The following is a 144,179-nucleotide window of genomic DNA, read 5'->3' as shown; positions in this document are numbered from 1 at the left end:
GTAGCTCACTGGATCTGTGCCTGCAGCATTCTTTCAGATCTGTGTATTGTACAGGCTGGAAAGACTAATGAAGTCAGGAGCTTCAGCTGCTTCTTAGTTTTGTTTAAACTCACTTTTAATTATGATGCGACTGTCAAAGAATTATCTTCTTCTTCCTACTCCATCACTCCTACCCCTTGCATTTGGGACTATTTGTCTGCAATAACTTCAGGACTTCAGTAACCATTTCTGAATAATAAAGCTGATTTACTTTTGGGAACCTTCTGGTGATGGCACAAGCAATATTTAGGCATGTGGTTAATGCTGTCATTACCCCACTGCAGTATTATGGTCTGTTACATACCTGTGCAGATTTTTTTTATCAACTAGCAATGACCACAATACATTTTGTGGATATTCAGCATCCTTATACACAAACTATTTCATAGCATTAATAATGATAATGAAGCTGAGAAAAGGAATATTGATAGAATTTGCTTTCACTTTCTGTATCTATTAATGTTTATAAAGGTATTATGTAGATAAAGAGAATTAAAGGAGTCCAAAGTATTGACAGTGTTAATGATTAATAAAGCTTATTTCATCCAGGGATCTGAGAGATTTGAAAAGGGGATAAACACCATTATCCCTATTTTACAGCTGGGGGAATTTGAGGGACAGGATTTTAGTTTTGATCTCATTGGTATTGGTTATGATTGACTTGGGAATGAGCTCTGAAGCACACAGACTTGGGCCTGCAAAATTGGCATGTGGCCACTTGCATCATGTGACAATAGCATACCCACAACTCCCAGTTTATGCTCATAAAAGATGACTACCCTACTACTGTTCTTGTTGCCAGTCATTGCCTATTACTGCTACCCATAAAATACCTTTTTCACTTCTCTCTTCCTTTCATCCTGTGAATTGGCTGGCTTGGCTTCAATTATGCTTATAATTAGATTTGGTCTAAAAAGTAGCCCTTCATGTTTAACCTTTTCCAAACATTTGTGTTCAGAGGACCAAACCCTAATGTGGACATGGATGGCTGGAATATCTTATTACCCCCTGATTTATGCATAGGACTTAGCTCTGGCTCAAGTCAGTAAATATGAATGTGACAAAATACAGTCAAGAGACTGCCAGAAAATGAATTCAGTAAGCAGATTCTATTCAAAAGCTGTATGAATATAGCCAGGAAGCTATAAGATAACAACAGCAATTTAAAAAATAAATTGTGTAGGCCAATAAAAAAAAATATTTTGGGTTATGTATGATATGACATGTTGCTGTGTACAGTTAATACAAATAGCTATGTGTTTAAGAGGAAAAATGGGTATGGAAAAATCTTGCCTGGAAAAATATTGTATCAGGTATTTACAAGCCTGTGTTTTCACTTGCCTGTAATGCCACACCCGTAACCTTGGTATCTTAAATGCATATTTACCCAAGCACTCACCCATAAAAAGGCCCTATACAATGCAAATATTAACAAATGATTTCATTTTCCTTTTTATCTAGTATAATGTAGCCTAAACTCTTGCATACAGAAGTATCTGAAGAGGATGCCACTGGTATTGCTCTTCCTTGCTAGGGGAGGTACGCTTAAGAGCAGGCTAGCGCAACTACAATTTATTTTCAGCTTGGCTCGGGAATGGGGCAGCAGATGCTAGATGACAGCAGGGAAGTTGGGTTATAGATTCATAGATGTAGGGTCAGAAGGGACCTTGTAGATCTTCTAGTCTGACCCCCTGCCCTGGGCAGGAGAGAAGACTAGGCTCAAATGACCCCAGCTAGGTAATCGTCAAGCTTCCTCTTAAAGACCCCCAAGGTAGAAGCCAGCACTACTTCCCTTGGAAGTTGGTTCCAGATCCTGGCTGCCCTGACTGTGAAGTAGTGCCTTCTAATGTCTAGTCTGAACCTACACTTTAACAACTTATGGATGTTGTTCCTTGTTACTCTGGAAGGTGCTCGGGGGAACAAGGTCTCTCCCATTCTCTGCTGGTCCCCCCCTAGTAAGTTTATAGGCAGCCACCAGGTCCCCTCTTAGCCTTCTCTTGTGAAGGATGAACAGATTAAGGTCCCACAGCCTCTCCTCGTAGGGCCTGCCCTGCTGTCCCTGGATCATATGAGTGGCCCTCCTCTGGACCCTCTCCATGTTGTCCACATCCCTCTTGAAGTGCGGCGCCCAGAACTGGACGCAGTACCCCAGCTGCGGCCTGACCAGTGTTGCATAGAGGGGGAGGATCACCTCCTTGGCCCTACTTGAGATGTGGGTTATGTTAAGTGACAGCATCTCATGCCTCAAATTTGTTGGAATTATTGTGGGTGGAATTTGACACTGATTATTTTTATTTTCTTACATTTTTTGTTTGTTGCTTATTTTACAGAATTTATTTTGCAGTTTTCCTTGGCCTTCATCCAGTTTTTTCTCATTCTTTGCTAAAATCATTTAAATCCAAAACCGATGTAAAAAACTCTTAGATTGTACTTTTTACATTTTCCTAGAGTGCATATGCACTTAGGTAGGGACTTACTGAAATTACCATTCTATAGATTTCATGGAAATCATGAAATCCTAGCATTGCCTGTGAAATCCATGGGGGTGGGGGAGAGCCTTACTGGAAGTAAAATGCTGGCTCCCCAGAGGGAACTAGCAGTCCTCATGGCGTTGCATTCTGGCCATGAAGCCTGGGGGTGGGGGAGGGGAGCAGGCCTCCCAGCATGAAGCAGGGCCCCAAGATGGGTGCTGGCCACCTGTCATGCAACACAACCACTCTCCACCAATCAGGGATGAGGGACAGGGCTGTATGACAGACAGCTCTCACAACCAGTCAGCAGCAAGGTTGGGGCCATATGATGGGCAGCCCTTGCAACCCATCAGCAGCAATGGGCAGGGCCACCTGGGCCCCTAAGCCAATCAGAAGTGTAGGGAGGTACTGCTGTACCACGAAAATGGTAACAGACCTCACAATCTCCCCCAAAATTGGTCAGCTGCCTCCTTGAGTTAGGTAGACCCTTACACATAGGCCCTTGTTATGAGCTCAGATCAAGGACTAGGACTCAGCCAGTCCCAACTGAAAGATCAGGGCAATGAATCCCCTGAAGCTGCAGGGAAACAGGTCTCACCTGCAACAAGCTCATATCATTGTCCTGGGCCCAGGGAAACCAATCTCCTGAGGCCACAGAAAGCAGACGCCACCCACTCCAGCAGTACACTGTTTGGGCAAAGACTCTGGTGCTTACTCCTGATGCCTCTGGACTTCCTTGCTTACAGGAGACCCTGGCTTTGATTCTTGGCACACCTTGACTTTGGCTTAGGCACCCAGCTTATTCAAACTTTGGTCTCAGTTTCTGGCTCACCCTCACTTCAGCTTGATTCCTGCTTCCCTATGAATCCAGTTCCTGGACTTTGCATGATTGTCAGGTGACCTTCTCTGCCAGCCCATGCCCTGGTCCCAAATAGCCCTAATAGCTAGCAGATTCACATAGGCAGCCTTTTGCTTCTGTATGGATTTCTGCTGAAGCCAATAGGGACCTACTTTGTTCTTATCGACCCTCAACATCCTTCAGAAGCACCAGTAAGTTCTTGATAGAAACTTTAGCTCTATTATTAGTCTTGTCAATTATATTGATGTTTTTCCTTATAGACTCCCAAATACATTTCCAAGATGAGTAAGCATCACTTATTCTCTCTTACAGTGGAAGACATTGATGCAAAGAGTTTAAACGAATGGACCCATGTTACACAGAAGTTGGTGAAAAAGCTGAAACAGATTTTTGAAACAGATCTGAAGACCTTCTACTGAACTGAAACCTTCCTCGCAAATGTAGGGTATTGTGTATCATTGGCGACATGTAGGGGGTGCATTTGGGTGCACGTGCACCCCCTGAGCATGGTGGTGCACCTCCTGTGAAAAGTTGCTGCTGACACTGCCAGCAGCGCCTTCAGATGATCGCCGCTCACCATCCCCCCATCTTTGCCGACACCACTGGTGGCATCTGTGGGCAGTCCAAGATCGCCACTGGCCACTGCCGAAGCTGCCAGCGGCATCTGCAGGTGGCTGCGAACCACTGATCGGCACTCACCATCCGCCCCCCCCAGCCACCAATAGTACTGTGGCTGCCTGCAGGAGCTCCCCACTTACCGCTGCCATGCGCCCACTGCTGACAGCACTGCCACCACCTGCAGGAGCTCACTGGGCCCCACCCCCAGCCTCCGGAGGCATGTGGTGTTCAGGGTGTGTATGATCTTTAATTTGATCTTGATAGAGAAGAGATGTTATGGACCATGGCATGGGCAGTCTGGTTTAGCAATTAGGTACCTGAAGCATTGTTACAGTTCAGGCTGGTTTCCCAGGAGGTGGGGGATATGGAGTACTCTGGTACTGGAATTAGAACTGAGAGTCAGACCTGAAGTCAAGACAGACCAGGATCAAAAGTTGGAGCCAGAGATGGGGTAAGCCAAGGGTGAGCCAGGATCAGAAATCAAAATTCACAGCTGGAGCCAGAACCAAGAGCAGAAAACTAGAATCGGAAGCTGAAGTCAGAGCCAGGGTTTCAAATCAGAGAATCAGCAGGGAAGTATGCAGCAGATCAAAACCATCTTTTGCCTTTGCCTGCACAAGGATAATACAGGCTGGATCTGCCTTCTAAGGGCTGGAACGGGTGGGGCCTGGTACCTGTAGCCTCTGGGGACTGGTTGCCTTGATTGTCTTGCTCTTGCTGCAGGTGGTGGTTGTTCAGGGGATGAATTGCCCTGGATTGGGACTGGCTAGATCCAGGGTTTTGATGTGGCCTTGTGACAGGAACAACTTTAGATCGTGTTCTGGGAGGAGACAGTTAAAATGAACAATTATCTCCTGGTTTGATTTCAGTTTGGTAATTTCTATGATTTATGAGTTTGCTGTCAGTAGATTTTTCTTAAATGAAATGTAATATAAATTAAAACAAGTATAAACTTAGTCTGTTCAGATTCTTAGATATAAATCTCTTACTATTTTAAATATGATTTCTCAAAAATAGCTTTAATATCATTTGAAAAAGGTATAGATAGATATTATATCCTCTGTTGAGTATCGTACCTGGAAATAATTTTTTAATTCTATTTACTCCTTCATATTTTTGTGTGACACTTTACCAAACTTCTGAATAGAACAATAGAAATAACTACATCCAACAAATTTTAGTCCTTTAAAATTAAATCCAACTTATTACATATTTCCATCATTCCAGTACTGCGAAAAAACTGGATTAGTTTTATCAGAGGTTGGAATGGTTCATGAAGAAAACTAAACTGATACACAATAGAGCTCTTGATGCTTTTGGTTCTTAATATGAGAAGATTAAAGTTTACTGCAAAAGGAGAAAAAGCTCTGCAAGTGTATTTTTACAAAGTACCTTTAATGATGGACATCCAAAATCAAAAGTTTGAGGGGAAGAAAGGATGTAAAGAATAATTTGGAGTTTGCTCTTAGCAGCCCAGTTGCTTGGAGACATCTGGTATGTCTACATCCTTCAGATCCAGAAGTGACTAATCCAATTTTTTTAGGTAGAGAATTTTCTATTTCAGGTCATTATGGAAAATGAGTGCTTGCCCTTGCATTGGTTGCATTTAGTAATGGTTAACTCAGGAGTTGGGAAAGAGCAGATCAGTATACAGACTTCTGAGATATCCAAATATAAACCACTAAGGTCTAGCAGGGTTATCTTACGTTAAGCCTTCATAATGTAGGTAGACAGTTGCATAGCTTTCATCGGCCTCACCGGTCTGTTTGTCAGCTGGTACTTTGGGGCAAAATCTAGGACTGTTCTGAGTTTAGGCAGAAAATCTTGCTCTTCTGAGAGCAAAAATAATGTAAGGAAAGTCCCTTTCATTCCCTGCCAGACCTCTTGAGGACTGAGTCATGATTTTTATGCTGTCTGGGTTCAAGAGTAGCTTCATGACTGCTAAGCCCTTCAATCATTGGAGTCAGAACACATTGAGGAATCTATGAGAAGCAAGGAATTTTTTTTTAGTGATATCTTTTACTGAATAAACTGTATAGTTGGAAGAAATGTCAGACAAGCTTTCAGGCAGAAAATATTGTTGGTCAGGTGAGAGTTTGCTTTTGATCATGAGTTGGGCAAGGTTTGGAGTTATTTAAAGGCCAAGGGTTATGGGAATTGGCAATCTTTCTCTCAGGTTAGGGACAGACATTACACATAAATTGGTTTAAGTGATCAGAAACTGGTTTAAACCTGTAACAGAACAGATGTTCAGTGCATATAAACCAGTTTGAAAATGACTGAAACCAGTTTGAAATAAACCTGATTGAATGTAGTATCAGACTTAACTGATTTGGGTCAAATCGGTTTATGCAGTTTCCAAGTAAAACCAGAGTCCACCAGCATCCCAGATGCTTTGCTGGGTGGGGCTCTACCCTCTGCTCCAGCCCAGCAGAGCTAGCCCCACCCCTCTGCTCCCTGGCTGAAGTTCTGGCAGAAATGGCAGGTACAGCAGGGTCTGCCTGGCTTCCTCCTACTCTCTCCTCACACCACCACCACTCCCTGTTCAAGTAGGGATTCCCCCCTCCCCTCCGCCTTACACAGACACTTCTCAGCATTAGCTAGCATACCATATGCTGGCTATGGTCCATGCTGTGGGACAGAGGTCCAAGGCAGACAGGGCAGTGTTGTTTTAGGGATCTTTGGAGCTAATCAAGAGGTAGCTGGTAATGGTCCTCTGTTCCTTCCTTGGAAAAAGTTGTTTAGGTAAGAGCTTGAACTAATGAGACAGACTGTTGCTTTGCTGATGGGCTGATAAACACTGTGTAGCTACCAGCTGTGTAAGTAAATGCTATGTAATGCCATGCTGGCTCCCTTGCTAGTCAGAGAAGCCGCCTCTCCCTAATCAGCAGGGAACCTGGTTTTCCCTGATTAAAAAAATCACAAATTTTCTGATAAAACCCCCAAAATCCGCGATTAAAATTAAAGACCCCCTATAGCCCTCCTCCCAGCCCTGCTGGTGCCTCTCACTCCTCCCCAAAGGCCCTAGAGACCTTTTCATGTCCCTCACTCCCCCCACAACAGCCCCCCAGCTCTGTCCATGTCGCTCACTCCCCCCACAACAACCCCCACATCCCTGTTTGTGTCCTTCACTCCCCCCACAGCCCACCCAGCCCTGCTCATGCCCCTCATTCCTTCCACAGCCCCCCTGCTCATGCCCCTCACTCCTTGAACAGCCCCCCAGCCCAGTTTGTGCCCCTCACTTCCCCCCACAGGCCCCCTGCTCTTGCCCCTCACTCCCCTCACAACAGCCCCCCAAGCCCTGCTTGTGCCCCTTACTCTCCCAAAACAGCCCCCCAGTTCTGCTCGTGCCCCTCACTCCCTCCACAACAGCACCCCACCCCTGCTCGTGCCCCTGCCCCCAGCCCTGCTGGAGGCAACTGCCCCAACTGCCAGGGCTATGAGACCAGGGACCCAGGTCTGCAGTTCCTTGCCCCCAACAGAAGGCAGTGGCTGCTGCGGCAGAAGGAGCATGGAACCAGCTCCCCTACTCCTGCCTGCCTGCTGTGGGCTTGTGTAGAGGTGGGGGCAGGGTTGGGTCTTGGCCCCTGGTCCCCCCCCAGCCCTGATGGTGCTCCCCAGCCATGACCCATAACCTCCATCCCTGCCAGAGGGGGCCCCCAGCCCCCTGCAAGCCCTACCTATCTCACAAGCTCAAGGAAGAACAGTGACACTGAGCCAAGCCTTGGCTGACTGACTGCCTGCTTCGGGCCCCACCCTTCCCCCTCTCCCTTCCCCTCTGGGCAGGGTTAGGAGTTTCCCACCCTTTTTGCAATCAGCTCTTACAGGCTGGAACTCTGCCAGTCTGCAAAGCTGTTTGCAAAAGTGGGAAATCCGTGGATATCTTTTGCTAAAAGGGAAAATTCATTTTTTCTCTGATAAAATCAAGAAATGTGTGGTTTTCTCTGTTTTTCCATGGGAAACAGAAAACCCAGATCCCCACTAATCAGAGCATCCTGCCAGAGCCTGGCCACATCCACAACCCCTCAGCTCAGCATTGTGGAAGAAATGGGAGGACTGCTCTATCACCCCCTGGCTTCTAGTTTGAGCCACTGCAGGCATGTGCCTGCATTTCTGGAATGAAAAGGGGATGTCTATCCACCTCCAAATCAGTTCAAGCTTTGCAGGTTAGACTAATCTGCAAAGATTGAATCAATTTAAGCTCAGGTTCTTTGAATATCTGTCCCTAGCCTCAAGGTCTGACCCTTTTTGGGTAGATGCTGTAATTGTTGGTGGTTTTTTATGTTCCAGTTTGCAGGGTGGGGTGATGTGACACCCGGGGCATGCAATTGGTGGGCATTTTCTTTTTTGTACTATAGTAGGTACGTGCTGGGTATTTGGATGGCTCAAAGATGTGGCTTGTGCCTCTATGGAAGTGTACTTCCTGGCTAAAGGTATTGTATTCCATGAACCATCATGGGTGTAACAACACTCCAACCCCAGAGAATTCTAGCTCTTCCAAATATCTTGTTCAGAGCTTTATTAATAACGCAGTGTATTAACTCCCTAGTGCTTCCCAGGGCTGCCCATGGCACCCCCTCGTGTTCACACTAGGTCAGTATCCCTGCTCTGGTTTACTAGAACTGGCTTTGTATCCTTGCTTCCCACATCTTTTGGTGTTCAAATTTCCCTGTATCTTAGGAGGCTGCCTTTGGAAACCAGAATTAGAGCCTTGGTACCTGCTCCACTCTGATCATCACGAGGCTGCTGGTCTATGCTGATCTTTCACCCTTGCCTAGGTGGGGTTTCAGGCCCTCTCTCCTAGGCTCTGCCCTCTAAAGCCTTCAGCCTGCTCTTGCAGTCCTTCTAGTTTGCAGTTTTTTACCAATCTCAGTTCCCACATGCAGTGGCAGTGGCTTCCCAGGAGCTCCTGTGGCCCCCATCCTCCCTCCAGCCATAACTCACTCTTCCAGTGTTACATAGTAATATAATGAACATACAACGTAAATGACTTGACTTTAGTGGAGGATCACTGCCAATCTTCCTTCAGCCCCTGCAGTCTGGAGCTCTTCCCCAAGGCTGCCAAGGGTCAGACCACACCAAGGGGTTCTGGCCTTATAAGCCCCTTAGTCATGCCCCCTTGGGTCATCTGACTGACATCTTCCCTGTTGGGCCTGTTAAATTCCCAGTGGTCCCTACAAGCAACCTGACCCTCTCCTCCTCAGTAATAGGGTAGGGGCCCCATTACAAACAGTGTTAAAGAGATCTTAATGTTGCCCCTGTTGGATGTGCAAAGGATTCAGTGACAGTTTGCACTGCTAAGGTGGGTGGATTGAATGGAAGGGAAAAACAAATGATGTTCAGAAGGATTGAGAAGAGTCATTGTCCTCCCTCATTATATATTTACCTTTCAAAGTTGAGAGAGAGGTTTACAGGGTGTGTGCACCACTATAAACATACTGGTCTAGAAAACAATATAGGTAGTATCATAAGCCTCTTAGGCCATGAATAGACATTACATTTGTAGCACTACAAATGCCTTTTTAGTGGTATAAGTCAAGCCAGACATGCACATCCCCTATAACACTACAAAAATGGAGTGAGTGCTACAAAAATGGCATAGGTGCTACAGAAATATTTGTTTCAAACAGAAACTTCTTCATAGCACTATATGTAACTGGATGCACATTAGGGGTGGTTCTACATGACCATTTCTTGGTCCCCCAGTATCCCGCACTGCTCCACTCTCCACACACCCCTTTTCTTGCTCCTTATTTCAGGTCCTTTTGCTGTAGCAAAAAGCTGTAATATTTTAAGTAGCAAATACTGTGGGGGCTGCAATGGTAGTCTGCTGTTTTAAACAGTGTGTCCAGTAGAATTAGAATAGGCCATTGGTTGCATGCTTTCTCAATGTTTGCCTGCCAGACACATTGGGCAGTTTCACCTGATAATCCCTTAAATAAAAGAAACAAAAGAAAAAGTTGTAAAGTCATCCAGCTAGTTTAGGTTTTCTACCCTTGTTCTCTATAACGATAAAATCTGTAAGTCAAAAGGGGCTCTTGCATCTGATCTGCATATGCTTAAGATAATGTACCTGATTCTACACTGTGGCTGACTTCCCTGGGACCTGTGTTTGGGAAAGTTTTTGGCCCAGTCCTACATTCCTAAGTGAATTGTTATGAAGCATTAAAGCCTGGTTTAGGATCTCTAGTTCAGCAAAATGCTGGCTACCACAGTTCAAATTTTGCCCCTACAGGTTTGAAGGTTTAACATGCAGGAACCTAGACTTCCAGGCAGATCTTTTTTTTTTTCCTACGGTGATAACATGTACTGTATCAGTATTTCCCAGACAGGACAGTTTAATCTCTCTCAGCCTTCCCCCACCCTTTTTAAATCTCTCTTTATATTTACTTGCTATACAATGAACTTTTGGAAGAAATCCATGGCTACTACTGCTGAGTAGTATTTGGTTAATTTTCTATTCTCTGTTTATCTGGTGAGTAGGTGAAGCGGAAAAGATCAAAGGATGTGTTGTTGTTTGCTTTTTTTTGCTTATCCACTACAAACATGTAAATAACTTGTGCAAAAATCACATGGTTGCACGGTGTAAGACATGCTCTACACAGGAAAAAATTACTGTCATTTAATTTTCCAGATTTGGTTCATCGTAAAAAATAGGGATAGCTTAATTCTCCACATTTTGGTTTTTCTAGCCAATTGTTAGTTTATCTTATAGTGATTTATCTAATCACATTTCCCTGCTAGGAGGCATACAGTGCGACATTTATGGGAAGGAAAGATGCTCCACTGGAGAAGACTTGGCACTTTCAGCGAGGAGATTTCAGTTTTATTCACACCCCGCTATCAAGTCACTGTATGACCTTGTCCAAGTCATGTAGCCTCTCTGCATCTAACTGACAAGAGACTCCACACACAGTGAGGGCATTCTGTTATAAGACCCTGCTTTCAGTTGCTTATAACTTTTCAGTACAAATCATTTAAATTTAGCAACTTTTCATTCTGTTTGTCTGCCTTGGGCTGAATTCTTTGGAGAAAAAGACAGCTAAAGCAGTTCAGCTGTTTCCAAGACTGAACTGAAAGAAAAAGGATAGTCTGTGCATACTATTTTTTCTTTGTTTACAACCTTCTCTGTCAAAAGATCTAGTCTATGCTTTGCAGAAAACACCAGCAGCGGAGGGGAGAAGGAGAAGTTTGACACCAGGATGTGTCTTTCTCTTGCTGTTCCTTCAAAAAAAAAAAAAGCCCAAATCTGGGCAATTTATAAGCCTTTGAGTAATCTTTTTTCCCATATGCTTATTTGAGACTTGTTAGCATTTGGATGCTAAACTCTGAAGATGCTGTCTGTAGTGAGCTTACTCCCACCTAGAAATGTAGGGGCTGAGCAGGACATATGCTGTAACTGTCTCTCCTAGTATCAGGTGTGCTGTAGCACTAGGCACTAAAGAAAAGAGGCCAATTCCTGTGTATTCAGTACCACCCTGGCTGGCACCCCAAGCACTTTAAGTGGTGGAGAAAGCTTTTTTGGCTTGAATGCAGAGGGAACAAGAGCTTGGGGACTGGCTGAGGGAATGCAAAGGAAGTAGATTGGTGCAAGTAAGAAGGGGGATGGTGGAGACTAGGACAAGATTGTTTGGTGAGCATTAGCTTAGCTTCTTAAGCATCTGCCTTACTATTTCATGATTGCATGCTGTATCTCCCAGCGGACTCCTGCCTAATCAGTCCAAAACATAGATTTGCTCAGGGTAGTTTAGTAAAGTATGCTGTTATCACTAGAACCTGTCTCTTTTCTTGAAGACACTGGAAACTATTTAGTGACTGAGGCACAGGACTGCAGGTGCAAGGACTTTGCAATAAGCCAAGTACCCACGGTAGCAGACAGGGCCTATTTTTAACCAAAGCCTTTTAATTCACTTCTATACCATTCTCATGGCTTGTATCACTGTACTGATTCACTGAGACATGCATATGAATAAAAGAGCGGAATTCTAAATCATGGGATCAAGGTTTTGTTCTCGCCTTGTTCTCTTGCAGCCCAGATGTACCATATCATTTTTGGGACATGGGGCCATGACCTTTTAGACCACAGGAGAGAGTAAATTTCAAATTGATGCCTTGTGACTCCTGGTGGTTCAACTCTAGTTTACATACAGATTGTTGTAGCTACATGTAACTGGCCTCATGGAGAAGAGGCAATCTCAGAGGGCCACTAACTTGACTGAGATTTTAGAGATGATGAACAACTTGAACTGTATCTAGAAAGAAAGAGAATGTCAGTTCAGAGTACAGATCATAAGGGGTGTATGTTGTTGCTGACCTGTTATGCGTAAAAAGTGCGACATATTGTTCACAACTGCTCTTACATAATCCTCCTACCTGCCTTTATCAAGCAGGGAAAGTATGATTATTTTTAGTACCTGAACTGATCTGCAGCATATTATAGAGTGTAACAAACAGGGTCTTGCATGGTATTATGACTGGGCAATACAACTTTGTCATTATGACGGCATGTGTTAACTTACAGCTTGGAGTATTCTAGACATCATATTCTTCAGCACACCTTGGAGCTTGTACTGCAAGTCTTTGGTAAACTGGAAAATATCTGTCTCTTCCATTCAAGTTCCTCACCTACCATTCTGCTGCAGTGGACAAACAACCTCCTCTTTGGCTTCCAGTGGGGAGTCCTCCTTTGCTGTAAACAATCACTCCTGTGAAGGGGATCTGAAGTAACAAACAAAATGGTTATAGTGAGTGTTCAGGGAAAAACAAATATGTAGGCAGGTTGGAATCCAAGCTCCCTGAAATGTACCTACTGCTCTGGAGAGGCTTAGAACATGTTATAGGATAATGCTATAGACCATTATTAGGTTATAAAAATAAACACTTAATAAAGATCATGATGTAAGTAAAACCAAGTTTGAATGCTGCCCAGTGCATATTTTCTGAGTCCTATTTACATTTCAGAGTTTCTAATTGAACTATGGGTCTTTTTGAGTATTCTGTCTTGGTGTTAAAAAAAACAAACAAAAAACCTGAAAATTATTTGAAATCATACTGAAGAAATGAAAAATGAGAAGGAGAGCACCACTAATTAGTATATGAGTTGGTATCAGAAATGCTTTTAAACTGAAGAACCTGATAGCCCCCCAAGACCTGGAACTGACACCACCGCTAGAGGTGGTGCAAGCACCGACTCTGGATTTCTTTAAGAGTCAATTGGATGTTTATCTTGTTGGGATCCTGTGACCCTAGCAGACTTCCTGCGCCTGGGGCAGGGGGCTGAACTCAATGATCTTCCAGGGTCCCTTCCAGCCCTAATGTCTATGAAATCTGATAGTCCTGAAGTAGACCTATTGATTTAGTTTGATTCCAAAACTGTTAATTTGTCTTAATGTGGATCACTGTCTGGGCCTAAGAAAAGCCTGGCACCACGTTGAGACCTGGGAATGCAGTCACCTGCCTGCATATATTTATTATTATTTTGAGTACCTCTTACTTCTCTTGTTATCTAACCTCCTGTCTTTTTTGCACATTTGTATTCTCTTTAGTAAGAACTGTGCCCAAGGCTCTACTCTGCATTAGGTTTTTCCTTTATGAAGTCATACATATAATAGCTCAAGCAGATGCCATTGTTTTCCTTCAAATATTGCAAAATGCATAATCCTGTAATTTCAGTTTCCAACACTTTCACATCTGATTTCAGGATCCATTTCAGAATCATTGTCCTTGCCTTTTAAGAACTTCATTGACTTCTTGCTTTCATAGGCCTTATTTCTTCTCCTCTTATTTATTGTTTATATTGCCTGAAGACCCTAACTGAAACTTGGAGTCTGTGGTTTCAGTACAGGTTTCATACAAGCAGTGCAGATTTTACAATCTAGGTCAGCGATTCTCAACATCTTTCAGCTCAAGGCATCCCTCAGAAAATGCCAGCTTCTAGCTTGTGCTCAATTTTTGACTATGGAAATAGAGCATTTTTGTTTCTGTTGCTAAGAACTCAGAAAGACAACAACAGGTCAAAATATTTTTGACGCTATGGATTTCTATTTGAAACCTCTAGGTTTATCTTGTAAATCAAATGTAGGAAAAACTGATGTTGGTTGAAATGGATGCATCCAGATAGTGTGATAATAGGAGGGAGGTGATAGAGAAGGGTGAGGGTCACACCGCTAGATTATACAGTTTATAGAAGGTACCCGGGTTATTTGATGACTTGATTCAGTTACTTTTCCTCCCATCTCAGGATTTTCTCTAAATGATACCATTTTTTGGTCTGTCTGTATACTCTGATGTAGTTCTATAGATATGAACAGTCTAAAATATCAAGCATGGCTTTGTTTTATGGCTAAGGGCAGGAAAAACGAAGCACAAGCCCCACATCTGCCTTCCTAGTTCGAATGTCTTCTGTATCTCACCACGGAACCTCTGCCAATCTAAATGATTAGCACAGAGGTGGGCAAAATATGGCCCACAGGCCAGATCCGGCCTGCAAGGCCATTCTATCTTCTAAAAATGTAGAAAATTAATATTTATCTGGCTTTGTTTCCTGTCAAAAATGACATGAGCAAGGGGCAATAGGACCCAGGGAAGCCTGATGGGCTTCCCCAACAGCAGGGCCCACCTGGTCCTGCCTTCGCAGCCAGAAGCTTCAGCAGGGACTTCTGGCCTGGTACCATGTGGCTGCACCTTGCCAGAAACTCGGGTAAGGGGAGGGCAGGGGAGGACCCTGGGCAGGGCAGGAGTCTGGAGAAAAGCTGAGCCTGAGGAAAAGCAGCCCCTTCCCTGCCCTGTAGCTAGCGCTCTTTGCTGCAGCTGCTCACAGCCTGCATGGGGCTGTCCTGAGCAGGCACAGGCAGCCCCACGCAGGCTATGTGGCTGCAGTGTGGGGCGCTGGCCATGGGACAGGCAAGGGGCCACTTTTCCTGTGTTCAGCGCCAGTTTGTAAGCCACCCCCACTGCCAGCCTGGGCCCTGCCTGCACTGGCTCTAGGCTTGCCTGTTGGGGCTGCACACAGCGGCAGCAGCTGTGGTCCCCCTGCTAAGCACAGAGGAAAGCGGCCCCTCTCCGCCCTGTGGCCAGCGCCCCATGCTGCAGCCACTCGCAGCCCATGTGGGGCTGCCTGTGCCTGCTCTGGACAGTCCTGTGCAGGCTGTGAGCAGCTGCAACAGGGAGTGCCGGCCAGGCAGTGGGGTTGGGGGAGGGGCTGCTTTTCCCCACACTCAGCACCAGCTCCCCCCCTGCTGGGGAGCAGGGGATTGGGGCTGCACATGGGGCTGAGGGGCCCACACGGGTGTCCCAGGGCCAGCACCAGCGGAGCCCAGAGCAGGGCAGCAGGAGTACAGGGTCCTATCTGGCAGGAGCTCTGTGGAGCCAGGCCAGCTCCCCCCTCTCCCTGCTGGTACAGCTGAGCCTGGCTCCACAGACCCCTGCCAGCCTGTGCCCTGCTCTGGGCCCCACTGGTGCTGGCCCTGAGACATTGGTCCCAAGACATTGGGACATTGGTCCCAAGATCGTGACTGGGGGTCGGGTCACCTGTCAAGGGGCGGGTCACCTGTCAAGGGGTGGGGCTACCCATGCAGCCATCAGCAGCCTGCCAGAACTAGATAAGCAGCCCTCTGCCCAAAATAATTTTACACCCCGGATCTGCACCATGACCCTGTGGGTATTTAATTAAAGGACTTGAATGTAGGATGTTGGAACCAGATTTTTGAAAGATTTTGTGGGGCCAGCTGCATTTTAACATCCCTCCCCCAAATAGTGAGAAACTGGTGCTGGGCACTTAGCTTTAGACATCCATGTTTGGCCTCAGTCAAAGAATGGATCATGTGTTGTATATAACTTTCGTTGCTCATTGTAAGGAAACACAAACTCTTCTGATACTTCACTGTAGAGGATGTGGCGGCATGGTAGGGGGCACTACTACACACCTCACTGTGCCAGCCCCAAAACCACACTTTAGGAGTCTCCCTTGGGGAGCCTATAGCCGGCTGTCCCACTTCCTGGAGAACACCCGCAAGCCTGGGGTAACACTGCCACCACGCAGGCACTGGTCTCTGGTAGGGCTCTGTGAAGCCTGAGGCACATAGACCCTGCAAACATTGTGGGTGCTTTGCCCACAGTAATATTTCTGGGTGTTTCTTTCATCCTGAAGCATCCAAAGATAGTATCAGGTAGCTGAGGGAATATAAAAAGACAAACTTTGGTGGCCAAGCTAGGAGCGAAAGGCTTTCTCTCTCTCTCTCCCTCTCCTGACAGTAACTCAACAAGGCATGCTGCAACCCGGTACCTTCCTTGATTGGGTGGGTGGTGGGAGTTAGAACAAGGAAGTCAGAATACACTTTGAGTAAACAAGCATGTGAGTCTTATACAGTCTTGGACTCGGTGATCCTTTTAAGACATGACTGACCTACACATAATTCCTAACTCCTGTCTAGTTTTCAGGTTTTTTACTTTCAGTGAATCTCCAGGCAGGAGCCTAGGGTATTTGCATTCAATATGCCTGCCAGAGGAAGAGAGCACTCCCCCTAGTAATTTATCTGGACAGGTCACTCACCTGATTGACCAGCCTGTACCAAGAAGAAAACCAGGAGATAAAGGGGTCACTTGGTTTGGCCCAAATGAGGGGCAGAGAGAGGAGGATTTCTTCACAGAGGATACATTCCATCTTTCTTTTTTGAATACTTTGGCTCTCCTCTCGTTCGTCTTTTAAAAAAACAGTATAGGTTGCTGAAATAAAATGTTGCCATAGTCAATGCAGCTAGTGTTTGTATGGTTTTAATGTCATAAACCTATTAAAGCCAGTAAGTCTAGGCACACTAAAACCTGCAAAACCTTCCACAATTATATGGGCAGGTTGCATATGCAAAGTAAAATCCTGGTTTCAGTGGAGCCAATGAAAAGACTCTTACTGCCTTCAATAGGGCTAGAATTTTGCCTTTGTCCACTTGCTGTACCTCTGCATATTCATACTAACTTAGGGGCTGAAACAAATCTCTGTTTGTCCTGCCTCAAAAATAGCATCACTGAACTGGGAGAAAAGATCCATACTCCAGAGTAAGATAGCTAAGACTTTGGATGAGGGAATTTTAGGGAAACAGTATATTTTAGAAACAAAAACTCATGATAGATCCTCAGGAAATACTTTATGATTTAATTTTAAAGAAACCTACACCATCATTCTGCTTCATCCCAGTTCTTAAGAACAAGCTGTGCTTAGTAAAAATTACCTGCTATGAAATGTACCAGTGAAAGGATACCAATTTGCACAAGCATAGAATGGCTTGGACATTCATCACCAGTGCCAAGGGCTCTCAGTGAAACTTGAGACAAACAAATCAGTGGGCTTAAAATGGGCACTTTATATACCTAGCCAGCAGCAGAAAGGAAGTGGTAAACTAAGAAGCTGAATAACATGGCCTCACAGTGACCAACCTCTCTCCCAATTCAGGTTTTAACTAATTGTTAACAGTAGTTCCAAAAACCTTTTCCTCTGGGGAAAAAGTCTTGGTCTGTTTAAGTGAAGTTTTTTCCTCCTCCTTCCCTTTGCTGCATCCTTTTTAGGTCACTGCTGGCACAAAGGTACTGAAAGAATCTGTCCACTATGGGAACAGCCTGTGGGAGGATTGATTGGTTCATTTGCATATCAATACCCTATATATTTTTCCAGGTTCTGAGTCCATTGTCCTTAGGTTGCTGATGCCTGAACTGCAAGAAGATGGGGTGGAGGTATCTCAAAACATTGATTTTTCATCCTCTCTTTACCGTTGATATTGGTAAATTATAGGCATGTCTGTTTCACCTTCAAGCAGAAACATAGCAGTGGGGAAAAGAAATGTAGGACTTGTTTTTCTGACGGGAACTTCATTGGGAAGTCATGCTATGAATCAGATTCTGTTCCTTATTGGAAAGCTAGGCTCAGGATTTCAAAGTGAAGCATTCAACAATCAGCAAATGACAAAGGCAAAGTAGCAAGTGTAACCTTACCCTGCACCATCTGTGCAATATGAGGCATGGTGTAATTTGCAAGTGTCCTTAAGTAACTTAGCAATGTCAGTCCCACTGTCTGCTAGCTGCTTTTGAAATTCCATGTATAATCTTTAATTGCATAATTGCATATTGACTTTTTTCCAGAGGATGTCTGCCTCATTCAAAGACCAAGATGAGAAGTACTCAGTGAATGAGGCAGCTGTTCAATTTTAATTTTTACTTCCATTGTTCAGTGGTTGACCCCAGGTTTCATACACTGCACAGTATCCATATCCTTCCCTGAATGAGGATTTTTTCCCCAATTTCTTATTTATGGCTTTTCTGGGGTGTTCAGCACAAACATCATGACACACATCCTTATTGCCTCCCTGAGAAATGGGCATTGTTATTTCTGTTTCATATGCTCAAAATAGAGGTCTAGGGAGTTTTGGTGATTAGTGTCACAGAGGAAGCCTGTATCATATGCAGCTACATAATCCAGATCTCCTTTATCTCAGTCTAGTACCTTAGTGACAAGATCACCTCTTCTTCACCATGGTCAGCATTTGAAGGAGTATGCTCTACACTACTCAGTGTACGCAATCAGTGAGCCCATCTTATTCCATGTGTACCTTTCTATATAGTATAGAAAGGGGTTTGACCTCCCCCATAGGATATACGAAAATTTGGGCCTAATATAGAAACCTTTTTATTTTAAACAACTCAAAAACTGCAATTCTACTCCATGGTATTATGTATACATGTGTACACCTATTGGGATCTTGAGGGGTGACAGGGTGGAAACTTTTAGGGTGATTGTACACGTGCTCCAACACATTCTAATTAGAACACTCTAGCATTGTTGCAGTGTCACGTGTATAAGTCCCCACAGGTTTAAAATGGCTGCCTGGGTGCTTTAACTAAAGTTTGTCAAATGAGCTTTAGATAAAGCATCCCACAACCATTTTTAATTGTGTGGGGGCTTAATACACGTGACGCTGCAGCGTTTTAATTAGAATGGCTCTCTAAGAGCCGCCCTAATTAAAATGCCTGTAGACTTGTGGATGCTTGCTTCAATGTGCTGTAATTACAGCATAGCAGAGCAGACTCAGTTGAGTTTGCTGGAGTGCGCGTGCTCCAGCAGGCTTGGCATCTCTTGTATTCAGTGTCCCTATGCTTCAAAATGGTGGCAGGTGCTCATCAAATGCCATTTTGAAGCATGGGATGCTGAATAGGCCCCAGCTTTAATTTGTGCTGGGGGAAGGGCCCTAAGATGATGGACGTGTAGAAACCTTTATTCCGATGTAGACAGCTCTCTTCCCGAGGGGAGTCAGGGCCCTTGGGCCACCATGTACTCGGCCCCTCTTCACGAGATGCTCAGGTGCTTTTAATTGGAGTAGTTCCTGAGAGCCACTCGAATTAAAGTACCCTCCCCCCCACCCCTGGAACAGGTGCAAAGATGCCCTTAGAGACTTAACTTATTCAGAGAGGCAGATGCTTTCATAGGTGAATGCCTACTTCATCAGATGCTATGAATGAATTTACAGAGACATGGGGTACTAAATAGAAAGGCATAAAGTAATTTAAATACAAAGTATGGGTGGGGGAGTACTGCTGAGAGGGGCAAAGGTATGGTGAAGGGATCAAAAGGGATAAACAAAACCATTAACCCATTGAGGGACATCAGGGTTATAAAAGCAAGTCCAGGCAACTGGATGAGGATCCAGAGACTCCAAGATCATGCTTAACACAACCCAGTCTGTGGATATGTTCATGTTCCAAAATCTTGTGTTCAAGTTGGCTTTTAAAATGTTACCGTTTTAAGAACAGCTATTCTGAGGTCAGCAATGAAATATCCAGGGAGGTTAAAGTGTTTTGCGACAAGCTTTTGTGTCTGTCTGGCATTGATGTCAGATTGTGATCCATTCACTTTTTTATGTAGACACCAATGTAGACAGCAGCAGGACAGTGTTAGGAGGTGATGGCATATACAACATTGTAGAGGAGCAGGTGAATGAACCCCAGATATTACAATCAGTGTTGTTTGGTCAAGTGCGTTTGTTGATGAGGGGGTACAGCTAGCATCTGAATCTGTAGCAAGGCTGAGTTGCTCAGTGAAGATAGAAGTTAGATACTTTGTTGCTAGATAAATATTGTTTGAGATTGGCCTGTCTTCAAGTTGGGACAGGCTTGTTCCCAAGGTTTGAGATTAGTCATTCTTTCGCAAGAGGGGTTGGAGATACCCAAGATGTTCAAGATGTTGATGTATCAAAGATTTGCAAGCTGCAGGACTGTAGGTGACAACAAGAGGGATTTTGTTGTCCTTGTCACAGGGGAATGAGCACTTATCTCCTCCTTGCACAGGGGCTGGGACAAGTGAGTGCTTACTTTTCCCACCTCACAAAGGCCAGGTTGGGGGAGGAGAAGAAGGAGCAAGGTTGACTTCCTTGCATAGGGATTGGCCAGGGATGAGCAAGTACTTACCTCCTTACACCCTGCAACACCCTTAAAAAGATCTTATGGTATCTAAGGGTACTGTGGCATCTCAGATGATTTCATAGACATTATTAGGGCTGGAAGGGACCTTGGGAGATCATCGAGTCCAGCCCCCTGCCCAAAGGGCAGGAAGTCAGCTGGGGTCATAGGATCCCAGCAAGATAAGCATCCAATTTACTCTTGAGAATCACTGTTTTAGATTATGCCAGTATGTGTGCTTCAGAGATGCTGATGAGTTTGCTGCCTGATTTTATCTTTGTGGTTTGAGTTTCTGAGAAATATTAACAGTTCACATAGCCTTGAATAATCACTGCCTTATAATATAAATCTAAATAATGTATGTAAACGATACCTTTACCCTTTCTAGGCTGTTCAATCTTCTGGCTCCACAATGAGGAGTTAGTTTGCTTTTGATGGAAGTGATCCCAAAGTGATGTCTCCAATTTTGGTAGACCCTGAGTGATATCTCTGGAAATGGATTTTCTGATTTTATGCTGGAGTTTTCTAAATTTATTGGCAAGGAACAGAAAGCTGGGGTATAACAATCAAACTTTGGTTAAAGGAAAAGAATAGAGAGAGCCCTCAACCCTTTCCACCATCTTTTTTTTTTCATTGTTGGTATTACTCGTAATATTTCTGTTCCTTGAGAGTTAGCTTTTTGACTAGATAGCTAAGGGAGGAGCAGGGCTACTGGAATTGGATTGGAAGAACAAATTTGCCTTGGGGTACCCTTGATAGTGCTCCTTGTTCATGACTCATTTGTTGTTAAAATTGGTGCACCCTCCCATAGCTCATATTCTTAGCATTTGCTTTAGGAAAGGAGGCAAATTACCTTCTTGGTCACAAACACTCACAAAAGGTGAAGGTTTAAAAATCTATGTAGTTGTGATAGGGTAAATGTGAAATGCAGCTTTTGTCCCAAAGGGTTCAAGAACCTAGACTTCATGAATCAAGGATATAAGCTGTAGCCGTGTCAGTTTAAAGGCAAAAACAAATAAAGAAATGGTTTGGCAACTATCTAGTTGGTCTAATAAAAGATATTGCCTCTACCACAGGCAAGTTTCCCTCTAAAGGGCACGTGTGCACGGCCGTGCACAACTAAAAGTCTGGCTGTGCACCAACTTTTCAAGGCTGTGCACCGGGGGAGGAGCTGAAGTTACTCTGAGGTGAGGCAGGGGCCTGCTGTGGGCTCCGCTGGCTTGGGGAAACTACTCCGTTCCCCCGCATTGCCTTGGGGGAGTGAGGCACGTGGCATCAGGGCCAAGGAGTGGAGCACTTCCCTGGAATTGGTGGAGCCTCACTCGGGGCCGGCAGCAGCTCCTCCCCAAGGTGAGGCAAGACAAGGATGGAGGCTGGCTCTGGGGAGCTGCTCCATGGGCTCTCCTGGCTCCAGCAAAGTGCTCCATTCCCCAGCCCTCACACCATGTGCCTCCTCGCTCTCTGAGGCGATGCAGAGGAGCAGAGCAGTTTCCCACAGCCAGCAGTGCCTGCACCAGGCCCCAGGCTCCAGCCCCCACTGCCTGCCCCGGTGAGGAGAAGCTTACCTTTAGTAAGTGAACCATGCCGCACCAAAAGGGGGAGGCGAGACCAAAGCAGCACGCTCATGGACCCCTCGTCCTTAGAGGGAACATTGACCACAAGAGTTCTGACTGCTTAGGCTTCATGAACAAATCTGATGAAGTAAAGGTGGATGCCACTTATGCCAGGGCTAAGTCTACCCTAAGTATGCCTTTCTGAAGTTGATGGTAGAAGCTGGGAGCTCAGATCTCTGCTAAATTATAGAAATATAACAGGACACTTAGTTTTTAAATTGTACTTAAACTTAGTTGGGAATAGGCTAGGATCAGCTCCATAGTCTAATCCAATTACAGAATGTGCAGTTTGAAACCCAGTTAGTTAGGAGACCAGACTGGTGCTAGCAGGATCTTGATCTGGCTGAGGTCCAAGGAACTGCAAATTGGCTTTGCTATGGTCTGCATTGCTTTCCCTTGTTATACCTCCTCCTCCCTTCCCAAAGCAGGTGCATGGCATTTTAAGAACTCAAGCATTCCTTTTAGTAGAGCTGAAGATGCAGCTCTTACAAACTGTCTGGGGAGAAAACATAGAGCAGAATGCGGAGTGAATGGTTCAGCTTCTTGCCCAGCTCTAGCAACCAGTGCCCAGACACCCAGTGATTAAAGCAGATTGAATCCAAGCAGGTGGGGAAGTTTTTCATGGCAGTAGCAGAGGGGGGAGTGCTAGAGGAGTTGGTTTTCACCTTGAAGGACAGCATTGGCGGCACACAGGAGATGCATGCAGGTGCACATGCAGCCCCTGTGTGTGGTAGTGCACCCTCTGCAAAAACGCACTACCGACACTGCTGGAGGTGCGTGTGGGCTGTTGCTGCTCCCCACCCACCACCCCCCTTGCCACCAACACTGCTGGTGGTGTCCGTGGGCAGTCTGTGATTGCCACTGGCTACTGCCAACAATGCCGGTGGTGTCTGTGGGTGGTTGCCAACCCCACCCTGCTGACAGTGCCGTGGCCACCTGCAGGAGCTCCTCGCTTGCTGCCATGTACCCGCCAACAGCACTGCTGCCACCTGTGGGAGCTCGCCGTGCCCCCCACCCCCGGCCTCTGGGGACATGTGGTATTCCCGCAGGACATCTGAGGCTGTCCCCTCCGATTTATAGCAGGCGAGAGAGAGCATTCAACCCCCTCCTCTGCCTTGTACTTCAGCAGAGGCTAAGCAGTGCCTTTGTGGAAGGGGGTTAGGCTGCAGCCCTGGGGAAGCTGTGAGCCAGCCCCCCTGCTACAGAAGGGCGCTGTGCCCAACCGGGCCCACAGCACTGAAGCAGTGACTCCAGGGCTCCATCCCTTCCCTGGTCCCAGGGTCTGACCAGGCAGGGCTGGAGCCAAGCTGCAGGCCTTGTTTACACTTGTCCCTCTCCCCCCGCGTCACTCTGCCCTCGTACACCGTGCCTGTCCCCACAGCTCTGGGCTGGGCTCTGCCGCGGGCCTTGCGCCCCCCTGCCCCAGGCCTGGCCCTAAGCCCCTCACGGGCGGACCCGCCTCGCCGCCCGGCCCCGACCCCGCGGCAGGTGCCCACTGTGACGTCACGGCCCCCGGCAGCGGGCGACCGCGGGCTAGGGGCCCGACTGCAACCTGCCATGTAAGGCAGCGGCGCTCCCCGCGCTGGCGCTCAGCTGGGAGCCGGGGCGGGGCGCGGGGCGCGGGGCGGCGGCGCCTGGCTGTCCAATGCCCGCGGCGCAGGGGCGGGCCCCCGGCGGAGCTGCAGCCGCGCCAGCTTCGTGTGGGACCACTCGCGCGGGGTCGGGGCCGCGGCGGCTGCAGGGCGCGAGCCGGGGTAGGTGCGCGCGCCGGGCTCCCTCACCATCTGCCCCCAGGAGAGCGGAGCCGCGGCGGCCTCGCTTTTAGTCGCAGCGGCCCTCAGCCCAGCCCCGGCCGCGCATCTCGCCGGCTGCCGGGCACGGGGTCATGCAGGCGGCGCGCTCAGCCGCGGGGGGAGCAGCAAAAGACGTTGGGAATACCTGAAGCCCCTGGTGCGGGTGCAGGATGTTTGCCGGCTGTAGGGCCACTTGTGGTGCTGGACTGACTCACGGATTTGGACTTGATTTGGCTTGGAAAATTTCTTTAAAAAAAAAAATGCAAGGAGAGGAGCAAAATGCTTGGGGGGGGGCACCCTTAGTTACTTGGTTGATTTCTTTTCCCCTTCCCAGTAGTTTAGAAAATGTCAGGAATTGGAATTGCTTCCGCAGGCCCCGGGGGTAGGCATTGTCATCCTCATTTCAGGGTGCCAGCGGGCTGTGATGGGCGCCCGCTGCTGTGGGATGGGGCTTCCTGGCTTTTCCAGGCCCACCTTTAATTGTCACAGGAGACCCTTTCGCATGCAAGTCCCAAAATATGAGTGTGTGTGCAGGACTTTTTTTCGCAAATTTCTGGATGCGTGCCACTTACGCAGTCTGAAGAGAAACCAGAGTTGTTAGGTTTTTGTGTTCTGCATGTTTTGGTGCTTCTGTGAGCATTGAAGATAGTTTGAATTCTTTTCCCTTCGTGCCACGATTATTATTATTAGTAGTAGTAGTAGTAAAATGGGGCAAGCTTTGGGAAAACCATAAATGGCTTGTTTTAGGGCTAGTAGATATCAAGGGGACTGCTACCAAATGCTTCCACTTGTTTATTTTTAACATTTCCATACGATCAGTTTGGTAGGCTCTTGCCAGTGGCCCACATACCTTTTGCAACAGTGTTAGGGCTTTTTTTCCTTTCAAATCCTATTCTTGTTTTTATACCTGTTTGCAGATACCAACCGTATGACTGAAGCTAGAAAACTATTTGCTTAAGTACCGTAGTAAAAGCGCATGCTCTTTCATAATCGTGTAGTGTCAGCTGCAGATCAGTTTAGAGGCAAACTAAATGGTAGAAAAGCCCCTTCAATTGTTACGTTTTAGACTTTTTTTCCATTTACAATAGTCTACATAAATGGAAATGCATGTATGGTAGTTATATGCCAGATTGTAATGTTTGCTTTGAGCTATATATTGGCTATAGTGAAGAATAATGTCCTCCAGACTTACAAAGTTCTAGCTATGCTGCATGTAGATAGATTTTTCCTGGATATGGTTTTATAAGAACCCCCAGCCCTGTCCTGAAAGAGCTGTTCTCTTAAGAGGAAGAGGCAGTTAAGGTTATTGGATTGTTGTGTGTGCGCTCTGTGCTGAGATTGATTGTACTTGATTGCATATCTAGGTATATGCTAGACTAGAGGGACAATCTTTTAGCATTTCAATTGGGTTTCTGCTTCACAGGAAAAGCTAGTACGGCTACTAGTTAAAATAATAATAAGCCAAGAAAGTTCAAGCATTTCTCTTGATTTACATACAGACATATGACAAGTCTGCTTTTTTTGCTTTGTGAAGATATAACAGAATTTGAAATCAGTTATGGTGTTTTTTGTGATGGTCCCTGTATCAAGAGCATTATTTTCTTTAGCATAATCACTAGCTGATTCTGCCTCTGTATTACTCATGCTTACTTAAGTCCATAGATTTTAATGAAATATTTAAAATCCTTCTTCTCTCTGAAAAGCCCTTCGTATGCAGCAGATTCCAGTGAAATTAAATATGCAAATCTATTTTTTGCCCCAACATCTATCTACCCCTTTCATGTGATGACTTGAGAGTCACAGTTTGGTGGGTTAGGGACAGATTGTGGACAGACATATTTTGGTGGGTTGTGAACAGATAGTTCTTAGACATCTAAAGTTTTAAAAGCAAACATTAAAACCTATGAAAGGGGAAATGATAGTATTAGTTGTATGTGAAATCTAGCAGTAGCTTGGTGTCCACTTCTCCTATTTCTTGTAAAAATTGCATGTAGTCAGGTATGGCTTCTCAACAATAAAATTACTCTTTGGACTTCAGTTTCACAAAAGGCTGTAATAGAGGGTGTGTTTGCATATGCAGACTGTGGGAGAAATCTGATAAAAAAAATAGAGATTACTGTATTACATAAAGCACATGAGATCTTTTTAGGTGCTTTTGCCAGCTAGTAGAAAATATTTATTATCTTTTGCATTATAGAGCATAATCGTCTTCATTAGGACTTCATTATATCCAAGTACTATACAAAAATGGCACCTGCCCCAAATAGCTTTCAATATAGGTACAAGACAAGAGATCTCAAATGGGTACAAGCTGACAGAGGAGTACAGAAGCTTTCATGATCAGAATGTATTTTTAGGCTAAAATCCAAGTGTCTGTACTGCCTTGTGCTCCACCTGTGATATGTGTTTGAGGTTTTATTTGGCTTGTTTTTAGTTGTCTTTTCCTTTTGTCCTAGGATTGCAGTCTGCTTCCTTTTGGGGTTGGGTATGTGATTAGGTATGGAGGGAAGTGTGGAAACTTGACACCAGACTTCCAGTTCCCTGAGAGGGATGCTGATATCCCACAATGCAGTTAGAACTATGTGAATAATTCCAGTTTAGGTTGATTCAAAGTAAAATGCATTATCTTTTGACATTTTTTTTCAATCCAGGCCAGCTTTGAAATGAAAACACTATTTCCAAATGAAAAAGTTTTGAGGGTTTTTTTTGCTTTGAAAATACCAAAACAAAATGCTTTGAATATTTCAAAAAGCTCTCCCCAGTTGTTTCTGCCCCCTCTGCAAACTAAACTTTTGATTTAAAAAAATTGCCCAGCTTTACATGTGCTGCAAAAAATTGCTGCAAAGCAATATTTCTAGTTGTTTTTGGAGACCTTGCTGACAAAGACTCCTGTATTGGGAGGATCCCTATGACCTTTGGTTTTGACTTGCAAATAAAGGACTCTCTTTATCTTAAAAAAGTTTAAATGAGAACCTGGGGGGAGAGAGTATGCATGAGTGAGTGAGCCTGCAAGATGCACTCTGACTTTTCTATCAAAAGAAAAGCAAAGCAGCAGAATGCTGTAGTCAGCCAGTAAGAGGGAACAGCCAGCTTAGCTAGTTTTGCTGTGCAGGGAGACGCATGTATTTGAATGGCTGACCTCAGAGGGACTTATAGGTGTTACATAACATACTAATAAAGATGCGGGAGAAGAGCTTTTATCTCTGGTTTCATGTCTTGGCCCAATACGATGGGACTCTGTGTTGCTAGAGGTAGTTTTTCGCAGGTAAAACTGAAGAGGCCTTTCATTCATAGAGTTTAAGGCAAAAAAGGGCTAAATCAGGATAGTCCAGCTGGTGGTCGGCAGGCCATATGTTGTTCACAGGGTTTAATTTGGGAACACCTGGGCTTCCATCTAGCAGTTGCTCCCCCATAATTCTGGCTTCTTCTGCAGCAGCCAAGATCTCCAGATTTTCCTGCCTTTACTGTCTTTTGCTTCCTGCTCTTGTCCTTGGTGCTGGGTAGCTCAGCCTGTGATGCTGGAAGGGCCTGTGGTGCAGTACAGGAAGGGAACCCATAGACTGGGAGGTTTTAGGGGGTGGGGACTGTCTATATGTGCGGCACAGTGGTGGAATGGGGGAAGGGGGAATAGCCTGTGGCATGCAACCCTTGCCTCATTGTGGCTCCCAGCTGCTTAGAAGTTGGAAAGCCCTAGGTCAAATCAGGAGCTGGCAATGTATGCTGCTTGCAGACTTAACCCCCCCTTCCCCCAGTGGTGCTTTACTTTAAACTCCATGTGCCCCATGTCAAGCCCAGCACATGTCCAGAATAGGCAGCATCTTATTTGGACTCGACTTGCCCGATGTCTATATAGATTGGGCTCTTCAGTGGGGCTTTTTTGGCACTTTTATCTAATAGTGGATTGAATCAGCTATTAAAGCACCAAAAAGCACCACTGAAGTGCATGATCTTCTATATGGACATTACAGAGCCAGGTCTAAGTAATGTACTGCTTCTGGTAAAGCTTTTTTTTTTTTTTTTAAGTGTGTTCAAGCAGCCATACAGCCCATGAGTTAGATCTAGCCTGCAGAGCCACTGGATTTTTCCTGCAGAGCCTGAGGGCTTTGCTTATGCCTGTGCCTGCACCAAGGCTAACTTGCACAGAGCTGAGCAACTTCCAGCTGAGCCCTTGTTGTCGCTGTTTCTTCTCCCCCCAGGTCTGGCTGTGGCATGGGTGCAGTTTCTGGCTAGTGGGGAGCTGCACCAGGGCTGGGCAGCTGGAAGCTGCATCCATGCTGCTTCTGCTTCTTCCTCCTCCCTTTCCTTGCACCCTTGCCTCTTGGCTGCAGTGCAGAAGATGCAACAACATGGTTGTGGTTGTAATTTCCTGCTGCCTGGCCTTGGCATAGCTCTCCACTGGCTGGAAGCTGCATCTGTGCCCCAGCTGGGGAGTGAGGAGCTGGGAGAAGCAGTAGTGGCACAGGTGCGGTTTCTTGCAGTCTAGCCCTGGTGCAGGTGCAGGGAAAGCCCCTGCTACTGACATGCCATAAAAACCACCTGTCCTGCAGGGAACAGGAGCCAGATTGTTTCAGCCCACAGCTTGAAATGGTTGCCACCTACTGGGCTATATGATGATCTAGTCTTAGGTTCTCAAGGGCATTTGGCTTCCTGAGCTGGATCTGGATTTCAGGGCTCCTTGCAGATTGGATCCAGACCTGAACCCACCTCTGTCAACAGGGTGAGTGAGTGTTGGTTGTGCTAAGCCCCAGAAGTACCTGGAGCTGCTGTGTTGGGTCAGGAAGCTGCAGGACTTAACACTGCCACCCCTCACCTTGCTGCTGACAAAATGAGTTTATGATATGGCTCTGTACCTGGGAATTTGTCAGTGGGCTCAGAGACTGTTGTGCCAGCTCAGGGAGCTGCGAGGATTAATGTGGTCCTACTTGCCCTACTGCCTAAGTCTCAGCAGCTCCAGGAGCCCTGTGGACTGAATGACACAGATCTGTGGGCTGGAATCAGCCTGCAGGCCATCTGTTTGATGCTTCTGATCTAGTCTGACCTGGTTTGTATTGCAGACTACTGGATTTCACCCATTTACCCAGCGTGAAGCCCAGTACCTTGCATTTGACTACAGCACAATTTCCAGAAATGTTGGACTAAGCATATTTCCTCTGTGATTAAAGCACCCTGCTTTGAAAGTACTATATCAAGAAATGGAGTTTCTACTTCCCTTCATAGTTGATTGTAATTGTTCGTAGTCCCTTCATTGTTCGTAGTCCCTTCATAGTTAATTGTTTTCTCCATTACAATAATTGTGCCCTATTCCTAAATTGGTTCCTTTTCATGCTTCTGTCCACTAGAGGAAATAAGTCCTTTAATACCTGGTATTTTTTCTCTCTGTGAAAGTGCTTTAAACATGGCAGTGAAGCCTCTTAAGTTGCTTTCTGTTAAGCTAGACAGTTCTTCAAATTTTTCACTGTTGAGCAGTTTCTTCCGTAATTCTGAAAGTAGTATTTTGACACATGAGGAAAATATACTAGGAAATGAAGGATTTGGGCTGTGTTAGCAGTACAGCAGATCTACAAGGGTCAGTGGAGTGCAGCCCACTAACCCTAAGGTTTAATATGGCTTGGGACCTTTTATATAGAACCAGTGGTGACTCACTTAAAAAAAAAAAAAAAAGTATTGTGAAGGAGAGCTATGAGGTTAAATAAGCAAAGACTCCTTGAAACTATTGCTATATGTGTACCTGTTTAGTTCAGTCCTCTCATTGTTGTGCTTTGAGAGAACATCTGGACTGAACAGTTAGGCATCTTTTGTGTTTCATGTTATAATAAAAGTGAATTTGAAGCCCCTTGCAAATTACAGAATATTTTGATATTCTGGGAAGCCTGAGCTGGCCTTCTTCCTGGGTGTGGACACTCTAAATATTTTGCATGTGACATGTATGGCACAGTGGATGGCAGCCCAGCAGATCTGGGAACAAACTTGTTGAGGGGGATTCATCTATGGATGTAGAATGAACATAGTGGAAAATAGTACATCATACATTCCACTGGCAGGCAGATGCCTTAGAGCAGCGCATTGCTCGTAGTTGGAGTTAAAGTTCTGATGCAGTGCAGTTGTGATGGTTGCAGTGTGTCTATTACTGTACGCTCTGGAGAGGTGGAGTGTGTATGTGTTGGATTAAGTTATGTTTACAAAGAACATCTTAGCTGTCTGTATTTATTATTTTAATAATTAATGTGGTTGGGTGTTCCTCTTTAAACAACCTGAAGAATTTTCTTTGGGGTAATATAATTTACTGATAACTGAATTTACTTGTGTACATCAGTAGTCTTGTAACATAAATTACACTGCTAGTTAGCTTTGGTTTTGGTAATAAAAATAATAACCATTTGTTGTCAGAGACAAGATTCACTGTTATCTTTCAATGCAGTTCTTTTGACTGGCACAAGAATCTGACATTCTAGTTTTTTGTGAAGTAGGAAAAGCATTGAGAAAGGTGTCATTCAGTTTTCTGACAGCAGTGGATGTGAGTTGGTGGAGGCTTAAGTAAGTTCTGTATCTTACCCTACCATGCCCTGTCCATAGTACTGGATACAAATAGATTTTCAAAGAACTCCATAGGTTTTGGCCATGCATTTTTTTCTTAAGGGCTATGAATCTGAATCCTGTGCACCACTTTGAAACATGCTTCAGGCTAAAGTTGAGTTTACAGTGAACAACATGCTGCCTACATCCCAAACCTACTGTGTTGCTGAGTGACTTCACATTATCTTGCAGACTTGAGTCCTGATTTAGAGCAATTCAGCCCAGGGCAAAGTCTTAGAAAAAAAGGACTGCATTAACTCTGATTCTTACAGAGCTCTACAAGAGGAAATGCCAGGGAAGCTTGCACTGCAATTGCTTAAAGCGACTGCCACTGAATAAGGAGAAGATTTCACTTCTCCAGCTGCTCGGCTCTTTTCTAAGTTTGAATGTTTACCCAAAGATATGGGGGGAAAAATTCCATCTGTTGAACTTTGTCACTGTTGCTTTAATTTGGCATAAATAATTACATACAGAAAACAGATGAGATTTCCCTATAAATACAATTATGTAATATTTTAAAAACAACAAGAAGACAGCAAATATTAAAGCAAAACAGAAACAATGATACACTTGAGGAAGAAAACAAATGTTTGCTGCTATTTGCAAATCAAGATCTCTCATGTGAAAATGGCATCTAGTATGTTCTTCTAAAACAGGGGTAGAAGGCCACTTAATGACTTTTAGGGACCCATCGAGGACCACAGCTGTCTGCCTCTCCTTCCAGAATTGTAATTTGTCACCATGGGTAGGTGTTGTATTCAGCTGTAGATGAGCTGGCATATTCTGAGGGGTACCTCCAACCTAAAAAGATTGAGAACCCCTGCCATATGTACAGTAGTTTTGCCACAGTTCCCTTCATTGAGTGTAGAGGCCTTGCCAGGGAAGCCTTTGTTCTTTGCTGTCCTGTGAAGCAGTGCCCTACAGTGGTTGGTTTTGTCCGTGCCAAGTCTGGCTTGGGGCTGGGGTGCCACAGGACATGCAGTAGGTAGAAGTAGTTTTTGGAAGTCCTTCTCTCTGGGAGTGCAAGGTCAGCTGTAGTTATCCTTCATCTTGTGTTCTGTAGATCCTTTTCCCTTTTAATCTTTTCCCAGGGAACATTTTAAAAATGCCTTTCTTCCCTTTAAATAGCCTGCACTGAGGACTGCTTATGTGGTTTGCAAGATTCTGATCCGGTCTCTGCCAATTGCCAGTTGGTGAATAGTTTAAAGAGAGAAGTTACTGAAAAGTTAGCAGGGCAATTAGTCAAACCTGGTTTAAGGTATACATCTCTCTGGTAATTAGATTATCTGAAATTTGAGGTTATAATAAACATACTCTAGAGCTAGTAGTGTGCTGGCCTGTTCTAATCCTTTGTCTCTACTGCCCTATTTGAGTGCATTCTATGAAGAAACACTGGCTTCTTCTGAATGAGTTCATGATGAAACAAGGCTCCTATTGTAAACTTGATATGACACTCAGTGCCTCCAGTTGAAAGCAACCTACCTAATAGTTCAGGGTTATGATCTGATGCTGGGATGGAAATTTTTTTTCCTGGGAAGCTGGAAGCAAATTGGACAAGGGATTTGGAAATGAAATGGGGATTTCTGAAAAGTTAGGTGATCTCATCTCTGAGAGATTTCTCTAATGCTTTTTGGGGATATCCAAGCTTAGAAATGGCTTGGCACTGAGGCATCAAAAATTGGGTTAAAATGCTCTTAGTGATGAGTAGGACTTCTTGGCTGGTTTTATTTGGTGTTTGGTGGGGGGGAGGGAATGAACAGTGCTTAAACTAAGACCATCAGCATTCTGTTCACTTAATATAGGAGCTGGGGTAGATTTTCACCTCATAGCCTAATCAAAGTAGGTAGGTAGGGCAGAGGTGGGCAGGATATTTTGGAAGGCAAGGAAAGGAGAAGAGACCCTAGCTCCGTGGAGATAGTAGCAGTGGGCAAAGGGGCAGCCAGGTAGAAAGCTACAGGCTTCATGTTAACTTCTCATGAGCTGCACGTGGCTGGTGGGCTGCCAGTTGGACAGCCCTGCTTTAAAGCGTAGCAGTCTAAATACGAACAAGAGGTCAGAAAGTTTTCGGATGAACACTGTTCCTTCCCCTTCCCTGCACCCCCTTCCTCTCTGCAAATATGCAAGAGAAACCCAGCTTGCTTTCTTCTTTTCTCTCTCTTAAATTATATTTGTTATAGTTTCATAGTTAATAGGGTTGGAAGGGACCTGAGCAGATCATCAAGTCCGACCCCCTGCCTCGGCAGGAAAAAGTACTGGGGTCAAACAACCCCAGCAAGGTGTTCATCCAGCCTCCTCTTAAAGACTCCCAGGGTAGGAGCCAGCACTGCTTCTCTTGGAAGTTGGTTCCAGATCCTGGCCACCCTGATGGTGAAGTAGCGCCTCCTGATGTCTAGTCTGAATCTACCCTCTGCCAGCTTGTGACCGTTATTAACCATTGTGGTCAGCTCTGTGCAAAGTGGTGGCAATATGGTGGCCTGAAGTTGCTGATGTTTAGGAGGAAGAGAGTGGGGGATGCTAACAGCCTTAAGGCTGGGTTTGAAGTTGACGTGTTTCTATATAACATCCTCCTTGAAACTGCAATGTGTGTTTTTTGGTGGTGGTGTGGGAAGGATAGCAAAGTTACCCAAATGACCATAACCTTAATTACATACTTCAGGATGTGGGTGTGGTTGTGTGTGACTAAGTCTTTATGAAGGTTTTCTTAAGTTTTATAATATTTGGCTTTGAGAAAACTTCAGCAGTGAATATGTAATAGAATCCTAGAAAGTTGGGGATGGAAGGGACCTCAGGAGGTCATCTCATCCAACGCTCTGCTCAAAGCAGGACCAGCCCAAGCCATATCATCCCAGCCATGGCTTTGTCTACTTGGGTCTTAACCTCCAAGGATGGAGAGTCTACCATCTCTCTAGGTAACCTATTACAGTGCTTGACTACCCTCATGAGAGAATTTTACCTAATATCTTGCCTGAACTTCCCTTGTTGCAACTTTAAAACCATTGCTTCTTGTTCTGTCATCTGCCACCACTGAGAACAGTCTAGTTCCATCCTCTTTGTAACCACCCTTCAGGTAGTTGAAGGCTGCTATTAAATCCTCTCTGTCTTCTCTTCTGTAGATTAAATAAGCCCAGTTTCCTCAGCCTGTCCTCAGCAGTCATGTGCCCTAGCTCCCTAATCATTTTTGTTGCTCTCCTCTAGACTCTCTCCAATTTGTCTACATCCTTTCTGTAGTGGGGGGGAAAGGGGCGGGGGGAGCAAAACTGGACACAGTACTCCAAATGTGGCCTCAACAGTGGTGAATTGAATGGAGTAATCACTTCCCTCTATCTGCTGGCTACACTTCTACCAGTGCAGCCCAGTATGCCATTAGCCTTCTTCTCAACAGGGGCACACTGTTGGCTCATATTCAGGTTATTGTCCATTGTAACCTTTTCTGCAGAGTTACTGCTTAGCCAGTCCCTGTACTGGTGCATGGGATTCATCCCTAAGTGCAGGATTTTGTACTACTCATTATTGAACTTCATGAGATTTCTTTTTGTGCAATCCTCATTTTTTCTAGGTCTCTCTGAATCCTATCTGTATCCTCCAGCAAAGCTACTACTCCTCCCCAGCTTGGAGTTACCTGCAAGCGTACTGAGGGTGCACTTCATCCCATCTCTCTCAGGTCATTGATGAAGATACTGAATAAAGCCAGTTCCAGGACTGACCCCTGGGTCACTCTACTTGATACTACTGCCAGCTAGACATTGAGCCACTGATTACTACTCTTTGAGCACAACAGTCCAGCCAGTTTTCTATCCACATTGCAGTCCATTCATCTGACCTGTATGTCTTTAGCTTACTTGTGAGAATGTTGTGGGTGGCGTATCAAAAGCTTTGCTCAAGTCCAGGTATTTTATGGTCACTGTTGTCTCTTCGTCTACAGAACCAGTGATCTCATCACAGAAGGCAGTCGGGTTGGTCAGACATGACTTGCCCTTGGTGAATTCATGCTGACTGTGCCTAATCTCCTTTTCCTCAAGTCCTTAGAAATGGATTCCATAGGGATCTGCTCCATGATTTTTCCAGGGACTGAGGTGAGGCTGACTGGCCTGTAGTTCCTTAGATCCTCGTTCTTCTCTTTCTTAAAGAATGGCACTATATCTGTCCTTTTTCAATCATTTGGGATTTCTCCCAATCACCATGAATTTTCAAAGAATGGCTAGCAGCTCTGCAATCACAGTAGGTGTATCATATCTAGCCTCATTGACTTGTACACGTCCAACTTTTCTAAATAGTCCCTAACCTGTTCTTTTGTCTTTGTTGGCTGCTTACCTACCTCCTCCCCAAACTGCTAATTAGTTGATTTTTCTCTTTGAAAATCACTGTACATTTTCTTTTTGAAATGACTGCTGTTTTCTCAGCCTTAACAGAAGCTAACATTTTTACTCCCTATTTCAGCTCACGTTTTTTTCATGCTAGCTAGGTCAAATACTTGTCTTTTAAGGGATTTCTGAATATTTGCCCTCAAAAGTTCACAGAAGCTTTGAGTGCATTCTTTGTACTATCTGAAAGCTTATAGTTGATGATGAATCAGCATTTTCATGAACACAAGCTATGAGGTAGCCTTTTTGCTAAGCTTCGTAATTTCAGAAAAGATTTGCAAAGATAAATCGTAGCTAACATGGCTATTCAGACAAAGAGGGAATTTCCACAAAAATCTGTGACAACTGTGGGGAAAGCCCAACTCTAACAGTTAGGCCTTTCATCTTGTGTTTTAGGTGGTCAGAAATTCTTTGCACTTACATTGACAAAATCAAAACTGAAATGAAAAGAAAGCTATCTGACTGGAGTATTCTCTGTGGCTTTTCTAGGATTGCTGGAAGTCATGTACTTGGAAGGCATTTTATTGATGGGGGTGAGAGAAGAGAGAGAGTATTCATTTCGATACTGAGTGATTTTAAGTCTGTATATGTTCCTCTTAGCATTCTTCAGAGACTGAGGTAATAAGTAAGCTATATTATCATCTCTGATTTATTCACAGGCTATTAAAAAACATGACTTCCTTGGACTAACGCACTGAATAATTTCTCTGACTAGATGTGGAGACCACGTGCAGAAGTAGCATATGATGGAGCATAGGTTAGACTCATAGGCCCACTTAACGCTTGCTGTTGAGTACATATAATGGGATTTCAATTGGTGCAACTGACAACTGGAAGAGAGGGCAAGATAACAGGATATAGCTGACTTGACCATGGGCAGATATCCCTCATGGCCAAAACAATGACCTTTTATCTTTTTACTGAAAACTAGCAGAGTTACTTTGTCTTGACTGGGAGTTTTGCCATTGCTGCTGTGCTGTGCAGAAGCAGTCAGTTAAAACCTCTTATTTGGTGCAAAATAAAGCTGCTAACTGATACTGGCTGCAGGTATTCTACCACAGCAGGTCTAGGGCCCTTCTGTCTTCTTGTCTGCTTCTGGGGTCAGGTTGATGTTGAGCCACAGTGTCAGATATGGCATAGATTCAAGCTTTTAGAGATGCTTTCTGTTTCTGTCTGGAGCTATTGGGGGTTAGAAGCAGTTGGGGCCCACAAGTTTCTTTTTTAGATTCAGATGTCTGCAGATGTGGAGCAGTGTATTCTTTGACTTCATGCTTTGTATGGCTTTGACCAAGGGTTTGAGGATCTTTGTGGCTTGGTTTTAAAACCCTTCCTTTGGGGGCAGAGAGAGAAGGGGGCGGGGATGTTTTAGATAAAATATAGCTTAATTCTGTTTAGACCAAGTCTGGACGGTACATTTGGTACAAATGCTCGCAACTAGCACAAATGATGGCATAGACCAGTGGTGTTGTAGGCTGCAGATCTTCCTAAAAATCTCACTGTAGAAAAAGGGTCATTCTTGACAGGTGACTTTGTGTGGGTAGAAGATGGTGTATGTCTTCAGCTTTCCATGAGACTTCTATATTAAATCTTCTATCCTGTTTTCTGCCATTTTTATCTGCTTCATGTTTGCCTAGATAACATAAGAAGAATTCTTTATAGTGTAACATATCTTGTTCTCCGAGCCCTTTTTAAAATCTATATATTTAAAAATCTTTAATATATACAAGACTGCTTCATAGTCCACGCTGTTTACTTACAGATATATTGCATGGTGGAAATTTATCACGTAGCGGCAATGCAAAGCTCCTTTGTATTAGTCTTTGTCTCTAACATAGGGCTGCAAAACTCCTGCTCTGAGAAGTTCATTGTAGACTGCTGTCTCGTCACTCGCAGACTCGTACAGAGAGGATGCCCTCTGTTGAAAATAGGTAAAAACATTTATGGTACCTGTCTTTGATTTTGTTTGTGTTGTCAAAGTAATTTTAGGGGAAACCTGTGTGTGTGGGGGTTGGAGGTGGGGGGTGTCTTTGGTGTTATGTTGAACTAACTTAGCTGCTTTCTTTGAGAGTATAAATTTCAAAGAGAGTTAGTTCCCTGGCCATGTGACACAATGTAGTGACTGAAAGACTTTTGGCCAGACAGTTAAAAACCAGCCAAAGAATCCAAGTGACTATAATTACACTGCTGCAGCTAGAGCAAACAAGAAATACTAAAAAGTAGGAAATCTGTGGTTACTGTTACCCAACACTGAACTTTATCATTCTGTTTTCACTGCTTCCTGAAAATGAGTAGAAGTCAGTCATGGAGAGCATTTATACATGTGCTCGGAGGGCAGGCTTTAATTAAAGTGCCTAGAGAGCTGCTCTAACCAAATGCCTGAAGTGTTGTGTGTATCAGTGTCCCCACGCTGAAAAATGGCAGTGGGGGGTGCTTTAGTAAAACTTGTTGAATGAGCTTCAGTTAAAACACCCCGCCACCGTTTTTCAGTATGGGGATGCTGAAACACATGACATTGGATTCTGATGGAGCTCAGTAATTGCCATGCTCCAGCAGACTTGATTAATCAATCTAATGCGCTATAATTATAGTGCATCGGAGCAGCTTCAATGCACATGTAGTGGTGCCCAGAGAGCTTTGTGACATTTCAGGTATGAATGATTTCCAGTGGTACACTTTCCAGTGGTACACTTACAACTGGTAGCCATACTTTATACATTGTGAGTATCAGGACAGGGTATAAGCATGTCCTTGGGATCCAGGCTTGAATTTGAAAAAGCCATAAGCTTATTAGCACGTTACACAGTGAGTAGTAGATGCTCAACTGTTACGATCGGGTACTATGGGGTACAAGACTTGGACTGAGCAGGAAAAGAACATAGTTTGGGGTGTAAGGGTACATATTGGTTCCTTAGCTTTACATCAGACAATTGGCAGTTAGCCTGTGGGAAAACTAGGGGCAGATAGAAGCTAAGAGTTCTTTTCGTCACATTTGTTGCTGTTATATGTGTGCGCTGGAGGCAACCAAGACGGGCCTTCCATGTAATAAAACTCTCATTGGCTATATATTGCATTGTGTACGTAGTCTCTGTGGCTAGCCAATGTGATATAAGTGCAACTAAATTAGAGTTAAAAGAGAAGATCTTTTTACCATTTCAGAAGGGCAGACAGGATAAATAGAAAGTGTCGTTCAGTCCATATATAGAGAGGGGTGAGTTGGATTGGAGTGGTATGTCTTTCTCTGCATTATCACTGATGAGTGTCTCAGGTAGATTAGTCTTTCAGGTCTGTGAAGTTGTACCTCTTTTCTTGGTGCCCTGTGTTTAGTGACTGAAAACACATATCGAGTGAAGTAGCATAAGGCTTACTTTCTCCACAGTACTTTGCAATGGACATGCCCTTCAGGAGAAGTCTATGGGGAATAGAGAGGCTAGATGAAACCAAATCTGAATGCTGTCTTCTGGAACAAGGGCATGCTTTTTATCACTGCTGCTTCCTGCAGGCCTTCACTTCAAAATGCTTGGGCAGATCAGTTCTCAGATTTCCAGCTACTGGTTTTGCTAACAGAAGGGCAATGTCCAAGAAGTTTGAGGATTCTATATTTGTTAGCCCTTGTGACCACTAATATACCCCAGAAATGGATTCATTTCCATTACAGAAATGTATTTTATTACAATAGTCCTGGAGATAAAGCTTCTAAGTTTCTAAAACAGTGGGGTTACACCAATGACTGAGACCACAATCGTGCCCAGTGTAGCTTTCTGTAGAAAACGAGGGTTGGTGAGTACCGTTGCATCAGCTGCTATAATGATGGAAGAGGTAAGTTTTCTTGACTTTTTTAGAATTTTCATTTTTGTCCTCTGGCTCTATATATTGGAGGATTTTTCTAGACGTGAATGGTTTTGCAACTTTTTTATGAAACCAGGCCATACAATATTTTTGTGGATATATTTGTGCCTTTGGACTGTTAGGGAAAATCCAAATAGGAGGTGTACAAAGTTACTGCTAATTGCATACCTAAGTGGCCTCCAGAGACTCTGACATGAACAGGGGAATGTATAGTTCTCAAGGGCATCCTAATAAAGGGAAAGCCATGCAAATTAATTAGCAAGAAATTTACTAATTGTTTGCTGCTTTTTTCCCCCCAACCCTTCCTCTTTGCAGCACAATGGCTGACAGCAAAACGAAGTCCGCTAAATCTGCAAATAAGACTCCTCCAAAGTCTCCAGCAGATCCAGTAAAGGAGAAGGCAGCTAAACGGTTGTCCTGTGAGTCCAACAGTTCCCATGAGGGGGCCGTGGCAGGAGAGCTCAGTGCCCTTGAAGAGGCTTTTAGAAAATTTGCCATCCATGGAGATACCAGAGCCACAGGAAAAGAAATGCATGGGAAGAACTGGTCCAAGTTATGTAAGGACTGTCATGTGATAGATGGGAAGAATGTGACGATCACAGATGTTGACATTGTCTTCAGTAAAATCAAGTAAGTTCTTTTTCCCTCTGCTTCGTTCCTTGTCCCTAATGAGCTTTTTTTTTTTCCTCTCCAAAAAGCTTTTACTGATATAACTAGCATCTGCAAGCAATAACAGGTATTATATACGTGTTCTTCTGATACACTGACTCTTTCCTAGTTGCTCTAAGATGCATTCTCTGTTGCTTTGAAAGCAAAGCATCTAACTTCTGAGAAGCTGACTTTTAACTAGCCAGTTAGTCTGTTTGTTGCATTTGTTAAGCTATGGAGGTGGTGTTGTGTGGGCAGAGAAGAGAAGAGGCACATTTATTGGAACAGTCCACAAGCATTCATTTTTTTTGTCTAGCCTGAATGTTACAAGTGTTTGTTCTGAAGAAGCCAAAGCATTGGAGCTGATGAGGTATATAAGCCATATACAGCATTTTACTCTTTCTTGGAAGACCAGGAAGCAGATTCACCAAATCAGACAGTTTAAAATAACAGCCATGTGCTCCAGTCACATACTGTTTCCCACTCTGAAGGTGGGTTTACTAAGCAGCAGAACTGCAACAGCGCAGAGTAAGATGGACCTTTCCAGCTTTCCAAAAGTCGGAAGACATAGCCTTTTCTGGCTAATGGGAGAGGTGCAGGAACAGATCCAGGAGTACAGTAGTGCAGTCGCATCCCCTTTCAGACCACGCTGTGAGAGCAGCAGCCAGGGACTTCTTTGAAATCCCCGAATCAAGAAGAATTCCTCCCTTCCCACTGCCTGCTCTCAGCACCCGCTCTTTCCCCTTCAATGCTTAGCAACTTGTTCCCCCCCCACCTCTACCCTCACCTCTGCTACTGTCCCTGCTCTTTTTAGCTTCCCCTGGGGCTGGGGGTGTTCCAGAGGCCATCCCTGCCTTGCTCCAGCCAGGTTGTTCAGGAACACCTTGGGACAGCAGTTGTGATAGCAGTGGGCAGGTCCCCCCTTCCTGCTCAGTCCCCCTGGGGGTTGGTTCCCTGCTAGCCCTGGAGCAGACTCATGGAGGGGAATCTACCTGGTGCAGCTGCTGCTGTTCCCAGCAGAACACAGTTAGTGGAGCAAGAGTGGCTCTGGTGCTCCCCTACCCCTGGGTCAGCTTGGGACAGTAGCAGCGGTGGACAAGGAAGGGGGGGAATAAGTAATCTAGTTAGAACCTCTGCTCTTCATTCATTCAGTAACTGTTACCCAGCATCTAGCTATCACTGGGGACAAATTTTAAGTAGTGTCGCCTATTCTAGGTACGTCTCTTTGAACATTCAGTAACAGGGATGGGGGGCATAAAGGTTACTTGGGGGCTTCAGTTTGCAGATTCTGTGCAGGTACAATTAAAGGAAGCTTGATACAAATGTTGGCTCTGTAGACTCTATCAAAGGATAAAGAAACAGAGGAGAAAAGGCTCTTGACCTTTTGCTGGCCATCTTGTGTGATGTGCAGTATTTGCATGATTTCGTTTAATCAATTCTTGAATGACTCTGTTGTTTATGGTTAAACAACCTTGTCCACTAGTTCTTTTCCTAGCATTTTTAATCATCTGAGGGGGGAAACAGGCTACGTTTGTGGCAAGAATGTTTCCTTTCAATTGTTTGCTTCTTGCTCCCTCTTTGCATCTAGGCAGTCAGCAATCCCACCTGTGCTCCAACTTCTTTGTTTTTGGATGAGTCTCTGTATCTCTCTGTCTGTCTCTCCTGTTGTTCCCTGACAGTGTTGGCTGGAGTTCCTGTTGCCATTACCAAGCACCATACTTCAAGTGGAATGTTATCAATTAACTATCCCGTTTTAAGGTTGGAAGTGTGAGGGCTTTAGGATTTTATGAATTTGATGGATGATGGCTCTGTTTATTTTGAAGTAGTTTTTGACCCATTTAAATCTGCTTTAGTGGGAAATAACAGATCTTATGGCTTCTTTCTTAGGCTTGTTTCCATGTGGCTAGTGGTGTGAAAGCTCCAGTATATTCTAATGTGTTGCCGTGCTCTAGATTTAATGGATTCTGAAGGCGTGATGCACGGTGGGGTGGAGTGGATCTACTTCTGCTCTGGGGAAGTGAAGTGTGACTTATTGGGTGCAAAGGCTAAAGAGAGAACAAATCAATGGCTATCCATGTCCTTTCTGTTCCCAGTGATCCCTGTTTGCTCCGTGGTGTCCTGTGCAATTATATTGTTGTAGTTATATAACAGTAGTCCAGAGATTTCTAGTCTTCTCAACTTTTCTGGAAAAGCCAGGATTGCAGTCACTCCTGTGCAGCTCTTGCAGAAGTAATTATGTTATATTTTTGAAGAAACACAGCCCTGGAGTGCTGGCTGTTCTGATACAGCTGTCTTCCATTCTGGTTGTCAGCTTTTTGTATTACTGAAGCTGTTTTTTAATAGTCAGAAAATAAAATAGTTGAAATAGGGGAAATTAACAAAATCAGATGTTCTGCTGTTGGTATTTCATTGTCCAGGCCTCCCAGTGTGGTTCTATCATTTAATATAGTTATCTGCTTTTTCAGCAAGGCTTTTTACTGTGGTTCCAGAGGCATGAATTAAAGATGCTCTCCAGACTTTTGCCAAAGACGATTCCCCTGTGACACAGCTGTACACAGGCACTTGATCATTTGAGCTGCAGAGTCAAAGGTTACCTCCTAGCCACGTTACTCCCTTGTGTATTCTGGGCTACTGAAACTATCATGTCTTAACTGTGCTAGTCTGATGAACTGCTAGACTCAGGGGGACCTCTGGCTGTTTTTGAACTCCTTTTCCAAGAGCTGTATTTCCAGCTTACTTCTAGATTTTGATTTTATTTTAAAGAGGTCAGTGTAGTAGAAGCTGTCTTTTCACTAGGATGGCTAATGCATATAAAATGTGTGTATATATGCTAAGACATGCATCAAAATGAATATGCTACAAGATGTATTATTTATTTTATATATAATATAAATACGTCTTGTAGCATATTCATTTTGATGCATGTCTTAGCAGGATCCATTCAGCCCTCAGAAGTGCTGAATATAGCGCACAAATAACTTTTTAGTTAACTTTAATAAGAGACTTTTTTTGTTTTATATGGATTTTTAACAGGCCAGCTACTGGAGTAGGGGTGCTCAACTCCTGGCCTGCAGTCCAGATCTGGACTGCTGAGCTATGCCGTCCAGTCCCTGGGCAGCCTGAAAATGTGATGGTGGGGGAGCTGTGGCAGCAACTGCTGCCTTTCTGTTGCCAAATTTTGGGACCCATGAGGAGCACCATGGGCCAGATAGTATGCTGAATCAGCATGCAGAGGTGGCCTGGGGCCTTGTCTGGGTACACAGGGTCTGTCTAGAGGTAGTGTGGGGCCTGATCCTGCAGTGTTGGGCCAAGCAGAGGCAGCTCGGGACTGGGCCCCTGATCCTGTGGTGCAGGGCCAAGGGAGGTGGCACAGGGCCCTGATTTGGCACTGGGATACCCAATTTGCAGAGCAGCGCCTGATCCTGGCCCATGGATAGCACCCCTCCCACCCCTACTCTGCTACTGGTCTCTCTTGTTGCACCAAAACATTGACTGTTGCTGTACTAGGGCATTGGCATTATGTTCCCTAGGCTGTTCTCAGGGACACTTCTGTACACAACGGGTGTCCTGGATATGTTAATCCATGCAAAACTATTGCTACTTTTCTTTGGCTTTACATCCAACCAAAAAAATCAAGGGCCAGATTCTCTGACTTACTAATACTGAGTAGCCCATAACTTCTGTTGAAGAGTCTCTTTTTTTTGTCTACCTTAAGGTTATTTTCAGAGCACAGTGAAAAATTTTGGTGGCTGAATCTTTTCCCTCTTTTTTTCTTTTCCCCACAGAAAACTGGATTTGTGATTTATCTCGTTTTTGCAAAATCTGCTTTATTTGAAAACCTTCATCTTTTACCAAGCTTACAACTAAGGTCTTTTGCTGGGTGGAAAAAAAAATTCCATGGCTGGAATGGTAGCTGTATCTTGGGCGATAAGGGATTTGCAGAGTCCACCTGAATTGTTCAGCAAGAGGAGAGACATTTGTGCATTGTGGGAAATAAAAGTCCAGACAGGGAGTCAGGCCCATAAGAAAAACAATGGAGTCATGAGACCCAATCTACAGGTCCTATGAAATATTGCAGGGGCTTTTCCAAATGCATTCTTCAAATCAGTTTTTTTTTTCTAACCAACTCTACTTGTAGGGCATGTTAATGGAATGTGTTGTGGAATCTGGTGAATATTTAGAATCATTCTTCATCATAATTAAACAGTATCTTTCTCACCCATGCATATATATGTGGGTCCCCCTCCATATGTATGAATGGTAGTTAATTCAGTTGTCCTTCTCCCTTACAGGAAAACTTTTGCATAAGGCCAGTGCCTTAGAACTGATAGATCAGACTGGGTCTTATCTTGGGTGATGAATACGTGGTAGGATCTGGTAATCTTTTTCAGCGTGGACAGTATTTGGTTGAATATTGAGGGATTGAATTAAGCTTCATTTTATTACTAGCTATGGATTGTGAAGCCATGTGTTAATTTTAGCTTCTGAAATCCTATTAACATAATTATTGTGAAATGCTGTTAATCTCTGTGTGGAAGTATAAATTCAGATTGGACTCTTATAACTCCACTAGTTTTGTGTGAGAGGATACTAGACAGCAGTGGTGCTCAATTTTTTTTTTTTTCCAGTGGGCCAGATGAGTGGCATGGAGCCTGTCTGTGAGGCTGGATTGGGACCTGGAGCCCAGCACCCGCCCTCTTCCACATGTTGCTTGCTGGGTTTGGGTCCTGGAGGCCTCCTGTCCAGTAGCACCTTTTGTCTGCTGGGTTTGGATCCCAGGGGCATGGCACTGCTCCCTCCCACCCTCACCCCCCCCATGTGCCAGGATTGGGTCCCAGGGGCCAGTGCATCTACAATTGCATTAAGATGTATCTCTTTTGCTCATTATACTGATTTTTAACAGCTTTCAGTCATTTGACTGGAGAATATAATCAGTTAAAAGGCAACCTATTAAACACTAGAAATAATTTAAGATGGGGGTTTTAACCTTTCTGGATCAGTGTACCCCCTAGTGGCTGGATGCAGAGCAGTGGCGGGGGGAGGGGTGGCGCACAGCCGAATGCGGAGCGGCAGGAGCTGCCACATGCAAGCTTCTGGCTGGGCGGTGCCTACATAGGATTGATGTAAAAATCGCGGTTCGTTTCTCGGGAGGCGGAAAAAAACCTTCAGCTACAGACACACTCTATTAGCAACACAAAAGGTATATATTTGCAAATAGGGTCAGAGAGAGAGACAAAAGATCAAACACTCTGCCCCCGGGCACAATCATTAGCAGGCTTTTATCCCCTCTCTCCTGACCACGTGTGCAGAAGGAGGAACTTTTACAACTCATTTCCGGTTCATACAAACATATATGTAAACATGTCGCTTCATACGTCCCATGTGCATTATAATTAACTACTTAAGTATGCAGGGCGGATAGGCTTAATATGCATTAGGTTATCACGCGTGCGTAGAAGGGATCCAAGGTTACTCAAGGTTCAACCTGAAGGCTAAAATGGCAATTGCTCTTATCTTAGCCTAAGAATGTGGGGGTCATGAAAGAAAGTGTGATTTAGTGTAACAAAGAGATAGTAAATTTGCAGAACAAAGAGAGAGTGATACCTTAGTACAAAGGGCCTTTGGTGGTTTTCCCTTCAATTTCCAACCCCCGCCTTCCCTCTCCCATTAAGGAGACAAGGAGGGCTAGCAGCTGTGTTTTTTTTCTAAATCTGCTATTGATAATGCATTTTTAATAATATTTCTAACAGGATGTTGTATGGCAGTACTCTATTCCTGCCCGTGCGTACCCCTAGGGCCTTCTCAAGTACTCCTGGGGGTATGTGTACCCGTAGTTGACAACCCTTGGTTTAAGAGAACATCTTGAGAACAATTCAGAGGGTATTTGCAGAGACTAATACTTATGCATATGGCATGCATTTATAGAAATCAGCATTACAAATAGGAAAAAAGAATTGAATTCATGGCAAATAATTGAACCAGGTCTAGGTATGTGGGTTATATTTAACTAACCTGAAACACGAGAGAGAGGAATGGATTTCTGAATTGCTTTTCCTGTACTACAAAAAGTCTATAAAGATGCAGTTCTCAATACGTGCAACACTATTCAAATATTGTGCTGGACAACTGCATTTTTTCTCATCTCCAAAAACAAATGAGATTATTAAAACTGAACTAATATAATAAAATGTGCTTTTGAAAATCCAGTAGGCCAGAACTGGAAGTGCATCTTTGTGGTAAGCAGCTCTTGTTGCATTAGCTGTTTTCATAGGAAGAGAACTGCTGGGTGGAAAGCCCCACTGTCTCTCTGAAATAACTAGCAATGCTTGTAGATTGTTACTTACAGAGTGAATTAATTCAATTTAGCATGGAAGCTAGTAGATTGGGAGTAAGGACCTTCTTTGTTGCATGTGTGGGTTGAACAAACTGTTGTTGGAGATTGTGTGATGAAGGAAGCTGCAATGGTTTGGACCTATCATGAGAAGGCTGGACACCCTTGCCAGCACCATAATGCAGGGCACAATGGAGGGAAAGAGAAAGAGGAGGTAGACCCAAGAAGAGCTGGGGAACCAATATTAAGGACTGGACAGGGCTTCAACTGATAGAGAGCGCAAATTTAGCCAAAGACAGGGCAGAGTGGAGAAGGGTTGTTACAGCATTTAAGGTGCCTCAGTGGTCCCAGTGGCCTTGGGACTTACCTGACATGTGGGTTGAATGTTGGTAGTCCGTGTGTGTGTGTGAGAGACATCTGGGTTCAAACCTGGCTTTGCGTTTCATATCTTTATTGTGAGTTTTAGCACTATTGCTTTACTGAAATCAGTGAAACTAGCCCTATCACTTAATGTGCCAAGCAAGAAAGCACAAAAACCTGACAAATGTGGGCAATATGACAGATCAGCAAAGAATTCCAGCTAAAAGGTGTGAAACCTGTAATTTTCTTTTTGAAAGTATAATTTAATGCAAAAGAAGGTACAGTTGCAATAATGAACTGTTCAAGATGTTGGACACTGAATTTTCATAGCAGAAATGCAAAAAATGAAAATAAAAAAGAGATGCATTTCACATGTTGTATAACCATGCTCCTACTGGGAAGCTAGGCTACTGTTAAAACACTGGATTTGTTCCAACGACTGCTCCTTTTTCCCGGTACACCTTCTGTGTTTTATGTAGGTGTGTTTTTTATAGCGTGCAAGAGTGGTACCGTAGTATATTTTAAATTACCCCTAGTGGGCATTAGATAAATGTTGGAATGGAGGTTTCCTTAGGCATTTTTCAGCATCTGGGAAAATTGCCTTCATTTCTACAGGGTTTTGGGTTTTTTTCTCCCCTGCTTTGACTTGTTACACAAGCAACATTATTTGGTCCTGACAGCTGATTTATAAAACCTGTTGACCTGTCCCACTTCACTTGCAGGGACATTGAGATTAAATTTAGTCAATATTATGGCCTTAGAGGAAGTAGGCTAATAGCTAGTTAGACACGGGAGGAAAAAAAATAGCATTTGCTATGGAAAACAAAATGTGGGTGGATTTTCGGTGTTAATCCAGCAAGACATTAAGCCACTGACACATCAGGTCTAGGAATATTAGTTTTTTTTTTCCTTACTATAGAAAGAAAATATACAAGAAGAATAGATGCGACTGACCTCTGACCAGCATTCCGACATGTTGCTTTGGGAACATAAATTTCTTTGTTTATTGGGGTCAGCAACTGCTCTGGAGAATTTGATACAGTAGATGTTCCACGCACATGCTCCACTTGTTGGATGTAGTTAATGTGGTAATAATAATACCCCTGATATAAATACCTTTGCTCTTATTTTAAACATGCAAATACTAAATGCCACAAGAAAATGATTTGAGCACCGCCATAAAACTGCTAATTCCATGACATTACTTGATAGAAAAATCAAAATATTTCTGTTTATACTGGCACGTTACTATGGTTGCAGTCAGGCTTGTGTGACGTCATGCCTTGGATCCCTTGTGAGCATTTGTTTAAGTAGTTGTCTCCATGGAAACATTTGTTTGTTTTGATGTTACTATGTGTTAAATTTTAAACAAATTTTTGTGGTTCTATACTGGATTGTTATCGAAGACTACTGTTAACCTAGAGAAACTTTGTAAATATATCTTGCCCTCCCACTACAACCCTCCAAAAATATATTTGGGAAAAGATCAATTGAAACTTTAATTGTCCTCTCAGATTCCAGTAATAGTTTCTTATGTTGCCTTGACATGTTTCCTTGTTACTGAGGAAGCCACGTGTTCCAAGGAGCCAGAAAAGTCTCTTCCATATTTTTAAGTAAGATCATTTTGGTTCCCATGGAGAGTCCTCACAATACACTGCATTGTGTCCTGACTTCTGAACAGGACCCACCCATGTTCTAACATCAGTGCAACTTGCAAGTAGCTGTTTAGCCTAGTTCCCACAGTCTAGATCACATACATCTCTCAAATAGCATGTCTACCTGAGGCCATCCGGGTCTTATTTCAGCAGTAGCTAGCTGCTGTGGTAAGACCGTGGAAGAACTAAACCATATGTAATTCTAAACAGCTGCTTTGTCTAAACTCTTGGCAAGGTTGAATGTGTGCTTTTCCCACTTGACATACAGAATACAACTAAAGTTGTCATTTATATGCACTAAATTATATTGTTGCATGTTGCTTACTTCAGACACTTGTAAGGAGTAGTACTTTGACACCTGGGCTCATTCAATGCAAATATCTACCCAAGAAGTTGGAGTGTGTTCTGCTTGATGTTTTCTAATGTCTGTTGTGAGTCTTATGAATATGCTGTGCAATGTAGCAAGAGTTCCAAATTGGTTTCCGTAGGTTAATGAAGCATGTTATAAGATAGCTTTCAATTACACTTTACTATTTCATAGCAGAAAGATTATTTTCATGGCAATGCAGTGCCTTAAAGTGTGCAATCCTAGTGTACTGTTTAATTATACTTGTGTACCCTGATATGACTGTGTAAAAGATATTATTAGTACTGACTGGATTGAGAATGTTGCATAGAGAATGATCTGCACTAATCAATGGTCAGAGCTGAAAAAGCAGGTAAACTGGAGCAGAAAATGATTTAAAATAGTTTTAAAAGTTATTTTCTCTCGCACATCATATAATTGTATCATGAATTTAAATTAGTGGTGACCAATCTGTGCCTCTCAGCCAGTACTTACAATGTTGCTCGCTATTGCAAGAAATTTTTGCTTTGTATACATGCATGTTTTTTTTTTTTTTTTCAGGTTGACAATGACAGCAAGTGTAATGATGCCTGTGTCATGTTACTTATTGCCCATAACCAATAGGGCAAGGGCAACAGTAGGGGACACCTGATTTTAAATTAAGATACCAACTGGGTGATCCAGCACATTGTCTTAGCTAGGAAACCAAAGACCTTAATTAAGGTAGCCAAAATGTATGTGTACCAGTGAATATTAATGATAATTTTTTTCTTTGAAAGAAAAGGCTGAACCACCTTGGTAGAAAAGAGCCATTATGGGAAGGAAGATGCATAGATACATAGACAGGCTCACTTGTATACATGTAAAATTTACAGGTCAGTACTGTTTGACAGTTACGATGTTATGAATAATGTTCTGTGTAGCTGTGTTGCACACAGATATTAAATATCTGGTATGCTTGTGTTTTTCCTTAAGCTTCCCAGCCTTTTTTGGTTGTCTAACAAGAGGAAACAAAGTTGTTGGACAATATGTACTATCTGATAAATTTTGTTTCCTGATGCAGCTCTGGGTCATAAGTCTATTTTTTGATTGGGGATGTGGCAGGGACTCTCGCATGTCATCCTGTATCATGTACTTTCCACCATGTCAGGTCTACTTTTTTTTTTTTTTGCATAGTTTTGCTAATCACAGGTATTTTGCTTACTTGTTCAGCTAAATCAGATGGCCTTTAACTGTAAAAGTTAAACCTGCTTTACCAATAAGTATTTTCTAGTCAAGAGACTAGGATTGTGATTTGAGTTCTTCCCTTCTTCATGGAAGAAAATTCAAAGCAAGCTAAAGCACTGGCTTAACTATAAAGAGTATATTGGGGATTACCCTACCTGTAGAGAGTTCAACAGAACAAACCCTAGCTGAATAGTCCGTCTCTAGGATTCTAATATTTTCTCTTTCCTTCATCACCTTTTGGTCAAAAGTGTTGGCTGTTTTATTGCTAAGTATAGCTAGAAGCTTTGCATCTAGAAAAGAAACATTCCCAAACCCAAATCATTCCTGAATTCTAATTAAAGTCTTGATAAAAGTGTTTGTTGCTAAAATCCACTCTCCATACTCATGGTGGAAGACCTCAGTGACCTGACTGTAAGTGGTAGGGACTTGTTGGTGGACATGAATTTGTTTCATTTAAATCCAAGCTACATATCTCAGAACTCCTTTATGGAACGGACTATGCTGGATAAGTGAAGTTGTAATACAGTAATTGTTGTGTGATATACCAAGATATTTTTAAAATTTTGGCTATGTTTGCTCTCGTTCTTGAAAAATGCGTGGGAGAAGTTGAGCAATATCACAAAATCATATGAGGAAATTTATTGTAGGGGTGTGTTAGTGTCTGGGAAAAGGGGAAAAAGAGAGAGACATGACTCTATACAAGAAAATAAGTACACTAAATGGTGTTTACAAAAGTTGCTTTTTTTTGCCATTTAAAGCACTTACTGCCATGACTTAACAGAAGTGCACAGTTTTACATTGTTTTCAAAATGGGTACAGTGCTTTAAATTAACCCTTGTTAAATGAAGTATTAAATTTGAAATGCTGTATTTTACAGCACTTTAGCAACCTACAGCATTTCAAATAACTTCTGTACACTGATCAAGTTTCTGACCAATGGAGAAGTCCCAAGAGGCTGCAGAGTACCCCCTACCTCCTAGCCTGAAAAGTGCAGGGCAGCTCAGAGCCCCCTCCCAACACTGCACTTCTGTCATATTTAAGAGCACTGTAACTTTATAGTGCTATAAAAAGTGGTGTTAATTACAGCACTGTAAAACATGCATGGAGCACTTCTGTACATACTCATAGTTATTCTGTTGGGATGAAACAACTATTTTAGAATGCTTGTGTGGAATTTATTTATTTTACATTTGAACAGAATTGCTAAAAGAATTAAAAGGGGGATATGTTGTTGTGCTAGAGGCAAAATGCACGTAACTTGATATGATCTGTGTATTCCCTTCTGAACTTCATTAACACCAATCCCCAGGCATTCTGCCATGACACATAGGTACTTCTCTGGTGCTCTTCCTGTCATCCAGAGCTGCTATGCTATAGGGTCAGAGCAAGTGGCATAGCTAAGCTGAGAGGAAAAATTCTACTGTACTTCTGTTTCCAAATGATTTCTGAGCCCTTCATTAGAAGTTGATAGCAAAAATTAGGTCATAGAGGAACTAGGTGAAAACAAAGCTTGAGTAATTGTTGGGGCTTCTGTATACTCTGCCGTCCCCATTCCATTTCCGCTTTTGTCATCAATGAATGTGAAACTCTTGTGGAGACGAGTTGGCAAAACATTTCTAGCTGTATATAAGTTCCTTTTAATCATGCTACTGGATCCCTCAATTTGTAGTTGCTTGGGGTCTTGGGATGCCTCAGAGCTGGAATTCATGGATAGGATTACAGTGTAGGGATGGAAAAGGTCATTTGTAAATGCTAAGTGTGCAGCACATGATCTGGCCCATGGAGTTGCATATTACATGATCTTATGCTAGTGCTGTTGGATCCAGGCCAAATGAATGCTGTGTGACTTTATTAATATCAATTTGTTACTGGAAGCAATGCCATCAAGAAGGTGCCTACTTTACATATTTTGGTCATGCTCTAGCTTGGCTGCTAATTGGTAAGAAGTTTTGGGTGCTATATATAGTGTTATGGGTTTGCCATGTTGAAGCACTCAAGTTAAAGTTATTTGAAAGTATTCCTCTAGATATCGTTGCATGGACTATAATGGGAATGGGTAGTTCTTTGAATTTTTGAGTAACTTTGCACAAAAATGTCTTGAAAGCTGAAGAAGCTTGTTTAAGACCTTTTTTTTTTTTCAGGGTAAGCTAAGGTTTTAACTACAGTCAAATGCAATTTATTTAAGAAACGCACCCTTTTTTTTTTCTTTATGGGGCCCTGGTGGAATTGGGGGAGGGGAGAAAGGGAATTTTAGAAGTTTACCAAAAAGATAAAATATATCCACTTTATGACCCATTCTGTTCTATACCCCTCCAGTGGGATTTCTAGGTGCTAAGAATTATTATAAATACATTACTTAGTAATAATCATATTATCTTTACTTGCCTTTATGTAGTCATGTTTGGTGTTGAAGGCTCCCAGAACATTGCCATGTATATTTAAGTCTCCATGGCAACTCTCTCTAGGGTGAAATACAGCAGCTGTTTTAGCTCTTTTTAAACAATAGGCTAGGGCAACACAGAGGAAGTTATAGATTTTAGACTTAATGAGAAATGTAATTAGGCTGAACATAATTCCCAGGGCTGGAGCATAGCCAATATACCTGGATATCATCCATACTCGGATTGGAAAGAATACTTTGGGGGGTTTTAATGACAGCACAATCCAGAACTCAGTACTTTGAGCAACACAGATTACAGTGCTTTTGTGGAGTAAGTTCACCTGCTGAATAACCAGCAGTTCTGGGAGCTCTCCCATCCAAATTTTAATGTACTTAGTGTTAGTTAGCATGTTCGAGATGACCTAAAAAAATCAAAGTTGAATAGTAATGCTGTTCACCCAGTACCTTTAGTCTAACAGTAACATTAGCCTCCACTGTTCTGTTAGTCTCTTCTTTAATTGTTGAAAGGACATCCGTAGATACCCAAAGACAGAAGGAACCCATTATAATTCTAATTGAACCTTTATTTATCTTAGGCCAGAGCACTTTGCCTGAAATTTGTGCTATCTCACTTCAAGGATGTTCTTACTCTTTCTCAAATATTGTAAGTGCTGGGGAATCCTGTGCATCCCTAGAAAACTTATTCCAAAAGGTAGCTTCACTGTGAAAAATGTAACCCTTTACTTCATGCCTTCATGTGTAATATGATTAGTTCAGTGCTTCAACTCTTAGTAACTACCCCACTTTTTTCTGTTTCAAGGTAGGAAGTAAAAACCTTAAGACCTACAGCCTTCAAAGAAGAGGCAGGTACAGATGTACTTAGTCAACAAGAGTCTCAAAATGATGAATAGGATTTTCTCTCTCAAATTTATCTTACCTTGCCCCATTAACAGAGCAATCATAAGAATGCTGAATCAGAAAAAAAACTAGCGTGTGGCATCATTATAGTGAAGTTCAAGCCACTGAAGGAAGGAAGAAAGTTGGTAAATGTAAATATTGCAGATAGGAGTATGCTAACAACACAACAAGAATGAAGAAACATTTAATAACATGTAGAAACTATCCTTAAGAATACAAGCCATATACAGAAAGCTAATACAACAAAGTGGTAGAACAACATCAGAAAAGTCTTCTTCAGGAATCCTATGTAAGTAAACAAATTAATATGTTAAACAACACATAGTACAGACTAGCATCTATATTGTTTTAAAACATTATAATTGTTGTTAATGCAATTCTGGACTGTATTTATTTATTAATTTATTTAAAATATGTGTGTCCTGCTTTTCTGCTTGCACTAAGCACCCAAACTGGCTTAGGCTTAACAATTAAAAAACCCAAACCCATAATAGATGAATAATTAACTATTTCAAACCAGAAGAGTAAACTTAGTCCTCTGGCTGATGGCAGAGGCCAGACTATAATTCCCTTTGGCTCTGCAGTCCCAGGGCAACTGAGAAGCAAGTTTAGTAGCAGAGTGCTCTTTCTGGCAGGGAGGGGGAAGCAAACTCCCTGCTGCTTCTCCTTCTCTTTTTGATGGATGGGGCCAGACTAGAATAGACTAAAATAAAAATCTTTTCCCCCTTTTGTTTCAGGAACTTGGTAGTTCAAGTGAAATAGCAGATTTGCTAAAATGGAAAATTAAAACATTGAGCTGCTAGGTCTGGGGGAAGAAAAAGTAGGAGCCTCACTTTTACTGTCACCAGATATGTGATCCACTATGAGTAGCTGTTCAAGTCAGTCAAGCTTTTTATTCAGCTTTGTGGACAAAATGTCAAAAGAAGATCAAGAAAAAGCAAATGAGACATTAGCTCAATCTATGCTTGCAAGTGGTACACCTCTTTGCATAACTGAAAATCAGTACTGGAAGGAACATTACAAACTAATTTGCCCGTCATATAAGTTACCATCACGTTATTACTTATCACATTCTCTTAGAAAGAGAGTATGACAGAGTTCAAACAATGGCTATTCTGTTTATTGTCAAGCAGAATTGCTGACTCTGATGTCAGACGGTTGGACTGATATACAAGAAAATCCTTTATTGAACACTGTTAGCAACACCTGAACCAATATTCCTGAAAGCAATTCCTATCAAATCTTCTAGTCATACAGGTGAATACATAGCCAGATTACTGAGTGAAGAGATCGAAAGTGCAAGTCCCTTCAGGGTACAAGCCCTTGTAACTGATGATGCGAGTAACATGAAAGCTGTATGGCTAATATTAAAAGCATTTAATACTATTGGCTGTCTTGCTCATGGGTTGAATCTTCTGGCAAAGGACATAGTAAGTGTGAATACAATGAAGACAATACTGGCAAACTGCAAAGCGACTATGAAGGTATTCCACAATCATCATGTTGCTAATCAAACTTTGAAGAAATTACAGAAAGAGAAGCAGGAGAAGGAAAGTGCACTTTTATTGCCAGGAGAAACTAGATGGGGCTCGGCTACGAAGTGTTTACGTAGTTTGCTGTGCACAAAGAACTGTTTGCAGTGTGCTTTCCAGAAATTTTTCCAATTCAAAATTTTTCAGAAAACCCACATCTCTACCTGTTAATGCTCAGGCATAAATCTCTACCCGCTGTCATGTTGCCTTTAGAAAGGGACATCATCTCCAAATGCCCACAGAATAACATGGACAAGAGTACTGTTGCTTCTCCCATCTGTTGCAGTCCTTTGGGGGAGCAACTCTAAGGGCTGTGACGAATCTCTGTCCTTGTATAGCATCTGATGAAGTAGGTCATTACCTATGAAAACTTATGCCTCTGTAACAGTTAGTCTCTAAGGGAGTGGTTCTCAACCTTTTCAGAGTCAGGCCACCACTCCACAACCTTTTCGAGCATGGAGGCATCCCCAAGTGAGAACCACTGCTGGTGCTCAGTTTCAGTGCCTCTCAACTGGGTGAGGCTGCAGTCAGGGAAATTTGTCCCACTTGCCTTCTGCGCAGCCAGACTGGGAAGATCTGTGGTATGTGTGCGCACTTCTCTGTGCCAAATCTAGAGCAGACAGGAGAGCGCCTCATGCCACAGGATCCCCAGGCTGAACCTCCATGGCATGTCCCAGAAACAGCGACACGTGGGACAAATGGAACTATCCCATGCACCTCTGTTTCCAGGAGGAGTATGGGGAAGAAGGGAGGGCAGACTGGGATGAGCTGCAGCTCAAGCCAGCTTTCTTGCCTGCTCTAGGCTTATCTGAGCCTTAATGGAGGAGGAGTGCGTGTGTCACAGCTCTACATGTGGCACAGTTTTACCTGGCTGCTCCTGCTGCAGTGACAGCATTGCCTTCACTGCACAATCCCTGAGGAGGGTCTCATGGCAACCCCGAGTGCCATAGCACCCCCGTTGAGAACTGCTGCTCTAAAATGCAACCCTCCCTAGCCTTTTGCCTGACTTAAGGGTGATGCAACTAACTACCCATCTCTGCCCTTTCTATACATAGAAAGTCCTTGTTTCCTTCCACTTAGTGAACTTGTGAAGGCCCTGTATGAACCTTTCCCACCAGAGTTGAGCCTGAGGCCCTGTTTCTACTCAAGTTCATACCTGCATAAATGGACTACAGCAGCATATAATGTTGTGCAGCGGTACAGTTAACCTCAGTGAATGACAAATACAAGTTGTACTGGTAAGGATAAACCTGTGTTTGTTTTGGAGCCCCTCGCCAGCTTCCCTTGGAATTATATTCCTTTGTGTAATTTCCAAAATTAATTTGCTGTGCTTCCCAAGACTGAAGAAAACATAATGTCTTTCTTACCCTACTACTCTCTCCCCCTGCCTTCGAAATCCATGCTGCTATTTATCTGTTATCTTGAGGAGGAAAAGATTGTCTTACAGTATTATTTTTAAACCTTTAAAATGCAAAAGAGAAAGGAGGAAGTATGTGATGCTATCAAAAAATATAACTATGTCCCTCAAGATTTAGTCTCTCTCTGTTCAGAGGCTCCTGAAAGTCTCATGAGTCATTGGTTGCTGAATTTTATTTTAAGAGAAGAAGAAATTGTCAGATGAGAGATGAGGTTGTATTTGTAAAGCGGAGTCCCTTAAACCCAGGAGAAAACTGTTATGAGACATGGCAGGGAAGCTGTCCCTGAGCTGGTGTTTGGTTTTCCTCTCAATCCTAGTCCTTGCTGTGCATGTTTTAGGAGGTGTTCGGCAGCAGCATAGCAATTTATGGAAGAACAAAAATGGAGAGAAATTTGAATAATAGAAAATTAGGGCTAGAAGGGACCTCAAGAGGTCATCTAATCCAATCCCTTGCTGAAAGCAGGACCATCCCAACTAGATCATCCCAGCCAAAGCTTTGTCTAGATGCATTTTAAAAACCTCCAAAGATGGAGATCCCCCCACCTCTCTGGGTAACTTGTTCCAGTGCTTTACTACCCTCCTAGTGAGAAAATTCTTCCTAATATCTAACCTAAACTTCCTTTGTTGCAACTTAAGACCATTGCTCCTTGTTCTGTCATCTGCCACCACTGAGAACAGTCTAGCTCCATCCTTTTTGAAACCCCGCTTCAGGTATTTGAAGGCTGCTATTAAGTCCTCTCTCGCTCTGCTCTTTAGATTAAATAAGCCCAGTTCCCTCAGCCTCTCCTCAGAAGTCATGTGCCATAGCCCCTTCACCACATTTGCTGTCCTCCGCTGGACCCTCTCTAGTTTGTCTGCATCCTTTCTGTAGTGGTGGGGGTAGGCAAAAACCAAATGCAGATGTGGTCTGTACTCCAGCTGTGGCCTCACCAGTCCAGAATAGAGTGGAATAATCATTCCCTTTGACCTGCTGGCAACACTCCTACCAGTGCAGCACAATATGCCACTAGCCTTCTTGGCAATGAGGGCACACTCTTGGCTTATATTCAGTTTATTGTCTAATGTAGCCCCCGGGTCCCTTTCTGCAGAGCTGCTGCCCAGCCAGTCAGCCCTCAGCGTGCACTGGTGCATGGGATTGTTCGGTCCAAAGTACAGGACTTGCCACTTGTCCTTGTTGAACCCCATGAGACTCCTTTTGGCCCAATCCTCCAACTTGTCTAGGTCACTCTAAATCCTAGCCCTACCCTGCAGTGTATCTTTTCTGCCCCCTGCTTGCTGAGGGTGCACTCTGTCATCTTCCAGGTCATTGATGCAGGCATTAAACAAAACCATTACCAGGACCAACCCCTGTGGTACTCGATTTGATAATGGCTGCCAACTAGAAATCAAGCTTTTGATTAATACCCTCTGAGCCCAAAGCTCCAGCCAAGTTTTCCATCTACCTTACAGTCCATTCATCCACCCCATACTTCCTTAGTTTGCCTGCAAGAATGTTGTGGGAGACTGTATCAAAAGCCTTGCTAAAATTAAGGTATACCACATCCACTGGTCTCCCCACATCCAGAGCCAGTGATCTCATCATAGGCAATCAGGTTGGTCAGACATGACTTGCCCCTGGTGAATCCATGCTGACTCTTCCTAAACACTGTCTCCTTCAATTCCTTAGAAATGGATTCCTTGAGGATCTTGCTCCATGATTTTTCCAGGGACTGAGGGAGACTAACTGGTTGTAGTTCCCTGGATCTTCCTTTTTCCATTTCTTAAATATGGGCACTATGTTTGGCTTCTTCCAATCATCTGGGACCTTTTCTGATTGCCATGAGTCTTCAAAGATGATGGCCAGCAGCTTTGCAATCACATCAGCCAACTCCCCCAGCACCCTCAGATGCATCCCATCTGGCCCCATGGACTTGTACATGTCCAGATTTTCTAAATAGTCCCTAACCTCTTTTGCCACTGTTGGCTGTTCACCTCCGCCCCAAACTGTGCTGCCTGGTGCAGTAGTCTGGGAAATGACCTTGCCTGTGAAGACTGAGGCAAAGAAAGCATTGATTACTTCAGCCTTTTCTGCATTCTCTGTCACAAGGTTGCCTCCTCTATTCAGTAAGGGATCCACACTTTCTCAGGAAGAATGAGAACACCTCCTCTGTTGCCCCCTTCCTGCTTGCTCTTGCTGCAGGTCACTCACATCCCCACTTCTCAGGGCTTTGGTCTCCTTCCCACATAAAGCTAGTTTAAAGCCCTCTTCACTAGGTTAAGGAGCCTGTAATCGGTCTTCCATAGTCATTTATCCCCTTGTCATTGCTGACATGGCCAACAAGGGTGCTAACTAGTGCCAGTGTGTGACGGCTAGTAACTTGGATCTCATAGGCAACAGCAATTGATGGATAAAGGGTGTGCATCCCACTGAAGAATTCATTCCGTCATCCAGATGCTCTTTCCTCTGTGTTCTAACACCCTACAGCTGCAAATACTCTTTCAGAAATTATGTAAACTATAAGAGGAGCGGTTGTTTTGCACTCAATGGCTGTATTTTTCTTGCATTTTCTGAATCCTATAATCAATGAAGAATCCATTTGGTAAACTATAACATCCTCAACAAAGTATTTAACAGGACAATGGTTTCTTGTCACTAAGTAAAAAATAAAGATGATGCTGAGGAGTGTTATTGTAATGTGACATTTGTTCATTGTGCTGTTATTGAAAATCAATGTTCTGGTTGGTTTAGAAAACAGACTGGCTCTGTGCTTAATAAGCAGAGTCAATTTATTTTCATTGATAGAGCACAACATGACATGGGTAGCACCAGTTATTCCATCGTTTGGTTGACTCAAAGGAACCAGAGAAGTGCTAGTTACTTATCATTGCCCTAGGTAATGAGCTGCTTGTGCACATAGCTGCTTGGACCACAGGCATGCCAGCCAATATGTAGGCCTCCCTCTAGGCTCTGTTCTTCCCCTACTGTCATTTACTAAGAACATACTATTTACTGGGGCAGACCATTGGTCCCTCTCATCCTGTCTTCTGCCTCTTGCAGATGAGGAGAGTTTAAAGTAGGGCCAGTCCCTCTACCCTTATTAAGCAGAAGACCCAGGGCCTTTCAGTTCCCTGTAGGAAGCCCCTCTCCCAGGAAAACTTAAGCTGGTGTAGACAAACCCGGAGGACCCCATGGAGAAGACACCCACCTCTGCCACCCCTCACAGCAGGTGCTGAGGTTGAAGCCTTGACTTTGGTTTTCAGTGGGGTGGATCTGGTGGCAGAAACCTCCATGAAGCTCCCCATGAGGAAGTCAGCTTTTCTCAAGTTGCAAAACAGGCACAAACACTACTGAGGTGCCCAGGTCATCTTCGTTAGACCTTGCCATCAGCATCTCTGACATGACCCTTGATCCTCCCAGAGCTGAAGGGGCAGGATCTCAGGAATTGTCCCTAGCATTGGCCCACAGCCTAAGGCTTCCTCCGCCTATAGAATCCAATGTGTTGGGGAGCTGTGAACTTGTCAAGGAAGGCAGAAACACTGGGTTCCTCCATTTAAGGTATAGCCCCAAGGAAGATCCTGCATGCTGTCTTATCTCCTGCCTTGCTGTGCACCCTGACTACCTTTCCTCTGCCTCCAGGATCTGCGTTAATCCCTCCACTGGTGTGAGGGGATGTAGCAGACTAGGTGGTGCTCTACTAGGCTTCTGCCCCATTGGGATGAAGGAAGGGGACACATTTGCACTCTTTGGGAGTTGAGAAGAGGTCTACACAGAACCCAGGTTCCTGGAAAAGGATGACTTGGCCCTAGCTGTGCCCACAGATGAGCTGCTTAAATCTATGGAGAGCATGCTGTCTTCCAAGATCAAAGTGTAGCTACCTCTAGAGCAGTAGGGGATTGCCCCCAGATCTTCAGTGCAGTGAGAGTATTAATGGAGGAGGGCCAGGAGACCAAGAAATGGAGTGTCAGAATTGCCAGTGGGCCATCATGTTTACATTGCCCTCTACATCTGTGACAGGGGGAAACTTGCATGGCCATTCAACTGGCTCCTCTCCCTGTGAAGGCTGCACTGAATCTCTCACCCTCTCTCCCTATTCCATCCCGAGCAATAAGGACTTTCACCTTCAAGGTCTGCAGCTATTGGATACGTCTCTGCTTGTGCTAGCTGCTTAAGCCAACTGGTAGTTGAAGTGGCAGGGACAGGGTCTACTTCAGCCACTTCACAAAGACATCATGGGGGGTAGTGATTTGGATCTACCTGGGCCAGAGATCCTTCAAACTGAGGTGGTGCTGGGCTTCTGTTACATCTCTGGGTCCAAGCACAGGGGCTCTTCCTAAATTTAGTTAAAATCTAAGCTCTTGTTCACTATGAGAGATGATGCAATTCTGTCACCAGGTGGCCAACTGCCTTGTACCCTGAGTCTTTGCAGGGACTTCAGATGTCACGCTCAGAGTGCAGGACCAGATCAGCAAGGAATGAAATCGGGCTGCTGCAGACATCTTCAAAGAAGTCATCACTTACCACTAGGTTGACCAACACCTTATGCCTGCCACCACATTCATTTCTGTCAAGGTAGAAGAACATCGTGATGTTCCTCACTATGCAGGATCTACGTCTCTCTGCTGAATGCCATTCAAATTAATGCCTCCAACATTTGGTGATTCTCTGCTCAGTGACCACAGTCTTGCCTATGCTTAGGCTTGGGGCTGGCCTACAGATACTTCAACATCAGGTTCCTGGAGGCTTTGTAGACTCTTTCCAGGTGTTCTGGCTAATCTTGTGTGAACAGAGGCAGACTCTGCAGAGAATACTGGGAGAAGCAGGAGCAGTACTGAGAACTAGATAGTTGTTCTGTCCGTGTACTGAACAATCCTTTAAAATTAATGCTTCTACCAGTTTGCAAGGAGACTCATTGGTCTATAGTTCCTTGGGTCCCATCTAGTGCCCTTTTACAAGATTGGGGTTATGTACTGAGGCTGTTTTTAGTGATAGGTTGCATACTAGAATAAGCAGTTCCATAGCTTCAGATATTGAGCTCCTTCAAGATTGTAGGACCATGATTCTCAACCAGGGTGATATGTCATTTGGTAACAGGAATGGCTCTGTACAGTGTGAACCAGGTGTATATCCATATTCTGTTCCATTTGGTCAATTCACTAATGTGAGCACAAAAGGCTTAGGTGTCTAAGCTCTCTTGCCTTTTAGTTAGTAAAAATAGATTTAACCATTGACAGTATAGTTTATTTCCTTATGCAAGCAAAAAAGTAAAGGTTGGATCCACTTCTGGACCTGCATCTCTCCTTTTTTGTCAAACTATGATGATCTCTGATAATCAAAAAAAATTAGGCTTATCTTCTTTCTGAAAGCATTATTATCAGTTTTGGAGTGAAACGGTGTTTCCTTGGAAAACACTACTACCAAGCTGTATATGCTAATATCCCCCTCTCCCGAGAAGAGTGATATGGGAGAAATTGGATTTTCTTAGAAGTAGGCCTCACATTATGAGTATGATGAAGTAGCTGGGGAGTTAGTACAGCAAGAGGCAACAGTACACAATTACTTGAATCCCAAGTACTGCCAAGATGCATTTTCTGGATTAGTCATTTTCCAGCCCAATCAAGAATCCCAATAAGGGGGTATAGAGCAGTCACTTAAACCTTTTTCTTTGCTCTCACCCTGTCACTCTGTTTCCAGGAAGTTAGTGGTCCATGCTTCAATTCCGTGGTCTATTTTTAGAATTTGACCCAACCTCCTAACCCAGTTGTCTCCAACTATAAATCATCACTTGGTCATTTTAAAAAAAACTTTTCTTGCCTGTGTTTAGCTATTCCATTTAGCATCTCATACTTTGTTCTGAAGCCAGCAGTTCAGACACATTTTAGAGAATTCTGCTGCTTGTTTTTCTTTTGCATGTTACACAAGATGTGTATTGTTCCATAATTGGCTTTTCTCAAGTTCTAAGAAATATTAAATGCCATTGAAAGATGTGAAAGAGACTGGGGTGAGAGGGGAACCTGCATACCTTCTCTTACAGGACCTGTTTTGTAGGAAATAATAAAGGTTATTATTTATTATTATACACAATACACACTCACGTGTGTATCTGTGTATAGTAAACATATACAATAAATGTGAAAAATGTGGTGGAAAATTGTTGACCCGCAGACTTGAAAGTGAACTAAAAAACTCAAGTTATTACTGCACAGTTTTTGCAATCTAAAATGAAGTTACGTTTGGTTTGGGGTTGTATTTTATTGCCATAGTATGAAGTGTGTGGGCTTCATTTTGTATTGCAGGGAATTATAGGAGATGGATTCAAGAGTTACTTTTCAGTCTTGCTGTACAGAATGCCCTGATGCTGTCCATCATCTGTGTTGAAAAATGCATGCAAGAATCACAATGCCATTACCATTGCTCATTTGTTATTTCCTGCCTGAACCATCTTTAAACCCCTGTAACAGAGAGCCTGGGGCTCCATGTTCCTTTAAGGAGAGAAACTGCAGCTGATAAAGCTCAGGCAGCTGACCTCAGACCAACTACTAGAGGGAAGGCACAAAGAAACACTGCTGTGTAGTCAGGGAGCTGCACGTTAGAGAAAAAGGATACACCTGCAGAGAGAGTCAGGGAGACTGCCTAGAGGAGTGGGTAGCAGTGGAATAGGCAGTTTGGCGCAAGAGGCAATGATTGCTTATTGCAGAACTAGCTGCTAGGCAATAGGGAAGAGACTAGTTTGGGTAGCAAAGAGGTGCCAAAGCGGCAGTCATAAGTTGCCATGGCAACTGGTCTTCAGGCCTTAATGAGAAACCCCTGTGGAACTGGAGGGCCCCTTACCTAGAAGAGGCAGGGCCTAGGCAACATACAAGCCTAGGGCTTGAACAAAGTCAGGCAGTCTGGCCCAGCAGGCTGCAGAATGAAAAGTTCATGGTCTGGAAGACTGCAGAAAGATGCCCATCTCACTGCCCTGGGGACTATCTGTAAGAGGCTGATGGCTTGCAGGGGAATATCACCAATGGTAAGGGGAAGCTTTGCTGCAAGGCAGTGAACTAATGTTGATATTTGCATCTAGAGTAGGTTATGTTTGTTGTAGCTCACTCCTTTTCTCTTGCTGGACCCTCTAGCCTGGGCCCACTGTGAGGGATTGGTTTCTAGGCTCTGGTTCTTATCTTGATTACTTTAGTCCTAGGCCTTCTGTCCCTGTCTCCACCCTACTTTGGGTGCTGAGCCTGCTTTGGCTCTGTCTGGGCCCCCTGGCCCTGTCTGGCTTGAGTCGCACCCGGCTGCAGTCTGTCCATAGGCTGCCACCGTATAAGGCTCAAGCCATATAGGGCTCTGTGTCTTGAGCCCTAGCCCCTGGCAGGGCTTAAGATGCTCTTGTGCCCTCAGACATTATTGGGACCTCCATACCACTCCTATTAGTCCCAATCCCAAACTAACCAAGGAAGAAGCCATGAAGGCCAAGGCCCCAACAAAGGAGTGATTGTACAGTAACACCTGTGAGGCATGGGCATGGCTGTAGGGGAGGTTGGAGACCCGGAATAGTTGTTAAGGCTACAGGTGCCCTGGGGAAAACAGATGGCCCCAAAAGGCCCACTCTAATGTAAGGGCAAAATCAAGACCAGTGATGTCAGTCAGTCAGAAGGAAGGGGCTTCACTCGAGGGACACAGCCTCCCTTTCATTCAAACAAATACATGAAGGTATGGCAGGAAAGCAAGAAGCGGGGATCCTAGAGCTATACCAGGGCAAGGGTTGCATGCCCAAACTTTGCTACAACCCCATATTTTGTTTTAATTGCAGAATATGATTATGGTTGATGATTTCATTCACAAATTACCAATGGAACATAAAACATCTGTCACCTTTATGGTCTGTACAAGTTGGCTTGCTTTGTTAAGCCAGAAGTTTTATTTTCCACCCAAGCATTTTAAATTGCAATTAATTTGCTTAGAAAAAGACCCCAGCCTCCCTTCCCCTACCCGAAGCAACTTGCCGTGTGCCATAGCGTGCATGTAAGGGCATTCCCCTGGAGACTAGTAACAGTGGCACAACTGTGTGGGGAAAGGTATGTATGCAACTCATCTGGACACACACATTGATTTCCCATTTAATATTTTTAGAGAGTTTTTTTCAATAGATCCTTCAATTCTGAAAACTAGCTTTTTTAGAATTGGAGGGAATAGTGAGGAAAAAGCCTTATTTCCTGTTTTGACCACACTGATAAATTAAGTTCGTAGATTCATAGATGTTACAGGCTGGAAGAAACCTCTTGAGATCATCAGGTCCAGCCCCCCTGCACTTGGGCAGGAAAGACTGCTGGGATCAAATGACCCCAGCCAGGTGAGTGTCCAGGTGTTTTTTGAAGCTATCCAGAGTAGGTGATTGTACCATTTCTGGGAGGAATCTATTCCAGACCCTGGACACTTGAGTTGTAAAGAAGTTTTTCTTTATCTTTAATCTAAAGTGGTCTTCTAGCAATTTATGACAGTTTGTCCTGGTCTTCCCCTGGGGAATCCTGGTGAACAGACTTTCACCCAGTCCCTGGTATGCACCCTTTATATATTGATAGGCTGCCACCAAGTCCCCTCTGAGTCCTTTCTTCTCCAGGCTGAACAGACCCATGTCTCTCAGCCTCTCATCATATGGCCTGCTCTCCATATCTCTAACCATACGCGTAGCCCTCCTTTGGGCTCTCTCAGGCTTCTCCTCATCCTTCCTGAAGTGCAGTGCCCAGAACTGGATGGAGTTACTCCAGCTGCAGCCTCACCAAGGCCAAGTAAAAAGGGAGGATGACATTCTTAGTTTTGTCTGAGATGCATTGGTAGATGCATGCCAGTGTTTTGTTTGCTTTGCTGGCTACAGTATTGCATTGGTGGCTCACGTTCATTGTATGGTCTTTGTTCGGTGGTCTGTAACAAACTCCTACAATTATTTCCCCTTCACCATGTTCTCCCCATAATTTAACTCAGAGGGTCTCAAATTGCCCTTCTCTAGAGCCAATTGTTTCTTCTAGGGGTGTGTACTCTGTATTTGTTCTATATTGTCTCAGTATTTCTCTTTATATCTATACTAGCCAATTGCCCATCAAGAATGACAGGCAGGATGGCTGGGGACAGTGGCCTGTGTCTAGCCCTGTTTCCCCCGCCACCTTCGGGGCCGGGCCCTCTCCCCTCCTGCTGCTTCAGGGCTGGGCTGCCCCCCCGCCTCCATCCACTGGCCTCGCCCCTCCCCCCCCCCACGTTCGTTCTGTCACCACTGCCTTCAGGGCTGGGGGGGGGAGGGGTGTGGCCGGCAGCGTTGGCCTTGTCCCTCCTCCCCCCTGTCAGCTATGTTTTCGCGGGCTGCAGAGAACAGGGGGCATGGGGCCAGTGCCCCTCCTCCATTGCTGTCCCCCTGTCCACTCCTCTGCTGCCACCTGCTGGGGTGGGGGGGGCTGGGCAGGCACAGAGGCCTGGAGCCAGGTTCGGTCCCCCCACTGTTGCCCCCGCCACTTTGGGGCCAGAGCCACTCTGCCCACCGTCCCCTGGGGGGGCTGGCGGGGACAGAGCCCAGCATCCAGCCCTGTGCTCCTGCTTCCCTTGTCTGGCCCTGCTCCCCATTCAGGCCCGACCCTGTTCCTCCCAGCGGTTCAGGTTCTAGTCCAGGGCTGCTCCCCGCCCTGCTGCGGCAGCTCCAACCCCATTCCCTGCCCCCTGGCGCTGCCACCACCATCTCCTCCACTGGCTGCTCTGGTCTGCCCCTCCTCCCCCCGCCCCCACTGTCATGCTTTCTCTACTGCTTTATTCGCACTCTGATTGACTGCTGAGACACCCAATCAGAGTGCAAATAAAGCGTTATGGATGGACAGATAGACTAAGGCTTTTATTTATTTATATACTTCTCTTTAGTGGCCCAAGAACTGGTTGGTTTCTACTCTCTATTGCCATCCCTAAAGGCCAAGCTGACAATGTCTCAGCAGCAGTTTGTTTCCAAGTGATCCTATTGACTGGTCCGTTTGTGAAACTAAACTTTTTTGAATACTGAACTTCTATTTTCATTTTTTTCCACTAAAAGTAGTTAACAGACAGGAAAGGTACTGTATTTCAGACTAGTGCTTTAGGAAAAGGGGTAATGTCAAATTGCTGTGTTTTCCATCTCGGTGTCAGATGTCACAGCCCCTCTATGTGACACGTGACTTGATAAGAATTAATATTTGATTGGTGCCATTTATGTCCTAAAGCTTCCTTCAGACTTTAGATGATTAAAATACTAAAAGTAGTTGTGTGAAATCCCATCTATGTTTGGATAGGATGTATTTGTCTGGATGGGGGCAGGGAGAAGACTTAAAGATTTTCTTTTTGATCTCGGAAGATAAGGAAGAAACCTAGAGTTGCTAAATACTGCAGATATACTCCTTGCCAACTGAAAAGAAAGTACCCCTTGTGAAAATCAGAGAGAGAGGGCAGTATGGGCTAAAAGATGCCAAAAATGTCAGTTTGGACTAAAAGAAGTTTCTTTACTCAAATGTAGTTTGTGCTTCATTCTCCACTTCTCTTACTGTTTATCTGGGGGTTTTTTTGCAAGGGGCAATTCTGATTTAGATGCTAGAGTGTTAAATATTGCCAGAGTTCTTTAACCATGATGATAGTGCACTAAAAAGAGGTCAGGGTAGATTTGCACCTTACAGACTAACTAAATTAGAGATGTATAATGCAACAAAACATTGGTAGGAAGAAGTATTTGGATTGAAGTGGGAAGCTAAATTTGGCAGAAGTTTTCTGTAATAGTTCTGTAACTAGCCACTTTTTCAGCTTAGTCACTGATGTTACGGATGACATTTCCAAAATTTCTGAGATCTTTTTGGGCAAAGGCTTGACTCCCTCCTTTGATAGTTAGTGCCCTCAATAGTTGTTTCAAGAATTTATACTTGTTCTTTCACATTCTTACTTCTGTTTTCAGAACTCCTAACATCATCTTAGAGGTGTCCAAGTGTTCTTGGTCATTTTGGCTCTTGATGATGATGATGATGATATCGTGGGAGAGCATGTTTCATTGCAAGAAATTTTGTGCCCTTTCAAATACAGCTGGCTCATGTGTGAATTTTTTTTTTTTGAGGCCTCAGTTTGCTATAAATTAAACAGCGTTTTGATGTTTCTGTTAATGATTGAAAATGGTCATAATACTTGTATTCAGTTTTACTTGTAAGTGCATGTAATTCAAGTCCATAGTGATGATAAGTGAACCTTGACTTCAGCATAAGGGATAATGTCCTATTGTAGAAAATGTAGTCACTGCCGGGTTGTGGCCTTCCTGAAGTGTCAAGATATTGTTGACCTGAGCCATTGTGCAAGTTCTCCAGGTACAAGTATGATTCCCATTACCAATCTATGCATTTTCCCACCTCTTTCTGGTTATGTGGCAGAGTGGCCAATTTTCTGCTTAATAAAAACAGTCTAAAAATGGAGGTAGGATTGATTTTTCTGTAGTAACTCTCTCTTTATCTGATAAACTGGTGTTTCCAGAGCATGTCTGACATTTCTAGTCACACCTAGCCTAGAACAGTTTGCTTCTAAAGAGTACAGGATCAAGTCTGTTACCTTCAAACACTACCCAGTTCATCCACTGTCTGGGTCATTCTGCTTTCAGTCTCATTTTTGTTTTCCTATAATTGTATCACTGTAATGGATCAAGGGCCTATATTTGCAGCTTCTACCTAGATTGTGTACATCCTAAGTTCATCTAATATTCATCTGAAGGAATCCTTTATTTCATATTGACTTGTGGTTTGTCAATTTCTTATTACTTTATGGGAGATAAAATGATAAGCCGTCAACTCCCAAGATGCGTGAAAACAAAACAGGCAATTTTCCTAATTTAACTAATATTTTGTTAGCTACATTCTTAAGCTTGTAGCAGTGACCATCACAGGGAGTCATTTCAATAAGGAGGCATGTTGGTGGTTTTGTGCAGGACTTTGCATAGAACATCCTTTCTCATAAGTAAGAATTTCCCGACTGGTGTGCCATCAGGTATGTCCAGGTGTGCCATGTAATTTTGGGTTGGAGCCACACCCCCCACCATGCCCCCAGCCAACCAGATGGGGAGCATGGCTCCAGCCAGTGATTCAAATGCCACACCACCCGTTCCCTGCCGTTCGGTCGTGCCCCACCCCCTCCCCCTCCCCCCTACTCTGCTTTCGGCTGCTTGCCACTCCCCCCTGCCCCCTCCCGCTCCACTTTTGGCTGGTGTGCTGTGGGGTGGGAGAGGCCATGCAAGTGTGCTGTGCTGTGAACAAGGTTTGGAAACACTGCCATAGGGAGTGCTACAGGTGAAAGTGTAAAGGTTGTAATGACCAGGGATCCTGGTTTTCCAAATTCTCTGATTTAACACCCCCCCCCAGTTCTCTGATTTAAAGTCCAAAATCCACATTTTTTCCATTATTAAAATGGAATGCCACTATATGTATGTATGTATCCACTGAACACAATGTTTTAGTAATATATTTACAACTTGAAAGCAGTTTGGAAGCCCACTAGTGCCTCAGTCTTTATAATAAAATAAATTCTAAATACATAAATATTTTGGCATTTGATTTTGGAACTCTCCCTGCCCCCTTCGCTCACCAGGATATGGGTCCAACTGCAGCTGTTTCCCCCTCTGCTTTGTGGTGCTCAGCAGCCCTGATATGCCAGTGCCCTTGTCCTATCCATTGCCCGTCACTCTCAAGCTATATCCCACCCTGGTCCTGCTGGTGCCCCTGCACTCCTGTGCAGCCATGCTGGTGCCTCTCACTCCTGACATGCTGCCCCCCACCCCCAGGCCCCAGTTCCAGTTTCCCAGTGTGTGGGGCAAAGGGTGGGCGTGTGAGGAAGTGGGGTGTAGGCACAAGTGATATGTTGGAGGGCCGGGGGAACACAGGCGATGTTTCAGAGGGGCAGGGGGGTGGCCACGTGCCCCCTGAAATTTTTGCAACTGCAGTGGGATGTGGGGCCTGGGCCTGCAGCCTGGCCAGACCAGCTCCCGACCAGCCTGTGGGCATGCACAGCTTCCTGCTGCTGCTGTTGCTGCTGCTGTTGCAGCTGCAGTCACCCAGGTACTGCTTGGCTCCCCCTACCTCCAGAGGTTCCTCCTCCTACCCCTGCTGTATCTCTCCAGGCAGCAAGGTAGCATACAAAAGTGATGGCAGCCATGGGGATGTGTGTCAGGCACCACATACCCAGCCAGGGGGGTATGCTGCAGTCAGGTGGCTCCTGCCCTAGCATACAGGGCTTCAGCTCCCAGCTGCCTTCCACTCATTTGACCACATAGTGTGATGAGTAGCTACCTGCAGGTGGTCAGGTGGATGGATGGTGGCCAGGAGCTGAAGCTGGAGCCAGAGCCCCACGTGCTGGCGCAGGAGCTGTCTGGGACAGATGTGGGTGGGAGCGCAGTTTGGGCTGCCCCAAGTATGAGTGGGCAGGGCTCATTTTCATGTGAAGCAGCCACAGGCCAGAAGTGGGTTGGGTGTGGAATGCACCTGCACTGCACTGTCTGGATGAGCGCTGTTGAATGCACCCCCTGGCCCTCAGCCAGGCCCTGGGACTTAGCATGCAGGCAGCCCCCCATGTGCACACACCCCAATTCCCCCTGTCCTACACACTATAATCTATACTTTGTTTTTATAATCTATGCTTTGTTAAAATGATATCTTCTGAAAGATTTAATTTGTACAGCCCTCAACAGCTCACCAAAACTTGCTAAGTGACCCTTCAGCCAAAATAATTGCCCACCCATATGTTAGACCCATGTATTCAACTGTACTGGAACTGTTGCCTAGGACATGGTGGCAGAAGGCTAAGGTATCTTGCTAGAGGTGTACTGACACAATGGTCCAATACCAATACTGGATTGGCATGATATAAAGAAAATTGTCTAAATTGGAAATTGGCCTGCTATGGCCAATAATTTGGCAGATAAATAGCCCGTGCATGCACGCAGTGCAGCACGTAGACAGTGAGAAGCACAGCCAGCAGCATGGAGAGCTGCATGTAGCTGGTCAGTCTGTTGTGGTAAGGCATGGGGGGACAAATCAAGGCCCCTGTGGTGAGGAGGGTGTGGGGCTGGGGCTGGGGCTGTGGCAGGGGCAGGTGCTGCTCAGCTAGGGTTGGGGGGGAGTGCGGGATGGGGGGGGAGTGCGGGATGGAGCTGTAGCTTGTCTGGGGGTGCAGGAAGTGGGGGGCAGGGTAGCTACCACTGCTGCACACAGCTCATCTGGCAGCTCCTGATGCTGCTCCCACCACTCGCCTGGGAGGGCACATGCCCCCGGATCTGTGTGGGTCAGGTGGCAGTGGCACTGGGAGGGGAGCTATGGGGCAACTATGGCGATTTTTCTTTTTTTTTTTGCAGCCCTCCTCTGTAGCCCCCTCTCAGCACTACCACCTTCCTGATTCTGCCCTGGTGCCAGCTGACAGCTACAGCCCATCCTGCCTGCACCCTATGCAGATTTGGGGCACACAGCCCCCTTCCCCCTGCCCTTCTGGGGTGCACGCAGGAGTGAGAGCCACACCCCACCTATGCTCCCTGGACAAGCTGTGGCTCTGTCCCACACCCTGCCCCACCTCAGCTGGACAGCGCCTTCCCCAGCCCCACTCCCTCCCTTACCGCAGGGGCCTTGATCTGCATCTTCCCTCCCCACTCCCCTTCCACCACAAAAGACTTACCAGTTGCATGTAGCCGTATCGGAAGTTGGGTCAGTATCGGCTGATATGCCTCCTTTAAAAATTGGCTATCGGTATCCAGCCCCAAAAATCTTATCCGTGCACCCCTACATCTTGCTGAAGGTCTGGAGGCATGAGTTTAAAGTCCTGCTTCAGTCTTGTAATGAAAGCTGCCCTCAAATGACTGGCCGCAAATGGGTCATTGATCATTCAGGCTGGAGAGTGAAAGAGAGCCAGGTGTAATGTCAGTCACATTACTTCCTTTTGTGCCATTGACCAGAGGTTTCCAACCACTGGGCTACAGCCTGGTACCGGGCTGCGAAGGGTTGGCTGCCAGGTTGTGGCACAAGCCCCCAGCTTGGACCCCTGTCTGTCTGCTTAGGCAAGCGGCTTTCATTGCCGGCAGTCACGTGTGGGGTTAAAGCTGGGTTGCGGGGCAGCCCTGGGAGAGAGGCAGCTGGCTCCATGTGCCCCATCCTGCTCCCATGCTGGTCCACAGTATAGAAAGGGTTGGAAACCACTGCCATTGGCCACAAAAGCCAGCATGCCTTTACCACGCGAACCCAATGGGTGGTTGGCTTGGGTACACCTTTGTTTTGGTGTATTGATTTCAGTGAAAATCATTCTTTTCTAAGACTGATGATGAAAAATAAATCTGACATTTTAAAATTTTTCATAAAAGGTCTCATCCAAATAACAAACAAGTCTACCAGTTGGTGTATGATACGTGTGTTGCTTTCTTTCATGGTAGCCCCTGAATTGCTTGATATAATTATAATTCTTTGTGTAAAATATGTAATGTCTTTTGAATTTTTTTTTGTACTTTTGGCAAGAAATGTCTATCATGAGGTCTCTGGAGAAAATATATGGTAAAGTTAATTTGTTAAAGGGGGGTCCTTATAAGCAATGAACGCTTGTCTCCTGAAGAACCTAGTCTTTGCAAATTCATTGGCTCAGGTTAGTTAATTTCTGGTTAATGTGTTTTCAAAAAATGAATATTCTAGAGGTAGAGGATTTTTTATGGATAGTGTTAATTGTCATTATACTTTTGTCCTGGACAGAAAAATAACAGTTAAAAAATCAGACCTATGTATAAAAATATTAATTTTGAAAATAAACAAAAAAACCTTAGTCCACTTGGTTTAGCTTTGTTTAAGTTGACCTAAGAAAAAATATCACATCTACCCAAAAAACCTTGTCTGCCTATGTCCTTAGAGTCTAAGGCTTAGATTACTGTGACAACCAAGAGCCCTTGGTCCACTTAGTTAATTTTAGATTTATTAGGACATTTTGGAAGCAGTTCCTTGACAAACTGCTCAGTGTCTGAGTAGCAGAGTGAATATGCTGTATATGTGTAAAAGACTATTTTCCCCTTCTTTTATATTTCTTGCCTTCAGTGACTGATTTTTCATTTTCTTTACACCAAACAGTGCACCTTCTGAGTTAAAACTGGAGTCTTGTTAAAGGCTCTGTTGGAATGAAAACTTCCAAACATTCTTCCTTGTAGGAACAAGCTTTGCTTGCTACTTTGTTTTGATTGTGAACAATAGCATATTTAAATTATGTTTGCAGTTGTATTTGACGTGATTAGCTGTAATTAAAATAAAAAGAATATCAGTGCCTTTGGGATTTTTTTTGTGCATCGCCTGCATGTAGAATTGCATAACACCTTTGTGCCTATAACTAACAGGATGGCAGTTCCTTTGACCTTCTCTGGGGATGTGAAGTTGTTCTTGCTGAAGCACTGGATTAAGCAAATCCAATTAACTCCAGTCAGTCTTGGAGTGTGGCTCTAAGGCAGTAGGGTAGGTCTGGATAGAAAAAAAAAAAAACCCCTTCTTTTTTTCCCCCCAAGTAAATCCTAGGAGCATCTGGGTTTGAGGGAAAAAGCAAAGGTGGAAATCTGCTGTGGGTTGTCCGTCTCATATTGAGGCAAGGATATTTTTGGGCAGTGATATCTCTTATTGGACCAACTTCATGGTTGGGAAAGATTTTTAGACAAGCTTTTGAGGACAAAGTGTTCTTCCTTGGGTCTAAAAAGAAGCAGATGCAGCTTTAGCTAAGTAAGGAATAGAATAATACCCTGTGAAAAATTCCATATGTAAATAAAAACAGTCTACTAAAAGGAAAGGATTTTTGTAGGTCATGTCATTTATTGGACCAACTGTATAGGTGGGATTAAAAACTTTTTAATCATTGTTGTGCCTGCTTCTTTCCTCAGACCTGAAGAAGAACGCCTTGTATTTGAAAGCTTATCTAAATTTATCCTAACCATACAGTTGGTCCAATAAAAGATACTGCCCACAAGAAGTCTTGCCTTTCTCAATTCCTGGCCCATCCTGCGTAAGCATCACTCCAACACTTCCAAAACCAGATAAAGTAGGCCAAAAAGTCAATGTCTGTGTTAATCCCTGCTTTTCGGTGTTTGGTAGTTATGATTTTTTGTTTCCAGGCCTATCTTTTGAAAGTGTTTTGTAAGGAATGTGAGGTCAGAATGTGAATGGTTGTTCTGTGAAACGGGTTTTTCTATCCATGTTTGTGTGTGTGTGTCTCCTTTCCCTGAGAGAGACACAAATATGGATCTTTTTTCCTGTGTTCACTAATTCTAAAGTGTAGTTTTTGTCTAGCTTTACCCACTTAGTTTCCATGTGGCCATTTAGTGCACTGGTTGAAATATGTGTAGTATCTCTTGATCTTGATAGTTGTGTTGGGAAGAGTGCTTATTGTAGCAGTGGAGATGATTTGGCAAGTTTTGCATTTTTTGATAAAGAAGGGGCATGTCCCACTAGGTATATGTTGATCATCAGGAAGTTTCCTTCTGATGAAGAGCTGAGCATAATTAGGGGATTTGAAAGCCAGGAGTAGGGGGTTGGGAATATTTCTCAAGGTCTGATCAATTTAGATTATACACTGTATGTAATTGTTTGATTCTTTTTATCAGTTCCAATATGGGATGGTATGTTACAATCAAGGGTGTGTTAACAGCGGGGGTTTTCTTGGGGTGGATGAGATGGGCTGGTGGTGTGCCCTCTGTCCATGGTGGCCTTGGGGGATGGGGACAGAGACCGCCCTCAGGGACCCTCTCACTGAGGAGGATAGGGAGGAGGAGGACTCAGGCCCTTTGTTACTCTCAAGTCTCTGCTTTTGTATTCTCCTTCCCTCCTGATGACTCTTCACCTGTGGCTATCATTGATTGGTTTCTCTGTGTTCATCACTGTCCACATTCGGTTCCGTCAGCATATTCCAAGCCCATCACATGTACACACTTCCCAAAACAGGACTTTCAGGCCCCCATCTTTGGCCTTGCAAGTTGGTGCCACCTTATCCCATGTTATGGAACAGTTTGGTACATGCCCCCACTTTCTCAGGCTGTGTGTTTATCCATTCACCTTGTTGTGTTAGACTATCTGCTTCTGAAGGCTCAGAAACTGTGTGCAAGAGACCCAGGCTTTTAGAAATCAATCAGTCCCTATTGCCCATCTTGAACCATTCTGATGCTCAGTACAAATGATTATGACGTCATGGGGATAATGGAGACCTGGTGGGGACTCCACCCGTGACTTGACCTCAGGTATAGATGGCTATACCCTGTACAGGAGGGATCGTGTAGATAAAAGGGACAGGGGTGTAGCTTTCTATGTTAAGGAAAGCTACATGTCCCTGCAAGCTAATATTGGCAACCAGGGTGGACAACTGGAGACCCTCAATTACCTGGACATCTTATGGGAGGATCACTCAGCAAAATCCAAGTGGTAGCAAAGCTTCCTCTTGTGTGTGGATGACCTCTACCTGACTCAAGAAGTCTACGGGCCAACAAGAGGTAAAGCACTGCTGGACCTGGTACTGGCTACTGGGGATGACCTAATCGGCGACGTAGTGATTGATGGGAAGCTGGGTGACAGCAACCACGAGCTGATCACCTTCACCATCCACCGTAAAGCTGGCAAGTCGGTCAGCAATATGGAAGTCCTTGACTTCAGGAAAGCCGACTTTGACAAGCTCAGGAGGCTTGTCAGTTCAGGCCCTAAGGGACCATGACCCCAGGGAGAGGGGGGTTCAAGAAGAGTGGTTGCACCTCAAGGGAGCAATCCTCAGTGCACAAGCTAAGTCTGTTCCATCTCGGAGGAAAGGCAGCAAGAGGGCACAGCAGCCCCCCGGCTCTCCAGGGACCTAGCAGACCTCCTGAGGCTAAAAAGAAAGGCCTACAAAGGATGGAGGACGGGATTCACCTCCAAAGAGGATTATTCTGCACTGGTCCAGTCCTGCAGGGAGCAAACCAGGAAAGCCAAGGCTGCAACTGAACTCCAACTAGCTTTGAGCATTGAGGACAATAAAAAGTCCTTTTTTAGATACGTGGGGAGCTGGAGGAAAAGCAAGGAAAACATTGGACCCCTGCTGAACCAGATGGGACAACTGACAACTGACGCCCAGGAAAAAGCCAACCTATTAAATGGGTACTTTGCGTCGGTCTTTCATGACAGTCCCATGGGACGCCCATGCCTGCTATGGGACAGGGAGGTCTGGGTGAGGGAGATCCCCTGCCCTCCATTAATGCTGACCTCATGAAGGAACACCTTGAGAAGCTGGATACCTTCAAGTCAGCCGGCCTTGACAATCTACACCCCAGGGTATTCAAGGAGCTGGCAAACATCATAGCCCAGCCCCTGGCACGGAGCTTTGAGAACTTCTGGTGCTCTGGTGTAGTGCCCGAAGACTGGAAGAAGGCCAATGTGGTGTCTATCTTCAAGAAAGGGAGGAAAGTGGATCTGGCCAAATATAGGCCCATCAGCCTGACTTTTATCCCAGGGAAGATCTTAGAAAAGTTTATTAAAGAGGCCATCCTTAATGGACTAGCCGACGCCAACATCCTGAGGGCTAGCCAGCACGGGTTTGTTGCGGGTAGGTCTTGTTTGACCAATCTCATTTCCTTCTATGACCAGGTGACCTATCACCTGGACAAGGGAGAAGAGATTGATGTCATATATCTTGACTTCAAAAAAGCCTTAGATCTGGTATCCCATGATCACCTCTTGGTGAAACTAGCCAATTGTGGCCTTAGGTCCACCATGATCTGCTGGCTGGGAAATTGGCTCCGTGGTCGGACCCAGAGGGTTGTAATTGGTGGAAGTCACTCATCACGGTGTCCTGTGACCAGTGGGGTCCCTCAAGGCTCTGTCCTTGGACCCATATTGTTCAACATCTTCATTAACGATGTGGACATTGGAGTCAGGAGTGGACTGGCCAAGTTTGCCGATGACACCAAACTTAGGGGAAAAGCATCCATGCCAGAAGACAGGCAGATGATCCAGGCTGACCTGGACAGGCTCAGCAAATGGGCGGACGAGAACCTGATGGTGTTTAACACTGAAAAATGCAAGGTTCTCCACCTTGGGAAGAAAAACCTGCAGCATCCTTATAGGTTCAGCAGTGCTACATTGGCTAGCACTACGGAAGCAAGAGACTTGGGGTCATCATTGACGACAAGATGAACATGAGCCTGCAATGTGATGCTGCAGCTAGTAAAGCAACCAAAACGATGGCTTGCATCCATAGATGCTTCTCAAGCAAAACATGAAATAAGGAGAGATTAAAGTCTTTTTTTAAAAAACACCAAAAACAAGTTCTGTCCCGGGCACACAATTTTAACTCTCAGAACACTGCCTAGCATCCATACATGTGAATTCTGTACAGGATTTGGGGGTGGGGAGGGCCTACAGGGAACCAAGGAAAAGGATATGTGAGAAAGCACTGCATGGAGGAATGGCATTGCTTGTCTGAGTAAACAGGACAGAAGTAATTCAGATCAGACTGCATGCAAGAGGTTCAACTATATTAGGAGAGCACAAATCTATGAATCATTCTCGCCTTGTACTCAGCCTTGGTGAGGCCACAGCTGGAGTACCGCATCTAGTTTTGGACTCCACAGTTCAAAAAGGATGTGGAGAAGCTTGAGAGAGTCCAGAGAAGAGCCATGTGCATAATCAGAGGTCAGGAAAACAGACCTTATGATGAGAGGCTGAGAGCCATGGGACTCTTTAGCCTGGAAAAGCGCAGGCTCAGGGGTGATCTGGTGGCCACCTATAAGTTTACCAGGGGTGCTCACCAGGATCTGGGGGAACGTTTGTTCACCAGAGCTCCCCAAGGGATGACAAGGTCAAACGGTCATAAACTACTGCAAGACCGTTTCAGGCTGGACATAAGGAAGAATTTCTTTACTGTCTGAGCCCCCAAGGTCTGGAACAGTCTGCCAGCGGAGGTGGTTCAAGCACCTACATTGAACACCTTCAAGAGTAAATTGGATGCTTATCTTGCTGGGATCCTATGACCCCAGCTGACTTCCTGCCCTTTGGGCGGGGGGCTGGACTCAATCTTCCTAGGTTCCTTCCCGCCCTAATGTCTATGAAATTTCTATCTATCTACTTACACACGTGCGCGCGCGCAAAAAGCAAATCTTTAAATACAATTTTTAAGCCATCAGATGTGGGATTGTGATATAAGGAAAATTGATGTTAGTATAGGATCATTCCAGAGAGAATTTGATCAAAGGGTGGTAATTGTTGAACCTATTGTGGAAACGTGTAAGTCTAGGTGTTCAGTCCAGATGATGAAAATAAGTGATGCAAATATAGTGCAGGTTTGGTTGTGCATTTTTCTAAGAATTTCTTTCCCGTGTAGCTCATGAAGAAGTTGGTCATATTGTGAGCTGTCTTAGTGCCCATAGGTGTACCCGTGGTTTGGAGGAAGTGGCAGTTGTTAGAAATGAAGTTTTTGTGGGAGAGGGTAGAGAAGATTCATGCAACATGCTGCGGTTTCAAGGGTGAGTGCAATTTATGTTTTTGTAGGTGTTTCAGGCAGGCAATTGTGACTATATGGTGTGGGATGTTAGTGTACAGGCTGGTGACATCCATGGTTGCACATATGGCCTTCTTGGGGAGGGGGTTGATGTTCCAGATCTTGCTGATGAAATCTATTGTATTTTGTAGAAAACATCCCCTTTGAAAAACAAGTGGTTTCAGGATGCTGTCTATCAATCCTGATCATTCCTCAGTGAGTGTACTGTAGTTGGATATGATGGGTTTGCCAGGATTACCTTTGTTTCTTTATCTTCGGGAGCATATAAAATGTTCCTGGGACGAGGAGATTGGGGAAAGCACGAGTACTGGATACCTTTGTAATGTGTTGCATACGCGTATCTAGTCTCTGTGAAGGACCCTACCTGCTTATAATGCAGAACAGAATTTTATTACAGATTTCTAGAGGGGAAGGTGGTTAAACTGGACTGCTTGGTGATCCCAGCAGTGCTGGGAATCCAGAACAGACTGAATAGCTAGTAGTGGTGTTTCCTTTTATTTTGTGTGTTCTTACCCAATATTTTGCCAACCATTTGAATGCTGAGGGGACTCTTGAGGAAAGTGAAACAAAATAACACCCGCTTTATCCTTAGCTATGCTGCCTCAACAGGATCTGTGTCTGTCTTCAGTGCCATCCCTCAAAACAAGGCCACATTCAGGCCAATCAAGGCTTTGAGCTTCATGGACAGAAATTCTTGGCTGGAGACTGAAGGCAAACGCAGGAGAGAGCTTACATGTGATAAGGTGATGCAGCAGAAACTACGCAGAACCTCCTAGAAAAAGTAGTAAAGATGAGCCACAGAAGCACTTGTATCATGGTCCTGAGGAAAACGCTGAAAGTGAGGGGATGAATACTGGTTGCAAAGAAGTTTAGACATGTGAGCAAAGAATCTCCTGCTGTTTGGTTCCTGCTATGTTTAGGGAAGCTGGAAGCCATGTACACTCTTGGTAAATAAGCAGGATTGCATTAAAGAAATACCTGGCTGTTATTTTATCACCTTTGCAGAGCCTGCAGTAGTCACAGAAATGGGTGTGTTTACCTGTATGGTGTGTGGGCAGCTGCAGCACGTCAGTCCTCAGTGAAGCAGCTCAGACCTAAGATAAAAGAGTAGTATTGATCATTAAAGTCTTGAATACAGTACCATGTTTATTGTTTGGAGGCCATTGGGCTATGTCTTTAATTTCTGATGTCCTTATATTTATACAAACACAGATAAAATAGCAGAGGTTTATGGAAAGAGGCACAGGGTAATAACTGCTGTTTTGGGAATCTTTCTTTTTTTTTTTTTTTGTTTGTTTCAGACTGTTTCCTGTCATCTGTTCATTTTGTAGTTGACTGTTGCCTGTGGCAAAATACGTTCCTACTTACTTGAGCACTCATTTGGTTATTCCAAGCTGGCCTTGCTTGGCCTGTGATGGTATTCCAGCTTCCTTTCAGTGTTTGTGTTGAGCATATTTTCACTGGTATGTCAACTGGGTTCCTTTTTTAAACATGTTTTCACACTCTAGCGGAGCATGGATCAAAATGTACTTAGTTTGCCTCTATTTATGTGTAATAGGAGGGTGATTAACCAGCTTCTGTTGTACTGCTTGTGAGCTCTAAAAGGATATCTTACTTGTGGCTGCTTTCTTTCCTGTTACATTCAGTGTTGAAATGCACATGCTGTTTGACTTCTAGTACAAAGTATGTTGGTTCTTTGTCCTTTCATTAGGTTTAGGATGTTAGCTTTTATGTACAGAATTATACCTTTTGCCAAAAGCTGCATTATAACTTTTTGGACATGAAAAAAGCTCTTGAGACTGGTAAGTATGACAGATTCCTAAATAGTTATTTAGCACAGCCCTTTGAAATGTAAAAGGCTTACAAGTGTGACATGTAATTATTTTAGGAGAAGAATTTCTTATCACTAACTCATGTAGGAGCTGGTCATAGCTTGACCAGCATAAGGCATACTGAGTAGCGACAGAATGATGAGCTGTTGAAAGCTGTTTGTGAATCTACAGCAATATTCACTGCTTTTTTTTTTTTTTTAAATCTCCATTAACCTAAACTGAAGGGTACCATGACTTCACCTGTTTGGATTTTCATAGTTCAGATGTGTTTGAAGATGCCTCTGGCAGCTGTCACCATGTTTGGTGGTTGGGCCTAGATGGTTGTACTGGTTTTTAATAATTTTCCTCTTTCATAAAGTCTACGTATGCATCCCGGGCTTAGTGGGGCCAGTACAAGTTCAGTTCTTTATTTTGTTGTTTGCCAGTGACTTCTACCTTTTGAACATGGAAAATGAGTGTGATCATATTGACAGTGGACTTCCACACTGTCTGACTTGACCCGTTGTTGAGCATGGAGTTCTGTAGTTTAGAATCCATCTACTAGCTTCTGTCCTGAGTCCTGCTGACTCCTGCTTCTAATATCTTCTCTGTTGTCTAATTCTCAGTCCTTTCCTTACCCCTTCCTAGATTTCATAGACATTTGGGCTGGAAGGGACCCCAAAGGATCATCGAGTCCAGCCCCCTGCCCCAGGGGAAGTCAGCAGGGATCATAGGATTCCATCAAGATAAGCATCCAAATGTGTCTTGAAGGCGTTCGAAGTGGGTGCTTGAATCACCTCCAGCGGCAGTCTATTCCAAACCTTGGGGGCTCGGACAGTGAAGAAGTTCTTCCTTATGTCCAGCCTGAATCGGTTGCGGCAGAGCTTGTGACCGTTCAATTTTGTCATCCCTTGGGGTGCTCTGGTGAACAGACATTCCCCCAGATCCTGGTGAGCACCCCTGGTAAACTTATAGGTGGCCACCAGATCACCCCTGAGCCTGCGCTTTTCCAAGCTGAAGAGTCCCATGGCTCTCAGCCTCCCATCATAAGGTCTGTTTTTCTGACCTCTGATCATGCGCGTGGCTCTCTTCTGCACTCTCTCAAGCTTCTCCACATCCTTTTTGAATTGTGGAGTCCAAAACTAGATGCGGTACTCCAGCTGTGGCCTCACCAAGGCTGTGGACGAGGGGAGAATGATTCATAGATTTGTGCTCTCCTAATATAGTTGAACCTCTTGCATGCAGTCTGATCTGAATTACTTCTGTCCTGTTTACTCAGACAAGCAATGCCATTCCTCCATGCAGTGCTTTGTCACATGTCCTTTTCCTTGGTGCCCTGTAGCCTTCCCCCCACCCCATATCCTGTACAGAATTCACATGTATGGATGCTAGGCAGTATTCTGAGAGTTAAAATTGTGTGCCCAGGACAGAACTTGTTTTTGGTGTTTTTAAAAAAAAGACTTTAATCTCTCCTTATTTCATGTTTTTTCATTTTTCACAAGTGTGGGTTTTTTTCTTCTGTACATAGCTCTTGCATTCCTCCCAATATGATGGAATATTGAGAAGAGTATAAAGGAAATTAGAATGAAGACAGAACGAGACTAATAAGCTCTTATAATGCTCTTAGCTCTTATAAAGTCTACTCTGATCTGCTTCAGACTTTTTGAAGCCATTTCACTTCTGCCCTGAACGTAAGCATGACACTTCACAAGCCTCAAGACATTTGTTTCTCTTTAACACTGCTCCGTAAGGTTAGGTTGGAACGGGCTTTTCAGCCTTTTTCAGCAATCCTTCACAGTCAAGGATGATTGTCTTCCGTGATTGTCATATCTGGAGGTCTGAAGATGGCTGACTATGTTGATTTGGGATCAGGAGACTCTGTTGTAACTTGGGCACATGTTTCCATGTGGGGTGGGTGGCTCTGGAGTCTTGATTTGGTCTATGACACACTGTTTCTGCTGCTTGCTTTTCCATTTCCAGTTGTTGTCATAAGCTTTCCAAGTACTGAGTTCCTTGAAGCAAACTCTTCCTCCATTTGGGGCGGTCCTTGGCAATAGGCTCCCAGAAGGTGATGTCAGTGTTACATCTTTTCAAGTTGGCCTTGAGGGCATCTTTGAAACACTTTCTCTGCTCTCATCTTGCGTGTACACTTTGACTGAGTTGGGAGAATAAAACTTGGTTTGGGAGTCTAGAGTTGGACATCTGGATGACATGGCCAGGCCAGCGAAGTTGATGTCAGGTGATTATCGCCTCAAAGCTTGTGGTGTTTTCTTGTGAGAGGGTGCTAATGTTGGCGCATCTATCTTCCCCTTGGATTTGAAGGATCTTCCACAGGCAGTGTTGATAGTACTTCTCCAATGACTTATAGACAACGTACAAGAAACACCTCATCTCAGCTCTATACAGTAAGCTCACAGCTTCTTGATAACCCACGATCTTGGTTTCAGGTCTGATTTTTGCAATTTTTAAGCACCTGTTTCCTCTGGCGTCCGAAGGTAGCACTTGCACATTTGAGGTGATGTTGGATTTCTTTGTCAATGTCAGTCCTCTATGAGAGATGGCTTCCCAGATTCAGGAAAAGGTGTTCTCTAGAGTCTCACCATGAATCTGAATTACCAGAGCTGGGAACTGCTCAGAAGAGCTTGTTGATGGAGGACTTGAGTCTACTGAGTGTTAAGTGTCAGTTCCATTTTCTAGTATGCTTTGATAAAGACATTGACAGTTGCCTTTTTTGGCCTTACTCTTAAGTCCATAACACAAAATTTAACCTCTTTGGGGCACAGTGCTTTTCCTGGTGCTACGTTATCCTGTATGTTACCTGGTATATGTTCTCTCTCCTGTATCATGGTGGCATCCCTCAGAGCCTTTCATTAGGCATTTGTTAAATGAAACCCCGTACTTTGTATGCTTGAATATATCCTAGTTGTCAAGGATATCCATGATGCTTTTGTTATTAAGGACACACACCTCAGCTCACTCAGACTTTGTCATCACTTTTTCCCTCTTTCTTCACAAACCAAGAGGCCCAGGGAACTGCCCAGTGATAGTGAATGCATCTCTTCTCCTTTTCTTTCCAGGTTATGGCACCTGACATCTGACTTGGTAGAATTACTGAATCCAGTGTCACCACATTTGTAAAGAACCAGTAAAGATCATCTCTATTTCTGTCTGGTGTTTCTGGTTGCTCTAGGACAGGGATGTCAGGCTCATCCTGTGCCATTGAAAGGTCTGCAGTCCGAATCGGGCTGTGGTGGAGGCAGTTCACAGGACTGGTTTAGTACTGCATGCAGCATGAAACAAGCCCACTCCAAGACTCACTCTGTCTGTGGTGCATGAGGCATTCACTGCATGTGACACTGTGCCGAGCTGGGCCTGCATGCTGGCTCTGGGGCTTCTCTGGGTCAGACCCTGTGTTGTCTGCATGTCCTGGAGCTCGCATGCAGAGCCAGTCCAAGAGGGCACCTGTAGCAGGGAACCCTTGCCCTGTTGCTAGAAGAAAGCTGGAGGACAAGCAAAACCTATGGGCACAAGAGACTCTCTCTTGGGCCAAGCAGGCTCACTCTAGCTAGGGTGGGGATGATTTTAGTTCAAGTTATTCTTTGTACTATGAGTACCCAGACAGACTGCATTTTTTTGTGATCAGGATAATATTCAGAGGACTGGACTGTGGCTTTAGGGGTGATTAGGAGGCCAGACAAGGGTGCCAAGAGGCACTTCAGGTTTGGTCCTGCTAGGGCAGGATGCTATAGACAGAGATGGGAAAAGAGAGGGACTGGGGCAGGTGGCAGCTGAAGGGATGAGAAGCTGGGGCCAAGAAGCTGGGCCAAGACAGGTGGGCCCAAGCTAAAGGCCAGCAGCCAGAATAATCTGTAGGCCAAAGCCAAGAGGGCTGGAGCCATACAGGAGAGTGAAATATAGCTGAGTGACATCTGTGAGGCATGGGGATGGATATATGGGAGGATGGAGGCCATAATTGGAGCCCTTAAGGCTCGAGTTTGCATCACTGGGGTCCTGAATTGTGACTGCTGAGGTCAAGTCATGCCAGATATAGGCACCCACTCCATGGGTGCTCCAGAGTTCAAACACCCACCAAATAAAAATTAGCAGGTGCTTAGCACCCATAAGCCATGGCCATTTTGGTGCTTGCAGTGATTAAAAAACAAAAAAAAACCCCCATGCCTTACCAGTAGGGGTGTATCGATAGAGCTTTTTGGGGCCTGTACCAAGAGCCAATATTTAAGGAGGCATATTGGCTGGTACTGATTTGATTTCCGATACAGCTGCCTTCAGCTGGTAAGTCCCGTGTGGTGGAAGGGGAGGGGGGAGGGAAGAGGGATGGGGGGCAGATCAACACCCCCCACGGTGAGGGAGGGAGCAGAGGCAGGCACTGCCTGGGCAGGGTGGAGCAGAGCCACGGTTCATGGCAGGGGAGATGGCTCCTGCCCCTGCTTGCAGCCCAGGAGGGCATGGGGTTAGGGCGTGTGCCCCCCAGATCTACGCGGGGTGGGGCAGGATGCACCCAGGACTGCCTGAGGCTCTTTGGCAGGGTCTAGGCTCAGAGTGGGTGCTGGTGGAGCTGGGAGGATGCTGCATCCACCCCACATTTCACTGCTGCTCCACTCCCAGCACTGCCAGCCACAGCCCCAGCTCTTCCTGTCACGTGGGTGAGGGTGGGGCGTTCAGCCTGGGCTGCGCTGGGCAGCTGGTGGTGGCACTGGGAGCAGAGTGGCAGCGACATTTGGGGCGGATGCAGCATCCTCCCAGCACTGCCAGTGCCCGCTCCAAGCCCAATCCTCACCGTGCCCAGATCCGGGGAACACCCCCCCGCTCCCCACCATGGCTCTGGCCATTGTATCTTTTGTGATTGAGTTTTTGGCTGACAAACAAAACTCTGCACAAAACAGAGCTTCACAGGATATGTAAATACAGCCAATCAAGATACGATAGTGGTATTCTGCCAGCACTTTTTATCTATACCAAGGATTTGACTTCAGTTAGAAGGAGGAGTTTCCAGCAGTCATAGTTGTTGAGTCCAGTGGCTGTAAAAGAACTGGGGTACTATTAGAAAGAGATCTAAAAGCAAAAAGTATAGGCTCCTTCATAAAAGAAGGAACCAAAACAGGAGATGGATATATAATCCATTCCCTGGTTAAACAGACAGATTAACCTTGGATTTAAATCTGGTGCTGTTAAAACAAACACCCCTGACAAAAAGAATAAACCTGTCTTGTGAATGCTGGCATTTTGGACTGCCCTTTGCAAACTCTTTCTCCCCTTGGGAAGCTTTCTGATCTGTTTCTGGTGCCAGCTAGTCCAGCATACCTGTTCTAGCTCTAATGTGTTTGGGGGTGACATCAAGGAGTCTTGCTGCTGTTGGCCCTAACAGATAAGGAAATACCTGAACAAAGTGAGATGTTGAATAAACAGCCATCTGTTTTTAACACCCTATAGTGGAATTGTGGGTATACTGTTACGGTGGTTGTTGCAGCAAGTTTCACCTGTAACTCTTATACTTTGTCCGAGGATAGCTTTTCAAATGTCAGGTTGACGAATAGTTCAGCCTAGCAAAAAAGTAAAACCTTCTAGAAAGTGAGCAAAGTCCCTTTGGCTATTGTAGTTCATTGAGGGTGAGGAAGAAAACAAACTCAGTTAAAAAAAAAAAAAAACAACCTTTTTTTCTACAAAGATAAAACAAAAGGGAGTTGAAGTTTAATATCTGCTTTGAATACAGCCTCATTAAGTATATATTAGGCCTTTACAAGGGGTAGCAGGGTTGGGGAGAAAAAAGCAAAAAAAAAATCATTGCTTGAAAATTTACATGCTGAGTGTAGACATTGACAAGTACATATGTCAAGTTAATTATATTTAGAGTCATACAGATCGTTATTAACTTTGCCAGTTGCTTCAAAGCAAATGGTAGATATTTTAAATATCTATTACTGGCTGCTGCTTGTAATTCGTCTAGTATGTGTTCTCAAATACTGATATAATCATACAAGTGTATAAGATAAAACCAGTGATTTTGTAAAGTGACTATTGCATGCTTACAGACTCCACTGTGCTGGATTTAGATTGAAGAGTAGGCTGGGTAGTTGGCCTCTACATTCCCATCACTTTCCACATAAATGTTCACTTGCAAGACAGTTTGGGATGCTTCCAGTTACCTCCTTGACTAATGCAACTTCCTGGTCCTTATGCCAGATTTTAGCACACCTTGGTGCCCCATCAGAGCCAGACTGAGCTGGTGAGTGCCTTTGCAGAACCTTCTTTACTGTCCTTGCACTGAACATTGAATCTTTGTTAAATTTGCAATTTTAGGTTCAAAAACATTAAAACTTTGGCTCATTGAAATCTGCAAATTCTGTTAGGCAATAGCTAGAAAGAGAGAGGAAACAAAAAGCTTCTCAGCTTGCTTGCAGATCTTCCCCCTCCTGGCCCCATAAGGCAAAAAATCAAAAAAGGGTTCTGTTACAGGTTATTTTTAACCATTCCAAATTTGGGGAATGTTAGGTGGTGTTAAAGTTAGAACAGTTTCAGAGCTAGTCGCGGGTTAAGGCTTAATGCGATCCCTGACCTGCAAAACTGTGACTTGGCAGTAGATGGCCTGACAAGCAGGAGCATGGCTAGAAGTATGTCTTTAAAGTAGGCACATCTAGGGGCTGGGAAGAAGATTCCACTGCTGTGCATGAATCCTTAAGCCACAATGACATACAGGAGGGTGCTCAAGTAATGGACCTAAAAATAAGCACTAACATCTTGAGAGAGAGGTGGTGTGACAGAAAATCTGAGGTGACTGGGGGGGAACTCAGGTGTCTTTATGGGAAGGCCAGAAATGTGGGAAACAAACAGGAGGAACTGGCACTCCTTCTGACTGAAGAGGATTTTGATCTGATTGGGTTGATGAAGACCTGGTGGGATGAGACACATGGTTGGGTAGTCACTATTGAGGTCTACAGACTTTACAGGAAGGATTGGGTTGGGAAGAAGAGAGGAGGTGTGGCCCTCTATTTGAAAAAGTGGTACCCTTCCCTGCAGGTCACATTTGACATTAGGGAAGGGTCCCTTGAGACCCTCTGGGTCAGGATACAAGGGGGACCAGGAGAGGGAGACCTGATGGTAGGAGTCCACTACAGGCCTCCCTCCCAGGAGGAGGAGTGCGATCAGGCATTCTCTGGAGAGCTGACAGGCAGCTTGCGCTAGAGACATGATTGTCATGGGTGACTTCAACTACCCTGACATCTGTTGGGAGGACCACTCAGCCACCTCCAGCAGGTCAGCCAACTTTTCAGCAACAGTAGACAATCTGTTTCTGACACAGGTTGTGGAAGGGCCTATTAGGGATAAGGACACTCTGGATTTGGTGCTAACCAAGGGGGAGTACGTCATAGGCAACCTGAGAATTAGTGGTACTCTGGCCGACAGTGATTATGACCTGATAAGGTTCACCATCGACTGTAAGACTGGGAAATCAATCAGCAGAACAGAAGTTCTAGATTTCAGGAAGGCAGATTTTGACAGGCTCAAGAGGCTAATAGAAGAGGCTGTCTGTGACCAGCAACTGGAGGGTTTGGGAGTCCAAGAATGGTGATGCTTCCTTAAGGAGGCAGTTCTCACAACTCAAAAACAGGCTATCCCCATATGGATGAAAAATGGGAAAAGAACCAAGAGACCCACTTGGCTTAATGAGGATACTGGGGAGCTATTGAAAAAGAAAGAAGAAGCATATAAGCAATGGAAGAACAGATCAGCTACCAGAGAGGAATACATCTGTATCGCCAGAGTCTGCAGAAATGAGACAATGAAAGCTAAGGAAAGCATGGAAATCAAGCTGGCAACTGGTAAAAGACAACAGAGCCTTCCCTAGGGTATGGCAAATTGGGGCGACTGCCCTGGGCCCCTCAGAGCCGAGCAGAGCGGCCATGGCCTGGGTAAAATCTTTGAAAAATTTGTTAAGGAGGCCATCAATCACAAGCTGGCAACTGAAGGGGTGTTGCAAAGCAGCCAGCACAGCTTTGTTGAGGGTAGATCATGCTGGATTAACCTAGTGTCCTTCTACGACCAAGTAACTGGCCATCTGGACAAGGGACATGAGGTTGACATCATTTACTTAGATTTCAGTAAAGCCTTTGACTCCATTTCCCACAAGATTCTCTCAATCAAACTGGATGGTACTAGGCTGGACCAGTCTACAGTGAGGTGGGTGGACAACTGGCTTAGAGGCCACTCCCAGAGAGTTGTAATCCATGGGATGGCGTCATCCTGGAGACGCATCTCCAGTGGTGTCCCTAAGAGATCAGTGCTTGGACCCATGCTCTTTAATATATTTATTAATGACTTGGATGAGAGGGTGGAAAGCTCAATGATTAAGCTCATGGATGATACTGAGCTGTGGGGAAACATGGGCACACCAGAGGATGTGGGAAAGACTAGATGGAGGATGACCTTGACAGACTGGATTCATGGGTGGAACCAAATCAGATGAGGTTTAACAACTAGACAAAGTCCTTCACCTGGGTAGGAAGAACCCTCACCATAACTACGTGATGGGTGGTAGTCCACTGGCTGGAACAGCATCTGAATGAGACCTGGGGGTCATGATTGATTGGAAGATGAATATGAGCCAAAATTGTGACGAGGTTGCCAGAAGGGAAAATAGAGCTCTGGCTTGCATCAGCTGATGTGTGCCCAGTAGATCCAGGGAGGTACTCCTTCCTCTCTCTCTGGTGTTGGTGAGGCCTCAGCTGGAGTACTGTGACCTGTTCTGGGCACTGTGCTTCAAGAAGGATGTGGAGAAGCTTGAGAGGGTACAAAGAAGGGCTACCTGTATTGTTAAGGACATGGAGGATAGGTCCTATGAGGAGACTCCGGGAACTGGGCCTCTTCAGTTTGAATACAAGAAGGCTGAGAGGCAACTTGATAACTGCTTACAAGTATGTTGGGGGGAGCATCAAGATCTAGGGGTGCAACTGTTCAGGAAGGCACCTCAAGGGAGGACAAGGACCAATGGGCATAAACTAATAGAAGGTAAATTCAGGCTAGACATAAGGAGAAAACCTTTTTTCTGTAAGGGTCACCAGAATCTGAAACACGCTTCCAGCAGAAGTGGTGCAGTCACCCTCCTTGGAGGCGTTCAGGATCAGGCTGGACAGGCACTTTGTCAAGCTTGTCTGAGTCCAGTAGCTACCTGCCCATGGCAGGGGACTGGAATTGATGATCTTACAGGTCCCTTCTGGTCTTTCAGTTCCATAGGTGACTGGTGCCTCAAGTCAGGGGATGGGGGGGCACATGCCCCCCTCGACACCATTCAGCAACGGGGGGTGAGGGAGTCCCCTGCACCCAATCTCATTAACTGGGGGGGGTCCCCCCCATGGGTGATCTCACTTACCAGAAAGCGGCCATACTGCTTCTAGAAGTCCTGTGGCTGTTTTTGCTAGCAGCCCCTCTCCCCAGCCGGCGCTCGCAGGGTGGGCACCGGTGGTCCTGCCTGCCCCCCTGCCCATCACCTAAACAGGGGGCCTGACAGGGTGTGCATCAGCTCCCTCGGGGGGTGCATGTGCACCCCCTACATGTCACCACTATTCAATTCTATAATTCTGTGAAACTTTGCAACACCACAAACTGAACAAGTAACACACTAATCAGTGCGCGGCTCTGCTAATTTGCACCGTCAGTCCAATATTTGCTATGGGGATTTCTGGGTAACAAAAAAAAAAAAAAATCCTGGAAAAAAGTGGCATAACCCACACCAAAATGGCGAGTGCCAAGACATATATGGAGACAGGGGAGCAGACAGCCCAAGGATACCTGCTCTCCCATTTGTGTGCGCTCTGGAGCCCCCATGCTGAGGCATCCTGTGGCCCTAGGGCACAAGGTGCCTCAAGATGGGGGAACATGCAATCCTGGGCTGGATGCTCCCCTGTCTCCACATGCCTCAGCGCGGGGGACTTCACTCTGCAATGAAGCCCGCACACGGAGACAGGGGAGCAGTCAGCCCAGGGCTGCCTGCTTCCCCATCTTGAGGCACCCTGCACCCCAGGCAGGCGGGAAATGGCTGGCTGGGGTGCAGGGTGCCTCGGGACAGGGGTTTCACAGTGCATGAAGATGGGGGAGCAGGCAGCCCTGGGCTTTCTGCTCCCCATTTCCACATGCCACTCCTTGGCTGGCCAAGTCACAGGGTGCCTCATTGCAGGGAATGGCTATCCCCTGTTGAGGCATCCTGTGCCCTGGCCAGTCCCCGCCCCTTTAGCATATGGACCAGTGGGACAGCGTGTCCCACTGCGAAGCACATGGGCAGGGGTGTGCACCGTGGCACAAAGTAATAGCAGAAATTTGTGCCGCTACTACTTGTGGGCATGCCTTTGCTCATGTGGACCGGCCCCTGAGAGTAAATTTCAATACAGCCTTGTTCATAACCTATTAGATTGCTCAGGCACTACTAGTGGCAGTACTTGCAAAACTGGAAAGCTAAGCATGAATAGCCACTGGAAGTAAATTTTGGTCGTGACACTTGCAGTTGCAGTCTGCTCTGTGTTGGTTCCTGATTTTTCTTTCTTTGTGCTTGTTTACTCAGCATCACTCTGCTGATGTCAAAATCAAGGTTTTCAATAGCATAAACTTATTCTCCACAGAAAAGTTGAAAGATCAGAAATACTTGCAGAATGCCTATTCCTGACATAGTTAGTTACATAGGCCCTCCAATTGGGGAAAGAAAGAAATTATAAATGACTCAGCAAAATTATTTCAGAAGTATTATTCAGTCTGTTCCCAAAATTGGGAGTAGAACAGAACTTTGCAAATTTATTGTGGTTTATGTGCTTAACTCTGTTTGCTCTACACCCAGATGATGCATATGAGTAATTCTGCGTGTCAGAATTAAAAATAGAATGGCATGCAAGAATGTATCCTTCCTAAATATAAAGATTTCCTCATGTCATAAACAAGTGCAGAGTTAAATTGATTAATGTTCCCTTTCAAAAAATTCTTTTGTTTTACTAATTGACCCCACCACTTCTCTTTCAATATTGTGAAAGGCCTTTGTTTTTTGCACACCCTATCATAAAGATTTTCCTGTTGGTTCTGTTTTGTGATCAGTGAGTTTTTTTAATTTGCATATTCACTATCTGATTTTTGTCATTGTGTTTATATTGTAATAGCTTGTTTAGCTGTTCCTTCCTTTTGTTTTTTTTATTTCCATGAAGTATTTTATCTGCTTCCCAGACTTTCATTAGCCCTCTGAAGTAAGCAACCTTATGAACAGTACTAATACTATAGCGCTTGTCTTTGGCGTACTTACTGGAGACAGACCCCTGGCAGGGGGAGAGAAGGTCCTATGAACTTGGAATTCTTGGAAAATAAAAGTTAATGCCTTTGTTTTGTTATTTCCATGGGGACAAGATAGTTATTCTAATGAGCTTGTAAAAACATGTTACAAATATGCACAGGGAGTGGGATTCTTTGTAACAATTGCTTTCTGGGTGGATTTCTTTTCTTTGGAACTTAACTCTTTGCCCACTTTCCTACCTCATTGATAGAGATTTCTTCTCTGTTGGGAAGGGTGCTTTTAAGAAAACAGGAAATCCATAGAAGCCTGACTGCCTTATGTAACCTGCAGTGTTCAAAACCTGTTCAAAACATAGTATGTAGAAATTTCAGTGCTCTGTTTCAGAAAAAAAGGCCGATTATTCTAGCCCACCTCCTGGTGCCCTGTGAAGTGCACATAAGAATGTCTGTAGAATCAGGTCTGTCTATGGATAGTGGAAAGATCTGTCTTGAAAGTGATTGTTTCTGTCTGATGGGGTTTGGTCAGTCCTTCAGAGAGAGGCATGTGTCAAGGGTTGGATGAGGCAGGCGTTCTCCCATGTTCTTTTGAATGGAAAACTCAGAATCACGTGCCTTTTTCAAACTTCCATCCCTGCCTTTTTCAAACTTTTGTGCCACAGCTTCTGAGAAAGTTGAGTCCAAAAGGTGGATCAGAATAAGAAATATGGCCAGCTACGTATGAACTGGGTCTTTGTGGGAAGGAAGGAGGAAAACCACGGATAGAAGTTTCCTATTTAAACAAGTGGTGGGACGGAAACCTGGGGTATGATTCTAAAGCTAGGGTAAATTAAATGATGCTCTCATTTGCCAAGAGGCTCCAGTTACTTGCCAGATTATCCCCAATATAATACCTTTAGCTACCACATTGTTATGTTGGAAATAAATTTGGTTCTTCATTCTCAGATAGCTCACAGTGAACTTGAAACAGCTCATGCCCAATACCACTAGCAGCAGGTTCTGAGTGATAAATATCCCACAGTCTCATGCACAGTAGGGTGCAGCATCTGAATCTCAAGCCAGGCATTGTTTTTGGAGGTGTGGTAACAGTAAGTGAGGGCTCATACTTGTTGCTGTTTGAACAGACTGCAAGGATAGAGAAAGTGTGTGCTGGCAACAGCACGATCAGGCTGGAAAAACTGCAGTTTAATTTGACTTTAATAACTAAATGTCATCATCGTCACTCTGAACAACAATACTGGGCTCTTGCAGAAACTTGGAGAGATGCTGGCAAAAAAAAAAAAATTTTCTATACTGTGTAGCATGCTTGACACAAACCAGCACAGTTGGATGAAGACCATTCATGAGTAGGTTTGTAACCTGTGCAATCAATCTGTCCATCTTCAGAAGAGATCATTAGGAATTTTAAATTGGATTTTGGCCTTTGTAAAGGAAAGTGGTTTGTCCATTTTGTTTATTTGTTGGACTGGCATTAAGTGACCAGAATCAAAAATTTGAAGCAACAAAACTGACTTAAAATCCCAAGCTCCAACCACACCCCCCATTGCGCTTCTAGATGTTACTAATACTCATTTTAGAAAATGGAAGTCACACCAAAACACTCTTGGATACTATATAAAATGTCTGAAAAAAAACACGGTACAGAAATAATGAGTGCCTCCCTAGGTACTTATCCTGAGCTTCCTGGAAAGATGAACAATCCAGGTTACCAGCTCACACTGGTCAATATTGAAATCAATGAAGACCTCTTATTAAAGTTAATGGATGGTAGAGCTAAGCCTGTAGAGCACATTTCATGTTAGCCTACTTGTGTGACTTCTGCGATTTCTAAGATTGAGTGAGATTAGAGCAAAAAGAAGTAGGCTTTTGTCAGGGTTCTTCTGGGTGTCTTTTCCCTACACTTGACAGGAATTTGGATCCCAAGATGACAGACTCATGTTGCACAGCCTGAGTTAGATGCCTGAGGGTGCAGGAGTTTGCACCCATTGTGTCTGGCATTTCTTATTTCTTACTGTATGCACAGTCTTCAGCTGCATAAGCTGCTCATTGACAGAAGAGGAGAGCTGCACAACTTCCCAGGCAGAAAAGGATCATTCTCTTGAGATGAGATAAGGTGCACTTTTTGGACTGAGAATGAGAAGAATAAGAAATTTCATCCCAAAGCTTAATCTGGAGGAAAATCAGTGGAGCTCACTGTCAATGGCACTGGCATGAAAGTATTATCCCAATCATAACTGCCAATATAGCACTATTAACACCATGAATGATGCATGCCCCTGGCAGCTAAGGGGGCACGGCGGCAGTGGGAATGTGTCAGTGGCGACAGGAGTGAGGTGGTGGTAAGCAGGGGAGCTCCCGCAGCTGCTGTCGGTGCTGTTGGCGGCAGACAGGGTGGGGGAGGTGGTGAGCGCTGGCCAGGGGATCGCAGACCACCCACAAATGCTGCCAGCAGTGTCTGGTAGAGTGGTGAGCAGTGATTGCCTGCAGGTGCCTTTTTGTAGGGGGTGCACCGTCATGCTCAGGAGGTGCACGTGCACCCCCTACATGTCATCCCTGATTAACACGACATATAATTCCAATTCTGCATTCACTGTTTATGTGGAATACATCTCTCTAAATGTAAACTGTTTAACATTTTATTTAGGGCACCTCTTTCCAGTTGCTGCAGGATACAGTCTTGTGGTGCTTTGTTCAAGTATATATGTCATTGGTTATACTTCAAATTTTTCTCTCCTCTTGCCTACCCCTAATATGTTCATGATTAATGAGGTCTGTGTGAGATTGCCCTTTTCATTGATGGGAATGTAACCCTGCTGCTGAGCGCCTGTCAGCAGCAACAAGGGCTGGGTTCCATTTCAGGGATAGTAAATATATTTTACCATGGCTTGCCCCCACCTAGTCTACCTGGGAAACACTAGATAAAACACTAGGGTGTCCAGTAAAACCAACCACCCTTCCCTTGCAAGCAGTATGAACACAAACCCCTGATTTATTATAAACACCCACACACCACATGCGGTCAGGCAAAACGAACAAAAAAAGAAAGCACTGTTTAAACACCGGTTTAAAATATACCCTCTGTCACCTGTACCCCTTTTAGGGAGCCTTCAAAGCCAGGCTTGGCAGTCCAAGAGTGGGGGAGTCTTAACCCAAAAGAAGTCATTCCCTGGGGATTGGAGTGCACCGTGTCTCTTGCCATCACCATCATCATACACTGGGGAGGGCCGATCTCTGTTCCCGCCGTGGATTCCCATTGATGTGACTTCACTAAGCTGCTGCGAAGCTTCGATCTCAGCTCCTGCCTGAGTGACTGGGGCGGGGGTGAGCTACCAGCTCCTGCCCTGGACTCCCAGTCCAAACCCTGCAGGGCTGCTGGACTTAAAACCCAGGCTCCCTGTATCACCTGGCCTCAGGCTCTGGCCAGGATTCCAGCATTTCCCCCCTCCCCTCTCCAGGAGACCCAGGGAAAAACAGAGAAAGAGCCCCCAGCTCAGGTGGCCTCAACTTTAGAATAACCTTTCTGACTTCGTCCAGGGCCCCAGCCACCAAGCAGCTTCATTTGAACACTGTTAATGTAGACCACTGTTAATGTAGGCTCCTGTTAATAGGATTAACTCCAGGATTTGGCCGGTCACTCAACTGGTTCTGCTGAGGAATCTTAAGGTAGTGGTCTGAGGTGGGGTGGGAGGTGGTCCTCTCCCCTCCTCGAGGAGGCGCAATGTACAAGTCACGCAGAAAACATGATCATTTTTTCAGCCAGGCAGGGTGCACAGTGACATGAAACACTTTATAGCACAAAATGACTTGTACATTTTGGGTGTGCTACAGAAAGAAGACAGATCTGTGGTAAACCAGCGTTGTCCTCTTATCAGCTAAGTGCAGCAGTGAGACTACTGCAGCTGATTAAAGCTCTTTTCATACCAGAATGCAATGTCTTTGGCCTGGAGTCAACACTTATTTCTCGGATTATGCTGAGTACATGCAGCCATTCTAACACTCATCCTGACCAGACCTTATGAGTGAAACCCTATGGGTCATAGTTTCATAGTTTCTAGGGTCGGAAGGGACCTGAGCAGATCATCTAGTCTGACCCCCTGCCATGGCAGGAAAGAATACTGGGGTCAAACGACCCTGGCAAGATATTCATCTAACTTCCTCTTAAACACCCCCAGGGTAGGAGCCTGCACCCTCTCTTGGAAGTTGGTTTCAGACCCTAGCCGCCCTGACAGTGAAGTAGCGCCTCCTGATATCTAACCTAAACCTACCCTCTGCCAGCTTGTGACTGTTATTCCTGGTAACTCCTGGCGGTGCTCAGGGGAACAGTGACTCCCCCAGTGCCTGCTGGTCCCCTCTGACTAGTTTATAACAGGCCACAAGATCCCCCCTCAGCCTTCTCTTTTGGAGGCTGAACAGGTTCAGATCCCGTAGCCTCTTCTCATAGGGCCTGCCGTGTTGTCCCCTGATCATACGAGTGGCCCTCCTCTGGACCCTTTCCATGCTGTCCACATCCCTCTTGAAGTGTGGCGCCCAGACCTGGAGGCAGTACTCCAACTGTGGCCTGACCAGTGCTGCATAGTGGGGGAGGATCACCTCTTTGGACCTGTTCGAGATGCATCTGTGGATGCATGCCAAGGTGCGGTTGGCCTTCCTGCCTGCCTCCCCACACTGCCGGCCCATGTTCATCTTGGAGTCAATGATGACCCCAAGATCCTTTTCCGCCTCTGTGCTGACAAGTGGGGAGTTCCCCAACCTGTAGTTATGGTGCCGGTTGTTCCTCCCCAGGTGCATCGCCTTGCACTTGTCTGTGTTGAAACCCATCCTATTCTCGTCCGCCCACCCCTGTAACCTGTCTAGGTCTGATTGTAGCCTGTTGCATCCTTCCAGTGTGCCCACGTCCCCCCACATGTCAGTGCCTTCAGCAAATTTGAACGGGGTGCTTTTTACCCCCTCGTCCAAATCACTGATGAAGATGTTGAACAGTGCGGGCCCGAGGACCGAGCCCTGCGGAACCCCACTGCCCACGTCCTTCCAGGTTGAGAAGGACCCATCCACTACCACCCTCTGGGTGTGTCCCTCCAGCCAGTTGGCGACCCATTTGACTGTGTGGGTGTCTACACCACAGCCCCCCAGTTTCTTATGAGAACGGGGTGAGAGGCAGTGTCGAAAGCCTTCCGGAAGTCCAGGAAGACTATATCCACTGCTACCCCTGCATCTAATGATCTGGTGATCTGATCCTAAAAGGCCACCAGGTTGGTCTGACAGGACCTGCCACTGATGAACCCATGTTGGTTGCCCCTAAGCATGCAGTCCCCTGCTGGCCCCTCCTGGATGTGTGCCAGCATAATTTTCTCAAACAGCTTGCCTAGGATCGAGGTAAGACTAACCGGCCCATAGTTTCCCGGGTCCTCCTTCCTGCCTTTTTTGAAGATGGGGACCACGTTGGCCCTCTTCCAGTCCTCCAGTACCTCACCAGAGCACCACGAGTGCTCATAAAGCCGTGCCAGGAGACTTGCAATGACCTCGACCAGTTCCTTTAGAACAGTAGGGTGGAGATCATCCGGGCCGGCTGACTTGAATACGTCCAACCCCTCCAGAAGCTTCCTAACTAAATCTTCGCTAACCTGTGGCCCAGGTGTGCCTCCCCCAGGGTCCAAGGGGGGCCCAGCAGGGAGGTGGCTGTTCTGGTCCCTACTTAGGAAGACGGAGGCAAAGAAATCGTTAAACATGTTAGCTTTGCCGTCCAGTGTGATGACCAAATTTCCCAACGCATCCTGCAAGGGCTCTGCATTACCCGGGACCTTCTTTTTACCCCCTATGTATTTAAAAAAGGACTTCTTATTGTCCTTAATCTGGGAAGCTAGCCCCAGTTCCATCTCTGCCTTGGCCTTCCTAACTACCCCCTACATCCCCGAGCAACTACAGAATAGTCCTCCCTGGTGATGACCCCTTCTTTCTCCTTTTTAGCAAGGAGACATTCCCGGATGCTTTTGGTGAGCCACAGAGGCTTATGTGCTCTCCTGCTCCCTTTGATCCTCGTTGGGATTACCTTCCTTTGGGTTTGGAGGATCATCTCCTTAAGGAGCGACCACTCTCCTTGGACACCTGGCTCCCCTCCCCTCCGGGACCTCAGCAGTTCTCCAATTATCCTCCTTAGCTCGTTGAAGTTTGCCCTCCTAAAATCTAGGGCTGCTGCCTTACTGCATGCCTTTGCCATCTTGCGCTGGATGGTGAATTCCAGCACGCGATGATCACTGTCGCCCAGGTGGTCGAGCACCCGCAGCCCCTTCACCAGGTCATCACCCGTGGCCAGCACTAGGTCCAGCAAGGCGTCCCCCCTGGTGGGGCTGTGCACCTCCTGGGTTAGATGGAGGTCCTGCACTCTGTCCAAGAACCTACGTGAGCGTTCAGACCTGGCTGCCTGTTCTTCCCAGCAGATGTCCGGGAAGTTCAGGTCCCCTATGACCTACCACATCCTTAGCCTTCACTACCTCTGTGAGCTGACCCAAGAATTGCTAGTCAAGCTCTTCTCCCTGGTTGGGAGGTCTGTAGTAGACTCCCACTGTTAAGTCTCTTTCCCCTCGACTGCCTTGTACTCTAACCCAAAGCACTTCAGAGTGCCCCTCCCCTGACTCCTTGCTAATTGACGAGGATGTGTATTCCTCCTTAATATAGAGTGCCACGCCCCCCACCTCTCTTTCCTATCCTGTCCCTCCTGTACAGCCTATAGCCCTTGACATTCACCGCCCAATCATGCGTTGCGTCCCACCACGTTTCTGTAATCCCCACTATGTCCAGGCTGGTGTCAGCCAGCAGGAGGGTGAGTTCCTCCTGCTTGTTACCCATACTACGAGGGTCCTGGCAGCATGGTAGATAGACCTCAAAATTTAACCCCAAGTATTGTTAAGAAAGTCTGTGCTCATAGTCAGCGCTGAAGCAGTGCCCTAGCATGGTGTTATGATTGCGGGTCTGTTGAATTTGAGGAGCTGGCTGGCTGATTTCATAGGCAGATCATCCTAGGGCTGGCTACCATTTTAGCAGCCTGACCAACCCACCTCTACACGAATGCACGTGCACTCGCACATGCCAAAGAGCCCTGACAGTCTCACCCCTCTCCGAAGATTACCAGATGGCTCCTAACCGCCACTTAAATTATTTAACAGTGTTTCCCTTAATGGCTTCTGCAAGCTTAATCAGGGGATTAAGCTCATGGAAGCCATTAATTGATGTGTTATTAAGCAATCTAAGCTTTCTCTGTCTCTGTACAGTGAACACTTGTCCATACACTGAGATGCCACACTCAGCTTCTGCTGAGTTCATTGGACTGGTTAGGCAGTGTCTTGCCAGGGAATAAAGATATGGAAACCGGTCACAGAGTCCCAAAGTATAGGCACAGGCATCTGTCACTCTGACGAAGTTCATATAAGCAGGACATTTGTGCTTTTTCCCCCATCCTGAGGTTGCTTTCAGTAGCAGAGGGTCACAGCTCAGAACAGGCACCTGGTTGGGGTCCAAAATGGGAACAGCACTAAGGAAGGAGGCAACCAGTTGTCTGAACCATAGTGACAATAATGGATTGTACCTGTAGTGCTGGTTCAACTTCACAGCTGTTGCTTGGAACAGGTCCTTTCTCCACTGGTTTTCACAAAGACAGCTTGACAGTTCTTGCGATGCCCTGTCTATGACCCAACTTATCAAGTCCAATAGCTTGTTGTGTACGTGGTGGATCACAGCCTGCCAGCTTTCAAACCGCATTAGAAGCTCCTTGAACCAGGTGGCATTGTCAGCCACGAACAGCACTTGATCTGGAATGTCACCTCGCCTTAGGAGATCTTAAAGCTTAATAAGCATGCGCTGTGTCATGTGATTTCCAGCTCTTTGCTCACAATCTACTGATAGTACTGCATATGCTGGGCATAGTAATGGACTGTGTTGAATCACAAATTCCACCTTGTGAGCACAGGCTCTGGTGGCAGTGGCATAGTGCCATGTGAGTCTCCGCTTTGACTGGTGACAGACTGCCTGTACTGGACCTTATGACCTGAATGGTTCTTGAAGGCTTTCTTGAAGGAAGGCACCAAGCTATCCACATCAGGAAACTGCATGCACCAGATGTCACTTATTAAAGACAGAGCATGTGCTTTGCAGGTGACATGAACAGCATTGGGCGGCATTCCTCGGAGCACATCAGGGAAAGCCTTACACAGTACATGGCACTGTCAGACAGGAATGCTGACATCTCGTTAAAATCTAAGCTGTAGCGGACAATTACCTTCACGATGGCTTGAGACACTGTAGAAAAATTGACAGCTGTGAGGGGGAATGATTCTTAGCCTTAATCTGTCCAGCTCCCCAGGACAAATAAAATTTGCATCGTAGTTATCCTGAAGGTTGATGGCTTCAGCATCCACAACAATGAAGGATTCGTACTCTGCCAAGACAGCCTTTTGTGGACTGTATGTGCGAATCGGTCACTGCAGGGAGTCTTGACAATGCTTGCTGGCACATGGAAAACTGTCAACATTTGGCACGTTTTGATTCAGGTAGTCCCTTAACTTCGGGTAATCAGGCTTCTCCAGTGGGATGTTTGCTGCAGCAAAAGCCTCCATGTGGGAAAATGCCATCTCTCACCTTGCCAAGCTGCTTTCTGTGGTCCTTTTAAAGAGGGAGAGCATGGTTGCTTGTTTCTTGCGCTGAGTGTCAGCCTCTGCGACTGCCTTTTGCTTTATGTGTGCCTCAGAGACTAAGTGTTGATCTATGCTTGTTTTCCTCAACACATCTAGAGGTACACTGCAGGCGGTACAGAGCAGTCTGCTTCCATCTACATGCAAGGTCCTTGAAAGATACTGTCTTACATGGTCCAGTGCTGAAACATACTTGGCCATCTTGGAGAATTTCTTCTCAGTGGGCATGCTGAAGAATCCTCTTCAGGTGGCAGCACTTCTGTGGGTGCTTTAAATAAGGTGCCAAAATCCTCCCACTTCCCTGACTGGCTCCAGACTGACCTGTATCATGGGTTAAGCTTCTGATTTGCTCCGTCTTCCCCCACCGCTCCCCACCCTGGGTGCTTTAGGACTTCAGGGCTTCATGCCCTTTTCTCTGTTTGCAGCCTTTTTTTTCTTGGTGAGCCTGCCCAAATTGGGGAGCCTGCTGTTTTTCATGGAGCCCACCGCTCACTGTTTTTCATGGAGCCTGCCCAAATTCTTGGTTTCCGTGAAAATCATGCAATTGCAAATTCAGTAGTCCCTAATAATGATGACACACTGCCTTGCCCTAGAACGGTGGTTCTCAGCCAATTTCAGCTTGAGGCACTCCTCATTGGACTTTTGATAGCTCATAGATAGCTTTTGTGAATTAAGTGGCATCCAGTTTCCAAAACTAATTTATATATTATAGTGCTTACTTCCTTGGAAAGGGGCTGGGCAGTGTTGGTGGGGGAAGACCAGATAGGAACAAGTATGAGCCCTCACTTATCTACTTATCTCCTCACATCTTAACACCCTTCAAAGGATCTCGTGGCACCCTCTTTCATGACCCCCTGGTTCAGAATCGCTTTCCTAGACAGTGCTTTCCTGAATGAGATTCAAGGCAAAGTAAGTTCCTGACTTCTTGCACTTGTTAAAGGTCTGTTAGCACTTTTCACAAAAATAGGAATGTTAATTCTATTAACAGCAGTCCTGGCCTAATTCCAGGTGGATAATTGCAGTATATTCTGTATGCCTCTGCAGCATGAATTAAAGATCATATTTTTGTTCCTTCCTGTCTTAAGAAAAGGAAAGGAAAGGAAAGAGCCATCTATTGTTGGTGTGTACTTTCATGCCTGAATTCATTAAGATACTTGAGCACATGGAATCATGTGTTGCATCATATAAGTAGTCACAAGCAGCTGCTGCATTCTGTCAAAAAGATGGATATGTTTCTGTCCTGGCTAGAGCTATATGTAGGTGTGTACATATAGCAGAGCTTGGCCCATACATAACTATTTTAGGGATCCCAAAATAAAGCCTGTGTAAAATATTACTTAAAATTATACTCATTCTTGGTGAAAAACTAATTTCTCTTGTGCATAAAAACTCTTAAGTGTTTTCTACCTAACACTTGATCAGTGCATCTATATAGCATTTATTCTTCTTAACTGTTTTATTTTATTTATTTATTTATTTATTTGCTCCTTTTCTTCACTTCTTCCATCTTCCTTGCATCTTCCTTTTAGGAGTCTTAGGTACAGATACTGCCACAGATGCTCAGGTTCTGTGACTGTAAGTAAAAGGAAGAGCTTCTGAAGCATAAGGGATAAATTAATTGATTAGAGCAGGGGTCAGCAACCTACAGCCTGCGGGCCAGATCCAGCCTGTTGAGCTCAGTTGCTTCAACAGTGTTTTGGTAGTAGAGAGCTTTGGCAGCTTTGTGTCAGTGGTGGTCTTCTCCTGCCCAGTGGCTGGGAACTTTGCCTATGTTGCGACTGGCTGGCATGGAGATATGGCAATGGTGGGGGTGGTCAAATTGGAAGTGCTGGCCTGCTTCAGACCTGAGCTGGCTTGTTCTGGTCTCCTGCCATAAAGCATTGCTGACTGCTGATATAGAGATTTTGACTGTATGTGTGTTCCCCAGCCTACTGCCATCACAGGTTTGTTGAAGTGTATCAACATGTTAATAAATACACAGGTGCTTGAGGCAGAAATCCAGGTATCTGCCCAGGGAGGCACTCATTATTTGTGTACAGGGCTTTTCTTCAGACATTTTGTATAGTATCCAAGAGTGTTTTTGTGTGACTTCCATTTTCTAAAATGAGTATTAATGTATCCAGAAGCGCAATGGGGGGTGTGGTTGGAGTGTGGGATTTTAAGTCAGTTTTGTTGCTTTGACTTTTTGATTCTGGTCACTTAATACCAATGTAAAAAAAAAAAATTAGATGAACCACTTTCCTTTACACAGGCCAAAATCCAATTTAAAATTCCTTATGTTCTCTTCTGAAGATGGACACATTGATTGCATAGGTTACAAACCTACTCATGAATGGTCTTCATCCTACTGTGCTGGTTTGTCTCAAGCATGCTACACAGCATAGAAAATATTTTTTTTTGCCAACATCTCTCTGAGTTTCTGCAAGAGCCTAGTATTGTTGTTTAAGAGTGATGATGATGACATTTAGTTATTAAAGTCAAATTAAATTGCAGTTTTTCCAGCCTGATCGTGCTGTTGCCAGCACACACTTTCTCTGTCCTTGCAGTCTGTCATCTACACCTGTATAAACAACTTGTCATTGTTGAAGGGAATGGTCTGGTTTTTGCTAATTTGGTTGAGACACTTCTTTAAATTGGCATAAAAAGAAACACTTGAACTGCAAGGAGGACTTATGTAGTAGCATGTCGCTCAGCAACACAGGCTCCTTTAAACACTTCCTTTGACTTTGAGAGTTTTCTAACTTTGTAAGCAGTAGAATGGATCCTTCTGTATTAATGGTGCTGCTATTTGGGATTGCAGTAACATTACTGTTAGAACTCTTTTTGGTAGTGCTGTGGCCATGATGGTCCAGGAATTATAAGAGGCAAGGATATTTTCGGAGTGGTATCTTTTATTGGACCAACTGCATAGGTGGGATGAAGTTAGGCAAGCTTTTGAGTGCAAAGCATTATTTAGAAAGCCTGAAGAAGAATGCTTTGCATTCAAAAGCTTGTCTAACTTTACTCCAAATATACAGTTGGCCAAATAAAAGATATCACTCCCAAAAAATTCTTGCTTCTTGTAGAACTCTTTTTGGAAGTCATCATACTTAGCATGTTTTAGCTTCGGGCTGGCTGCGGCATATTTTAAAGGCAGAAAGTGTAAATTTGGGGTCTAAATGTTTGAGAAATGTTAAATAAGTAGAAAAAGTATGTGTATATCCAGCTTTATGATTAATATAGTTCAAAATGCTATGCAGAAACAAACTATGATGAACTATCTAAATTTACTGTGTTTGTGTACCTTCATTTTAAAATGAAAAACAAATAAAATAATGTGTTTAAAAATCAGTGCATTGTGTATTGGAAAGTAGTCCACAAATTTAACTTATGCTTTTTTCTGTCTAAAAAATATTTATGTAAGTCCATCTTTACATCTGTAATGTCTTTTTTAAAAAGTGCCCCTTTGGCTAAACACATTTTCAGAACAAATATTGCTTGTTAGTACATCTTAAGAGCTGTTTTCCAAATGCATCATCCTGTTCTGTCAGCTGAACAATATCTGAAGAAGTGGGCATATATTAAGATGTTCTGATAAACATATATTCAGTTGATGTTTACCCTGATGCACCTCTACCACACTTTCTTTTTTGCACTGTAGAAAATGAAAGCAACTAGCAAGTCATCAGGGCCATCTGTATAAGCAGTGAGGATGCTCTGACGTATTGTAATTACAGCATGTTGGAGCAGGCTCAGTTAATCTAGTCTGCTGGAGCGTGGCAATTACCACGCTCCAGGAGACTCCATCGCTTAAAAATGTTGGCAGGGCACTTTAACTAAAACTCATAAATAAGCTTTAGTTAAAGTGACCCTGCTACCACTTTTAAGAGCAGGGACACTGTTGCATGAGACTCTCCAGGTGCTTTAAAGTGGCTCTCGGAGCTGCTCTAATTTAAAGTTCTCCCCCCCTGTGTCCCTCCTGGGGCATGTGTATAAATCCCCAGGAGTCTGCCCTAACAGCTTCTTCAGTACAACAGGGAGAGTTAAGGCCTGAGCTATGAATTCCTGTGCTTTTCATGAATTGCCAAGCTCTTTACTATTTTTCCATGTTTGTCTGTGGCTGTTTCATGAATGGGACGGTCTGAAAGAGAGAGAGGGGAAGGCCTATTTTAAAATAAACTTTCATGCTTTGCTACTATAATTGCTAGAAGAGTGGGAGGAAGAGGAGTTAAAAGTAAAATAACCATCCTTGCTTACGTGATTTTTTTTTTTAGGCCTCTTTTACACAAAACCTGTGTGGGACCGACTCACCTTTTAATTACATGTTCATAAGATAAATGTTGTACAGTTGGATACTTTATAATCAGTGATCCAAAGAGGGGACCTGTGCAGTTTCAATTTAAAAACACCTTTTTTTCAACAGCAGGACACTGCAATGCATATCATTTAGGCAAACAGACTATAAAAATAATCATCCCTGTGAGATTGTATCTTGTTTTGAAGAGCTCCAGGCATTTTGAAAAGAGCTAGGAGTAGCAGTCCAATTTCTTTATTTTCTCTTTCTGAAGCTGAGCCAACCAAAGCACTCAGGGCACTATCACAGTGATGTTCACTGTCCTGTGAAGACATTACACTGAAACCCTTAATGGGCTGCCTATTTCTTTTAAATTGTATTGTTCTGTTGGCTGTTTTCCTTATGGTGAGCTGTATGTATTGCCCCTTTTTTCAAAGGGCTGATTTATACTTTTTGTAATTTCTTCTTTGTGTTTTGTCAGGGGGAAATCCTGTAGGACAATTACTTTTGAACAGTTTAAGGAAGCTCTTCAAGAACTCTCCAAGAAACGATTTAAAGACAAGAGTGACGAGGAAGCGGTTCAAGAAATACATAAACTAATTGAAGGAAAAGCCCCAATCATATCGGGAGTAACGGTATGGGTAGTACTTTAATAATGATGTGCTCTAAATCTCATCCTTGTCCTCCAGACCTGTCCTGTTTTAGGCTCTTCAAGATTGAGATGAATTATTCATTGGCAACTCATTGATGAATTATTCATTGGCTTACCTAAAATATTTGCATTGAAATACATAACAGTAAAATTACTCGCAACAGATTGGACATGTCTCATGTCTAGTGATTTTGTGTTTTTTATGTAAGGACTGCCCATTCAGCCTGTAGAAACAAAATTCACCTGAATTTCTTATTGTATGTATTTGATAGGCCTCGTTAGGCACTTGTACATGTGATGGTGGTGTAATCCCCCAGGTTTTATTTTATGTCTTTTAAATTGAAACAGTGAGTTTTTACTTGAGACCCACTGTTTCAATTTTTCTATTATGTTATGACAAGGAGCCTGATCCTTTTTTTCTATCAGGGCTGGAGCCTGCCAGTGGCTGACGGTCGAGCTGCTGGTGGCCTAAGCAGCCCCTGAGCTAAGGGGGTGTCCCAGTCCTTACCTCTGCGTTTGCAGCGCCCTCTGGGACCACCTGGGTGGGCCAGTAGCAGGCCAGGGGCTGGCCCAGATCAGAGGCAGCACCTGGGTTGATCCAACTGTTCTCTGATGCCTCCTGGGGAGCAGCACCTGGCGGGCTTCCAGCAGACAAGCTTGGGGAACAGTTGGATGAGGCCAGGTTCTGCCTCTGAGCTGGGGCAGCCCCTACTAGGAGCCTTCCCGGGCACCCCAGAGTGTGCTGCCGCCACGGAGGGAAGGACCATGGCTCCTGCAGCTTAGGGGGTGCTCAGCATCAGCAGCAGACTCCACACACACACACACACACACACACACACACACACACACACTTTTTTTGCGGAAACTGCCCAGCTCTCCCATGCCCGGGGGGAAAGCTGACAGCTGCATCGTTGCAATTTGTAACATTGCAAACTAAACTACATCCAGATTTAGTTTAGTTTGCAACAGTGCAGTCATTTAAAACTCCCAAAGCTGGTGCATGTGAAAAGGGTGCACATTAAGCCACAAAAATGACATCTTTGTCACATGTACATCGTGATGACCGTCACATGTACAAGTGCCCGTTGACTTCCAAAGCCTTTCTGGAGATTCAGTTGTATCCTTACTTTCATGGTTGTGGAGTGCTACAACCCGTATCAGGGAGTCTTGTTATAGGAAATTCATTTTTTTTCTTCAGAATGTTGAAATTTCAAAAATACGTGTTTGCTACTGTGACTGGGAAGATGACAGTTTAGTAGCAAGTTGCTAAACCAAATGGAAACTTTGGGTTGGCATCCCTAATCTGGAATGTGAGATGTATTGTTGTCCTGAACACACAGGAAGAAGAAATAATATGCAAGAGATGTGGCTTAATTTAGACCACAGTTTGATTCGCTCAGCTGGGAATGACTTGCATCTTGTCCTTTTTAACCATTTCTGTCTATTTGAGGGCTGCTGGTTAGCCATCCAAACTTGGTCCCAGCTCTTTGCCATTGCTTATTCCAGTTCTTATTCTAGTTAGATCTCTGGGAACTAGACTTTCTGTGGAACAGGTGGCTGGAGACTTGCTATCTGTGAAGATGGGCCAATTTGAATTAAACTTGCCAATATACCTAACAGGTCCCAGACAGGCTGTGGGGAAAGCAAACCTCTGCTTTCCCCTCCCCATATGGCAGTGAAGGAAAAATTTCTTCCCATTCCCTAATTCTCATAGCAGACCGCAGAATCTGGTCCTGGTTCTGCTATAGTTCTTTGAGTGAAAGGTACAAATCTGTGTGTGAAAGCGGGATCCATTTGGAGGGATGGGGGGAAGCGGGGGTCAGTGGCCCAGTCAGGTTCCTCAAGCCAGCCTTGTTCAGGTGAAGGACCAATCCAAAGGGAGGATTCTTTCCTAGAAAATGAAGTTTAATGTGAGTTCATCAACATAATTGAACTAAAAAGAACACACGGATGTATTGTGCTTGTACCAAGTTGGGGTTGCTGCCAGGGGTGGGATGGTGTGGCTGCTAAAGTACAAAGTTAACAGCCCAAAGGTTGCAAGTTTGAGGCCATAGCAGAAGCACTCATGATGTGGCTCTGTCAGATTCCAATGAATCTGTGATTCTGGTAAATGCTTTGTCACAAGGACACAAAAAGGACAGGCAAGGGTAGCTGTATATACAAATGGGTATTGAGCTAATAGAACACACAAATATAAGTATATGAAGACATTTAATATTCACTAGGCTGATGGATCATAAAATGGTTTCTTGAAAAAAAAAAGGTAAGTTGAATGTGAACTCTTGCCTTTAGAAAGTTAAAAAGAAGTCTGGGACATTTCTTGCCAAATTTTAACTGTGGTTAGTTATTATATAGGTCAAACAGTCAAAGACAAAATAGAAAGTAAAAAAAAAAAATCTGCCCTGTCTATTAGCAAAGTTTCTAGGTTAAAGGCTAAACACCACTGCTGTAAAGGAGAAGTTTGATAGGGGATTCACCAAGGATTAACTTGTCCTGTATTTAAAATAATGCTTAAATTTAAACACAATGCTGCTTTTTGTGTTTTAAACTAAAGTGAAACAGACATAATTTCATATCTCTTCAAATATTATAAGATGCTTTTTACTTTGGAGGTGGTAACTTAGAGGCCCTGGAACAATAGATGAAACTCCTTCCCTTACAGGAATGGTGACAGAATAAGGATGCTCAAGTTGAATCAAAATCCATGAAGCATTGAACAAAGAGGAAAAGTTTGATTTCTTGGAAGGGTTGGCTTCTCTTCTAAGGTCTGCTGATTTTTATGATGCCCAGATGTTGCCTTTCTCTTGCTGCTGGTAAACTGAAGCAGACATCAGAAGAATATTGAGAGATAGAAAATCTATTGGAGAAACTAAGTAAAGAACTTATTTTATGAGAACTTGGAAAGCCCTGGTTACAGTTCAGATTATCAGAGGGTTCTGCCTTCTCATTCTTCTGTGCCATTTAATAATATGATACTAGAAGAACAGCTAGCTCCTACTGACTGAAGCTTCTTCATAGTTTTTTTTGTCCCATTCCACGTACCATGGGTGCACAAACTAATGAGCACATCTGTGCTGCTAAGAAGAATGAATATATCCCCACCAACTTGTTCCCCTTGCACCACTTTCCAGTCTAATACTCTGCAGCTGATCTTGTCTGTGGATAGAAAGGCAGCACTTTGCTAAAGCAAGCTACAATCCCACACATGAGTTCTGTAAGACTCTGGAATTGACCAGTGTCACTAGCTCACTAAAAACCCATATAAATACCCATCAGATTTGTGACTTTATGCTGGGCCAGGCAGAAGAGGGGAGAAAACCCCATGCAATTCTGGCTGGGGTTGGGTGCGAGGGTAGTGCTGGGGCAGGGGCAGAGGCCTCAGCCTTCACTTCTGCCCTCCAACCCCCAACAGCACACCCTCCCCAGCAGTTCCAGCTGGGTTGTGAGTGGGGGGCAGGGACGGAGGCTTCTGCTTCTCCCCTCTCAACCCCAACAGCTGGCAGGGGATGCGGTCTGGGGAATGCAGCCCTGGTTGGGCCAGTCAGCAAGGGAGTGGAGAAAGCCTGCCGACAGTGCACCCCTGCAGTGGGTATGATTGGGGGGGCCAGGAAAGGGTCCTTTGCTGCCCCCCCAATCCCCTCTGTGTGGCCCAGCTGACAGATGCATGCAGGACACAGGGCTGGGGAGCAGAGGCTTTGCTGCCTCAGCTCTCTAATAACCAAAGGACAGAAGCATGCAGGCAGAAGCAAGCCTGTCTGCCCTGTGAGGTAGGAGTTAGGGGAGTAGCTGCAATGCATCCTAGGTTGCCAGGAGACTGCAGTCTAACTTGAATTGGGACAGGATTTGGCTCAGAAGTTCAGTAGACCAGTCTAACCTAAACTTACACCCAGGGAATCAGGTGCATAAAAATTCAAAGTTATACACAGGAAAACTCAAAATTATATAGAATTAATTACTTATATAGATAAAAATGACAAATTAAACTAAATATAACACTGATTGAACCTTGTTTAGAAATATGTACAGGTACTTTGCATGGTTGCAGGGTGTGTGTGGGGGAGATTTGTGAAGGTGCGTGGTGGGGTTGGGGTGGGTGTGCGGGGTGTGGGAATATGTGGGGTTTGTGGGCATGTGTAGGAGTGGAGGGTTTGTGGGAGGTGTGGGGCTTGGGGTTGTGAAGGTGTGTGTGGGGGTGTGCGTGTATGTGTGGGGCTTGTGGGCAGGTACAGGTATGGGAGTATGTGGGGTGTGTGGGGGGAAGGGATGGAGTTTGTGGGGAGGAGTCCCCCACCACACATTTTCCCCCCTCCCCATGAAGCAAAGCCCCCCCCACCAACAGTTCAACACCAGCAAGCATCAGACAGTGGCTCCCATACTGCAGGCGGGAGCCACGCACCATCGGGCTGGATGGGCTCTGTGCGTCCATATGTGGCTTCCTGCTTGAGTGCTGGAAGTCCCATGTGGAGGCACAGAGCCAGCTGGCTCAGTCCGATGGTGCATGGACTGGGAGCCACATGCCAGCCAACTGGCTGGGCTCTGTGTACGTGGGGCTTCCAGCACTCCAGCAGGAAGCCACATGTGGAGGCAAACAGGAGCCTGCCTGGCCTGATGGCACATGAATCCATGCCTCCATGTGTGACTTCCTGCCCAGCCCGATGACATGCAGCTCCCGGTCCATGTTCCATTGAGCCATGCCAGCCCTCCACATGGGGCTTCCAGCACTCCAGCGGAGAGCCACACATGGAGGCACAGAGTTGCATGCCATCGGGCTGGGTGAGCTCCTGCTTGCCTCCATATATGGCGTCCTGCTGGAGTGCTAGAAGGCCCACATGGAGGGATGGGGCCGGCTGGCCCAGCCCAGTGGCATGTGGCCCACATGCACCCCCATGTCCACCGACAAACCCCACACCCACCCTCTCCTCCTGCAAACTGGAGCTACCCTCCCCACTTACCCAGTTGTCCAGTGACATGGCTCTGTGCCTCCACACCATGTGGCTCTCAGCTGAAGTGCAGGGAATCCTGTGGAGGTAGTGGCACAGAGCCTGCAGTGGTTATGATTCAATTATACACTGTCATGCCTTTTATGTGCAAAATTGCACTGGTGCATAATTGCATAATTCCTCAGGGTGTATAAACTGATTAACTGCATCCATCCGTGTCTATATTAAATTTGGTTGGCCATTTTGAAACTGATTTATGTGCACTGAACTTCTGTTCTGTTCCAGGTTTAGATTGATTTCCAATCACTTTTACCGGTTTATATGTACCTTCTATCCCCAGCCTTTGCATGTGGAACAAAGCAGACCAACTTGACAATGAACATTTTACTGTAGTGATAAATAGCCATATTTCCTCAATTACAACATGCCCCTAAATAACATCCGCACCTTGTTTTTAAAAGGCTAAATAAAAAGAAAACAGGTCTTTCCTTGAAATATTTGTAAGTAGTGGCAAGTAACTGAGTACCAGATTTTGCAGTGCACTGAGGGAAAGAGAAAGTATCCAGAGCCAACAGCGAGGGAGCTCTACCTGCAGCATTGTACTGTTACTTTTGCTTTTCCTTGGAAGAGGCAGAAACTGCCATTATAATATTTACTTGCTTATAATATGCACACCAATTTCCACAACTAAATTTTGAGAAAAGTGCATGTTGTATGCAAGAAAGATGGTATCTTTTTCATGGAGCGCCTACCTTTCATTACAGTATCCTTGTATCTTATTCTTTACATTCTTATTTTGTATTTTACCCTTATGAGTGCTTTACTTGCATGAAGAAGATATGTATCTGGCTAAGAATTAAAGGGGCATTTTGTGTGTCTTTACTCTGTAGATCTTGCAGGTTATCAGCTAGGTCAGGGCTGTCCAAGTTCTAAGCAGCCAAGGGCTACATAACTTGTGCATACCTTGTGCACCAGCAATGGCCATACTAGTGGGTCTCCCTTCCCCATCACTGCACCATATGGGCAGCCCCAACCCCACTGCCACTGCACTGGTCCCCATCTCAGCTTCCTATGCCACCCTAACCTATGCCACAAGCTCTCCCAGTGCAATGAGCTGAGTGCCATGAGTGAAAACTGAGGGAGGGAGGAAGAGGAAGCCTAGAGACCCTGGCTGCAACAGCAGCCAAAATAACAGGGGAGCTGGGTAGGAGTTTGGTGGCCACACATTAACCCCTACTGGACTGCAGCTGGCCTGTGAGCTGCCCATTGGACAACCCTAAACTAGTCATAACAGCTGACAGGTACTTCCAAGTGGCAACTTCCTCTTCCATTTTAAAGCAGTTGTCCATAACCAGGATTGCTAACCCAAGAATGTTTTTGTTTTTCACTACCAATCTTCAAACTTTTTACTGACAACCAATCTTTTTTTACTGACCTACGTTTTACATAGTGTAAATATAACCCTTCTGCCAGGACCTAGTCAAGGGATGGGTTCAAATTTAAGGGTTTAATACCAACTGCAGTAAAAAAAAAAAAAAGTTTGGTTGTCAATAAAATGTTTGCAGATTATTAGTTAAAAGAAAAAAAGAAATGTCTTGATTTGGCAACTCTGCTTGATTGTAGTAATGGTTGTAAATCATGCTGTCCCTCCAGGGGTCTCTTACTTCCCCCAGACTCTGCCCCCTCTCCAGCCCACTCCCAACCTTATCCCTGCCAGCTCCATCCCCCTGCCCTGACAGAGACCCAGAAGCAATGTTACAGGTAAGTGATAGGACACAGAAACAGCAGCAGTGGCAGCAGCAACACATGGCTGAGGCAAGGAGGTTTTGGAAGCTCCTGTGGACTACAAAGCCCTGACAAAACTGGACATCAGGTGGTGCTGCTCTGCTTTGTCTTTCCTTCAGTGTTTAACTCCAGCTTAATTTCTGAGGTGGGAATCTTCAGTCAGCTCAAAGTGTCTTAGTGTTTTTACAGACAGCTTAATTTTGTGGACTTTATAGAGAGCTGTTTTTAGTCTGGATTTCTATGTACAGTCCTTTAATTTATAGAAATTGGCAACTCTGTCCATAACCTCTATGAAATTCTCTAGGTTGAACTTTTTGGAAGGATGAACTACTCACTTGCTGATGTTTTTAGATTGTGAAAGCAAGTTAGGTCACATAAGGAACTAAGTCAGCCTGTGCCATGTTTTTCAAAGACACTTCCTTTTACTGTGAAATTTGTTCAGTGCTCAGTTTCTTCAGTGCTCTGCTGATAAAATTAAGATATTTGGAAAACTACCACATATAGTGGGATCGGTATCTTAATACCTATTTTTATGATAATGGGTCAATTTCATGATTTCTCAGCATACCTAGACGGGAAGGACTTGGGAGACAAAGGAATGCTATCATGCCATTATCTATGATGTCTTTTGAAAGAATACAAACAGAAATATGAAAATGCCAGGGTAGAATTATACTTGTGTTTGAAACTCATAGTTTTGAAAGCATAGGGCTGATTGATCTGTGTCTCAGGAAACTGTGTTAATAAAAACCCAGAGGGGTTTGTCAAGGAAGAGGAATGTAACTCTCAGTATGGTACAACTGAGGACAAGACTTGGCCATTATTCAGAAACAATTTGAAACAATTTGAAGAGATACTCTGTCAGCCTCCAAGGATGCTACTTCTGTGTTTCTTTCATAATAGTTTAAAACTCTGCCAGTACTAGCAGCGTTTTGAATAGATGGCACCAGCTTGGGCTGGAAATGCACCTAGTAGGATGGCTCTTGTCCTAGTTCTGAGATTTTGAAACTGATATACTGTTTTGGAAGCCTATGACCTGGTTTTCAGAGGCCATTAGCACCTGTAGTTTCTACTGGCTTCATTTGGAACTGGGGTTGCTCAGTGACTTTGCAACACTGGAGTTTAAAATCACTAACAAATTGATGTGAAAGCCACTAGCAAAGGTTGGACTTGCATTTATTGGGCATGAAATTAGGAAACAAGAGAAATGAAAAAAGGTTGCTGAATTGTAGGTTGGAGCTATTTATTACATGTACTCTCATCTACCTTGCTACATAGACTGTATTGTTACAGCACTATAAAAGATCTGAAACTTGATATGAAGAAGAATGGGTCTTGCTTTTCATGTGTGTTACACCGAGCATAGGGATTCTAGGCTATGTTCTACTTGGAAAGCTATATAAACACCCAGGGAAAAATAACCTACAACTTGATGGCAGTTCCCAGAGAAGTGGCTGATGACTTGTGAATACCAGTGGTCTCTTTCATAGAGTCATTTTGATATTTGGGGTTTTATTCCTTGTAGTTGTCAGCAAGGGTTTGAAGTGATGATTTTGAGGATTACATCTGTACTTGCGAAGACAAGGAATTGGACTCAGTGGTGCAGGAGGCCCCTTCCAGTCCTATGATTCAAACAGTGTGCACGCGTGTGTGTACGCAGTATACATACACACTACGCTTCATAAGGTTGACATTAGGGCAAAGTCTGTTGGAGCACTGAGAAAATCGGAACATAGCAACCAATGTACCATATTTATTGAAATCAGATGAGGGTTTTTGCCCAATCAGCATGGGGGAAAAAGCCCCTCATCTTAGGGCACTTTTACACATGCTTGGGGGTAGATGGGGGGCTTTTTAATTAGAGTGGCTTCAAGAGTCACTCAAAGCACTGCAGCATCTCACATATCAGCATCCCCACGCTTCAAAATGGCAGCAGGGACACTTGAACTAAAGCTCATTCGATGAACTTTAGTTAAAGCACTTAACTTTAGTCTGAAGCGTAAACTTTAGTTTGAAGCATGGGGGCACTGGTACACAAGATGCAGAGGCTGGCTGGAGCATGGTAATTACCACGCTCCAGCAGACTTGATTAAATGAGTCTGATCTTATGCACTGTAATTACAGCCTGTCAGAGCAGTCTTGCAGCATACAGGCACCCTTAGATTCATGTACGAAGCAGAAGTGGGGGCAGGTGCGTGCTGCAGCTCAGCCTCCTGTCCTCCCCACACCCTCCCCCCTGGCCAGTTGCCCTTTTCAGCTTCTGTCCCCTTCCCCGCCCTTACTGTCAGGTGTGGCTCAGCTCATCTTGGGCTGGATTCCCTCCCAGGCACAGACCACAGGGAAACTCTGTCCCCTGCCTGGCCTGTCAGGAGCGCCCATGCTGCAGCATGGCCCAGCAAAGGCTGCACTTCCACATGCTATGCTCCTGGAGAGAACAGAGCCCAAGCAGCATCTGATAGTAAGGTGAGAGGTGGGGACAGGAGAAGAGGCACAGACTGTGGGAACGGGTGGGGGGGATGCTGATGGCAGGGGGGCCAGAGATGCTACAGAGGGAAGAAGTGTGTGTGTGCGTGGGGGAGAGGGACAGAAGGCAGGAAGGCTACCTAACCCCCCAGCCACTGCTTTTCCTGCTTTAGCAGTGGGAAGGGGGTGATTTAAGACAACCCTCTGATCATTAGATTCTATATCTGAAAATGTTAACAAATTTATAAATTTTCCATATATAGAATCTAATTATTAGGGTGGGGGGGTTGACTTAGTTCGAGTAAATATGATATATGGAGTCCTGCTATGAAAAACCTTCAGTCCAGAATTCTGCCTTGTAAAGTCTTTTGTAAAACAAAAAGGAAGTGTAAGGAAGTCAACTAAAATGTCTGAAGCTTCTCTTGTTATGTGAGAGTGCTTAACATATGAACACTTATGGAAAGCTGATGCTCAGCAAAGCAAGCAAGAAAGGCAGTATGTGTGTGGGGTTACTGCTTAAGTAAATGTAAGTTAAAATAGGAACAGTGGTGATTTTAAAGAACTTTGCACTGAAAAATTTGTCTTGTCTTTGGATTATTTCCTCACTATTTCCCCACTTACAAAACCAGCAGCTTTAATCACTGATAGCGTCCTGTGATTTGTGAGTAAAGAGTTATTTTAGCATTAGTGTTATGTAAACATACATGGAAAAACTAAGTTTACCCTTTAATATTCACTAATAAACTTTGCTAATTGTAAGTTGCCAGATCTTGTAGCCCTTCCCTCCAGGAGCTGGGAGACTGAAGGATATTATGGTAAGCATCTCAGCTTTATTTATTTATTTTGATGCTTGCTTAAGAAGTTCACTCCTACTGTAGACCAGTAATTCTCAAACAGGGTAAATGGAATGCTATAAGATGCTTTTAAGAGTGTCCTGGGGTGGCACACAGTATTATTTATGTATTTGGGTTATATGTCACCCTTTCATATATGTGTATCTGGGGGGGTTAGCTCATATGCTACTGGGTTACCACTTGTGACAACACTCGCATTTGTAAACATTGTTTCACACTGGAGATTCATGTAGCATTATTTTCATGAAGTGATGGCACCAAATTATGGAGAGGTGTTTGGTTTTGCCTTATCTATCTCTTGTTATGTTGGGAAGTGTAGTCCTCAGTGATTCCTGCCATCAGAGGCATGCTTTGTCACCCTTCCCAAGAAAGGCTTAGGGAAGGCAACTTACAGCTAGAGAACAGAATAGCTGATAAAACAGAAGAATGACAATAGAACAAAATAACGGGGAAATAGAATATCAACATACAACAGATAGTCTTCCCCAAACAGTACCTCATTGTTAAGTGCTAATATGCAGAACAAATATGCTGCATGAGGGATTTAAAAATACCTGAACCATTTGCAAGATAAAGCAAGAGATTTCAAGTAGCAATCTTTGCTGTCAAAAATGTTCTGACCTGTTGTGGTCCTTCTGAGTTCTTTGCAACAGAAAAATTGCTCTATTATTTTTCCCTAGTCAAGAAAAGAAGTGAAAGGTAAGATATGGCATTTTCCAAGGGGTGCCTTGCGTCTAAGAAAGTTGAAAACCAACACCAGAAACCACAGCATAGTCTGCTCTGGCATCTTCCTTTATTTTGTTTTTAAATGAGGTTGGGCTAGAAGTCTTGAAATGATCAAGAGATATGCCTTTTAGTTGGAAACTTCCAATTTTCCCTTAAATGGGGATGGAGCATTTGATACACATGCAAACATACAAACCCACGCCAAATACATTTTGTCATGTAGACTGCACTTTGTTGATATGCAGCTGCAACTATTGTTCTGAAATGGCTTCCTCTTCTATTCGTTCTGAGGAGTGGGGTATAATAGGGACATGTGCTGTTGAGCACATATATTCAGAGTTGTATCTACAGGTGGTAGGGGATGAAACATTCAAATATCTTGCAGCCAAGCAGTCTGACAGAAGCCTGCTTCATTCACTGTTTGGATTCTAATCAACTAACATTGTGTCAAATGAGATTTTGCATAATCTAACAGCCTGTTTCTGCTGCTTCATGTCAGACCTACTTAAAAGTACAGCTCCCTACATTGTCCTTCCCTACCCAGTATGATACTACTAATAGTTAACGTCATGCAGACTTTCAAATACTGACATGCACAGTGTATTAACTAACCCTTCGGTTTTTACTCCGGCTGCTGCATAGATGTGTGGGTCTCCCCTGAGTCATTGGGACCACTGCTGTCAGATGCCAGTAAATCTGTTAGTTCTGGGGTGCAGCTGTCTCAGCTGGTTGTGGCAATTGTTCATTTGGGACCTTCCCAGGCAAAGAAGCTGTGTAAATGAACCTTATTTCCTCCTGTGTGAGATTTGGAGGTGTCACCTTTTACATATGCGTATCTGGGGGGGTTAGCTCATATGCTACTGGGTTACCACTTCTGACAACACTCGCATTTGTAAACATTGTTTCACACTGGAGATTCATGTAGCATTATTTTCATGAAGTGATGGCACCAAATTATGGAGAGGTGTTTGGTTTTGCCTTATCTATCTCTTGTTATGTTGGGAAGTGTAGTCCTCAGTGATTCCTGACATCAATCTCAGGCATGCTTGTTTTCAGTTTTCACTGAAAAAAATTATTTAGCTGGTGGTGACAACCTCTGTTTCACAGGTGTATTCTGTAATTCACCAGTGCTAAATATGGGTCAGAGTCTGACTCCACAATCATTTTAGTAGTTGCAGTATTTTGACACTGCTTTCCATCAACCAACAGGATAATGGGAACTAGCAATGGGGTTGTCTGAACAGGAGTGTTACTGTACACTGTGTAACCTGATGTCCAATAAAACAATGATCAATTGTCAGCTATCACCATGTTGGCATCTTATCTAATAAAAATGATTTTATGTGCATGATAACTTGCTTACAAGCTACAGTATATACTGTTATGGTTACTTGAGAGAAGTGGGGATAATAGTCTAGAACAGGGCTGCTCAACCCTTGACCTGTGGGCCAGATATGTCCCATGGAGCTGTGTGATCTGGCCCGCTGGACTCCCCACAGTTCTGAAACTTTGGCATCACAGCAGTAGTGGCAATGTTAATTGTCACTCCCTGATACCAAATTTTTAGACCCGGGGGAACTCCACAGGCTGGATAGTGTGGCCATTTGTGCTAGGTAAAACATGCGGGACTGGGCCAAGTTGGCGTGGGCTCTGATCTGAGAGTGTAGGGCTGGGCCGAGGTGGCATGGGGCCTGTGGAGGCCCAGGCACATAGAGACAAACCCCATGCACCAGCCCCATGAGGATTCTGGCCCACAGACCAGTTTGAAGTCACTCATCTGACCCATGGGGCTGAAAGGGTTCTAGTGCATAGATTTCCATCCAGCATAAATAGTCTATACCTACTTTGCTCTACAGGCTAATATTTCCTGTGTTATCAGCATGGTCTCTTGCTTGACTTAGTCTATAATCTATAGCATATGCAGCAGGTCTTTATCAGCTTTCTCTTTTGAGGCCATTTGAGGTCCATCTAGCCCAGTATCCTGTTTTAACAGTGACAAGTAGTGGATGCTTAGAAGAGTATAAGAAACAGGGTTTGCATAGAGTGACCCATCCTATCACACCAGCATTCACAGGCCTAGCAAAGTCCAGATCTGGCCTGCAGGCTAGAGATTTAGCACCAGTGCCATAGAAAGACTGTCTGTAATCCCCAGATAATGTTTGCTTTGTTTTTGGGATGACAGTATCTCAGGCTCGCTCTCAGATCTTCATTCAGATAACCTGTACCGTCACCCTACTAACCTCCTTGTTACTCCCCAGGGCCTATCCACAGGCCCAGCTGCCTATGTCCTGGATGAACCCTCACAGGAGTAGACTAGCCTGGTAACCCTGTATGAATAGTCTGTCTTCCTTTCTGTAGGTGTCATCCTGAGAAGAAACTGTGAGATAATCCAGCTTCATCCCAGACTAGACAGGAAACAGTGACAAATTGAATAGTCTACCTCTAGAATTAGTTCCATTACACTTACGTCAAATGCCATAGAGCAGGGGTGCTCAACCTTTTTGTCCTGTGGGCCAGATGAGTGGTGTGGAGCCATCTGGGGGTCCAGCCACCACCTCCTCCCACCCCCTGTACACCGGGACTGGGTCTCGGGCCTGACACTGCTACCTCCTGCCCCCTGTACACTGGGATTGGGTCTTGGGGGCCTGGTACTGTCCCCTCTGGCCCCCCACACTAGGATTGGGCCCTGGGGCCTGCCCAGCCCTGTGCACTGGGATCCGGTGCTGGATCCAGCATGCAAGGGCAGGGGCTTTTCATGGGTCTGGAAATTTGGCAGCGGGAGAGTAGTACTCCCCTACTACCAAATTTCTGGGCCTGTGGGAAGCCCTGCAGGTTGGCTGACATGGCTTTTTGGGCCAGATCTAGCCTGCAGGCTGGAGGTTGAGTGCCACTGCCATAGAAAGACTGCAATCCCCAGATAATGTTCTCTTTCTTTTGGGGATGAGGGTGTTTGTAGAGCCCTTTTGGCAACAGTTGTATGTGGCTGATGGTCCATTTTAGCTAATCCGGGCCTCCCATAAATAAGACCTGACTTTTTTTTTTTTTGCAGCTGTGGACTGAGAACAAAACAGCTTGAAAGAACTGACACTCATGTTTTGTTAGCATCCAAAATTTCTAATTCTGACCACATTGTTGTAAGAGGAACTTGCTGATAACCTGCCTGGAAGCATCAGCTAGCAACTTAATTTTACACTTCTTAACTAAGTACCCTGGACTTTGGGTCTCTCTTGCTGCATCAGGTTCTCAAGCTCATTGCTAGGATTTATAGCCAGTATCCATTGGGCTTCTTAGCAAAGTAGCACTCTTAGGTTGCCATTCTCAATAGCAGGCATAAATACACATTTCTTTATATAGTTTACTATTCCAAGGGATGTTGGTATCCCTTCCTAGTCTGTTAAAGCAGCTAATGTTGGTGATGGCCTTAATTTAACTGTGACCTACCTGCACTGTGTTAACTGTCCCAGGAATATTATTTCTCTTATCTAAAATTCATAGTTTATATTGCTTGAAACCTTGCTCATATTCTTCTGTTTTTTCTCATGATTAAAATATCTGTGGAAACCTTGGTACCCTCTATACTATCAACATTTTTTTCCACTTTCCTGTTAAACATCTTTGTACTGAATACAGCCCAGAAGTTGGTCTGGGGAAACAGTCTCCCAAAGGGGGGAGCATTGAATATTCACCAACCCACGTGCTATTTTTTGAAGGGTACTCACTGGAAACTTGCTCCTGGGTCATTGCTCCCAGAATTTCTGTCCTTGTAGGTAGCAGAAACTGTTCCTTTTTTACACACCTATTGAATTTTTGGGACCTATACATAAGCAAAGGAGTTCTGTCATCTTGTTTTCTATAATGACTAGCAAGTGGATCTACCCTTAATTTTTCTCGTTGCTCTGTGATGCCCAGAGCAGTGAGCCCATTAGTTTTTCTTTTAGCCTCTGTATTAAGGTAAGGGAAAGCAATGAGAACTCTTGGTAGAGGTGATATCTTTTATTAGACCAACTAGATAGTTGCAAAAAAATTCCTTATTTGCAAGCGTTTGGGTGTATGTGCATTGCTCGGGAATAGGAGAGTGCAAAAATTGTAAAATTTCTCCCAGGTGGAAATGAAAATTCATATTTTACAGGAGCTAAAAGGTGGTGTAAGATCTCCTGGTTGGAAAGCTCATTTTATGCAAATTAGGCTCAGATAAAAATTGGAGCAGCCTATTTACCTCAAGTTGTCTGATGGCAAGTTAGAATTATGCTTCTTTCATGTTAAGATGTTTTATATTTTGCAGGAGGATTGGTGATGGAAGGCTCTCCTGGGCAAGGAATTTCTTTTCTGTTGAGGCTGCTCTGTGAGCGTGCAAAAATGGCCTGAAACAAAAGGGTGGTGCAGAGGTGTCAGCTTTCAGGTTTCAAGGTGTTGAATTTTGCTTCCTCCTTGTAAAATTATGAAGTTTTCATTGGCCAGGGGAACTTTCCGAGGGCCAGGAAATGGGGAGCAGCTGGACTCTTTCAGCTCTATTCCATACCCAGAGACCTCTCCCATTCTCTGGGAGATGTCCTAATATTCATGCTCAATTGTTTTGGTCTCCTGCCCTCTCCATCAGCCCCTTGAGGGAGACCATGGGCTAGGTGCATTTTAAAAAATTCCATTTGTAGTTACATTTTTCTCCCAGTGCAGTTACAAACTATCGTCTTCAATCAGTGATTTCAATCAGTTATTTACCCACCCACTTAGTTTTGTCCTCCCTTAATGTAAATAAGAACTCACTAGTGCGAGCTCAGTGTGTTATCTGTTGACATACTAAAAGCAGTGTAATAAGGTGTTCATGCTCAATCAGGAGCTGAAACCCAGCTGCAGGTGGTCAGCAGTTAATAGTCTGCCTGGCTAGCAGGCTGGGAACCTGTTGCAACAGTAGTAAGTGAGGGTGGAGCCACAAAGAGGGTTAAAAAGTTTCAAGAGCAGAGTGTAGGGGAGAGGAGGCTAGGATGCTGAGGGAGAAGCTTGGAGTCAGAGAGACTGCTCTCCTATGGCCTGGGAAAAGGCAGCAGGTTTTGATTTGAATGTTGCTTGCTTGCATGGGTGACTGTTGCCTCCTAAGTCTGGGGGAGACACTAGATCACCTGGTGGGGGGGGGGGGGGCAGGTTCCCAGTGGTCAATTGGTGACCCAGTGGTGAAACCGGAAGTGCACTTCCAGTTTCACGGCTGATGCTTCCAGGGGGTGCATGACTGATCTTAGGGGGTGCACGTGCACTCACATGCACCCCCTACATGTCACCAGTGCTTGTTTGTTTACCCTGGTTTGGGATGACTTGGTTATTGTGACTGTGAAGTATCCCCTACAGGAATAAAACTGGGAAAGCTTGACCTCAGACTTGGCAGGCCTAGATAAGAAAGCTGAGTGAGTGACCTGCTTACAGGTGACTTTTCCTACAGCATTGGTAGCACTGTTTCTGGTACCATGTTGGGCATTGTTACACTTAGCACATGTTAACCACACTTAAAATGCTGGTGTCCGAGTATTCAAGTAGGATAATGTGCTAATTGTTTTTGTATTTTTGTAAAGTCATGGCTTTTTGAGTGAGGAATATCTCCCAACATGTTAAGTTGCCATAATGTGGGATTACTTCATGGAGATAATATTGCTGTCCCAGGGCTGGGAGTCATAATCCATTGTGGGTCCCAGCCCCAGGACTGTAAGGGAGTCTCAAGCGAGCTCCATGGAGTGGGTCCCAGGCTGAGACTGAAAATTATCAGATTTTTAAGTATGTGTCCTGGAATTATACATTGATGGTCAAGAGTCCATTGTGGTCCCAGGGACTGTCTTTGGGTCATTGCAGTGTCATCCCAGGGATCATCGCAGTACTGTAGTGGAGTTGTGAACTAGCTGTGGTGCGATCCTAGGACTGAGACCTAGAATCAGCTGATTTTCAGGTGTCAGCCCTGGGACTGCGCAGGAGCCAATTCAAGACTCTGGTACAGTCCCAGAACGGAGACCCCCAAATCAACTGATTTTCAGTCTCAGCCTGGGGACCCATGGGTGCTGATTGGAGACTCCACTGGGATCTCAGGGGAGCTGGTTCAAGACTTTGGTGCAGCACTATAATCTATATTTAAATCATAGTAAGTATTACCATGAAACTGCTCAGAAAACTTTCTAAGTTATATGAATGCTTACTATGATTGATATCAAATGTGCAACATGTAACAAGGCCCTTGGTTTTGTGAACCTGTGACCAGTTTAAAAATGAGTAAATGTTTCCTGTATATTGGGCCTGAGATTCTGAGGACAGGGAAGGTAAGCATGCACATCTTGTACCACTGCCCTTACTAGCTCTTTTCTCCCACTATTGGTAACTCCACAGAGTGTGTAACAATACAAGCATTAAAAAAAAAAAATCAGTTTTCAGTGTGTTTTTTTTGTTCTGCTGAATCTGTCACTGCTAATCGTGATGTGGGTGTTGGAGGGACTTGCCTGCAAATGACTGTGAGATCTCTTAGACCTGCCATTTGTGAATGACATGTCACATGTGGAAAGTGCTTCATTTGCAGTGGGCGATACTTCATTGTGCATGTAGTGAAACAACCGTGAAGAGTCTGGTGATCCAAGAATCCCATGCACAGTGCCAGGTGGACGTGGGCACTATGCTGGCCCCATAGTCTGTCCAGTGACATTGCTTTCTTACAGTTCAATTTTAGAAGTACCATGGGTGCCTTCTGCCTGAGGGAAAGAGGAGATGGGTAATGAGCTAACTCTTTCTGTGAGGTCTAATAGGTCCCTCCTGGGCAATGGTCACGATGTATCGTGGTGGTCATTGTTAATACAAGTCACTGTTAAGTGCTTGTGCTTAGTACAGCATGCATCTCTGCAGGGAAAAATGTACAGGCAACCCCTGCTTAACACTGTTTTGCTTAACATTATTTTGCTACAACACTCATTTTAAATTGATACCTGATTTCACTTAGCAAGTTTTGTTATAACGCTCGTGGTCGACATGTTAGGTGATTAAAAACAATTGCAGTCGCCATCTTGGGTCATCAAATACTTCTGGTTTTGGTTAACACTCGTTTTGCTTAACAATCTTTTTTTTTTTTTTTCAGGAACCAATTAAGAGCACTAAGCGGGGGTTGCCTGTACATGTCAGATTGATTAACACTTTGGGTACACGTTGACAAAAGTAAGATAGTTGGGCATCAGGCCAGGAGTCTTCATCGGCTGCACCTGATGTTTGGGCTCATGAATTGTTATAAGACCTTGGTTTTGTTAGTTCTACTGCTTACACAAGTGCTGACAGGGGCATTTTTCTTTGTTGTGGCTTCAGTATACTGGTTACCTCCGATTAAGCTGAGAACAAACAGACTAAAGCAGCCTATTAAGTACTATTGTGCCAAAACAAACAAAAGCATGCCTGTTTGCAAGAGTGGCACTTCTTCCCAACCATCATCCTCTTCGGTTTGGTTTTTAAATCTAGAAAAATAACCATTTATGGAAATTTCGCTTAACGGGAAAAATACCAAAAATATCTTTCAACACAGTAGTCTGAGAATTAAATGCTCCAGTAGTCGCAGACTTCCATCAAGCACCGCAGTTCTGTGTAGCAGTTGGCCTGTCTTCAAGTAGCCTAGCCCAGGGGTGGTCAACCATGGGCCTGTGGGCCGGTTCTGGGCCTCAGCATCATGTCGTTCACTCTGCAAGGCTTCCCATGGGGAGCCCTGTGGAGCATGGCCCTGCACACTAGATCAGGCATGCAGGGTAGTGCAGGGCCCAATCCTGACACATGGGGCTGGTTAGAGGCAGTGCAGGGGCCCTCAATCTCAACATGTGAGAATGGACGGGTGGTGTAGGACCCCAGAGCCCAATCCTAGCATATAGGGCTTCAAGGCCCAATTCCAGCAGGCAGCGCTGAGTAGAGGCAGTAGGGTGGCACTGGGCCTGATCCTGGCATACAGATCTGAGCAGAGGTGGCGTGGAGCCCTGTGGCTCAATTCCAGCACACCGAGCTGGGTGGGCATGGTGTGGGGCCTTGGGACTTAACCCTGGCGCATGCTAGCAGCCCAGGACCTGATTCTTTCTAGCCTGTAGCTGGGTTCTCTCTAGCCTGTTGACTGACCCTGCACTATGCATCTGGCTTATGGGACCAAAACGCAAGCATCACAAACCTGACCAATCCACCCCAGAATCAAGCCCAAAATTGTTAGTGCAGAAAGTCTTTCTCTGTATATCATGGGTTTGGTTTGTTTAGAAGGAGGAGGGAGGTGGGAATGCTTACAAGTTGGTTTACTTGCTATCTAAAAAACTATGCATGTGGGAGGCGGGTGAGACCCCCACTCTTCAGTTACAATTATATTGTATATCAAATGTCCTTAGTACAAAGCAGCCGAACATTTGGAAATGTTTTATGTATGCTGTATAACTGATGTTGGGAGCAGGTTGCTTTCAGCGGGGGGGGACTTTGTCAGGGAGTTTACTTCTGTCTATTTAAACTTGAGTGAAGTGATCTTTTGAGGCAAAGTGTAAGTAACCCTTCTTTACTCTTAGGTCTATTAAACTTTTAAAGGAAATAATAGGTATTTGAGTTGTGTCATCTTTTATGGATGGGTCGCTTGTCAGTTGTTTCTCTAGTGTTTTCCTTTTAAAAGCTGTTTATGCACCATGGCAGACTGGATAGGTCAGATGTTTTCTTCTGAAATGTTTTTGTTGAAAAAACTGCCTCTCCCCATAAGTACAAAATGCGCGACAAAGATCTTCCCCTTACTGTAAACTGTGGCATAAAAGACAAATGTTTATTATATACTTGCCTGCAAATGCAGATGACTAGAATCCACAGCTCAGGTGGTCTCTAAAATTACAGCCTAAACTCTCATTAACAATCCTTCAATATCCATTGGAGACAGATGAGCAAGTGTTATTGATCACCGAGGATCATGTACAGTGACCGGCATTACCAATGAGATCACATCGCCTCTATCCACCAATACAGTAGAAAAAGCATGTGGATAAGAGTGTGTGTGTAGAGTTTTTCTTCCTCTCTCATTACAGTGCCCTCTTTTCTGATTTCAGTTATAATTGAAAACCAGTTGTCAGAAAAGATGCTATCTCACCATTGCTTCCAGTCATAACAGAAAGGTCAAGATCCCAGATAACTTTGTAAAATGATTTCTCTCCCTTCCCCCTAGCTTCTGACTAAAATTTTCCTACTGCCCCAATGGAAGTAAAATTTTATTTATAATTCAGCTGACAGGAAAATGCAACATGATGTAAGGCGGGGGGTGCAGTTACAGCTTTTGGAAGAAGACCTGACCTAACTCTGTTTGCTGCAGGCCATCACTCTGTGTCGCACCAAGATAGCTTTCACGTGCTACCTGCTACAAGATAGCTCATGTTACAGGTCTGGAAATGAGATGCAATACCTTCAGCCTAGTTTCCTGAATGATACAGGCTGATTCAGAGTTGTGACCTAACTCCAGCAGAAGCAAACTGAAGAATTTGGGGTGAATTGCTGGCCTCATTGGCTTCAACGGGCATTTTGCAACCAATAATATTTGAGTCAGGTGCTTGATGTCCATTGATGCTGATGTAGGATCACAGCTGTCAAGCACCTTTGAAAATCAGAATACAAACATTTAACATAAATCCCCCCAATTTCTGCCTTAATGGCATGGATCATTTTATACTTAGCCAACAATGCCATTACATCCAGTGCCACAAAACTTGTACTTCTCATTCCCTTTGCCACTTCTAAAAGGTGTTCTTAACCTGAAGATAAGATATTTGTCATTATTACAAATGTCTTTATAAATGCTAAAAGTTGTTTCCTGTTCAGTGAAAAGTATTTTCTTATGTCTTTTCTTCCAATAGAAAGCTATTTCATCTCCAACTGTATCGCGCCTTACGGACACAACAAAATTCACGGGTTCCCACAAAGAGAGGTTTGATCCCAGCGGGAAAGGAAAAGGCAAAGCAGGACGAGAAGACCTCGTTGACGCTTCGGGCTATGTATCTGGGTATAAGCATGCAGGCACATATGATCATAAAGTACAAGGAAGCAAGTAAGCCTGGGTTAAAAACCTGAGAGAGAATATACCTGTAAGAATGATGTAGATGAATCCCACATGTTTCAGTTATCGTGAATGCTAAGACTATGTTGTCAAGACGTGTTTTCAGGAACTGGAACTGATTTCAACATCTGAGATATTTGCAGCACAGCACCACTTCATTACATTCCTCATGCTTACATTGGCAAAAAAAAAAAACCAAAACAAACCCTGTAAATAAAAGGTAACACAAAAGTTGTTGAGCTTTAGACAAGAAACCAAAAGCAAGGGCTGTTATTCCACACCTTGTCAATACTAGCAAAAGATCTGCAAACATTCCTAAATGTCCAGTTTGTTTTTGGGTGTAGAAGACAACCTCTTTCCAGGTAAGTGGGAAGGAGAGTCTTGTGATAGCAGCCTTTCTGAAGAGAATATCCAGATATTTATGCTTTTTGATTTGACTACTTATTTATTTGTAAAGGTGTCCTAAAAGGGACCTGGCACTGCCCTCAAAGACACAAATTCAGCATTGTACTAATGGGAAATAAATGGCTGGAATATACAAGGTGCTATCATGAAAATCAAATTCCTACACCATTTGTGAACAGCAAAAAAAGGACTTCTTTACTCCTGACTGAGACAATTTAGGCTCCAATTTATTTGTGTCAGCAGAAGGATGTGGAAGATACCAGCCCTCATTTCCCCATCCCTCAAAAAAATACCCATAGACAAACAAACTTCTTAGAGCCAATACTGTACTTCTTGCAAATTACCATGCATACCGGTAGCATGGTTCTGACTGACATACAGGACCTGGATGGAGGTAACATACTAATATGAGATGTAAAAAGACTAGGCATTACTAAGGAAGTCTTGATGGATATATTAATATTGTTTGCAATCTGGTTTTAGTTTTGCACTGCCTCTTGAGTGAAGTGCAGGGGGCATTAAATTGAGATACTTTGTAAATGAGAAATATGAACTAAATACCACTGAGGAGATTTTCATTAAGTTTGATGTATATTCTCATGATTCTCATGAACAGGCAGACACATGCCCAGGGACACGTACTCTCTTTAAGTCGGACCAGATTTAAGAAAGTCTGTGGTCACTCTGAAATACCCCAAAGATGCTTATCACATAGTCGTATAAGTGTAACCCACCCCTAAGGCTAGTTATGTGATTTGCTAGTATCCGTGTTTGAAGCAAAGAGGCTTGATTCTCCCTCCACTGACCCTGCCAGTGCCAAGCAGGAGTAATTCCACCAAAGGCAATGGATTTCCACGGCTATGAGAGGAGAGTGCAGTTCTCTGTCTGAAAAATTTTATAAACAGGCTGCTGAGTACCAACCCATCTAGGCCCAGTGTAATAAGTGGTGGTCCTTTGATTAAAAGTGGCTCCTTCTATGTCACTTAGTTTGCTGTTCTTTGTATCCTAAGCCATATTGGCTCTTGAAATTTCCATAGAACAGATCAAGCACTAGATTTCCTCAGACTGCTGATACAAAATGATAAAAAAAATCCAGTTAGGTTGGCTATTTAGAAATGTCAGGTTAAAGTTCTGCTTTGCTTTCTATGAAACAGAGTTCAGACATCGGCTTTAGTGTAGAATAAAGGTTAATCTACTATATTGCCTCTTTTTTTATCACGATCCCATGCAGGGTTCTACTGTGCCCTACATAAATAGCTTTCTTTAGTGAGTTATATGCACTAACCTCTTCTAACTCCTCATGCAGGGCAACACTCTGTACTTGGCATATGTCCAGAAACTGAACACTAGTTTTCAACCCTTCAACAGCCTGTTTTTTGTTTTCTGCTGACATTCAATGGAAGCTTTTCTTGTAACTTTGCCTCCCATGACCCTTTCAGCCAGTGCATTGTCGGGAAACCAAAACAACAATAATAAACACAGGGAAAGAACTTCCTCATGGGCTTGGAGATTCTGTGTTTTGCTTTTTGTTTGTGGTTTGTTTTGATTTTTAGTTTGGAGGAGAGGAGGAAGTTTGCCAAAGCTAACACGTGGTTTTTCACCATTGGGTTTTTTTCCTCTGGTGGCTCTGGTTACCTGATACAATTTTACACACACACCAGGCTGTCAGCCTGGAAAAATTTATGTTTGTGAAGAGATTTCCGAGTGCTTCAGAGCTTCACCCACATTTGCCAGATAATCCAATTCCTGAAAAAGGAAGAATTGTCCACTTGATATCTCCTACTGGCTTCCTGCCATCCCCTTTCAAAACTGGATAACAACTTTCAGCCATGTTCTGGTACATGGGATTGCTAAATTATACCAAAGAGCAGTGGAGGGCAGAAAAATGTAGGAAGTTCATTCCTACTCAAAATACAACATTGAAGCTGTACATCTGGGCAGTCTTTGAGGACATCTGTTTTATTACCACGAGCAGAAGGCTAATGAACCTCGAATTAGATTACGGGTACCATAGTACAGAAGCTGAATCTTCTTACCATTGACATGAGCACTTGGAGCCTGATGCAGTTAAGCAGGTTTGGGTCAGATCCAAAGCAGAGACAGCATCTTGCATGTCATTGAATCCTTGCAGCCTTACTAGCAAACTGCCAGTACCTTGTTCAGTACACCAGGCAATGCCAGCTCCCATGGGCTGAAGCATTAAAAGTGTTTTGATGGTGATGAAATACTAATGATCCCTGAGGTGTGTCAGTGCTCCGAAAGTTGTTGCCCTGCTCTGTGGCCATGCAGGTGATGTGGCAAAGCATTCAGGGAAGAGGTTGAAACTGGCTGCTGTGGGCAAGTGAAAGGCCACAGACAGAGAAGGGCCTGACTACAGAGAGGCTCTGTGTTGAGATTGGGTGCTAGTCTTACTTCCATGCACTGATGTTGAGAAGAGATGCTTAATGACTGCTTGTCTCCCAGATGTGGGTTTGATGGCATCAACCCAGGCATAGCCAGAGACATTGCCTGTTACTTCTGTTTTTAGAGGTCCTCTAAAAACAAAAATGTTCCCTGTCTGAACTATAGCTCTGAGAAATCAATGGGAATCTTTCCTCTGACTTCAGTGGGCTTTGGATCCAGAGATGACAACATTGTATCTTGAGGGATTTTCTTCTTAAAAAGCATAAATCCATTCTGCTTTCATTTTTTTTTTATTTTGGTTTTCTTCATTGGGTGTGTAGAAAGTTACTCTGAAATGAGAGTGAGGTAGGAAGATAAAAGCTGGAAAAATAGTTCATTGTGACTCTTTTTTGTTTGTTTGAGATTTGAGAACACAGGGGAGCAACAGCTCGAAAGCACCTGTTTCTTAGGAGTGGATTTAGCCTGGCTCTCACACTCATGGTCTCTGTGGAAAGGAGGTGGTGGATATCTCCTGGCCCCTGTATAGTTGCACATCTTGCCTGTGATGCAGGCTTTTTCCTTTTGGCATCTCAAAAGATGGGCAGAGAGGAGGGTCAGTGAACACGAGGCAGTAAGATGCACTCATCAAGAGATGTGTAGCGATAGGTGCTCTCACTGTCCACCAATCCCTCTAAGTTGCACCAGAATGGTAGGGACCTAACCCATTACAAGTTTTGTGCTTGCCATTCTTTTCCTTGTGCCTGAGCCCATTCCATTGCTCTATCAGTCTGATTTGACGCATATAATCTTGCCAGTGTCCCCCTCTCATGCTCTCTTTCACTGTCTCATGCACGCATGCACACCTCCCTCCCCACCATTGTCCTCATCAAGATCCTGCCTTCTTTATTGCATTGCTGTCAAATATAATTCAATCTTGCATCTTTTGAAGCTCCTAACACTGAGAAAAATGTGATGAGATGCATCAAATGCATTGGGCAGGCAGGGTTCGTTGAGTAGATGTGATATCTTTTATTAGACCAACTGAGTCCCCCTTCAAGCACAAAACTTGTGAGTACTCAGTTGGTTTAATAAAAGATATCCCATCTTCTCAAAGAACCTTGCCTGCCTGTGTCCTTAGACCAGCACAGCTACAACCAAAAACTCAGTTAAATGCATCAGGGCAGTCATCCAACCCGCACCGCCCCCCCTGCTTTTTTTTTAACAAATTGAAACAAGTTTATTTAAAAATAAATTTCTTAAACTACGGGTGTCAAAAAATGGACCATGGGCCAGATTGAATCCATGGATTGTGTTATTTGGCCTGTGCAGCTAGAAATTTGGTGGTGTGGGACAAGTGGCGGCTGCTATGGCTCTGGGCACCACAGCATTTAATGCTGCTGCTGCTTATTCTATCCCCAGATTTCTGGCCTTGTAGCCAGCCTGTGGATCAGCTCCATACTCCAGATCCAGCCCATGGGGATCCCTGTGCTACTTATCTGGCCTGTAGGCCTGGATGAGTGACGTCTCTGCCTTAAACAATAGGATTGAGTATGTTCTGTAGGACATCCAGCCATAGGGACTGGACTTCAGGCACAGTGTGTAAATTGAAGCATATGTGTAAATTGAAGCATATGTGTAAATACTTGCAGGACAAAGGCCCAAGATAAGATGCTGATTGAGACAAAATAATATAATTAATTTTCTTAAATCATGAATTGTCCTAAAATTCTGTTTTGATTCTGTCATTACTGCTGGTAAATCAAAACGTACAATGTGCTGTAATGTATATACAGTGTGGGTGTCTCACTACTTAGGACTTCTTTCCAGAAATCCCACTTCCATAGAATTCTAGTAAAGTTTTCTTCTTTTTTTTTCATGCCACATAAACTATTGTGACAGCATTACATATTGGCCATTAAAAAGGCCAGTTTTGTTTCAGGAGTTTTTCTGTGTGAACAATTTATATAACATTACTTTTACTCAGATATTTAAGAATCCAGACAAAGTAAATATTTTACACTGGGCAGGATAAGCCACTGTTTTTAACATTTGCACGATGATTTCCTAGCAACCCTTCAGTTTCAGTCAAAGATGTATGATTTATTTCTGGATGCGTGCGTGTCTGTGTGTGTGTGTGCGCGCATGTATACCTAACTCAAAAGACTATTCAAATATCAGAATGTATATTTTTCAGTAGTTTAAGGACTCCCCCTCCAAAGATATTTTTGATTAAAACATGAAAATATAAGTGTTCTGCTGACCCTTTTTGAAAAAGGAAAACCCACCCTCACAGCTTTCTGGAGTTATAGAAGACATAATCTAATATATATCTCCTTTTTAATTTTTTTAATAACATATGGCATTTCACAAATCAGGTTTAAGGAAGGGAGTAAAAAGGAATAATTCCTACTGGGTTGGTTTGCAGTGGTAGGTGTATCATACTGTCCCATATAGGCTTGCAAAGAAATATATTAACCCCCCACCAGAACTTAAACTTGTTATTTAGAAATCAGGTACTATTTTGAAGCTCTTAACTGTTATGAAATAAAGTGTGATTCTTTGTGCCTGGCTGTACCACAGTGTCATTGTTGTTAAGCATAACCCTGCATACGTAGCATACAGTGATGCCTATGTTTGTGTATAGGGGGCATTTGTCTGTCTTTTACCTATAAGCACAAAGAAGTGTGCTTTGCCTCCACTTGCCAAGAAACAATTCTGCCTGCAATAAGAGTATGTAACATGTAGGTTCTTTTTTGCACTAGCGTATTCTTTGAGCATGTGCCAAAATAATCATATCTTTTTGTTACGCTTTATTTGTAGTGCAAATATGTGCTTTACTTGGCTTGCCCTGTCAATTGCTCAATAGTAAATAATACTCTGTGTGTTTGCGTGTGTGTACATGCTATTGATATACCTAATATTTACCTGTAAGAGAACTGATTCAACATTTAAAGCTTATGCGGCAAATCATGACCTTGGCACAGAGCTGTGGCTTGGCGCTCTCCATTGTGTGAAAACAGAAATTCCTCTGAGCAGGTGCTGAGCTCCTGCACAGGTGTATAACCTCATCCTGGGTCTAGAGGAAAGCATATTTATCTCTGACCCTCAACTGACTGTAATTCAGGGATGATGCCCCAGAGGATTTCCTGCCTGGTGTTCCACTACAAGAGGAATAGAGTCTGTAGTGAGGGAGTTGGCAATAGCTTATTGGCATGGATGTGCTCGAGGTAACTTCTTAAAGCTATTTGGTGTATAGGCCCTTGTTCGTATTAGGGGCTTATTGAGCCTATGTGCTTTTGTATCTCTAATTTTTAATGGCACGAGGCCAGTACACATACTTTTCTCTACAGAAGGCTAGCCATCTCAGCATCAGTTAGATCAATGTAAAGCCAGTGTATGTGGAGGGCAAAGGCTTCATGTGTTCTTTTACGCCTAGGGCCCAATGAGATGGCCTATAATTCTTACCAAAGCACAATGGTAGAATCCAGTATATGAAACATAATGGCATAAATGATGAACTTGCACCAAATTGTTACTCATACTACTGTCCACATTTTTTAATGAGAATGTCTCAACTGGACACACCAATAAATCCTGTAGCTGGAGTGGGTAGTCATGTTACTACTTAGATACCCAGTTATTCATTTTATGCCCCCCAAGTGCCCACTTGGGCATGCAGATGTGTTTTGATAAGCATCAGCACTTGAAAACTTTGAGAGGTTATTTTCTACATTCTTTGTGAAACCTTTCTGACTATAAAACTAGTAAAGGGCCACACCTAAATGCCAATGGCAATTTTGAAAGACCTACAAACTGGTTTTGCAGCAGTCTCTGGGAGTTTGGATAGACTGGACAGAACTTCCAAACACCTAAAATCAGGGGCCATGGAAATTTTGCCTATTAGAAATGCTTGTGTTTGCAAAAACAGCCATTTTTCAGTATTGCTCCAAATACATTGCCCTAAAACCAAAGGGGAATTTCAAAGCCAGCTAAAAATGAAAGAATCTGTATAATCTCATAAAAGATTTGGAATGGTCTTGGATTTTGGATTGGTTCTTTTGTTCAAACCAGTTTCCATTTTCCTGGTTATGTGATTTAAGTGGAGTCTTGCTATAACAAAGCAGTTTGGTTAAAAATAAGTAGAATAATCGTGCCAGTGCATTTACTGGGTATTATTAAAAGCCAGTTTGAAATATTCTAAAGCCATTCTGAAATGGCTAATAGACTGTAACATCTTGTGACTATACATATATATTTGGGTAATTGTATTCAGGATCCTACGATTATCAAAAGAAAGTATTTCAATGTTAGGCTTATAAATTCGTATTTAAGTACTCAAATTATTGTCCCAATTTTGAAATGTATTGAGCAGCTGGCTTATTCAACTAAAATCAGTCAGCTGATGAATTATTTTTTATATGTTTGTATACAGCATCTCTTAAGCTCTTTAATTACTGTAAAGTATATGGCATTTGAAGGAAGCAGTTTTCATTGTACTTTTAATCTTCTAAAAAATGTATAGTGAAAAGTTTTAAAGCTATTCACCAGTGGCTACTCACCAGTGGTGAACTGAGCCAGTGGCCTTCAGTTATGATGTATATTCAAGATTTAGTTGCCTTTTACAGTATTTAGCAAATGCCACAGAACTTGAATAAAGTTTCATTCATGTTAATTAAAAATTCAGCTTTGAAAAAATATATTTATGGGCCTCCCATAACTCTCCATTTTAATTAGGAGTGGCTCTATGGAGGGTACAAAAGAAAAAAGAATAAAGGAAGAATCTCTCCCTACATGATGGTGCATTATTTTAGGTTCCAGTTTACATTAGTTGAGTTTGTGTTTGAACTTGCTCAAGTGCTATTTTAAATAAAGCAAGTTAAAAAATGTGAAATAGTTCAGCTTGGGCTCTGCTAAATATAGCTGGTGTTAATTCAGATGTTAATTACAGCTTTTTATTTTTCTGTGGTAAATTATTCCTATGCTAGATATATACACATTTTTAAAGTAGTTAAACTACAAAGTTAGAGCTCCTGTAAAAGAACCTGAACTTGTTGACAAAACTATTTCTGCTAGCAATGTATTACATGAGATGACAAAGTAAAAGACAAGTGCAAAAATTACAATATGTAACATGAGAACACGTGTTTTATCTCTGGTGGGCTCAGAATAAGTTAGCTTCAGTAGACAGCTACAGCAGACCGTATTTTCCCCATAATGTTGATTGTATAAATAAGTTGGTTTGTCTTTTAATGCTGCATATTAGAGGGATATAGTTAATGTTGGGTAAATGGGTCGAGGTGTATCTTTGCCAAGATTTAAATTTTAATAGTGTCAAAAAATTAAGTATCAAAGCAAAAATTATATATATTTATACAGAAGAATATTTTTTGAATTCAGTTTCAGGGTTTTTTCAGCTGTGAACATTTATTTATCCATATTATGCTTTGCTCTTTCACTACACTTTTTATTTGTATCATCTTGTTCCTGAATATACAGTTGATTTGGCTTATATTTTGTCTCATATTTACACATGTGGAGAAGTGCTTGCTGTCAGGACGTGCCCACTTAACGTAGCAAGTGTAGAAGAACTGCTTGACTTTGTGATTACTGCTGTAGGTACTCAATGTCAGAGCCTTGTTTGTGATGTGGAGATGGGTCTCGTTCTAGTCTTCCTTGGGGCACTGTGTAGCATGATAAATGGCTTAAATAAATCTTACCATTTCTTGATCCTGCTCGGTTATGTCCTTCATCTTGGTCCAGAAAACCAGGAAGCTGCTGTGAGCATATAATTCTTTTATACTTAGTGTTTGTTTAGTGTTGGAAACACTGCAAACGTTAACATTCATCTGTATTGGCATACTGCATTCACTGTGAAATTTTCAATGTGGTAAAAAAAACAACCCTAAAAGATCATTTAACCTTACAAGTTTACTTCTTTCTTACTAATTTATCACATTTATATATATATGTATATTTTTGCATTATTGCAAATGAACAACTTGAGCATGGTGTTTCTTAATTTTGACTGTAGTGACCAGACACAGCAGTAGCAGAGTTGTTTAACCTCTTGAGGAAGGGAATCAGGCATTATTCATTGTAAAATGCACTGATTGACATCCTGGCCCAAATGAAAATCAATGGAAAAGTTCTCATTTGCTTCAGTAACATGGGGATGGCTTCAAGAACAACCCACCAGGGCTAAGAGAGGTTAATCCACTTAATAACTGTAAGAAAGGTAATGGGGGAGCACAACAGTGATTATGTTCCCAGATCTTAATTTCTTTTAATTTACTACTATTCACTCTTTTAAATAAATAAAAGAAACTTGAAAGGGGATTGTATACTACTAGTTTCTACTAGGTCTTTTCAGGAAAAGGAAACACACACACACACACACACACACACACACACACACACACACACACACACACACACACACACACACACACACACACACACACACACACACACACACACACACACACACACACACACACACACACACAGCTTTGCTATCCGGCATGAGTGGGGTAAGGAGGGTGCCGGTTATCTAAAAATGTAGGTTATTGGAATTAATGTGGCGGCAGCACGGGGTGGTGGATGGCGGCGGCCATGTGCAAACTCCTCCCCCTTATCCCCCTGCACCTGTGCGGCTCGCGGAGGGCAGCCAGTACCCGCACCCCTCTGGCCCTGCTAAAGAAATACTTTATGCACATGCTGGATAATAGAGTATTCCAGTTAGTAAAATGCCGATTAACACAGCTTTTACTGTATGTATGTATATATGTGTGTATGTGTGTGTGTGTACTATATATATATATATATAAAATACATATAGACACACGCAATATATTTTTACACTGTTTATTAATGCTAGAAAGTATTAAATGTATCACTTTATCAGTGTGAATGTTAAAGTAATGACAATGTTATGGATGTTTAAACCTTTTTAAATTGTCTTGATAATTTCTAAAGTTATATTAACCGTGGGCAAGCTACTTTTGTCCAGTAAACAAAGTTATTCTTGATATTTAGGAAGAAAAGTTCAAGTATGACAGTTGTCTGATTAGCGCTGTTAAAGCTTGGCTTGAAAACTCTTAGTCAAATCCATATTGCAAACACCATTGTTTCTTAAGGGCATAGCTTCTCATAATGTATGTTACTGCTGTTGAATGTATCAAATTGTATCTTAAGTTGGTAAAGTGATCAATAAACATGTTAATACCTAAATCTCCTGGTTTCTTAAACTATATTATACTTGCCCTTGAGTTAAACTTTCTATTGCTAGGAATTATTTTGCAGTTTAGATGTTAATAATAATGTCAATCAAGACATTTCCTTTCAGGCAGTTTCCCTATTTAAGAGGTAATTCTATTTACCTAACAGGAGTGATGCCAGGATTAAGAGCCAACCTGTCTTATGACACCAGGACTTCTTCATGAACACTTCAGAATTGTGGGAACAGGAAAATGAACCTCAGAGAAAATACAAGTTTCCATTCGGATACTGGCATTACATACGCTGCTCCTTGATATCTGAAGAATGAGCTGTTGCCCTCTTATTGACTGGAAGTGGGATCAAAATAAATGCTTTGATCACAGGAAGAGTATTTACTAGAAAAGGGTTTTATAATACTAAATGTAATCCATTTTGAAGAAGCAAACATGCTTTTGCCTGATGGAGGGAATAGGCTTTGGAGAAACTGCTGATCCTGCCTGTGCTGAATGGTACATTTCTGATGGGGCCTTGCCCTTGAAGAATTCTGATCACTTAATGTTGCAACAGCATTTAGTGAGTTAATTTAAACAAAGGGAGCAGACTGCACTCAATAATCTACTCAGAGGGCAGAGCTACACATGCGTAGCCTATTCTACTGCACATTAAAGCAGCATGTAAAAAATCATTCTAATACACTAATGCACAGTAGAATTAGGCTACTGTGCATTAAGCGTCACTAAAAAAGCATGTGCTTGTGCTACTGCGTATCAGTGCAGCCTAATGTGTATTTATTTAGCACCTCAGCATGGAGGTACTAAATTTTAATGTGCATTAGTAAAACTGCATTAATGCACATGTAGACACAGCTAGTCTCCTTATTTACAAATATCCATATTTCTCAGCTTCCTGCTAATATTTTTTCAGTGTATGGTAAGTAGTGATAGAATGAAATTATTTCCTCAGAACTTATAACATTTGTATTATATGCTAATATCAATACCATCACAATAGCATAATGTTGTGCCTGTTTTAGAGTTGTGGATGCGCTTTACTGGAAGTTGTACATGAGCTGTCTTTCACCACAAATACTAGCATCAAATGGCGATTGGATATGCCAAAAAAGCAATTAGTGCAGTTTTTGAAGCAGTCTACTTCATAAACCCATCTTTGGAAATGCCTTAGGCCAGGGATGGCAACCTACAGTGCCACTGGATCTGGCCTGTGCAGCTGGCAGGTTTCTGCGGTGGTCTGGAGACGGGGGTTTGCCTGAGCCATGGCCAGGGGACAGAGAGCTTTCTTTGTGTCACAGTGGAAAGAAGAAGTGGAGGAAATTGTAGTGGTGGCTGGATCCTAGTGCTCTGGGTCTATATGCCAAATTCCAGTTTCTAGTTGCATTGGACATTGGTTGCTCCAGGCTGGCCACACAATATCCTTGCTACTCTGTGGTTGGATGGAAGGACAGAAAGAGAATGACGGAGCAGAGCTAGCTTCAAGTGTGCAGGAGCGAGCTCTCAACTCAAACTCCCTAGCAACAGACCTAAATTGGTATAAGGTTGAGAACCCAGCTCCCTATCTAGCCTTCAATCTGTCACTTAACCAGATTCCCATTTAGTTCAACTGGATTTTTGCCTTTGTAAACCTTGCAAGATCTCCACTAGGCCACTGGGGCATAGCAAAAGACTGCTTAGTCCTGTCCTGAAACATGTTCATCAGAATATGATTTGCTGAAGTCTGAAGTTCCAAAAAACCAAAGTCCCTTTGGAAACCAAAGCCATTCAGATAGCTGGACTTGTTTGGCTAAGTGAAACTGCAGGATCTTGTGAGAATTAACCATAGTTTCTCACATACAGTATGTCTTAAAATATAATATACATCGTAGTTTTGAAAGCAAGATCTTTCCTCAGCTAGGGATCCAAACATGCTCTTTGTTTTGGTCCTTGTGGATCACTGCAGATTTTACTTTTGGTTTCACCCATATGTGGCAGAACCTGCTCTTACCATGTACCGCAGGCTCCAGTTCCCAGCAGCTGGTTTCTGGTGGAAAGATGTGTGTTGTATGCGAGAAAATATGATATACATGAGGCACAATGGAAAGCCGTGCCAAACTTAACAATACAGGTATTAGGTATAGTAAAGCTTAAAAAAGAGCAGCTTGTTATGCAGTACCAACACTTCCAGGCTAATGAAACAATATTGCCATTTGGATAATTGAGGATGTGCAATATTTTTAGTGGTTGTTATAGCTGTGCTATAGCAATGTCTCAAACTCACCAAAGCACTTTAATTTAACACATGAGCTTAAGACCCATTGAGCTGGACGACGTGTGTAAATGCTTTTGTTGAATCATGACTTGCCTGTGAGATTAAAGTACTTTTGATGGCAGTCCCACCAAAATGTGTGATAGATGCAGAACTGAATTCCCTTTCATTCCTGTATTCCTCCCCCTCACCCCATATTTAAAGCGTATCACAAGACAGAAAAACAAGATTTATTAAAATCTCACAAAACTTTCCACCTTCCTGTCTGCTCATTTGTTTTTACTTGTGCAAGATTCGGATTTATAAACTTTGCCAACCTCCCATCTCCCTAAAACTCCAGAGGCTACAATGTTGTTTAAACAGAGTTAAATGAATGCAAAAATATGCATTCCCCAAAAATATTCATTCCCACATGTATCATTCCTCAGTCTTTATTATCCTGCATGCATTAATCAGTGCAACCTGCCACTGCAGCTGTTGTTCCACAAACCACATTTGTGTCCATGGTTTCAAAATCATGAACACATATGTGGAGGCTGGACTGACTCCCCTGAGAAAAGCAGGCCCTTTGCCTTGGGCCTGAACTTTGCTCATTGTACAGTCTTTAGATTACCTCACACTGTGTGTACGTGTGTGGAACAATCAAAGATAATTTACCAGGCTGCATATTAAAGAACTAAAAGGCTGAGATCTTCCAAGTCATATGTCGGAGTAGAAGGGCCCAAAACCCAGGCAATTTCCAATGAGACTTAGGAACCAAGTCCTTTAGACCCATTGGAAATTCCAATGTAAAACCCACATCGAAACTGCCATTATGTAGAGTTGAATAAGCCTGCATAGAAACAAGTATCTTGCTCCAATTTTGTTTTGTCGTGACTTTATTGTCTTCCAGCCTGCTGGAGAGCTACTGGGTAAGTGGCTCCACCTTTGAGGAACTCAAGTCTTGATTCTTGAGGCTGAGGTATGAATCCACTCCCCCCACTTTCTTGCAGTTAAAAATCTCCAGGAGTTAAATATACATATATGGAAAAGAGGAAAAAAGGAAAACCAGAACCATCTGTCTAAAAGGGCAGGAGAATAGAATCTAGCCTAAGGAGAAAAGCAGACTATGCCAAGCAGAATTAGGCAGAAGGTAGGGCAGGGTGGCACTTTGGAGACTAACTGGTTCACAAACTTTTGTGGGTAATGACTTATTTCATTAGATGCTAACAAAGCTGGTCATACACTGGAAACTTAAGGACTCAATGATAAGTGGGGACCCAGCTCCAGAACGAACACCTGAACTTGGGCAGCTGGAAGGTCTAAGTCAGGAGAGGGAGTGGAGGGCTGGGCTGGGTTGGGTTCTCCTCTGTGTTCCTGAGGGCAGGGCAATCTTTAAATCCTGACTACCTTCTTTCCAAAGCTGTGCTTTCAAGTAACCTTTAGAACGAAAGCTTCCCAGGCAACAGACAGCTTAGATTTCATAGATTTCATAGACATTAGGGCTGGAAGGGACCTTGGGAGATCATCGAGTCCAGCCCCCTGCCCAAAGGGCAGAAAGTCAGCTGGGGTCATAGGATCCCAGCAAGATAAGCATCCAATTTACTCTTGAAGGTGTTCAGTGTAGGTGCTTGAACCACCTCCGATGGCGGAGTGTTCCAGACCTTGGGGGCTCGGACAGTAAAGAAATTCTTCCTTATGTCCAGCCTGAAACAGTCTTGCAGGAGTTTGTGACCGTTCGACCTCGTCATCCCTTGGGGCGCTCTGGTGAACAGATGTTCCCCCAGATCCTGGTGGTCACCCCTGATAAACTTATAGGTGGCCATCAGATCACCCCTGAGCCTGCGCTTTTCCAGGCTAAAGAGTCCCGTGGCTCTCAGCCTGTCGTCGTAAGATCTGTTTTCCTGACCTCTGATCATGTGCGTGGCTCTCCTCTGGACTCTCTCAAGCTTCTCCACATCCTTTTTGAATTGTGGAGCCCAAAACTGGACGCAGTACTCCAGCTGCGGCCTCACCGAGGCCGAGTACAAGGGGAGAATGACATCCCGGGATTTGCTCGAGAAGCATCTATGGATGCACGCCAGCATTTTGGTCGCTTTACTAGCCGCAGCATCGCATTGCAGGCTCATGTTCATCTTGTGGTCAATGATGACCCCCAAGTCTTTTTCTTCTGTAGTGCTAACCAACGTAGCACTGCCGAGCCTATAAGGGTGCTGCAGGTTTTTCCTCCCAAGGTGGAGAACCTTGCATTTTTCGGTGTTAAACACCATCAGGTTCTCGTCTGCCCATTTGCTGAGCTTGTCCAGGTCAGCCTGGATCACCCGCCTATCTTCTGGCGTGGATGCTTTGCCCCAAAGTTTGGTGTCATCGGCGAACTTGGCCAGTCCACTCCTAACTCCAATGTCCACATCATTAATGAAGATGTTGAACAGTATGGGTCCCAGGACAGAGCCTTGAGGGACCCCACTGGTTACAGGGCACCATGATGATTGACTGCCATCAATCACAACCCTCTGGGTCCGACCACGAAGCCAGTTTCCCAGCCAGCGGATCGTGGTGGAGCCAAGGCCACAACTGGGCAGTTTGGCCAAGAGGTGATCATGGGATACCAGATCAAAAGCTTTTTTGAAGTCAAGATATATGACATCAATCTCTTCTCCCTTGTCCAGGTGATAGGTCAGCCTGGTCATAGAAGGAAATGAGATTGGTCAAACAAGACCTACCCGCAACAAACCCGTGCTGGCTGTCCCTTAGAATGTTAGCCTGGGCCAGTCCCTCAAGGATGGCCTCCTTAATAAACTTTTCTAAGATCTTCCCCAGGATAGAAGTCAGGCTAATGGGCCTGTAGTTAGCTGGATCCACTCTCCTCCCTTTCTTGAAGATCGGCACCACACTGGCCTTCTTCCAGTCTTCGGGCACTACACCAGAGCGCCAGGAGTTTTCAAAGACCCGTGCCAGGGGCTGGGCTATGACGCTCGCCAGCTCCCTGGGGTGCAGGTTGTCAGGGCCAGCTGACTTGAAGGTATCCAGCTTCTCAAGGTGTTCCTTCACGAGGTCAGCATTGATGGAGGGTAGGGGATCCCCCTCACCCAGATTTCCCTGTCCCATAGCAGGCATGGGCATCCCATGTGACTGATGAAAGACTGACGCAAAGTACCTATTTAATAGGTTGGCTTTTTCCTGGGCGTCAGTTGTCAGTTGCCCCATCTGGTTTAGCAGGGGTCCAACATTGCCCTTGCTTTTCCTCTGGCTCCCCACATACCTGAAAAAGGACTTTTTGTTGTCCTTGATGCTTGAAGCTAGTTGGAGTTCAGTTGCAGCCTTGGCTTTCCTGGTTTGGTCCCTGCAGGACCGGACCACCGCGGAGTAATCTTCCTTGGAGGTGAATCCCGTCCTCCATCCTTTGTAGGCTTTCCTTTTTAGCCACAGTAGGTTCGCTAGGTCTTTGGAGAGCCAGGGGGGCTGCTGTGCCTTCTTGCTGCCTTTCCTCCGTGTTGGAATAGATTTAGCTTGTGCACTGAGGATCGCTTCCTTGAGAAGCAACCACTCTTCTTGAACTCCCATCTCCCTGGGGTCACGGTCCCTGAGGGCCCGACTGACAAGCCTCTTGAGCTTGTCAAAGTCGGCTTTTCTGAAGTCAAGGACTTCTGTGTTGCTGACTGACTTGCCAGCTTTACGGCGGATGGTGAAGGTGATCAGCTCGTGGTCGCTGTCACCCAACTTCCCATCATTCACTAGGTCACCAATTAGGTCATCGCCCATAGCCAGTACCAGGTCAAGCAGCGCTTTGCCTCTCGTTGGCCCATAGACCTCTTGGGTCAGGTAGAGGTCATCCACGCACGAGAGAAAGCTTTGCGCCCGCTCAGATTTAGCTGAGTGATCTTCCCACGAGATGTCCGGGTAATTGAAGTCACCCATGACAACCAAGGTCCTGGAGCAAGCAGCCTCAGTCAGTTCCCAGGCAAACTCCTGGTCAAGCTCGGGACTTTGAGTGGGAGGTCTGTAGTAGACTCCCACCGTTGTGTCCCCTGTGCCGAATTCCCCACGAATTTTTACCCAGAGGGTCTCTAGCTGTCCAGGCCGGTCGCCAACATCAGCTTGCAGGGACATGTAGCTTTCCTTCACATAGAGAGCTACACCCCCGCCCCTTTTGTCAACACGATCCCTCCTGTACAGGGTATAGCCCTCTATACCCATGGTCCAGTCATGGGTGGAGTCCCACCAGGTCTCCGTTATCCCAATGACATCATATTTCTTTGCACTGAGCAGGAGGACGAGCTCGTCCTGCTTGTTGCCCAGGCTCCTGGCATTAGTGTACAAGCAGGCAAGTGTGCCCTTGGGGGCTCTTGCCTTGCCCACAGATTGTGCCAGGGCTGGGGCAGGGGTGAGCTCCCTTAAGTGCCTTGGTCCGCTGGCTTTGCAAGGGCCGTTCAGCGGGCCAGCAGTGGCAGTAGTCCCCCCATCCCCCAGCGGGCTTAGTTTAAAGCCCGGTGGAGCAGGTCAGCCAGCCCGGCTGAGAAGAGCCTCCTCCCCAGGGGAGAGAGGTGGAGGCCATCTCTTCCCAGCAGCTCGCTGCCTCTCTCTCCAGAGTGGGCTGTGGTCATGGAAGCCAAAGCCTTCCTGATAACACCAGCGCCGCAGTCTTTGGTTCACCGCGTGGATCCTCCTCTCCCTCCTCAGCCCAGGGAATGTGAGGATGACAGGGAATTATGGGAAGGAAGAGGTAGGTGGAAGAAATCTGTTTACTTTTCTTTTCCACCCTGTAGGACTTGGAAGGAAAGGAGGAATTAGAACATGAGAGAAGGATGAAGAGTTGCACAGAAAAAAGGAGTTGTATATGCCTTACTTCCAGTTAGAAATGGGGGGAAAGGAGGCGGTTACATTTGAGCAGCAGTTTTTTAGTGCCATTGCTATGTAGCACCTGGGGCAATAATGCCAATAGTCCCTTACTGTGTATGTAACACGGAGAAAAACCAACACGCTAACTTCCAACCCTGGAAATTCTCTTATATACTGCAGAATTCATAACATATGGTGATGTGTTTCTCCTAAGTCTTGTGACTATGATGACAACAGTAGGATTTGACAAGCCCAGACTTTCCCCCCTAGATCTAACTAAAGCTCTAGCTTTCCCCAGCTTTGGGGGTCTTTAAAAGAAGGCTGGATAGACATCTGGCTGGAGTCATCTGACCCCAGCACTCTTACCTGCCCATCCAGGGGGTCCGATTTGATGATCTGTTGAGGTCCCTTCTGACCCTAGCTTCTATGAATCTATAAAGTATGTTCTGGGCATGTCTATAAAAGACGCTGACTACAAGGTAGCCTGATATTACTGTGCGGTAGTGTCATGTGGCAAAAACTGTCGAGATGCTACTGTGCAGTAGTATTAGGATACTGTGTAGTAGCATCACTTAAGAGGTGTTTGCCGGTGCTACTGCACAGTAATTCTGGTTGTTGTGCATTTATTTAGTATTCGCTTTAAAAAAAAATACTAAATAAATGCACAGTAACCACTATACACTATACAGTAGCATCTCATGTATACGTGCCCTCTGTGTTGGAATCCTCTAATTAAATGTCACCTACGTCAGCATTTCTCAACCTGTGGCTCGCAGCTGAAAAGTGAGTCGTAAGAATATATGAAAAGGTCATGAACAACCTTTAAAAATGGATCAACAAACTTTAAAAATGGATTTTCCTTTAAAGGTGAAAGATGTGGGAAACTGGCTTTACCCTTGCAGGCGGTTAGAGTTCCAGCTTGCAAGGGGCTGCTTGGGGCCTCCCCATGCTCCATACCCCTCCCCTACCCCACATACCTACCCCCTGCCCCACACACTGGAGGGGCTGGGACCTGGGGGTGAGGTGCAGTGAGTCAGGAGTGAGAGGCACTGGGTTGGGACTGGCCAATGTTTATAAATGGGTCCTGGTCCAAAAAAGTTTGAGAACCATCGACTTAGGTAATGGTGGACTGAGTATACTCTTTATCCATCCAAGGCAATCCACTTTGGAATCAACAAAGAATTGCAAACAGGATCATTAAGAGAGATGTCAAAATTTCAGCACTACGTATCTATTGACAGTAGTGAATTTTTATATAGCAAAAAGCAAAGCAATATTTGAAACAATATTTACACAGGCAAAGGGCAATTTGGCATTAAAGTATTGTATGCTCTGATAATAAAAGAATACCATGTGTATTATCTGAAAGCTGATTTAGCTCCTTTGCTAGCTCCTATTAGATCTCATCTGTACCTTTATTTATAGTCAGTTCAGCATATGTAAAACATATAAAGTTTACACTGAGAGTATTTGTAAGGAATCATTATAAATTACCTAGGTCTGGAATGCACATAAAAACATTCAGTGCACTTGTGGGGTAAAGTATAAGTGCATGGCATGTGCCTGCATAATATTAAACGAATATTTAAAAACCAAATTGGATGCTTAGAACATGTGTGCATAAACTTAATTTTCCATGTTCTGAAAATAAAACACAGCCTGAATCTTAGGATAATATAGCTGAGTTAAAGGTTTTTGCAACAGTTGCAAACACAAACTGATTTGCCATCAAAAGACTGCCAAAAGTATACTGGCACAAAAGATTTAGTGCAGGGGTGTCCAACCTTTTTGAATGTGGGGCCAGATCACGACCTTATCACCCAGTGGGCCGGCGAGCCATATTCAAAGATCTCACAGGAAGTGGTGTCACATCAGAAGATGATGTCACGTGACCTTTGACACCAATGAAGTTGCAGGAAATGACAATGCAATGGGTCTGGAAATGTGCCTGGGGAAGTTTTCAGAAAGTATGTATGTTTGGTATGGCTTAGGAACACGACATCATTTTTCTGTGCAGGGGGTTGGACTAGATTAGGGCTGCCCAGCTGACTACCTGCAGGCCACATGTGGCCCACAAAGGGCCAGGATGTTGCCCACAGTCTACATGGGGTCTGCAAGGGGTTAATATATAGGGCAAGGGTGGGCCTGGGCAGCTACCTCTCCCACTGCTGTGCAAGGGGGAAAGGCAGAGGGGGGAGTGGTCCATGTCCTGCAAACGTAGCCTGCATGGCTGAGGATGGGGGTCTGCATGCTGCTGGAGCAGCCTGTGCAATGAGAGGGTCCTAGGGGCCCACCCCCACAGCGTGGGTGAGGATTGTGGACCTCAGATAACAGCAGCGTGTGTTGCACAAGCTGCACGCTGTGGGGGTGGGCCCCTAGGACCCCCTCACTGCACGGGCTGCTCCAGCAGCATGCAGACCCCCATCCTCAGCCATGTAGGCTACATTAGCAGAATCTGAACTGCCAAGGAGGCGGCCGGACTTAAGAGTGCCTCTGGGCCCGGCTCCTCCTGCCTCCTGCCCAGCCCAGCTCCAGCAACTGTGCGCCCCGCAGCCCTGGCCTGGCCCCGAGGTGCCCCCAGCTCCACGCGGGAACTTACCTTGTGCCTCCGTACACCATGCATGCGGCCAGGGCACGGGCCCTGCTGCAGCTCCCCCAGCC

General features: G+C 44.4%; 1 protein-coding gene across 3 annotated transcripts; it reads left to right on the top strand.

Annotated features, from left to right (window-relative positions):
* Nucleotides 1-23,739: 23,739 nt before the first annotated feature.
* TPPP (tubulin polymerization promoting protein) lies at nucleotides 23,740-136,908 on the top strand. Of its 3 annotated transcripts, XM_090049241.1 has the most exons (6): nucleotides 23,740-23,791; nucleotides 36,600-36,692; nucleotides 38,926-39,240; nucleotides 103,447-103,600; nucleotides 124,237-124,427; nucleotides 134,610-136,908. In XM_090049241.1, the coding sequence occupies exons 2-6, from the start codon at nucleotides 36,673-36,675 to the stop codon at nucleotides 134,644-134,646; spliced, it is 717 nt and encodes a 238-aa protein (XP_089905367.1). In that variant the 5' UTR covers nucleotides 23,740-23,791; nucleotides 36,600-36,672; the 3' UTR covers nucleotides 134,647-136,908. The 3 variants fall into 3 exon arrangements, with proteins under 3 accessions (XP_089905367.1, XP_089905369.1, XP_089905368.1); XM_090049243.1 differs by lacking the exon at nucleotides 134,610-136,908 and having other exon boundaries at nucleotides 124,237-126,349; XM_090049242.1 differs by lacking the exon at nucleotides 36,600-36,692 and having other exon boundaries at nucleotides 23,758-23,791.
* Nucleotides 136,909-144,179: the final 7,271 nt, after the last annotated feature.

This window comes from Crocodylus siamensis, chromosome 5, assembly GCF_052110815.1.
Source record: "Crocodylus siamensis isolate JL-2025a chromosome 5, ASM5211081v1, whole genome shotgun sequence".
In the NCBI taxonomy this organism is placed as follows: Eukaryota; Metazoa; Chordata; order Crocodylia; family Crocodylidae; genus Crocodylus; species Crocodylus siamensis.
This window is presented reverse-complemented; position numbering and strand designations above follow the sequence as displayed.

Coding starts and splice junctions, on each gene's coding strand:
- TPPP (XM_090049241.1), top strand. CDS start 36,673: ATGCCCTCTGTTGAAAATAG. Junction 36,693..38,925: donor ATGCCCTCTGTTGAAAATAG/GTAAAAACATTT, acceptor TCCTCTTTGCAG/CACAATGGCTGACAGCAAAA. Junction 39,241..103,446: donor ATTGTCTTCAGTAAAATCAA/GTAAGTTCTTTT, acceptor GTGTTTTGTCAG/GGGGAAATCCTGTAGGACAA.